The sequence below is a fragment of the Dipodomys spectabilis genome, unplaced genomic scaffold (genome assembly GCF_019054845.1).
Source record: "Dipodomys spectabilis isolate Male_0828 unplaced genomic scaffold, ASM1905484v1 ptg000179l, whole genome shotgun sequence".
In the NCBI taxonomy this organism is placed as follows: domain Eukaryota; kingdom Metazoa; phylum Chordata; class Mammalia; order Rodentia; family Heteromyidae; genus Dipodomys; species Dipodomys spectabilis.
This window is the reverse complement of record NW_024870856.1, coordinates 1,767,972-1,912,150: the sequence shown is the minus strand read 5'-3', so window position 1 is coordinate 1,912,150 and position 144,179 is coordinate 1,767,972. Positions and strand designations below refer to the sequence as shown.

Here is a 144,179-nt window from a genome sequence, read left to right as displayed (position 1 = left end):
CTGGGTGTGGAAATAGGAAATGAGATCAGGACTTAAGCCAATATAGCAAACTGGGAAAGAAAGAAAGAAGGAAAGAAAGAAAGGAAGGAAGGAAGGAAGGAAGGAAGGAAGGAAGGAAGGAAGGAAGGAAGGAAGGGAGAGAAAGAAAGGAAGAAAGAAAGAAAGGAAGAAATTAAAGAAAGAAAGAGAAAGAAGGAAGGAGGGAAGGAAGGAAGAAAGGAAAAGAAGAATGAAAAGGACAAAAGGAAGGAAGGAAGGGAAGGAGGGAGGGGGACAAAGAGAAGAAGGAAGGAAGGAGAAGGGAAGGAAGATGACAGGGAGAGAGAGGCAGGGGAGAAGAGTGGTTGCAGGGAGGAACACTGGAGCAGTCATGAGCCAGCTGGATGACTGCCATTGTCAATGCTCCTCGTAGGGTTGTTCTTGCCCTTGTGTTGGTGTTTATCCGCGTTGCAGCGCATGGACGGTGTGTGGAGCGTGTGCGAATCCCGGCTGTCTGATATGGAGTCTTGGTAAAGGCTGTCTCTTAGGCCCTGTGTGGGGGTGTCACAGGAGGGCTGGCAGAGCAGGAAGGTAAGGGCACCCTGAGAAGGAATGGGGGAAATCTGGGAGAGCTTTTCCCCCTGACGAGCCCGCAGGGAATTAGCAGAGATGAGCCTGGCTGTGGGAGATCCCTGTGGAAGGATCGTGCCGTGGGCAGCTGGATAGGATGGGGGATGGTGGTCGCAGGGAAGAGACACTTCTGTGGCTCCGTGTCCTGTGGGCCGCTCTTCACTGCACCCAGCAGCCGTGTGAGCTGGTTTTCTCTGTGCCAGGATTAACATCAGGTGTATTGATTTCTTGTAACCCAATCTCCTTTAATGAGAGGGTTTTTATTGTTTTGGGCCCTTATCAAATAGTAATGTACTCAGTTGGTGTCAAGGAAAGACTAACTTTAAACATTTACCTTGGATGCCAGGTGAGTCGGAGACTCACTGCCGGCACCCGATTTCACCCTTTGCAGAAATATCAGGAGAAGCCAGTTGCTGGTGGCCCGCGCCTGTCATCCTAGTTACTCTGGAGACTGAGATCTAAGGATCGCGGTTCAAAGCCAGCCTGCCCAGAAAGTTCATGAGATTCTTACCTTCAATTAATCACCAAAAAACCGGAAGTGACACCATAAGCAAAAGAAAAAAGAGCTCCAGGACAACACCCAGGCCCCCAGATCGAGCCCCAAAAAGGACCAAAGAAAAAGAATCAGGAGAATTACAAGTGATGCTAACTCAATCTGGCTGCATGCCACTTCTAGAATCTTCCATTCTTTTCTTCTCATCTGTAAGCTCAGTACTCTCAGCCGTGCTAGTGGGCCACATCCACATTCTACCTGGGGGTGCTTACAAGGCACCAGGTGCTTGTCTAAGTCCTTGGCTCCCTCACTCACGGTCAGGTTACTCCAGCCTGGGCCACTGGGCTGGGAAGGAGAGGGTTGGAGTCTTCTGCCCTCCCACATAGCCAGCCCCAGCTGCTCCCCAGAAGCCTGAGGTCCTGGACGCTGCTGGGAGCGAGGCCTTTCCCGTTGGAAACAGGACACTGGCCACTCTGCTCCCTGAATCAGTGCCTCACCCCCCTTCTCCTGGATGGGGGTGTCTGCCCACCAGCTGCTGGAGCCCCTCGGGGTCCCTTTCTGGAACACTCTACTTGGATGTGTTTGGGCAGATGTTCCCTGATCTCCCCCCGCCCCCACTGGGGGAGCTGGGGTGCTCACAGAGGGTTAGAGGCCTCCTCCTAGAAGTCCAGGGAGATTGAGGGACGGGGGCAGGGTCCTCGTGGCCCTGCCCTGTGGGTGTGGCTCTGGCTGGCCATTCCTGAAGACCCAGTTCTGCCTCCCTCCTTCCTCATCCATGTCCCCTGTGACTCCCTTCCTCCCACGGGCTGATAACCCCCCCCCCCCTCACATTGAACCCTCATCCTGAGTACCTCAACATGTAAGTGCACTTAAAGAGGTGGTCGAGGTCAAGCCGGGCAGTCAGTGTGAGCTTAGACGACGGGATTGGTGTGTGGATTGGAAGAGGGTCATGCCAGGGGTGTGTGGAAGATGGGCGCAGGGGACAAGGGCAGGTGGAGGTGGTCATCCACCACCTGGGGAAAGTGGCTTCGGCAGAAAGCAACCCAGCCAGACACCCGGATTCCTGCCCCGAGACCTGGGAGAGAAGAGAGCTGGTTCTGTGCTTGAGGTCCTGGGTCTGTGGGGCTGGGGATGGCTTCTCTCCAGAAGAGCCCTTCTCTCGGTTCACGGGCCGGTGTCCTGGGCGCCGACCTTCCATCCAGGGAATTTGACCCAAGAAGCAAAGGCACTAAAGACACAGTGTTTGTCCTGTGTTGCAAATGTGATCTGCCAGAGGCCAGGGTATGGGGGAGCAGAGGGAGGGGGGAGACAGTCCATCCTGCAGCCAGCCTGGGCCTTAGGGCCGGAGGACCCTCAGGTTTCACTGGAAAACAGGGCTTTCCTTTCACTCAGTTGTTCAGACTTCTGCATCTTAAGAAAGAAGCCAAAGTTAAGCCATGTTCCAATGGATGTAAAAATCCATTTGTTTCTGGTTAAAATCAGAAAGAAATTCAGATGTGATTAAAAAGAGAAGAATTTCAGGGCAGCTTTTGCACAGACACGCTTTTGTGTCTCGATGCTGACGCTTTCCGTTGGATTCGTGGCTTTGTGCGTGCAAGGGGCGCTCGGGGTGAGAAGACCCGGGCTCAGGACTTGAACCCAGTTCACTTCGACCGTTGTGAGATTTTGGTCCCTTCACCACACTTGGCTTCAGGGTTCTTTTTAAAAACAACTTCCAAAGTTGAGTACCACGAGCTCACACCTGTCATCCTAGCTGCTCAGCAGGGTGAGATTGGAGGGTTGAGGTTCAAAGCCAGCCCGTGCAGGAAAGTCTAGAAGACTTTTATCACGAATAAATCATCCAAAAGCCAGAAGCGGAGCGCTAGCCTTGAGGAAAAGAAGCTCAGGGGCGGTGCCCAGGACCCAAGTTGAAGCTCCAGGACCAGCATACAACCACCCACCCACAGCCCCTCTCTCCCCAGGAAGAGCAAAATAGGAGCCTGCAAGCACTCTAGCTCCCCTTCCTCTGAGCTTCTGATGGTTCTATCAACCCTGCATGTGGCAAACAGTCCCAGAGTTCTCAGAAATCTCACTTCTTTGTAATTTGCTCAGCCCACCTCCTGTTTTGCCTGTTTTTGCCTGTGAACTTCAACGCCTCTTACCTTTCTGTCCTCAAGTGGCCCAGGCTCTACGTGTCAAATAAACCTCTCCAAATAGACTTGGAGCCAGGCTCTGCAGCATTTATTGAAAACCCATTATGTCCTGTTTACTTACTCTGCAATCAGAGCCTGGACATGTCTGATACACTAATGGCCAAATGTTGGCCAAAGAGAAGTCGATTGTTCTGACTCTGTCCTGTCTCGTGATATCAAGCATTCACCTGGGGAACATGTCTGAACTCTTTGTCCTCTAGAAGCTGCAAGGGCTAAGCATGAGAAAGACCAGGGACAGAGAGGGGGGTGGGAGGATGGACAGAAACAGACACAGAATGAAAGAGAGAGGAGAGGCGGTTCCAGAGAGAGAGAGAGAGAGAAAGAATAAATATGGGTGATTATTAGGAGGTTGTTGATTTTATTAGCTTGGGACACTTTATGGTATGTTTTTGTAGAACTGTCAAAATCCCCCAAAGTCCACCTTCTGGTGCATCGTTTATTTTCTTGAGCCTCTGTTGACAGTGAGCTGGCTAAGAGACTGTGACGTGCTTGAGATTCTGCAGGAAAGAGAAGTCTTTCTGCCTTTTCTTGGCACAACGAGGCCACCAGCCTACCGGAGAGCTGCCCGGGGCCTCCTACCCTGGGGTAGATGGGGCCCACGGACATGCGGATTGGATGGAAAGGATGCACTGATTTATTTATTATTATTGTTTGCCATTCCTGGGGCTTGAACTCAGGGCCTGGGCGCTGTCCCTGAGCTTCTTTTGCCCAAGGCTAGCACTCTACCACTTGAGCCTCTTCTGGCCTTGTCTATGTATGTGGTACTGAGGACTCAAACCCAGGGCTTCATGCATGCTAGGCAAGCACTCCATGGAGCCACCTCTCCAGCCATGTTTACCTATTTTTCAATGCACAGTGACACTGGAGAGAACAGGCAAGAGATTTCCTTCCAGAGATTAGAAGAGGTTTTCTAATTTGCTAGAGACCAGTAGCCGCTAAAGGGGGCTTCTTTTAGGACCGCGGCTGTGCCTCATTTGTTTTGGATACCGTCACGGTATTGAACTGGGCTGACTCATAGCGGTATGTGAATAAGTGATGTCGGTGAATAATGAAAGGCGGCACTGAGACTCAAAATCTGGCAACAGAGCAACATCAGTCCTGCATCTTGCAGCTAGTACTGAGTTGTCTCCCAAACACAGAGTGTGGACGAATCCCACCATCTCAGCCCAGTGTGTCTTCGAGGGAGCTAGCAGCTAGGCAGTCCTAGCTAAATTGAATGAATGAATGTATAAAATAAATGATTGAGTGAATGAATGAACGCAGAGGAAATGTGAATGCTAATGACAGCGGTATTAATGAAGGAAGTGGTATGTGCACCATACAGTTAGGGCCTACAAAAGAGCCAGATCCTCTTTGCAAGGACAGGATAAGCTTTCTGGGGAGAAGCAATAAATTCTGACGTCTCATGTGTCCTGCATTCTGCCCTCTAGAGAACCTGGAACTCTGGACTCCCCGGCCAATGGCAAAGCAATTTGCCATCTCCCTGTTCCTCTGTCTTTGAAAATGGACACACAGAGTTCACGTACATGAGGTTCTAGAACTGGCCCAACCAACCCATGTCAGAGAGCAGGAGCTTCCTTCTTGGGGAGGAGGGGGATTGAATTGACGAGGAACTTTCTGCTGTGATGAAAGTGTTTAAACTTGATATGGGTAGTAATCAGCACAGAGGTGGATAACTACCAAACCCCACGGAATCATAAGGATTAGTCCATTTAATATTTTATCATTATTATTTTATTAATATTAATGTTAATATTTAAATGAAGCATCAGTGAATATTCAGATCCATTCTTTTTCCACTCCCTCCCTGGACTTTTGTCTAAGCCCAGCTTTCTTGTCTTCATAGAGTATGGAGAAGAGTAGTGTCTCCTAACAGCCTCCCGGGTTCCAATCCTTGCCTGCATAAACTCAAACTACTTCCGGTCTCTGTGTCTTGACTCGTCTCTATGAAATAGTACAGAATCTGCCTGCAGTTCAGGCCCAGTGAATGATGTCTGTCAGCATTAAGCACATGAGAACTGCCCAACACTCCTTTTTGTTTCTGATTCTCCATGCTTCTTCCTTATCCGCAGGCTCTTGATGTGTTTATTCACAAGGTTATGATGTCATGAATCATCTTGTTAAATAAATATTTCTCTTTGTGAGAACTAATTACCTTAACTATTTAAATAGCGTTTGAAAAAATTCCCTAAAGCTCTTTCCCCCCATCCCAATCCCCAGCAAACTTGTGATCCAATCAGAAAATAAATCTTACGAACATGACAAACGAGGAATTTCAAAGAAAGCAGACATTAAAAAAGTAAAAATGCTTTAGTTTCCAGCACACTTTCTGTCATTGTTGGCAGATCCTTCCATTTGGCTTTGCTTATTTAAGAATCCTGCAACACGAAAACCACTGTTTCTCTTGCCATGTTGTAGTTGTAATCTCTGTGAAGAGATGATTACTTTCTCTACATAACTTTTAGGAAAGTTTTGAGGTCCTAGCATGGTGGTGTGACTCCCGGCAGCCTTTGAAGACACAGGGATGCTGAACAGGTCACATTCAACGTCATAGTGGAGGTGTCCAATACAAGACCTCTCTTGTCCGGCCCAGAGAGGCATTTGTTGTGGTTCCCGTCCTACCTCCTTAGTGTGACCCTACCTCCCGACCCGTCCCTTGCCGTCCAGGAAACTGTGGGCACAAGTGACAAAGAAAAACAGAAGAGACAAAACCAAAACAAAGCCTTATAGATGTTTGGAAAGAAAAGCAACTTGGCAAGAATAGAGCGATGGCCTCTATCAAGGCTGGAAGCAAACTAGGATGACCTATCCTTGGTAAGTGCTTACTCCCGCTGCCTGCTGAGAGAGGTACACGGATCCCAGAGCGGCCATCTCCAGCATCCTCTGGGTGACCGGCACAGCCGCAGGTCTGTGCCACCATGATGTCATTTCCTGCAGCTCCGTGCCACCGTGAAGTCATTTCCTGCACCTCCATGCCACTGTGATGTCATTTCCTGAACCTCCATGCCACCGTGATGTCATTTCCTGCACCAGGCTGCAGCTCAGGTGACGCCCTGCCTTCCTGCAGAAAGCACGTCAGTGCCTGCCGCTTTTGCGTCCGTGACTGGGCCAACTGGCTGAAAGCAAGAGCATCCTGCACAAACGAACGAACAAACACACTCATCAGCGCCCCGCGAAGTGAGGGCCAAGCCCTGAGCTTTCTCACTCAGGTGGGACTGAACTTGATGGAGACACATCAAACAGCAGAACTCCATTCTTTCTGGGCTCATTTCTCAAACTTGGTGCCTGGGGGAGGGCCTTCTGGATTCCTGCTCATCAGACGGGCACGCGGAAAGAGGGAGCACCTCACATCCTGTAGCTTGTAGCTAAGCCTCTCAGGTTAGTGTCCTGTATAAACTACTCTTTTTTTGGGGGGTGATGTTTTCTGGGGATCAAACCCAGGACATTGCACTTGCTAGACAAATGCTTTGCCACTGAGCTACATCCCAGCCTTCATCTTTTTTAATATACTGGGAAGAGAGTTTGGTTTAAGGGCTATGTTTTTCTAGGAATACCCAATAATTGTGGGGTTGTGCAAAGCCCCAGCTGAGTTTTACTATTAACAGAGATGAGCTTTAGACGTCATGTGTGCAGTATAATTGGACATATTTGCTGAATTTCACATAACAAGGACATGGTATTTGGCAAGGCACTCAGGTGAGAGAGGTGTCAGTTTGAGGTGTTTGAGGTTCTCAGTTTGGTGTCTTTGTACAAGCCTCACTTATTTTTAGTGGCTGTGCCTGTTAATCTGCCCATGCTAGCCAAAGCAAATCTGGTTTCCCAGACCCCCATCTCATGATCGGTAAGGCTTGGGAAGTGGCGGAAGGAAGTAGAACGCCCCGCCCCGTAGCTCCCTGCCCAGGAGCCCCTCCCTGGTGGCTCCCTCTGTCTTTTTGTCTGCAGGGCAAGGAGGCTGGGAGGCAGGGAGGCAGGAAGACGGAGCTAGGGCAATGTCAGCAGACGCACATGCAGGCAGTGGCATGTACTGCAGTTTTCTCACCACCGGGACTTTAGGGCAAGGATAGGTCATACTAGTTCACTTCTAGCAATGATATAGGCCAAGGATACCCATTGATTTGCTCCTCATTGGATTCTCTATGTAAAAATAAATAAATAAATAAATAAACTAGTTTCCCTGCAGTTCACTACAAAACTTTGGGAACAGTGACTAGCAAAATCTAGTGCTCTTGGTTTGATTTGCATGAATTTCACCAAACTTAAGTTGGATTTAAGGAGTACTACAAATTGGATGGTGAATCCAAAAAGAAGAAGAAGAAGAAGAAAGAAGAGGAAGAAGAAGAAGGAGGAGGAGGAGGAGGAGGAGGAGGAGGAGGAGGAGGAGGAGGAGGAGGAGGAGGAGGAGGAGGAGGAGAGAGAAGAAGAAGAGGAAGAAGAAGAAGAAGAACAAGAAGAAGAGTAGTAGTAGGAGGAGGAGGTAGGAAGGAAGGAGAGGAAGAAGAGGAAGAAGAGGAAGAAGAGGAAGAGCAGGTTCTGGGTTGGTGTGGTATTGTGTTTTCTATTAGTTGTTATTTATAGTCCAATAATAGAAGAAAGGGACGGACAAGCACCATGACTGGGTAGAGAGTTAGGTGAACTCTAGTGTGTGTGTGTGTGTGGGGGGGGGGGGGGGGTTTGAGATCAAGAAAGATCAAGAAGGCAAATCTAGACTTTGCCATCTAGGTCCCTTAAAGTGCTTCCTCTCCCAGCATTCCAGGCTCCTGTCTCCTAAATCTCCTACTATGTGAGTTTACATTTCTGGAGGAAAAATGAATATTTCTGCCTAAACATTCACTTTACAATCAAATAACTTGAAGTCAGTAATCATACAATGATGGGGTAATCAAATAACTTGAAGTCAGTAATCATACAATGATGGGGTAGCTGGGGAACTTTTAGGTAAATTCGTCTTAAAATAGTAGGACAAAATACTCTTAAATAATGAATAAGGAGCCATTGTCTGCAGAGATTTTGTTGGCCCACAGGGAAATGCTGAGCATGCATGTGCTAATAAGAAAAGCAATAGAAATAAAGATGCTACTGGGTCCTGCTTTTCCTCACGCAGGGACAGGAAATCATGGACATAGGTGTTAAGAGGCTCACTTCCCACCAGGTAGAATGCCAACTTTAGAAACAGGAAATCAAACCCTGAAAAGCATACGACAGAAGTTCTTAATAAATGTTACATTTTACAAACCGTACAGTCGGTGGGTCTCAGTGCTGACAAGGGTGCCTGCCTTTCAATGCGTCTTTCCTTGTAAAATGTTGGCAGATTACAAATGAAAGATTACTCTGCTGAAGTTGGTTAGTGAGAATTAAAGACGCCCCCTTGTGGCCAGTTCCTAGAACGCAAAACATACCTTCTGATTAACATTTTCCCTTGTTGTATTATACAAATTCACATTCAATATCCTTCACTCAGCTCCTTTGAAAGGTCATTCAATCCTAATTTCCTTTCACATATTGGTCACCAAAAATGAGAAAAAATAAAACTGCTTATAAGGTAGAAGCTTATCTCTGTCACCTTCCCACCTTCCTCAGATAACCATTGTCTAGACTTTGACTTTATCTACATTAACGTATGGAAATCACTCATGCTATTTGCACCCTTCATGATTTTCTCACAAAAAAAATCAACATTTTTTTCCCAAATGGAAAAAATGTTAAAGACCTAAATTCCTTTTAGCAGGTAGGTGGATAATTAACATTAGGATAATGACTTGTTTCTTCTCCCCTGCTCCTCACAAAATTCCTGATTAGAAAGGAATTACTCATGTAACAGAAAGTTATCAGAGGGCCAATGAATACAATATATTTTGAATCTGAGCCTACTGCAAACATTAGGACCAAACTGTTAGTTGTATGATCCCAGGCAGAGTTACACACCTTCTTTGTGCCTCTCTATGTAAAGTTGAAAAAACAATTCCCACCTTTAGGGCCATAGAGAGAGGTAAAGAAGCTAAGGTACATCTTACACTTATCACCCTGCCTGGACTTCAGTGATAGCTTATTGTTTTAGAGCATTCATAATTTAAAGTTCAAATTCTTCAGCTTCCATCTAGGATGGAGAAATGATAATATTTGATACAATTACCACTGCAGATGGTACGAATTAGAGTTTCTAATTCTATAGACTGAGAGTCAATAAAAATCTGAAAATGATGTTGTATTATTGAAATCATTCTGTATAACATAAGTTCAGTAAAGAGATACAGTGGTGGGTGAATCGTGTGTGTGTGTGTGTGTGTGTGTGTGTGTGTGTGTGTGCGTGTGTGTGTGTGTGTGTGTGTGTGCGTGTGTGTGTGTGTGTGTTCCTTCTGCTTTATATGGCATATGTTGTTTTCTAGTTCCTGGTAGGAGAGGGTGGTGTCACATTATTATTAGGGTTAGAGGAGGTCATAAGTTGGAGCCTTCACCGTGGAATTAGTGTCTTCTTAAAGGCAGAATGTGTCTCTTCTCTCTGCTCTTGGCCTTGAGAATACAGCAGGGTCTACAAATTGGAAGGTGCATTCTCCCTCGATGCCATTTGTCTTCCAGCCCTTTGACCTTGGACTTAGTCTTCAGAATTGTGAAAAGTAAGTGGTTGTCTCTTAAGCCACCTGTCTAAGGCACTTTTGTTCTAGGAAGCTGACTAATACAGATGCTATCAATCACCATCCCCAGACACCGATAAGTGAAGATGGCTGTAGCTGTCAACCTGCCACTCACACACAGCAAGCAACTAGTCTGACAAGTCCTGAACCTTTACAAGCCCACATCCTATTCCGTAGAAAAGCAGAAAATGATAGACCAGCCAGGCAGGCCAGTGGTTAGCCGTGAACATAGGGTAACAAAGCTAAATGCTGCTTTTCTTGTTGCTTAGATTATTACAAGCTACAAGCTTGGCGGCACAATGGCCAGGACGGAGAAGACTTTGTTACTAAATGAATATCACATCGGAATGCAGCTCCATAGGCCAAAGCCAGCAAGATCCTAAAGACATATCCTGCTTTAGGGACTCAGTCCCCGTCTCTTCTTTCTGTAAACTCCACATTAGCCCCAATTTTTGCTGGCAAGCGCAGTTTTTCATTTATTTCTGCTGTTAAAATGATGTGAGGAAACGGGAGAACACCCATGTTTTAGAATCTTCTAGAAATGTCATCTCTGGTTAGAGATGCAAGGCTTGTTGCTGTTGGGTGGGAGAAATGCAGGCTTGGGGAGCTTTAATGACCATCTTTAGGTAAAACGGGAGATTTTCATGTGGGCAGTGTGTGCGAGAGTTCCATCAATTTTGCGGAAGACAAAATTAGCAGACATAGACTTGAATCACAGAGGAATGTGAATTAATTCCCATTCATCACAAGTTCTCAGAAGCAAAGCAACAAGCTGGTGTGTGCGTGGCAGGAGGGGGCGGGGGGGGGGGAGGGGGAAGGGAAGGGCTCTGTCCAAGGTGAAGAGAACTGGCATCCAGAACGCTGAAGCAAAACAAAACCCCACAAGAAATCTGCTATGAAAATGTGAAGATTCTTTTTCTAAAATCTCTTATAGGCTGTCAGGTCCATTTTAGGCAAAAAGCATTGAAAAAACACACACACATCCTCCAACAGCCTTATTTTCAGTGTAAATGAAACAAGCTGATCTTTCACATGGATGGTTGGAATATTTGCTCACCTCCCCTCTTCTAGAAGCTTCTTTCCATCCCAGGTCCTCTGCTCCACGGTAAGGTTGGGCATCCTAAGTTCAGAGTGGCCGGTTGTTGATTGAGAGCTTATCTTCCTCGCGAACTCCCTTCGGCCCTTCTGAGAGTCACCCTTGTGTCTTTACTAAGTCACTTATCTCTTTCCATTGTTCTCTGGATTCTCCCAGTGAAGGGGTTTGGGTGTTCTTTTACTCTTGCTATTGGCAGGACTTAGAATGAAAGGATGCATAGAGAGTGGTCACGTGACTCCAGTTTGCAGCTCGGTTGGAGTTTTTGCATTTGTAACCCGCACACACATTGCTCTGGTGCATATTTATTTTTTAACCTGTGAAAGCATACATGTCCAGCTCTTGGGAGAAAGAGAATTGGAGTTTATTCTAAAATTATAACACTTTTAAACACATTTTAAAATACTTTTAAAATATTTAGCCAGCCAGGCCTGTGGGTTAAACTTGATATCTATTTCTATATGTAGCCTGCGAGCTACACAGAAGCCAGTGTGAAGCCAAATCCACTTCACAGAAAAACAGAAAAAGCTGAACAAGTAGTGGGAGGGGAAAGGCCCTGTCGCCTGTTATGAGAAATCAGTAAGTTGCTGGCGCCAGTGGCTCACACCTGTAATTCTAGCTGTTGAGGAGGCTAAGAAATGAGGCTGGTGGTTCAAAGCCAGCCTGGGCAGGAAAATCTGTGAGACACTTATCTCTAATTAACTACCAGAAAAAACAGAAGTGGCACTGTGGTTCAAAGTGGTAGTGCTCTAGCCTTGAGCAAAAGAACTCAGGGATAGTGCCCAAGCCTTGAGTTCAAACCCCATGATTGACCAAAGAAAGAAGGAAGGAAGCAAGCAAGCAACCAGTAAGTCTGAATTAGGAAATTCACACTCCAGAGACTTAAGCAATCCTCATACGAAGTTCATCGATAGTGCTAAGCACCTCCCGAAGACCAACGTGCTGTGTGTACGTGTCTGAGCACGGGCAGGTATGGGATTTCCATGTAATACCATGTTATAGGATTTCTAACCCTTTGTGTTTCTTTTAAAATGTGAATGAGGGAACCATATAAAGGTCAGAATTCAGGACATCAAGGTCAAGGTCCCTTCTCTCACCCTGAGCACTGCCATAGCCCACATGTCACCACAGTAGTTCTGCAGGTCTCTGCTGGGAGTGTGGCTCAGTGGTAGAGCGCTTGCCTAGCTTGCAGGAAGCCCAGGGTTCGATTCCTCAGTACCACATACACAGAAAAAGCCAGAAGTGGTGCTGTGGCTCAAGTGATAGAGTGCTAGGCTTGAGCAAAAGAAGCTCAGGGATGGTGCGCAGGTCCTGAGTTCAAGCCCCAGGACTGGCAAAAATAGAAGAGCAAAGCCTGCTTCCTGGCTGCAGAATGCTGGGCTGAGTGAGTTAGTGGGACATGGAATTCTCTAAAGCCTGATATTCTGCTATGCAAAGCGTGGCCATCCGACCCAGCACTTCTACAGTGTGCACAACCCCTCCCTGAATAGACATCACTCACTCAGAAGCCGCTACAGAAATGTTTATAGCGCTACTATTTACAACAGCCAGAAAGTGTGAACATCTTCATCCAGAGACGGTACGTGGTAAATGTGGCACACACATGCCAGGCAATAATATTTATGAAGTTTTATGTTTGCTACTATGTAGATGAGTCTGGAAAATGAATGCAGTAAAGAAAGCAGCACAAAATGTTAACGTGATGTGATTCCATTCCTAGGCAACTCATAGGTAAATCCACAGAGTCAAAGCGACTTGTTTGCTGGGGCTGTGGGGAGGAGAAAGGCGAGTGACTTTTAGGTGTTCTCTTCGTATTGTAGTGTTTAACAGCTAGAAGAGGAAGTAGCTGCGCGATGTGGCACACGCCCTAAGCGCCGTGGGAGATCGATCACAGGACCAGCCGTGCTATCTTGTAATGTTTAATTTTTTTGTTGTTGGTCATGGGGCTTGAACTCTGGGGTTGGGTGCTGTTCCTGACTCTTCAGCTCAAGGTGAGCACTCTACTGCTTGAGCCACAGCACCACTTCTGGTTTTCTGGTGGTTTATTGGAGATAAGAGTCTCATGGACTTTCCTGCCTGGGCTGGCTTTGAACCATGATCCTCAGATCTCAACCTCCTGAGTAGCTAGGCGTGAGCCTGTTGCATCTGCCCACATTTAATTTTTTTTTTTTGGGTCTGGTCATGGGGCCTGAGCTCTGGGCCTGGTCATTGTCCCTCAGCTCTTCAGCTCAAGGCTAGCTCTCTACCACTTGAGCCACAGCGCCACTTCTGGCCTTTTTCTTTTTGCTTATGTGGTGCTGAGGAATCGAACCCAGGGCCTCATGCATGCAAGGCAAGTGCTCTACCACTGAGCCACCTTCCCAGCCCCCCACGTTTAAATTTTTATACAAGCTCACAGCCAAGTTTGCCTTGAGTCTCCGAGGAGACTTTGGGTTTGGAATTTGGAGCGTGTTGCACACTGTTGAGACCATGACTCAAGGAGCTCAAGGAGCAAAATGTTACATTAGGAGATGGCTGTGAGCCTCAGAGGACCAGGGTCGGAATGTTCTAGTTGAAATGATGCACTGGGGTGTCAAATTGACAAGAGGTGGGCTTGTGGGGCTAATCTTCATTGTCAACTTGATGGATTGAGAGATTTCCAGGAGGTTAGATGAGTGAGGCGCAAGTCTGGATGTGTGCACGATGCCCACCCCGAGACACAGACATAGTTAGACCGCAGGGATTTGTCCCAATGAGGGATTTATAGTATGATAATTTTATTGGAAAGAAGTGAAAAATAGAAGGCAGGGTAGTTCACTATGGTGGAAGGCCAGAGTGGAGAAAACTCACCTCATATACTCAGCTGGGAATGGGGTGGGGGAGAGGGAGAAGAGGAAGAAAGAAGAGAAGTAGGAATAGAGGAGAGAAGAGGGAGAGGAGGGAGGGGGAGAGGAGCAGGGATGGAGGGAAGGAAAGAGAAGGAGACAAAGAGAGTGGAGGAGGAGGAATAAGAAGAAGGAGGAGGAGGAGGAGGAGGAGGAGGTAGAGGAGCAGGAGGAGGAGGAGGAGGAAGAAGAAGAAGAAGAAGAAGAAGAAGAAGAAGAAGAAGAAGAAGAAGAAGAAGAAGAAGAAGAAGAAGAAGAAGAAGAAGAAGAAGAAGAAGAAGAAGAAGAAGAAGAAGAGGAAGAAGAGGAAGAAGAGGAAGAAGAGGAAGAGGAAGAAGAAGAGGAAGAAGAGGAAGAGGAAGAGGAAGAAGAAGAAGGAGAAGAAGGAGAAGAAGGAGAAGAAGAAAGAAGAAGAAAGAAGAGGAAGAAGAGGAAGAAGAGGAAGAAGAGGAAGAAGAGGAAGAAGAGGAAGAAGAAGAAGAAGAAGAAGAAGAAGAAGAAGAAGAAGAAGAAGAAGAAGAAGAAGAAGAAGAAGAAGAAGAAGAAGAAGAAGAAGAAGAAGAAGAAGACGACGACGACGACGACGATGACGACGACGACAGGGAGGCTCAGAGAACGGGACTCAGTGCCCTCCAGAGCGGTGCTGTCCGATGGTCTAACTTCCTTTCACTGGACCCCATCTCCTCAACATTCTACCACCTTTCAATGGAACACCAGGCTGGCGACCAAGCCTTCATCACATGGCCTTTTAGAGACATCTAACAGAAATTTCTAGACCTCCCTCAGCTCTCCTTTCCCCAGTTCCTTCCCTTTCAACTGATAAAAAATCAGCCTTGCAGTGGCTTGGGCTGGAAACCTTGGAGTCACCCCCACCTCTCCTTCCCTCCCTTCTTCCCTTCCTTCCTTTCTCTTCTCTCTCTCCCTCTTTTTCCTTCCTTCCTTCCTTCCTTCCTTCCTTCCTTCCTTCCTTCCTTCCTTCCTTCCTTCCTTCCTTCCTTCCTGCTTGCTTCTTTCTTTCTTTCTCCTTCCTTCCTTCCTTTCTTCCTTTCTCCCTTCCTCCTCCCTTTCCCTCCCTCCTCTCCTTCTTTCCTTCCTGTGCCATCCTGGCATCCTGGACTAGCCACCAATAAGATAAAATGCTGCCGGGTGCTGGTGGCTCATGCCTGTAATCCTAGCTACTCAAGAGGCGGAGTTCTGATGATCACAGTTCAAAGCCAGCCAGGGCAGGAAAGTCCATGGATTCTTATCTCCAATTAACCACCAGAAAACCGCAAGTGGCACCGTGGCTCAAGTGCCAGAGCACTCGCTTCCCTTGAGGTAAAGAGCTGAGGGACAGTGCCCAGGCCCAGGAAAAAAAAAAGATGCAATACCATGTAGAAGACAACCAGCCTCCTGCCAACCATGTGGGTGAGACCAATGGAAATTGGCCAGCCCTGGAGGACTCACCTCCTGGCCACACAACCCAAAGCTGATGGTGCGTACATGAACAACTGTAGTGAGGGACAGCAAAGGAATCACTGGGCTCAACCCAAGACTTTAACCTTCTTTTTGTTTAATTTACCTAATTAGATTTAAAAATGTGTAAGTGCAATTGTGTGTGTGTGTGTGTGTGTGTGTGTTTATGCTAGTTTGTTTTATACTTTAATTTGAAGTCATTGAACTTTTTAAATATTGTAACTACCAGACCTCACAGATGGTGCAAATTCTATTGTTATTTTGCGACATAACCCTCAGGAATCCTATCTAGTTACACAAAGGCTTGCAAATACTTACGGCCCAAAGCAAAATAAAGAAAAAAAACCCTACAAAATCAAACCCTTGAAAAGTTTAAACCTTTGAACAGGCATGCTGACAGCTGGTTTCTTGATGTCTTTTAATCTAGATAAGTTTTAAATGCAAAGAAAAGAATCAAAGCCACATGGAAAAAAAATTTTACCCTACAGGGTCTTACCTATTACTTGCTTGAACTTGTCACCTCAAAAGAGTTACGTGGCATAAAGCTAAAAAGAGTTCCTTCATTCATTTAGGGGAAACATCTTTCTCAATATTGGCAATGCCTTATGGGGCAATAATCACCAGAGCTGGTGTTAGGGTTTTCTCCTGTGCTGGCCTGGGGAAGTTGGCATCCCTTTCCTCTTAGGGAATATCAATGGCATAACAGCTTCACAGAGTACATGAAGAAAAACCTCTTTTTTTTTTTTTTCTTTTTTTTGCCAGTCCTGGGGCTTGAACTCAGTCAGGGCCTGCACACTGTCCCTGATCTTCTTTTGCTCAAACTAGCACTCTACCACTGAGACACAGCGCCACTTCCAGCTTTTTCTGAGTAGTTTATTGGGGAGAAGAGTCTCATGAACTTTTCTGCTCAGGCTGGCTTTGAACTGAGATCCTCAGATCTCAGCCTTCTGAGTAGCTAGGATTACAGATGTGAGCCACCGGCACCAGGCCTACATGAACTTTTGTTGTTGTTGTTGTTGCTGCCAATCCTGGGGTTTTAACTCAGGACCTGGGCACTGTCCCTGAGCTTCTTTTGCTCAAGGCTAGCACTCTACCACTTGAGCCACATCGCTACTTCCAGCTTTTTCTGTGTATGTGGTACTGAAGAATTGATCCCAGGATTTAATGCATCCTAGGCAAGCACTCTACCACTAAGCCACATTCCCAGCCCCATACATGAACTTTTAATAAACAAGTTATTTGAGAAGTTAGAAGTGTGTTTTATGAACAGGATAGACAAAAGCCATTATGAACATCAGGAATATTTTTGGCAAACACACATCTCATACATACATACACACACACACACACACACACACACACACACACACACACACATGGAGAGAGAAATACACACAACCAGCTGTTATAAAAAATGTGCAGAAAATAAATTCCACCCCACCACAGTTGTGCACAGTGCCAGCGGCTTTTCAGTGGTCTTCGCCATTGTGACTAGCTCTGCTCCCTTAGGAAATAGTTATCTGTGATTAAGGTCTGTTTTTCATTTTCCTCAAACCTAGAAGCAAAAAATGAAAAACATGTCACCCTTTTCTTTTGAACTTTAAAATTGTTTATTTTGGCTAATGCTGAGAATGTTTTCACACAGACAGTATTAATCTCATTATAAAATAACATGAAATGAAATACATTTCGAAACATCAACCCTAAAACCAGTTTTACAAGAAATACAGGCAATAACCCATGTTAATCCATTTTGTATTAACATGGGGGAGTATAACTCTGTGTGTGTCTATATATTGCCTTTAAATAAATATACCCAAGCCTTCCATTAGAAAAATATGTGCTCATGGTATTTTAATAAGTAAATTAAGCAAAATCTTATAGTGAATTAGGAACAAAGTCAAGGAAACCACCCTTAGGTGTAAATTGCTTGGTTAACAAACTAACTTATAAGATTATTGTTTTGCTTCATTTTTGCTCTTTGTATCAATGTACTACTAATCTCAATTTTCTCTTATTCTTCCAAGTAGTGAGTAATGACTTTCTATTAAACCTGACACCCAGGGGCTTCATGGTATTACAAGCAGCATTTTGAGAGTGAGATTGCTTTAACAAATGACAATAAGTCATTTGAATTACACATCTGAGTGGAAATAAAATGAATTGTTTCAGTCTAAATGCATTTGTGTTCTGTTGGCTAATAGCTGCTTTCCAAATAAGTATGATCTGAACTTGTAAACATATAACATATTTAAAATAGCAAGGCCACTCTTTTGGGCCTATGTGTTAATTTCTTATCCCTTAGAGGAATTAGCATAAGCAGATGTTACACTTGTCACAGGGCTAATGGTGTTACCCACTGTACGTTTCTCTAATTTGTGACACCATTCAAATGCATCCTGCGGAAGGATGTCTCCTCTGTGTAAGAACTAAAGAATGATCTTTCAAAGTGAATGGCTTTCTCCAAACTTCTGACCCCCTGGTTCTTAGCCTTCATGTTCCCTAAAGGTAATCAAGAGAAATAGAATTATTCTTCTCTATAATGAGCTAGAAAAGCCTGAACCAGAAAAATTTTGAATGATGACTCTTATGTTCCCTGGCCTTCCCCCTCTGGGAGGAGAGCTTAGGATTCCCATGACATCAGAAGATATTTTGCTTTTTTTTGGGGGGGGGGGTGTCTGGTCTTGGGGCCTGAACTCTGGGCCTGGGCGCTGTCCCTCAACTCCAGCTCAAGGCTAGTGCTCTACCACTTGAGCCACAGCGCCACTTCTGGCTTTTTCCTTTTTGCTTATGTGGTGCTGAGGAATCTAACCCAGGGCCTCATGCATGCAAGGCAAGCACTCTACCACTGAACCACCTTCCCAGCCCCAGATGTTTTGCTTTTGCTTGATACAAAGAAGGAAGGAATGTTGTGCAAAGAGAACAAGACAAATCTCAACAGATGGGCCTTGCTGAGCTGCCCATTACCACTAGCAATTTCCATTTGTGTTTAGACAGACTTATACATGGCTGTCTGTGCTTCATCAAATCTAAGTGTCAAAATTTCAGTGTCACATAGAACTACCATGAAATAAACTTTTTATGTTCTTCTCTGACATTTGCTATGGGGTTGGTAGCTCTGACATTTTGTGATGGACAGGTAAAGGATTATCAGCTTTTCTGCTTCTACATTCTCATCAGAGTCAAAATTCTCCTTTAACTAGATCCAAAGAGAATGGAGATCTGTATGGGAATCTGCTACGGGTAAGAGCATCTTCTAGATAGGAAGGCTTTGAGAAGCAATAGAATCATGAAAGAGTAAGATTCGCCATCTAACACTTTTTTGATCTCTCTGCATTTCCCCTGTTTTAGTTTATTCTTAGAAGACAACCACAGAAATCATATCAACATGTATGAAGTCATTCATTGCTTGCAGCAATGGATGGAAGGATGCTATTGAATTCATGCAATCATTCATTGGGTGCCTACTGGGTGAAGGGTATTGTCCTGGGTCCTGAATGTAACTGGTGGGCTTGCGTTCCCTGCAGAAGGCCTGTCCACAATGGGAGCTCTCAGGTGTGCTTGCTCATGTACACACACAAGGACCAACTTTTCCACTCTCAACTTGGCTTCAAGTAAAAGTGCCATTGGCTTTTGATAACCCACATTACTATATTGAGTGAAAAGCCTTGACTTGAGGAGTCAAATGCTAATTAGTGTCACCCTTCTGAAAATGTATAAGTCCTTCCTTTGCAACTTCAGGGAACTGGTTCCATGTCCCGAAGTGGATACCAAAATCTGTGGATGCTTGAGTTCTTTGCATAAGAGGGTACAGTATGCACATAGAATCTACATGCTCCCTTTTACAAACCTTAAATCATTTTTAGATTATATATGTTGAGAAAATCATGACAAGAAACATGTCTACACATGCTCAGTATGGAGATAATTATTTTTACATATTCTCAACCTACAGTTGGTTGAATCCCTGGGTATAGAATGCATGAAAGGGAACTACTCTTGGATTGGACCTAGCATGTTGCCCTAGTTTACAGGAAGGCACTAGTTATAGTCAAGTAGGGGTTAGCTTTGAGTCTTTGAGAGCAGTTGTTCTGCTCTTTTTACTTTACTCTTTTTTGTTCTTTTGGGATATGAGAATTATCAACAATATCAGTTAACTATGGAAACAATGTTCTCTCAGAACTTTAGGCAGGTCCAATGATTTCTTAAACTTTGGCTTATCTAGAGGAAAAGCTTAGATGTCCTTATTTTGTTAGTTGTGGGTCTTGAACTCAGGGTCTTGAGCTCTTTTTTGCTCAAGCCTAGTGCTCTACCACTCTGAGCCACAGATCCATGTCTAGCTTTCTGGTGGTAAATTGGAGAGAAGAGTCTGCCTGGGCTGGTTTTGAACTGCAGTTCTCAGAGCTCAGTCTCCTGAGACTCTAGGATTACAGGTGTGAGTCACCAGATCCCTGCTTCAAGTTTTCTTTGCACATGGACTCATTGCCATATTGCAGAGCAGCGACAGGGAAACCATGACTCAGATCCCTTTACAGATGCTTCCCTGAAGACCACCCAGTGGCCAGTGAGGGGGGCTGGCATGACTAGCCCCTCTTACCCCCAAATTTAGTGACTGAGTTAGTTTGAGAAAATGCGTGAGACAAACACTTTAGAAGGAGGAAGTATTGATTTTGTCTCATGGGTTCAGAGGCCTCAGTCTATGGTCAGCTGGTCCATTGCTGTGGGCCTGAGGTGATGAGCATGGGGCCGAGCAAAGCAGCGCACCTCTTGGCTGCCAGGAAGCAGAGAGGAAAAGAACAGAACAGCTCACCTCATGGCTGCCAGGAAGCAGGGAGGAAAAGAGCAAAGCAGCTCACCTCATGGCTGCCAGGAAGCAGGGAGGAAAAGAACAGAACAGCTCACCTCATGGCTGCCAGGAAGCAGGGAGGAAAAGAGCAAAGCAGCTCACCTCATGGCTGCCAGGAAGCAGGGAGGAAAAGAGCAAAGCCGTTCCTGAGAAGTTTAAGATGCTGGTATCTGCTCAGCATCTGATGGTCTCATTGTTGCCTCCTAAAATAGTAGGATGTGTCAGAGGAAGCTCAGGTCTCTCAGCCTCTTCCTATACATCCTGGAATGCAGTCTTGGGAGTTCCTCACACTTTCCACTCATCCCAATAACCTCCTAGAGAACCTGCCTCCAAACGCTAACAACACATGAACCTGAGGATTGTTGCTTTCCAATACATGAATCTGGGGACACATTCAAATGATGGTAAGGCTTTGGGGATTAGCATCTTTAAAGAGGAAAAGAAGGAAGTAGGGTTCCTGAGGTAGAAAGAGTGGAGCTGAGCTGTGATGCTTCAGCCAAGACCAGCTTGTGATGGGCAGATCAGTCACTGGGTGTGGCCATTCCAGGATGGGTGTGACTTTGAGTGGTGAGACTCCTTGAGACCGTCATAGAGGGAAGACATGGGAGAACTGGGGGTGTTCACACTGGGGAATCTGTGCAGAACTATACAGGGCCATCTTCCTGGGACTCTTGCTTCCTTCTGAGAAGGTGATTATTGATAAAACACTTTTACATCAATTTCTTCATGTCTTAGACAACCCTATCAGAAGTTAGGACACAGCAGATTTTTTTTCCCAGATGAACCCTAGACAGATAATAATAATCCTTCTAATGCTTTCCTTTGGCAAATACTTGAAAAGTAGAAGCTTGAATTTAGGGGGTGAGGAGGAAACAAAATCAATAGTATCAGCATATTGGTAGGTTATTATATTATAATTTTGTGTATTTTTACACAATCAGATGCTGTGTATTGAACTTTTTAAAGTTTAAAGATTGCATGATGTACTTATATAAAGTTATTCTTGTCTCTGAGCAAGGCCCTAACCCAGAGGCAGCATGGAGTCCTGGCTAGAAGCCTGATCTCTGGAGCCAGTTTGCTGGCTTATTGTCCTAGGTTCATCCCACATGGGTTGAGTGAGCACAAGTTTCCATTTCCACGGATCATGGCAGTTCTAGAAAGTGACTGGGGATTTTCATCCTGAAGGACTGTTCAAAATGTACACCTGATTGACATTTCTTCCCTTACTCCTATCTTTCTATGTGTCATCCTCTGAGATTTATCTGCAACCGCATGTCTTTTCCATTGTAAAGACTTTCCCTTTGCCCTCAACCTTCTGTAAGCTGATCATCTGTCTCCCCAGAGGGACGACATTGTTTCCCTGAGGTCCATTCTGTTGAGGGCTGCTCTTTCTCTGACATGCCCTAGATCTGAGCAGGGCCATGGGCATTGTCTTCACGCTCCTTTCTCATACCTGGTACTACTCCATCTTTGTGTGTATAAAACTCCTCTTGGTTTTAAGGCATTCCACCCTGCTAGTCTTCCCACATGCACAGAGACTACTGGCATATCCAGACCTATTTATTTGTGTGGTCATTGCTTTTATTGGGTGTCTATGCCAGTCCTGGGTCTTGAACTCTGGGCTTAGGCACTGTTCCTAAGCTCTTTTTGCTCAAGGCTATTGCTCTACCACTTGAGCTACAGCTTCATTTCTGTCTTTTTAGAAGTTAACTGGAAATAAGTCTCAAAGACTTTCCTGTCCCAGCTGGCTTCAAAGTACAATCCTTAGATCTCAGCCTCCTGAGTAGCTAGAATTACAGGCAGGAGGCACCAATGCCTGGCTTGTGTGGTCATTTCTTAATGCTTACTACTCTACCAGATTTGAAGTTCCAAGTGGATGGTGATAATGGTGATGTTAACTGGGCTAGGGTCCTTAGCAGGTGCTTGGAATTCAGTTATTGAAATAATGCTTGGAGGAATGACTGACTGATTTCTTACCTAATTTAAATTGAGTTCCTAGATGTGAATGTCTTCTTTTATTTTCCAACCTGGACTCTAAGGAGCTTAAGTTCCAGAATCTCCCATCTAGAGGAAGACCTTTAGCTATGCCCTTCCGGGGTAGTTCTAGCCATTCCATCTTTGTCTTAGTTAAGTCTCTCCTTGCTTTATCCTTTTGCACATTCATTAATATTGCAACATCCCATTATAATAAATAGCTTCTTCAGCCATGCATGTTTTCTTCCTTTCAATCTCTCTCAAATAAATAATCCAGAAACTTTTCATTTGTGGTGCTCTTATCTGCTCTTGTGACTTTGATCTTAAGACTAAATCTTTCTCTTAAGCTCCAGACTCGTGACTAACGTCTGACTCCATGTGTTTATCTGCATGTCTCAAGAGCTACTTTACTTCCACCTGCTATTTCTCTTTCCACCTTGAATCCCTTCTCTACTCCTTTGCAACTCCCTTACTCAGTTACAAAGTTCGACTTTTGAGAGTTGTCCTTCTACTTTCTCCCACCCCAATCAGTCATCCTGTCTTAGTGACTACCTTGTTAATGTTGCCCTGGAATCTCCACATTCATCAATACAGAAACTTATCTTTAGTGCTTGGACCAGGAAAACAGCTTATAGGCACTGTCCCAGGTCTACCTGTCTTTGGTGTGATAATCTGTACTTTTACCAAGATCTTTTATATCACAAATCTGATCTTGTATAAACTGGTATATAATCTGATCATGTATTTCTCTTAGGCCTCAGACTCCTTATCAGCTCCCATATTCTCCAGTGCACTGATGTAGCATGCACACCCCACATGATTCTAGCTTCTGCTTCACCTCCATCAGCCCTTTCCCTTTATCCCATGTGATCTAGCCATCCCTTCCTCCTTTCTCTTCTGCCAAGTCTAGGATGTCACACTGTTTAGTGCTTCAATGCTTTTTAACACACAGCTTTGTCTGCATATTAGTACATTTCCCAGACATTGGGAAGAATGAAGAACTGCTACTCACACTTCATGGTCTGGGTCAATGACTACTTGTTTTGTACAGCCGTCCCTGACCATCCTCAACAGTGTCTACTCCTAGAATATTAGGCATGCATTCTATTGGAAGTCCTTCTGGCAAAGCTGCTAAATAGGGTTGTTCAGATTGTGGTCTGCACACTTGTATGGACTTTGTTCGTCAAATGGTGCTTGATCAATACCATCAAACACCATGGTCCTGGCTTGCTCTTCAAGGTGAGAGAAAGAAGGCACAAAAGGATGAAGAACACACATGTGATCACAATCTATGTGTGCTGGGATTTTATGCTAACCCAAGAGGAATGAAGTGCAAGAACATGGGTAAATGCTAAATCAGGATCCTTGTGTGTGTACAGCAGGAGACTAAGAGGTGAGCTTAGCTGTATTTTGAAGTCCTGGGTTTAAGGGGCTGGTTGTTTAAGACGAAGGGCCAGGAGTGGCTGCCAGACTGGGAAATGTAGAGGAACACAAGGAGACTAAATAGAAGTGACTGAAACCCAACAGACTTTTGCGACTGGAGTGAGGGCTCTTCCACACCTTCATGTGCTAGAAGTGTGGATTTCTTGAGTAAATCTCCTCCCAGGGCTGTTTCCCACCATATGTGGACCGATGAACCAGAGCTTAGGTGGTCATTCATTTACACAATCTCTCCTGTTCTCCGAAGTTGAGAGATCTCTCAGATCAGGAGCGAAGTCTTTTGATATTATATCACCAGTATCTTACTTGGTGCTTGGTCCACAATGGGGTCTCCATATCCTCCAGAGACAATGGGTAAAATGCGAAGTGTAGAGGGGGTTGTGAACTTTGACACTGGCAGGGACAGTAATAGTTGAGACAAATGTGATGCTTTCCACTTGTCTGGCACTTTTCAGGTGCCTTTCCGTGGATCAACTGATGGTATCCTGCAGGTGGTTATCCACAGCTGGTAACTCAGGTGCTAGTGATGCTCATTGACTTGTCCAGTACCACAGCGCTGGTGAGTCTGGCCCTGAGCTTGTCCTCTACAAGGCTTTTGTGTCCCCCGACTGACTGTTCTGACAGCTTCACTCTCAAAGAGATGGAGGAATTTAAATTACGTTCATGCTTACTTCATGCATTGAACACACACAATCTCAGCGGCTGTACCTTATTTATTTTCTCTTTAGAGAAAATCAGTTAGTTTGGTGTGGTAGAAAGCCTATTATATAAATATATATATATATATATATGTATGTATGTATATATACTATATATACATGCATATGTATATATTGTTTGTTTGTAGAGACAACCGTAGCCAGGCTTTCCCACATTCTTTGCTCTGGTGGGTGAGTCAGTGGAGAGCTAAGTTGGAAGTTCTATTCCAGAGAGACATTTTATATCCTTTCCTCTTATAATCTTCTTGTGCCTTCTAGAATTTACTCTGCAGAGAAATCAAGGAGATTTATCGCTAACATTGTTTGTTTGTTGGTTGGTTGGTCATGGGGTTTGAACTCAGGGCCTAATCACTATGAGTCCCAGTGCCACTTCCAGTTTTCTGGTGGTTAGTTGGAGGTAAGAGTTTCCTGTCCTGACTGGCTTTGAACCATGATCCTCAGATCTCAGCCTCCTGAGTAGCTAGGATTACAGGAGTGAGCCACCAGTGCCTGGCTTTCCCAACTTTTTATATACTCATCTTCTTGGTTTGGAACTGTCTGAGGGAGATGAGGTTAGGAACTACTTACCCATTTCAGGGAGCATGAAGTTTTTCCCTCTTCATGTATTTAAGAGCAGTTGAAGTGATTTAATTTTCTCCAGCCGTGCTTACTTTCTTCTGGGAACTTTTATCATTTTTGTTTCTGGTTTGTCCTCAGATTCCAAAGTGGAATACTTGGACTTCATATATAAATGTTCAGAGTTTAATTTTCCTTTTTGACCTAGCTGCATTTTTCTGACCCGTAATGAGGATGGCAAAAGAGCTATCATATGTGGTCTATGGGGTTAAAGTGTTCTGGCCATAGACAAAAAACAACAAAAAGTTCATACCTGGCTCACCCTTGATGGGAACTCCACATCCTTTGGCATTTTCTTTGAATCCCCAACAGATTTTTAAAGTACACATGTTAACATTTTTGTAGTTCCTGAGTGAGAGTTTGATTTTTTTAAATTGTGTGCTCAGGAAGAGAACAGGCATTGTGTTTAATATGTACAGTATCAACAACCATGGCCAGGTTGCAATTCCTTCTTTGATTTAGATCTTCAAAGAATATTTCATTCAGAGTAATTCCTTTCTCCCCACCCCCAGCTCTTTTGTAGTTATCTAGTTGGCTGGCCTTCGAGTCACCATGCTTGTCTTTCTTTCTTCCACGTTTTGCCTTCATGAAGGCATGCAGAATTCTCAGATCTCCTCTTTTGCTAAAAATAGAACCACATACCCTCACAATATTTGAGGCTATGCTTATGTGTCAAGGGAAAAAAAAGTCCATGGGTTTCTGCCTTTAATTCTCTCTAAATTACATTTGGTTTGGCTTTTAAATGTCCCCCAAAGGGTTCATGGTAGTAAAACTTTCGAATCACGATTTGATCTATTTCCAGTGGTGGTCTTGGACCTCCTTTTCTAAAATTTCACGAAAAGTTGAGTAAAAGGTTTTTTCTAAGGATTAAGTAAAGTTCTGTTTTGGAAGTGTGGCTATGGATTAGCTGCGAGCTAGGAATGGCTGGTTCCAAAGTTAAACTATATTTCTGTCACTTGGGTCTATAAATCATTTGTTCTTGATAGGCTCTGTGCTCTGCCTTTTTAGTTTGCAAAATATGGCCAGCCTAGTAGATTCCTATAACCAAACACCACATCTGGGAGACTGACACGATAGGAAGTCTTGGAGGCTGAGAGTCTCAGGGCAAGGTGTCAGTCAGCAGGCTTGGTTTCCCCAAGGCCTCTCTCTCTACTTAAAGAAGCCATCTTCTCTCCATGTTCCTTACATCGTTCTGTGCATAAATGTGCAGAATAGTCTTCCTTAGTATTCTCTTCTGGTATGAACACATCATGTTGGATTAGTATCTATGCTGTTATTTTTAAGCTTAATGGCCTCTTAAAAAGTCACATCTCCAACTGTAGGTATAAACAGAGGTGCTGAGGGTTAGAGTTTGGATGTATTTGTTGTGGAGGAATCCAACAGTCAAAACAGTCTCTATATTCTTCTAGGGACTACATTCTAGCCCCTGGAAGGTACTAGGAACCTGAACTTCTTTAGGTCATCATGAATGTGTTAGTTTTCTGCTACCATAACAAAATATCTGAAACAATCAGCTTATGAAGAAACGCTTTGTGTTGGCTCACAGCTTTGGGGTGGCAGTCCACAGTTGGATGCCTGATTCCATTGGTTTGGGCCTATGGTAAGGTATCACTCACTGCTCAGATAAAGGGACCAGAGTCACAGGGTCCCACTGGAGGGAACTAATTCTTTCTCCTAATGTTCCATCGCTGATCTAGGAGCAGTAGCTCATTCTTGTAGTCTTAGGTACTTAGGAGACTGAGAGCAGGATAGTAGTTTGAGATAAGCTCAGGTGAAGAGCTCTTGAGACCCTCGTCTCAACCAATACAAAAGCTGCGCGCAGTGGGAAGTAGAAAAAGGAAGATGACAGTCCAGGCAGGCCCAGGAAAGAAGTGAAATCTTAGAAAATAGCAAAAGCAAAAAGAGCTAGGGGTATGAGTCAAGTGGTACGGAATTTGCCTAGCAAGTACTAGACCCTAGTTCCCTCTAGGACTTAGTATACCCTCCCGCCAGAAAAGGTTTCCTCTTCTTAAAGATCCTATCACTTACCCAGATACCCTGGGTGCCTTTAACATGTGGGCCTTCGGGCTATATTCAAGGTTCTGCTCATAGCACACTGAAGAAGAATAGTGCTGCCCTTCAGGGTTAACACACTGCTGGTTATCTACAAATAGCAATAACTCTAAAAAGATAACTAATGGTATAAGAAATACAGTATTATCTCATAATAAATATAATAAATCAGGGTACTTTTGAAAAACAAAAGTTTAAGCTAACCATGATAGACTACTAGGCTCTGAATTGGTGATGAAATCTCTCTCTACTTATTAATGGGTTCACATTTGTGAAGTGATGCATTTGACTTGGCTAGCAGACACTGGGTATGGCTCTTATTCTTAAGGATTTCCTAGTGTAGGATGTCGGCTAGGTTGAGATCCAGGTTCACATGTAGGAGAAGCCAGATATCAGCTGGGCTGCCCCTCATCCTGTCCTGAGATCAACAGAAGATCTGCACAAATCCCTACTCAACATCATCAGCAGCAGGAGTTAATGCTTTGGCCAAGGTTTCTGTACATTCCTGTCACATTCTCAATCACCCCGGCTTTCAGACCCCAGCTTTGGCTAAATTTTTCTTCTCTCTCCTCAGTCTTGCAGCTGTTCCTTTGCTTTGTACTTGGAGTCAACCCAGACTTGAGACACAGCCCTTGATTATTTGTTCCTTCTGTTAAAATACAATGCACATGAAGCAGCTGCGTGTGGTGGAATTTCGTTGGCAGTTTGATGACAAGGAAGATTTTACTGCAGAACCATAGAACAATTCATCCAAAATTGGGAGTCGGGGGGAGAGGGGACTCTCCTATTCTTCAAATGTTACTTGGGCATTTCTATTAACTCTAATTTCATTTCTCCACCACTTTGATGAGAACTCTTTTAGTAGACCTTCTTGTTCTCTCTCACTTTTCTTCTGTTCTCTTTTTTCTCTACTTATTCATCACTCCATCCATCCATCCATCCATCCATCCATCCATTCATCCATCTATGCATCCATGCATCTCTCTTTCATGAATTAAGCAGAACTCTTTAGCTTCCTTTTTGTAGTTTCTTTCATTCTTCATCCTTCACACAAAGCACAGTTCTATTCCCAAAGAACAACACTTCAGCTAACTGGGAGTAATAAATCTTCTTAACTACATTTTCATGCAAAGAACTTGGTAACATCAAAGCCACAAATATATACACAAATTCTGTGAAAATTTAGGAAATGATGTGGCTGACCATACCTACAAGTGTTTAGGTCTTGTCACAGGAGAGAGTGATTCTAGAAGGATCTCACTAGACATAGGTAAGCAAATGATCTCCTCCCCTAATTCTGTCTTGATGGAACAGGTGGCAGCTACAGCCATCTGATCTTCAGCAATGGAGCCAAAGGGTACACTGGAGGGAAAACAGCTTCTTGAGCTAATGATGCCCAGAAGACTGGTCACCTATATGCACAAGACTGAAACTAGATCCACATCTCTCACCCTATAAAAAAAATCAGTTCTAAGTGGCTCAAAGATCTTAATGTAAAACCCAAACTTTTAAGCTGCCATGGGGAAGCATAGGAAAAACTCTAGATGAGATGGGAGTAGGTAATTATTTTTAGAATAGGATTCCAATTACCTAGCAAGAATCCACAGATGGGACTGTACGAAATTTAAAGTTTTTGCATATCAAAAAAGAAACAATCACCAAAGCAAAGAGACACCCCACAGAACGTGCAAAAAAATCTCTGCCAACTATTCAATGGACAAAAGATTAATATCCATAATATACAAAGTGCTAAAAAAATTAAATAGAGAAGAACAAATAATCCAACAAATAATGGGAAATGAACAGTTCTCAGAAACAAATACAAATGGTAATAAGTACCAGAAGAAATTTTCAATAGCCTTAGCCACACAAAAAAGTGCAAATCAAAACCACACTAGATTCAACCTTACCCCAGTCAGAAGAGCACTCTTTAAGAAAACAAATAAAATGTGTGTGTGCATGTGTATATATGTGTGTGCATGTGTGTGTGTGTGTGTGTGTGTGTGTGTGTGTGTATTATGTTGGAAGGGGATCTTCAAACACAGTGTGTGGGAATGTAAATTATTGCAAGCATTATGAAGTAACTTATTTTATTAACTTGCCATATTGAGCGTATATTCAAGAGAAAGTAAATCGATATACAAGAAAGACACCTGCATACCCATGTTTTGCACAGATTTGTTCACAATCTGAAGAACTCAATCACTAATGAATTAATAAGTATAATATGATATATATATATATATATATATATATACAGGATATCATGTATATCTAGACTATATATTACACAGACAAACATACCATAGTATATTTCTCAATTACAAAGAAAACTGGAATTATATCTTATGAGAAAGTAGGTAGATGTGGAGGTATTGAACCAAGTAACTTAATCTCAAACAGCTAAATATCACATATACAACTGCTTATTTGTATAGAATAGACTCGATGATGATGATGAGGATGATGATGATGATGATGTATGTAAAAGGGGGACTGTAGGGATCAGTAAGAGGGAGAGAAAAAGGCAAAGAAAAGGATCCAGAGAGCAGAAGAGGGTAGAAAATCATTACACCCATATCTATCTATATACATATATGTACATATGTAAATGTGTCAATTCATATGTATATATGAGTGAATATATGTGTACATATGTGTCATTTCCTTTATATAAATATATGCAAATAAGTATACATACATATTCACAATTCACACATATTTCACTTCATCTATATATTCCTGTAGATGAAGTTTGCATATAAATAACCCAGCAAACACCGAGAGACGAGGAAGGGGAAGATTGAGAATGTAATGGAGGAAGAGAGATTGTTCCAGTTTCACTGTAAGCCTACATAGCATTATCATTATGAATTTCTGTTGTGTCGCTAATGTATGATAACTCAGAAGCAAAACACAAAAAAACACTCTGTGACTTGTAGGAGAAGAGAACTTAGGACAGGTCGTGACTGACATTCTCGTCACGGGAGACACAATAGAGCCTGCACAAGTAAACACTCCAAGACCCAAGGAAGACAGCATTGTTAGGCTCAGTGTGACGGTGTGACTGAGCCAGCTTGGGGGTGGTCTACAGTAACAGCTGGTGAGGGGCTTCAGCAAAGCCTGCGGAGGAAGAGGCAGATTCCTCTCGGAGCCTCTGTAAGACTTCCTTCCCTCAGGCTGTGGCAGGCCAGCTGACACATGTGACCTTCTGCGTGGGGGTGGGGAGATGATGTGACCTTCAGTGACATTCCTGGAGTCTGTGGCTTCCTTTGGGGGAGAAGAATTCTAGTTTCTATGATCAACTCAGGAGAGGTGTGGGACTTGGTATCAAAATATAGTTAGTTTGGAGAAATTAGTTCTGGTATCTATACCCTGGTAGGTAACTGTTGTTTTTAATCACCCACGAAGTATTTCAAAATAACTGGAAGGGTCTGCTAATTCCCATTACATAAAAGTGAGGAAATTGAAATGTTCATTACCTTGATTTGATCATTCCATGTTATACACATGTATTGAATTAGGGTACTACAGGGCTGAGAATGTAGCTTAGTGGTAGAGTACTTGCCTAGCATGCATGAAGCCCTGGGTTCGATTCCTCAGTACCACATACACAGAAAAATCAGGAAGTGGTGCTGTGACTCAAGTGGTAGAGTGCTAGCCTTGAGCAAAAGAAGCTCAGAGAGAGTGCCCAGGCCCTGAATTCAAGCTCCAGGACTGGAAAAAATAATAATAATAAATATGGCACTACAGGCCATAAATATGCACAATGATCAACATTAACAGGCCGTATTCTGTCTGCCTGACTCCTTCTCTGATGAAAGTTTTGTAGGACTAGAATGAAGGGGTAGATGCAGAAAGGCCTTTCATTCTGTAGCAAGGTCTAAGGTTGTCATGGGCAGACAGGAAGTTATGAAGGGCCTTGAGGTTTATATCACAGTAAAAGCGGTGGCCTGTAGCTATAGGACTTTCCATAGAGTCTAAATTTTGATCTGATATTGTTGCAGACACTTAACACGTGTTGTTTGGAGCAGTGATTGCCCAAGTGGTGGGAGATGCCTGGGTCTCTCTCAAAAACAAACAAACAAACAAAAAGACAAAAACCCCCAAAATCCTGAGAAATATTAAGGGAAAATTGTCTGTAGATACCTTCTTTAATCTGTAAATGCCCAGGAAGGATGCTAAACTTTACTGATTGATTCACAAAGACTAAGCCGTGCAAGTATACAATAAGCATCATATTTGACATGCCTGCTTAGGGTCTGGTGCTGGTGGCTCATGACTAGCATCATCATAGTTCAAAGCCAGCTAAGGCAGACTCTTATTTTGAAATAAGCAGAAAGTCACCAGCCTTGAGTGAATAAGCCAAGCAAGTGTGTAAGGCCCTGAGTTCAAGACCCAGACCAGCATCAAACAAGAACAAAATAAGAAACCCCAAAGAAATGCCCGCTTAGCAATATTTTACTGAGAGGGACAAATAATCTGTAAGGTCTGGTCTTTACTGGTTTATCAGAAAGACAAGAAGCCAGCAGGGAAGGAGGGACAGATGTGCTTTTCAGTAATGGAACTGTGGAGAGGAGGGAGCGTGGGCCCGAAGAGGGAGGAGCTGGAGTCCAGATGGGCACTGCGTGGAGGAGGTGGGTCCTACAGCACATGGTGATGTGGGAATCTTTGACACACCCAATTCCTCCAAGCTTCAGAGGCCCTTCCTGGCTCTTCCACAGAGCTGCTGTCATTTCTGCTTGGTAATGTACTCTGCCTATTTCTCTTTGGCATCTCCACCCCCAAGTCATTAGTAGCTGCATTCCCAGTAATTCAGTAAGTGCTCAAAAATGTTGCAATGTGAACACTACAGTAAATATTTGAATAGCCCAAAACCGAGGGAGACCTATTTGTGAATAGAGAGTGTGCCTAGAATTTTGCTTGCACACTGGAATAACCACGCATTACATAGGATACGCTATGGAATCAGAGTTTTTAAGAACAAGCTTTAGGATTCTGTGTCACAGTTTAGGAAATGATGAGGCACAATCATTTGTGGATGACTGGTTGGACATTTATCTAGTGATTACGGACACACATTTATCATTCAGGACAGTCCTATTTTATACACTGTAAGCCTAAGAGTGTACACTAGCCATAAGAGCTAATTTTTTCTTTCCTGACAAAAATGTGAGTCAAAATTAGGCCTAAAAGTTATTCTCAAAGCATTTCCTTTCAGACACTCAAGGAATGCTGACCATTTCACAAACGGTAGCTGTGCAAAGGAGATTTTTTTTTGGTCCCATGACCTGGCTAAAGCTCTGCGCGAACAGCTGCTTATCTCATGGATGGAATTTCCTGTTAATGTTCTTGCAGGCTAATTGTTCATCAGAAGTATAACAAATGTCAACAAATATCACAACTATGTTGCCTCTATCGAAGACACTGCAGAAATAGTTCAGATGTTTAAACTTGGTTGGCTTAAAAGGCAACAGCCACCTTTAGCTTTACTTTAAAAATTATTATTCTTATTATCACTAACTGCTCTTAATGTCATTCAGACCAACTGTTCGGTTGAAATGCCATCTTTGCTTTGTCATTTACAGCATATGGTTTGAGATAAGTTAAAGGAAGAAAAGGAAAAAAGAAGGTATTTCAAACAGTGGAAAGCACCTTTTGTTTGGTATGAATTTCTCATACTTTTCTTCCCAACTCCACATGGAAATAAATTTTCTTAGAATAAAAAAAAATATTGCTTTCCAAAGGACTCTTAACTTTTTTGGCAGCTACCACAAAGATGTTTTGAAAGTGGATGTGAGTAGCTTGGGGCTGGGGTGGGAGGGGAGTGGGGATTGGGGGGTCTGGGTTCTGTGTAGGCCAGGATAGCAGGGTTCAGGTCAGAACTGGAAGCAGGATTTCAGTAGAAACTTCCTGGAACACTACAGATTTTGCAAAGGACATTTCTAATTGGTTTGCTTTTTCTGCCTGTAAAATTAGCATTTTGCCTGAGGTGTAAAATCAGGAGCTATTTAAGAAAGGTGCTGGGAAAGAAATTTTTAGCACAACATTATTCTTCTTCCTAATTTTAATCACCACCCCCCTTTCTTCCCCTGAGGCTCAGGAGAGCTGTAAAGCAGCCGGCCCGGGTTCGCGCCTTTGCCTCTCCCTGTGGGTCCCCACCTTACGCTTCTATCTATCAGACATGGATGGAAATGGCAAGGCAGGTTTCTAGGAAGCGAGACTCCTTTCTTTTCTTATTCCCAGTATCCCCTGAAAGGGGCCGTGGTGAGGATGCAGGCTGAGCAAAATATGAAGTGCTCCAAAGCCCAGGGCTTTTGGATCACCAAGTGGAAAAAGCCCACGACCTCATGCGCACAGTCCCGGTAAGCAAGCAGGGTCACTGAAAAGTGAGCGTGAATGAGGCCCATAGAAAACATAAACGAAAGCCAGGCGCCAGCGGCTCACACCTGTCATCCTAGCTACTCAGGAGATTGAGATCTGAGGATTGCAGTTCAAAGCCAGCCAGGGCAGGAAAGTCTCTGAGACTCTTAATCTCAAATTAACCACCAGAAAGTGGAGCTTGGATTCAAAGTGGTAGAGCACTAGCCTTGAGAAAAGAGCTCAGGGACGGAGCCCAGGCCCTGAGTTCAAGCCCCAAGACTGAAAATAAATAAATAAACCACAAACTAATTTTATATTCAGATTTGCAGTCCATTGCCAGGTGATCTCATTGAGGTATGTGCGAATATTTCAAAATCTGTAAAAAAAAATCACACTCTGAAATACTTTGAGTCCTAACAACTTTGGGGGATACAAGAAAGGAATTTCAGTTAGCCTACCTCTGCCCTCTTACCTGTTCATTTTTAGATGTGACCTCTCTCTCCCTCTTTCTCTCTCTCCTGTGTTTAGTGATGATACCCCCTCCCCAATCTGAGATGATCAGCTCCTTCACACCGTTACCTTCTTCTTACTCCTGAATACATTTTAGACCAGTGACAGAGCACTAGGCTAGAGTTGCAACCTATACTGTGCTGTTCATTTCTATACCATGTTTCTGTACAGGTCAGTTTTCTGACATTGTAATAACATTTTGTCCATATGCTGCACAACGTATTAGTGTGTAGTCATGAACTCCATAGATACCCAGTGCTCATCCTTTCCCCTGTGATCTTCTGTCCCCAATGAACTTGAATTAGAAAATGACATAAGGAAGGCATTGGCAAATTGGGACCAAAGACCCATACCTCAGGACACTCTGCTAGCTAGGAATGTAAAGGATTACCCACCAAAGAAGCCTATGCTATGGAGATGTTTGTGGCTACAGGCCTGAATCTGGCCTCTGTCTGGCCTGTTAAGACAGGAGTTTTCTGGCCTTTGGCACCAGGACTGTAATGAGAAGAGGAAGAAGAGCTCAAGATCTGTATCAGGAATAGGACCACTGGGGTCCAGGGAAGGGAAATAACTACTCTGGATGCATGCCATCGAAGAAAGGAGTGTGGATGGAAGAAGTGAATGACAAAGCAAAGGTGATGCTTTAATGTAAGGAGACAGAGTAGGGTAAGGGGGACAGAAGAAAGAATCTGTGTCTGGCTTCCCACTCCACTACTGCACCCTGAACCTCCTACAGCGCTTTGAAAATATAATCATGCCAAATCGAAAATTGAAAAGAAAGTGGAAACAAAATAATCACTCTATACGACATTAGAAACACTACCATGGGGAGAAAGAGTTATTCCAAGTGACTTTTGAACTCAACATTCCAGTGAGAATTCCCTGGTGGGAAATCATGTAAGAAGAAAAAATAACTGTAAAGAAATCTTAAACTTTCCTTAGCACTTTCTTAGTTCTAGTAAGATTATAAAAGTATTTTGTGTGTGTGTGTTAAAAGGTGAAATAATTGGGTCCAGGTGGCAAATGCCTGCAATCCTAGATACTAAGGAGGTTGAAATCTAAGGATCATGTTCAAGATAAGCTCAGACAGAAAAGTCTGGGAGACTCTATCTTGAATTAACGAGCAACTTACTGAACTAGAAATGTAGCTCAAGTGGTAGAGCATCAGCCATAAGCCAGAACGCCAAATGAGAACATGAGGTCCTGAGTTCAACCCAGAACTTTCCTTCCTCCCACAAAGAGAAGTAAATCAAATGAGTACATATACTAACTCTATTAAGAACGAGATTTTCTGTTGTGAAGGAAACATGATACAAACAAGATTAAAGGTGGTAAGAAGCTTAAATTATGATTGGAAATATGATTTAAACACATGTATGCATCCTATTTTTAAACTTTCATTTATGTGTGCGTGCATGCTTATGTGTATCTCTTTACCTCAGGGACACTGCAATGTGATGTACAAATTAAATAATACCATTTCAGACCTCCAGACTGACTTAGACTATTCTAGATGGCCTGTTTGCTTAAAAAAAAAAGTCAGTGCAACTGGAAAAAAAACCCCAAAAATAGAAGGGAAGAAAGCCAGATGACTCACACTTATCATCCTAGCTACTCAGGAGGCTGAGATTTAAGGCTTGCTGTCCCTAGCCAGCCTGGACAGACATATCCAAGAGACTCTTATCGCCAATTACCCCCCCAAAACATGAAAATGGAGCTGTGGCCCAAGTGACAGAGTACTGGCCTTGTGTGTGATAAAGCCAACCTAGCCTTTAGTTCAAGCCCCAGTACTGACCCAAAAACATGGCAGGGAGTAGAGCAGTACAGAACTTTATGAAGCAAATGCAAAGTGTTTTCAATGGGACTCAATCTTGTCTCTTGAATACTGTTAAGAATGAAATTTTGGAAGACCATGGAGGGGATGAAACGTGGATTGGACCCTTGTCTTCTCCCATGGAATGATGGGACCACCAGTGACGGTGTGGAACCATCCTCTGACCTTCAGCTAGCTCTGTCTCTGCTCAAGTACTCAGAGGTCAATGTCCTATCAGCGCATCATTTTCAAAGTGTTCATCTCCGTTTCTCTCACATTGCAAAGTATTCGCAATGACAATGTCGGGATTTTCAGATGACTCCTTCCCTTTTTCGTGACATAGAAAGTTGTTAGAACTAAAAAAAAAAAACAAAAAAGTAGGAGAAAAACTAATGCCAGATCCCTCTCCAAACTAAATAAATCAGGATATCTTGGGGATAGGAGCTAAGTTACAGCACTTAAAAAAGAAAAGCTCCCCAGATGATTAAAAAAAAGCAAAAAACACAAACATAATCTCAGCATTTTATTGGTTTCTTGAATTCTGTTGCTATGGAATCCAGGCAGGGCAGCGGGAGAAGGATTTCTACAATGTCCTCCTTCATCGGGTCGCCTGGGTGCCTGGGGCCGTGGTCATGTGGACGAGCCTTCCCCCGGGCTGAGCAGATGGTCCTGGCAGCTGGCTGCAGCCTGGGCAGTGGGGTCAGCAGCACATTTCCTCTGTGCCTCTCTGGGTATTCTGTATAGAGGGCCTTCAAGTGACTCTCACCTGAAGACATCATTTCCCCTTATATGAGGAATCATAAGTATTTCTTAAAATTCCAATTCCCTTGCCCCATTTTTGGATCTGGGGTAGAGTCTATAATATTACAATTTCAGGCCACCCACGTGATTCTAATGAGAAGTAAGACTGGAAAGCTTTGGCCTTGGGTAGTAGCCCTGTTCTTTCTGTCCAGATTCTAGGTTTAAGACACCCCAGACAAGGGAAATGTTGCATTCTGTTGTCCTATTTTCAAAACTTTGCCAGCTCGTTCCTTTTATTTCTAGATTACCACGTATCCTATGCAGCTTGATCCTGACTTTGGCTTTGCGGATGGTTCAGGTACCATCACAAAGTGGGAATGGAAGTTTCACTCATCTAGTCCTAGGATGAGTGCTGATTCCAGCTCTGCTCAAAAGCACTTTGTTTGATGATGGGACCCTCCATTATAGAAACGACAAGACTTGTGTCACTGCTGAGGCTTTACAATGCGGCTTAGGTGACTAAACAAATGAATTTTAAATTTATTGATTTCTTTACTTATTTATTTGTTGGTCCTGGAGCTTGAGCTCTGGGCCTGGCACTGTCCCTGAGCTTTTGTGCTCAAGCCTAGTGCTCTATCACTTGACCCAACTCAGCTTCCTGCTTTTTTTGCTGGTTAACCAGAGATAAGAGTCTCACGGACTTTCCTGCCTGGGTTGGTTTCAAATCGTGATTCTCAGATCTCAGTCTTCTGAGTAGCTGTCAGTGCCTGGCTAATCTTAACTTACATCTAAATTGCTTCATGAGGTTATTGGCTACCATGTTGGATAGCACAGAGATTCTTAATGGTGACATTTCTATTCCTCCTTCTTCCAAGGACTGGCTTGGAGGTCAGTTATCCGATCAGATAGAATGGGATGCAGATCTGGGAAAGTTTTTCCTGCTGAAGGAGAGAGCTGCTGGGAGCGTGTACCACCCTCTCATCTTGCCAGTCCCCTCCTGTCCCTTCCTTCCTCCCTGCTTGTTCTCACAGACAGCAGGAGAGCTTGTTGTTTTATGAACCATCGGTGACAATGAGCTGATGATACAAGAGAGTAAAGGTGATACAAACTAATTCCTCCACAGTCTTATTTCATGCCAGGCTCTGCCCAAGCCGTTTAAGTGCCCTAGTTAACTTAATGCCAGCAATGACCCTGGCAGGGAGATAGTCTTGCTCTCTCCGATTTACAGAGGAGTCACCCTGGGGCTAAAGGGCTAGTTAATTTGTGGGATGTTTACTCCTGTGAAGCACCCAAGCTGGGTCTGGAACTCAGGCTTTGTTCTCATGGGCACACCATTTCTTCCTTCCTAGAGAACTGTGGAAAAGCTGTATGAGTCTGAAGCCTCCGGTCTCTACATTTCTTGAACCCCAATGCCTGAAGCCATTTTAGATCAGGGCACTTGTCATGTTCTTGAAACCTCAGGTGAGTGGTATGTGTGTGTGTGTGTGTGTGTGTGTGTGTCCGTGTGTGTTACTCTTGGAGCTTGAACTCAGGGCCTTGGTGATGTCCCTGAACTTCTTTTGTTCCAGGTTAGCACTTCCCAATTGAGCCACAGCTCCATTTGTGGCTTTTTGGTGACTAACTATAGATAAGAGTCCCACAAACTTTTCTGCCTGGGCTGGCTTTGATCCTTGATTCTTAGATCTCAGCCTCCTGAGTAGCTAGGATGACAGGTGTGAAACCCGGACCCTGTGGGGGAAGTAACTTTTTACTGTTATGACCTTATCCTGACTAGCCAAGTGATTCAGTACTCCTCTACCAAGAACTGGTTCCCTGCACATGAAGCTCAGAAACCATCTCAACATCAAAGGAAAAACCAGCCATCAAAGGCCAGGGCCTCCAGCGTTGCAATGCCAAATGTAGCACGTATGGGGAATTCCTTTGGTGCCCATTCCAGAGCTTACTTTCAGTATAACTGGTACTTTAACTCTTTATTGGATTCTGAAAAACAAAGTTTCTCCAAAGGTATTATGGGACTGAGACCACAAAGATATGGAGAGGTTTTGAAAACATCTCTGAAGCGCTGTAGTGCTCAGCCTTAAAGTCCCAGCTCCTGTGATTCATTTTTTGCTTATCAGGAAGTCAGTGGCTGCCTTTCTCTAGGATCCTGGATCCTCTTTGGTGTGAAGACTTTAGAATGAATTGAAATTGCATTTCACTGCGTTGTTTAACTTTAAGGCTTACAAAAATTTGTAAGTGAATGTTCAATCCATTCATTTGGAAGCTAATGTGAACCTAAAGATACTCATCCCAGAAGGCATGGAACACCTTGAGCTAACATAGAGCAGGCTTCCATTTGACACCACGCCAAGAATCAACTGACCTACCTTCCTTCCTTCCTTCCTTCCTTCCTCCCTCCCTCCCTCCCTCCCTCCCTCCCTCTCTTCCTTCCTTCCTTCCTTCCTTCCTTCCTTCCTTCCTTCCTTCCTTCCTTCCTTCCTTCCTTCCTTCCTTCCTTCCTCCCTCCCTCCCTCCCTCTCTCCCTTCCTCCCTCCCTTCCTCCCTCCCTTCTTCCCTCCCTCTCTCTCTCCCTCCCTCCCTCCTTCCCTCCCTCTCTCCCTCCTTCCCTCCCTTCCTCCCTCCTTCCCTCCCTCTCTCCCTTCCTTCCCTCCCTTCCTTCCTTCCTTCCTTCCTTCCTCCCACCCTCCCTCCCTCTCTTCCTTCCTTCCTTCCTTCCTTCCTTCCTTCCTTCCTTCCTTCCTTCCTTCCTTCCTTCCTCCCTCCCTCCCTCCCTCCCTTCCTTCCTTCCCTCCCTCCCTCCCTCCCTTCCTTCCTCCCTCCCTCCCTCTCTCCCTCCATCCCTCCTTCCCTCCCTCTCTCCCTCCTTCCCTCCCTCTCTCCCTTCCTTCCCTCCCTCTCTCCCTTCCTTCCCTCCCTCCCTCCCTTCCTTCCTTCCTTCCTTCCTTCCTTCCTTCCTTCCTTCCTTCCTTCCTCCCTCCCTCCCTCCCTCCCTCCCTCCCTTCCTTCCTTCCTTCCTTCCTTCCTTCCTTCCTTCCTTCCTTCCTTCCTCCCCTCCTTCCTTCCTCCCTCCCTCCCTCCCTCCCTCTCTCCCTCCCTCCCTCCTTCCCTCCCTCTCTCCCTCCTTCCCTCCCTCTCTCCCTTCCTTCCCTCCCTTCCTTCCTTCCTTCCTCCCTCCCTCCCTCCCTTCCTTCCTTCCTTCCTTCCTTCCTTCCTTCCTTCCTTCCTTCCTTCCTCCCTCCCTCCCTCCCTCCCTCCCTCTCTTCCTTCCTTCCTTCCTTCCTTCCTCCCTCCCTCCCTCCCTCCCTCTCTTCCTTCCTTCCTCCCTCCCTCCCTCCCTCCCTCCCTCCCTTCCTTCCTCCCTCCCTCTCTCCCTCCCTCCCTTTCTTCCTTCCTCCCTTCCTTCCTCCCTCCCTCCCTCCCTCCCTCCTTCCTTCCTTCCTTCCTTCCTTCCTTCCTTCCTTCCTTCCTTCCTTCCTTCCTTCCTTCCTTCCTTCCTTCCTCCTTCCCTCCCTTCCAAGTGGCTCTTTCTTTTCCCTGTCTTACTCCCTGTCCTACCCTTCCCTCTCTGACCCTAGGAGCTCCTTGTTACTACATCTCATGCTTAAGTGGAGCTAGGGCTGCAAAGCGACCCAAGAGGGAAGAAGAGAAGGTATAAGTATATTCCTTGGCATATTCCTTGGGCCTTCATTTTTCCTTCACTCATTCAGCAAAGAATCAGAGAGCATTAGAGATATAATGGTGGAGAAAGTCTTCCTAGGAGAAAAAGCAAACTGCTCTGGGATCCTCTTAGAGTTTTATGTCTTAACCTTCTTTCAATATTCGGAGTGTCCAGATAGTCACATCCTTTCTATCAAAGCTATGAGATAAAATGCATTAGCCATTACTCTCCCATTTTTTCAAGGAAGAACAAAAAGTCTTTCTGGAGGGAAGTAAGAAATAGAGCAGCCCTCAGACTCCCATCTTCTGACTCACTTGTTTTCCTAAGAATGCTCATACCGCAGCCTGGCCCAGGCAGGCTGACCAGGGCAGGCATTCCTGCTGCTCTGGGCAGGCTCTCTGACATCTTTCTTCCTCTTCTTTTTTTAAGGGAGCCTTCTTATTGTCAAGCAAGGGGGGGACCCCCACAGCAACTGCCTGCATGATCCTGCTGGCTCATCTTTGAAGTTCAAAACCTTGACATCAAAGGAAATACTTTGTGGAACTCAACGATTTGGCCTTGATCTGCTAGAAAACTTAATTTAGTTAGCAACATAAACTTTGTAAAGACTTCATCCTCCCAACTTGGTTTAACGGATGCCATTTCTTTTTCTACGTGACTTGGCAAAATGTGGTGTTAAAGTGTCTGTGGTCTTAAAGAATGAGTCCACAAACACAGAGGGAAAAGCAAAATGACAAAGATTTATGGGGGGGAACCCCATAAGCAAGCTCTTGCCAAGCAGGAGGGGGTCAGGAGGGAGGGTCTGGCCGAGGGGGGGGTGCTGTCACACAAGGGTTAATAGGGTATCCTCTGAGAGAACTACAAGACTCTCAAGATCACTGAATGGGCAGGCACACCTCATCATTCCCCAGACCCGTCCAGAGACTCTACACAGTCATCATGAGATCTTCTTTAGCCCCTCTGACTGGCTACCTGTTCAGGTGCACACTGCTGGGATCTATTCAGTCCACTGTTCACCTTCAAGTCTTCCAGGGTCAATGGTCCATGACGTGATGCCCAGACTCTGCGTTTGTGACTGCTCACTGCCTGGCCAGGCCCTTTTTTTCTGCCTTCACAATTCTTACCTGAGTGTGTGGTATAGGAAGTTCAGAGAGAATATGAAGTAATTCCCGAGCTCACTGGCTTAGGATTTAACCTCTAGGGCAGACCCAAAGCCCAGCTGTGAGTCCATACTTCACTTGATCTTTAACCCTGCCCTCAGACCTTCAGAAACCAACTACACTACTTCTTCTTACCCAAGAACTAAGTAAAATTGCCTAGTACTTGCTCAGCCCCAGTTCACAAGAGGCAAAAGCCAAGCCATGTCTCTGGGGAGGGTGCTTTTTTCTCTGGTACTTTTACTGATGGTCAAGGAAGGGCAGTTTGTCTCAGGTAATGGAAGCTACCTTCGGGGCCTTCAGGGAGTTCTTCCATCCCAGGGAGATCTGACTTTGTGTGGCCCAGGTGAGGAAGCAGCTGCTGGTGGGGCCCTGCCTGGACACTGGTCCTTCGAGAGAGACTCAGCTGGCTTCCCTTGGTGAAGTGTGCATGTGTGTGCGCATGCGCCAAGACTATGCACCCACTCATAATCTGCAGGCCTGGGTTCCCTTCAGGCGTGTCTGCTGCAAGCATTTGTGCTAGGGAGGACTCCATGTGGAAGAGCAGATGCTGTGAGTCAAGTTCTCAGGCCCCAACCTGTGTCTTGCCAAACCTGTGCTTGTGGTTGTGTGGATGGGGGCAGGTGACTGAGGTGACTGAGTTCACCAAACTTCACAGTGAGAGGTTTCAAGTGACCCCGAGAGCAGACGACATGGCAGATCTTTTTTTAAAAAATATGTTTTTTATTGTAAAAATACTGTACAGAGGGGTTACAGTTACATGAGCAAGGTAATGAGTGCATTTTCTATCCAGTATTGTTGCCTCCTCCTTTGTTTTTCCCCTACTATCCCTTCCCTCCCACCTCCACAACTGCACCATCCCACCCCCCTTGCCTAAATTGTAAAGTTCGTTTTCAACATAGTGTCTTGTACATCTCATTGTGGCAATGGGTCCACCTGTATCCCTATTTAAGCATTTTCTTTTTTCCCTTCCCCTCCCCAAATTAGAGAAGTGTATATACGAGATGCAGGGCACCAACATCGAATACAGTGAGAACAAGGGTTATACTGTGTGGGAGGAACATACAAAGAAACAAAAAAAAATCACATGGTACATTATAAATATGTTAGAAACAAGAAAGAAATTAAAAACAAGTTGTGTCCTTATCTTGGGGTTCATTTCACTTAACATCATCTTATATGGTCATATGTATATAGCTTTTGACCTTTTCTGCTTGACCTAGACATATACTAGTTATTGCAAATAAAGGAAAGCATGGGACCTATGTTTCTTTGGGCCTGGATTTCTTCACTTAATATAATTTTTTCCAAGTCTTTCCATTTCCTAACAAATGGGGCAATGTCATTCTTTCTGATGGAAGCATAGAATTCCATTGTGTATATATACCACATTTTCTTGATCCATTCATCTACTGAGGGGCATCTGGGTTGGTTCCATATCTTAGCTATGGCAAATAATGCTGCAGTAAACATAGTTGTGCTGGTAGCTTTAGTATGGTCTTGTTTGTGGCCATTTAGGTAAATGCCCAGAAGTGGGATTGCTGGGTCATAGGGGAGCTCTATGTGGAGTCTTTTGAGGAACCTCCATATTGCTTTCCAAAGTGGTTGAACAAGTTTGACATGGCAGACCTTGAGCTAAAATTAAATGGGTGCTCATTGCTTGTGGGCTGATTTTTTTTTCTGGTTGCTTTCACCTCCTAATAGAAAACAAGACTTGTGCAAAGGAGTGTTAATAAATAATATAAATGGATGAGAGAGAGAGAAAGAAGAAGGAGAAGAAGGAGGAGGAGGATGAAGAGGAGGAGGAGGAGAAGGAGAAGTAGGAGGAGGGAAAGAAGAAGAAGAAGGAGGAGGAGGAGGAGGAGGAGGAGGGGGAGGAGGAGAAGAAGAAGAAGAAGAAGAAGAAGAAGAAGAAGAAGAAGAAGAAGAAGAAGAAGAAGAAGAAGAAGAAGAAGAAGAAGAAGAAGAAGAAGAAGAAGAAGAAGAAGAAGAAGAAGAAGAAGAAGAAGTGGTGGTGGTGGTTCAGGAGGAAGAGGAAGAGGAGGAGGAGGAGGAAGAGGAGGAGAAGGATGATCATGATTACATTTGAGAAGTTTGTAATAATATCTTATCTCTAACCAAGAATAGCAGCCAGTTCTGAATCCAGTGGTGTCATCCTTATTTATGGGGGCTTTCTCTTTAAGCAGTCAGTGATGTAAAATTCTATGCCTTGGCTGGAGTTTTTCCAAAATCAACATTATTTGTACCTTGCTACCCCCTGCCCCCGATCATTCCCACCAACACCAGAATTGCCTTAGCTGGGAACATTTTAAGCCTCTTACCGGAATTTGCTACATGAGGTTAAAACCCCATCGAGAAAAATGTGAGCTTGGCACAAGCCATCAGTTTTGTTGTTGTTGAGACTCAGTCAGAACTGTAAGTTGCCATAAGATAGATTCCTTGTTAATGGGGCTTCTAATGATTTCTCCAAAATCTTCATGGAAATTTAAAACCTAGGAAGAATTTTGGCAAACCAAAGTAGGTAATTTGTACTAAGACCTCTTATTGTGGGTTCACAGGTAGAGGAAATGTGAAGGGAGTGTCATATTCTCCTTTCTCTCCCTTTCTACTTCCCTCCCTCCTTTACTTCCTCTCTTCCCTTCCCTTCTCTCTTCTCCCTCAGCCTCTTCTTCCCTCCTCTTCTTCCTCCCTTTGTTCCCCTCTCCTCCCTCCCTCCCTCCCTCCCTCCCTCCATCTCTTCCTTCCATCAAGTACTACATAGTCTCCTATAATGGGTTGATAGTTACTGCGTGTGTGTGTGTGTGTGTGTGTGTGTGTGTGTGTGTGTCTTTGTTCTTTCTTCTATCTTGCTGTGGCGACAAGTTTGAGACTTCCCCTAATAATAAGAAACCGGGGACAGCAGCCAAAGACGAGGACTCTGGCTGTGAGGAAGCTCACAGAGGTGGGAATGACATCTCATTCAAGATCGCTGTTTTTTTTTTGGAGGATTTTTTAAAAAGTATTTTTCTGGAATCTTGAAGACACCGTGGCAAACTGTGTTAACATTAGCCAGCCCGGCAGGGGCCAGAGAGGCGGGGGTAGAGACAGCAGAGCAAGTTCATGACGTACAGTTAGTGGCTGATTGAGACAGTTCCTAAAATAGAAAACGGACCAAATAGATCAGCAGAAGATTAGAAAATTAGACGGAAAGCAGTGTGACCTTGAGATTACTCACCGGGAAACCTCAGATTTCCCACTTTACCTAGGAGCCACGAGCGCATCTTGGGGTTTTCCATCATTGCTCTGGGGGAGGAACTCCTTCCCCTTCCCTTTGGAACCACGCAGTGAGGCAATTGCTCTGCATTTCAGATTTTCCAGGGAAGAGAGGAATGTCCATTAGGCAGATTACTTCCTGAGACAGATTACCTGGGGTAGCAGGGTCAGCCTCCTAGACGGCTGCCTAATTCTCTGGTGAGGTCTGGTGGCCTCAGTGGGGGGGCAGGGGGGCTGTGTCCCATCCTCCTCCTCCCTCCTGAACCCCATTCATGCATGGCCTCCAAGTTGGCCACTGGCTGAGAGTCCCAGTGCCCAGGAGAGCAGGAAATACGGTCGCTCGCCACCCCCAGGCCTGGTGAGTTCCATCTTACCCTCTTCAAGAATCTCCCAAGCTCTGGAAATTTCTATCACCACAGCTCTGTGGGTCTTTTCCAGGCACTCCTGACACTCTTGATTTCATGCTGTCCATTCTTCTTGGCGGTCTGGGGTCCTCGCTCCTTGCTTCTCTGTCCTCATCTCATGGGAATCTTTCCAGTTCCCCTATTCCAAATTGCATGCATTGTGCTTGGGGTCTTCGGCATTAGCCCGTGAGTTCATGATCACCTGCTGTGTGTTACTCTTCCTTCTCTGGGCAACTGTCTCTGCTCTGTTGAATTCCTGAAATTTTTCAGTTGTCCTCTACATCCCTTATTCTGTGGTCCTGAATGTGATGTTTTGATGATTCTGTGTCATTCTCCAATTAAGATCTCTGTCTCTGTCTGTCTGTCTTGCTCAGTAACTCCATTTCTCTCTGTCTGTCTGTCTGTCTGTCTGTCTGTATGTGGTGTTAAGTGTTCTTGATGCCATGGCTGGTAAGTTGGATTCTAATTTTGGCTTCGCGCGCTCACTAGTTTGTGGAACTTTGAAGTTACTTGAAATGTAGTCAATGGTTTTTTCTGTAGCATACAGTTGTGAAGATGACATGAGAAGATCTATAAGCTATATATAAAATCTATCAGAAAATAGATCTATAGAAAACCTATAAGAATATCTATAAATACTAAACTATATATATATGTATATATATATATATATATATATATATATATATAAATTAAGTTAAATGTGTTGAGCACATTTCTGGCCTGACTGAGTCAAACTGTCATTGGATTGATTGCTTTCCTTCCCTAAGTCACTATTATCTGGGGAAACTTCCATGATATTCTGAAACTTTGCAGTCCATTTCTGAGTGAGTTCCTACCTTCTGTACTTCTGGGATATGCATCTCCACCTCAGGGCTATCCCACTTTTTTTTAGCAACCACTTCCTGCTCCTGCTTCTGGCTCTACTTGGTTCCTGTCCAGCATATTCTTTCTGTAGCCTCAGTCTGGCACCCTGGATGATGGCCAGGTGGTTAGCTTTCCCAGGGATCATCCTAGGCTGAGTGATTTCATATGGGTGTCATGTCTATTCTGTGGTGATAGTTGCCAGAATACTTTCATTATAAGGATCTGCATGAGGTTAGCCACTCCCTACCATACCGTGATGATGCTGGAGTACTATGCTTCATCTATCACTCATCTGGGGATGTGGCCAGAGATCACTCATGCCCTGGGTCTCAGGGGTTGACGTGGCTGTGATGGGGTGGGGGAGGGAGCACGAGGAGACAATAGCAATGACTCAATGGCTGAGAAACCAGAAGCCCTGCGTTGCTTGAGGATGCAGGTCCTGAGTGTTGAACCTGGCTGAGGCGCAGCAGAGGGCCTGTGAGCGCTGGGCATCCGCAGTTCTGTGCTTGCATTATTCTCTCTGCTTTCCTTTTAATTTTACTTAGGACGTTTAGAAATTCTGATCTGTTTGGAGCCCAGCAAGGACACAGGGTTCTGTTATCAAGGAGGTTATTGTTCGAGATGTGGCTTTGGTCCAATCTCTAAGATGGCCTTTGTCGTTTGTCATTTTTTTTTTAAATTTTAAACTTTTTAAAAGATTTGAGCCCATTTGAGCCTAAGTGCTCTCCCTTAGCTTTTTCTGCACAAAGCTGACACTCTGCCACTTGAGCCACACCTCCACTTCTGGCTTTCTGGTGGTCAAACGGAGATAAAATTCTCACAAACTTTTCTGTCCAGGCTGGCTTTCAACTGGGATCCTCAGATCTCAGTCTCCTGTGTCACTAGGATTACAGGCATGCATCACTGTCGGGCTGGCCCTTGTCTTTGAGAGACAATGGCAGAGGATTCACACTGAGGGCTTACAGAGTTCTGAATGATTGTGAGCACGCAGAGCTCACAGAGCAGGAAGCTCATGACCTTCCTATCTCGGGGACATGAGGAGCCAGGAAAGGAGGAGAGAGGATTTAGCTCTGAGTGTACTTGATGTTTCTTTTAATTCTGAAAGGTGGAGGGGCGCTTTCACAGAATGACGTAGGAGAACCGTACCTACAGGCAGAACATAACTGCGTACCTGCATTATTTTGTTGGAGGTTTTATGAACAGCAAAGTGATTTCCAATCAGAATGCATATCTGGGTACATTCTGAGAAATGCCTTGTTAGGTACATGAATTTGTCCTTGGGTGAATGTTGAAGTCACCTCGACCCATCAAGATGATAAAGCAGGTTCTGACAACAGTGGCAATTGCAATACAATGATATCTGTGTCTCTGTCCACTCCGCACCACAGAAAAGGGCAGAGTGCAAATAATAGGCAACAGGGATTTTATTTTCAGTTCCAGTGTAATATTACTGGACTACCATTAGACATGTCACCTGACTGACCAACGTGCTTTTAGGAGTTACTGTCCAACATCCACCCAAGGAAACTGCTCATCGGCCATCACTTTGGAGGATTTCTTCATTCTTCTGTTACAGGCAGGAAATTAAGACTAGCATATACTCACGAGATACTTAAGTGACTATATGAAGAGTTTAACAATCTGAGTCCAAAGCTTCGTTCACTCACGGAAGGGCTGGGCACATTTATATTCCTTGAGATTTGGACACTTTTCTTTCTTGACTTTCCCTTCAAGCTATCATAAAGAGCCTGGGATTCTTTACCTGGAATACTTTGAGAGATCCAAGGCAGCACAGGGCTGCATAACGCCCACTGGATGGCGATATTTTTACCTATTTGAAATGCTCTGGAAAAAACAGTGTGTTATGTTCCCAGAGGTTTTCAAGAGCTGTACATTTAGGAAAAAAAAATGTTAAAAACCCAAAGAAACCAATGACTTATCTTAAAAACAGGAATCCTGAGGATGAGTAGAAAGGCAAAAAGTAGAAAGGCAGATGAAAGAAAACAGAGAAAAAGATTTTTCAGTCTTTGGTGCTTTGTCATTTAAGCCTCTCTTTCTTGCCAGCCCTGAAATTCTTTTATATTCTCAGGCTGCAATGAAATACCACAGACAGGGAAGTTTGTTTTCCCTTTTAGAGGCTAAGAATAAGAAATGACGAGGTGAGCAGGTTCTTTGGTTCTTTCTGGAAGCTTCCAGAGGGTATTTGGTGGTGGCGGTGGTGGGGTGGGGCCCATGCATCTCTCCTTTCTGCCAGTGTCTGTACGTGTCTCCTGGCTTGCAGATGCCTTAATCCAATCTCCACCCCTCCATGGGCTTCTCTCTGCATCTTTTTCTCTCCTTCCAGGAGAATCACTCACAGGACGAGGCTCCACCCTAATGAAGTGGGCACTCCCATAGAAAGGGTGGAGATGAAAATTTCACCTCTTGTAGTCATTCCTCAGTACTGGGCCGGTAGGGAGAAATGTGATTGGCCCAAAGCCCCAGGCTCTGGCAAGTTCTCCTTGTTGATAGGGTCTCTGTGGCTGCTCCACCGGGGTGGCCCCTGAAAGTGAGGAAGAGAGCAAGGCGGTGGGACCTTAGAGCGAGTCCCTTCACTTTGCTTAGGCCTCGGGGTCTTCTTTGAGTTCTTGCGTTTGGTCAGTGCTCAGTCTAAGCCACTTACAACCAATGGACTTGCAAATGAATCAAGAAGTGATTAGCGTAATGGGCCAGAGGGGCAACTGCTTTCCAACTATCAGAACACATTTCCAACCTTTGCCCTCTCCACCTTTCTTCTTTCCCCTCCCTTGCTTCAGCTTCAAGCAGCGAGCCTACCTGGTTTTCTCAGCACAGGTCATGGCCTTGCTCAGCTGGGGACACTGAGACATTATGAGATTAAACACTCTGGGCTCTTAAATCTTTCTTGAGGCTGTTAAGAGTTGTCTGAATTCCTTCTATGTGAACACCAGCAGGGGTGTGAGCTGGGGAGACCGGGGGAGGAGATGTGTGATGTGTCCAGCCCAGCCGCACCAGCCCAGGCTGACATTTAGAAGCCCACATGTCATCTCTGCACTGATGTCTTGTTCACATTCTTCTGCTGGGTCAGCGTTCCTGTGCCCTGTGAGCATGCTCATTGACCTTAGTTTGGGGTCAATGCTGAATGCTCCAGACAGCTACTTTTTAGTCACCGCTGACAGAAAGTGGTTTTTTTTTTTTTTTTTTTTTAAAGTAAAAAGTGCCTTGTGCAAGATTTTGCTGCATCAGATCTGAGAAACTGTAGCTCTCCATTTTGAAAACACAACACGCTTTTGGCAATATGTATAAAATGACGTGAATTTACAGACATTGATAGAGGGTTTTGAGTTCATTCTGGAGTGCTTTGGCCACAGTGTCCCCTAGTGGCCATTTTATGATATACTAGGTTCCCATTGTTAATTAATTTTCACAGAAATGTTTAAGAACATTGGTTAGACCACATCCTAACAAAGTTAACTTCTCTAGTGGATCCCTCATTTATTGTGTTTTTTTTTTCATTTGAGGTTTAACGTAACACATAACAAAATAGTGTAAATTCTCTACTTGTTCAGAGAACTTTGTAGATATTTACTCTACCTCAACTCAGGAGAGAAGGGATTGAAGAGAAAGGAATTGCAATAAGATGAACACATGAGGAAATCACTAGGAGGGTATTTGGTGACAGTATCATGACATATCTATATTTATATAATTTATATCTGTGTTTGTCTATAAGCTATCATCTCCATTATCTATCTCTATCTAAATATAGATATAGCCTTTAGATGTTACACAGGTATATTCTATACACACTTATAGGTATATATGTGTGTACATTTCCAGAAACCAAAGGGGGAAAATATAATTCTATATTTTCTAATGAAGATATAAAACTCAGATTATTATAAGTAATGAAGGTAAAGCTTTGCGTTGACATCTGTTTTGACAAGTAGCTAGGCCAGAGCAGCAGGTGACGTGGTGAAAGCCATGTCCTCATTGCTTGGTATGAAGCAGTTCTGCCTCTGACTTCAGCCCTGCAGGTCTTGCTAAGGGCAGGCTTTCCACCTGTCAGTGTGATCACTCATTCTGGCCCATAGCTGAGAAGGAGGGGAAGGCCAAGGGCAGCCCAGCCCGGTAGTTTTCAGGTCAGCACAGGCAGCAGAGGCTAGGGATTTGAGGAAGAGTGTCTTGCATGTAAAACAGCTTTGGAAGGGTCCCCAAGCTTCTAGAAAGTCATTGCAACACTATTACACAACCTTAGGCATGGAGATTCACCAACAAGCCAAACAGCAGAGAAAGTTTCAATGAAATGACCAGCATGGACATAATGACTGTCATTGACCTAAGCACTGACATAAAAGCAAATGAATGAATGATTAAAGAACTACCATCATCTATCACTATTAGCTTCTAAAATGAAGAACAATTTGATAAAGGGTAGGATTTAACTTTGGAGAAAGGACATTTCTTCTCAGGAGAATGTGTTTTGTATGTATGTCGCCAATATGCATCGAGAAATGTACATGGACATATACATATGCACTCTATTCTTCTTTCATTTGCCATGGAACAAGGGCTGCTATCTGTGAATGTACATGTAGGATGGCTGTGACAACTCTGTCCCCAAAATGCCACGTGCCCTGGTTGATGGGGGAGCACCTCCATTAAGGTACTTCTTGGAGAGCAGAACTCAGGACTGTGTCTGTGCGGGAGAGAGATCTGACCTTGAGCTTGCTGAGGTAAGGGTGAGGAGGAGCACAGGTCCCCGGAGGTCTGCTGGGCTGGACCTCCAGTTCAGCACTGCATTTCTGTGAGTCAGTCTGGACAGCTGGGAATGCGTCTGCAATCAGGACCTCAGAAGAGATGCTGCAGCCTCTTACATAAGCAACCTCTAGATCCTTAGAAACGTGGCGGAGGTGTGGTTCAAGTGGTAGAGTACCAAAGTTGAATGAAAATGCTAAGTACCCTCTTCGCACCGAGGTTTGTAATGGGGAAAGACAACACCACTTGGACAGATTTTCCCATGTGATGAAGTGCCAACTCATCTCAAATAGGCAAAGGATGTATAGGAATGTGTGGTTAGCCCTGCATAGGAGCCCCACAGCCTGCAAGGCAATTGAACCAGGACCTGCCCCTCGGAGGTGGGCAGGCCTGGCTGGCAGTCCTGAAGCTGGCACACCTAACCCCACCCTCTGAGATACAACTAACTCCTATTGCCTCCTATCTGTTATGTTAGCATGGTATAACATAAAATAACAGAAAGGTTCGCTTTCAAAAAGGGCAATTCTTTTCCTCCTCCTCTTCCTTAGCAATTTTATTTCATATCCTTTCCAGATTCTTAGAGTCTTAGTAATTTCAATTCAAACCTTTTTGTGGTTGTTATTTTAGTGGGGGCATTACGGATACATTGTGTCTTGATGGATGTAAGCATTGTTCTTTTAAGGGGAGAGTTTAGCTCTTGTCTTCTTACTCAGTTTTTGATATTATTTTCTCTGTTTATGGCTGCATCGTTTTATCTGTCATGAGGCAAGCAAGTGCACGCACCTCCTAATGCTATAACTTTGCTTTCTAATTTTTTAGAATGGATGTGGAAAAGACAACCATTTTCTTTTTTTTTTTTTTTTTCAAGATTTTTTTTTTTTTTGCTTATGTGGTGCTGGGGAATCGAACCCAGGGCCTCAGGCATGCAAGGCAAGCGCTCTACCACTGAGCCACCTTCCCAGCCCAAGACAACCATTTTCTAGCAATCGTGCCAGGCATGGTAACCAAATAAATGGCACTGTGATATTTTGAGTGAGCCTGCCACCTTGTGGTTATTTGGAAAATCAAACTGGAAAAACTAGTGTGAAATACTTGCTTTCAATAGATACTTCTGGAATACCTACGGTGTACTAGTTCTGTTTTAGGCATCAAGCTTACAACAGTGCTCGAAACAGAGAAGAATTTGTAGATATAAGTTGATATTTGGCAATGTGGTCCATTTTCATTATAGTTTCAACTCCCGTTCTAGGGCTCCTTCCCTCTAGGGAAGGTAACTGTTTCTAGCAGACCAACCCTCTTCTTTCCTATTCTCTGGCCCTTTTCCGGACTTCTTTGTCATCCTCCCTTCTTTCTCCATTCTACCTGCCCCCTCTGCTTTACTTGTCCTTCTCAACAAGCACGTTTTCCACACAAGCCTTCATTAAAAACACACCAAACCAAACCAAGCTGGGAGCCTATGGCTCATGTTTGTAATCCTACCTACTCAGGAGGCTGAGATCTGAGCATCGAGGCTTGAAGCCATCCCAGGCAAGAAAGTCAGGGAGTCTCTTATCTCCAATGAACCACCCAAAAGCCAACAGTGGAGCTGTGGCTCAAGTGGTAGGGTGTTAGCCTTGAGCAAAATAGCTCCGGGGCAGTGCCGAGGCCTTGAGTTCAAGCCTTAGGACAGGCACACACACACAGACACACACACCACCACCACCACCACCACCACCATTACCACCACCAAAAGAAAAACCAAAAGCTGGGGCTAGCGCAGTGGTAGAGTCATTGCCTAGCAAGTGGGAGGCCCTGGGTTCCCATCCCAGTGCTGCGGAAAAGCAAATCAGAACTTCCCTTCATCTCAAATTCACATCTACTTGCCAAAGTTGTCTATATTCACCGTCCACACTCCTCTGGCCTCCACTGCCCTGGAGTCTGTCCAAAAAGTCTCTCTCTGTCCTTGTCTCAAGCTGCCTGTCAGCACCGAGTTCGGTGGAGCACGGCCTACACCTGGCCCAGTGGCTGTGTATGTGTGTGTGTGTGTGTGTGTGTGTGTGTGTGTGGAGGGGAATCAACGCTCCCTGTCTGCCTGTCACCGTGGGAAGCTCTGCTCACTCAAGGCTCAGGTGCCCTTTCTGACTGTCCTTCCCAAGATACTCCAGGGACCCTTCACCCCCACCCCCAACTCCTCAGACAGAACTTACTGTCTGGAAAGGGCCTCACTACCCACAGAGCCTCACCTACCTATAAGTCTCTGGCTTCTCAGCCCTCTGGAAGTTTCTGGCATCCAGCAGGCACTCCATAATTGTTTAATTTGTGCTCAGCATTCATGTGGCAGTCACGGCCACTCCAGCCCGCCCTGAAGGATGGGAGATCTGGTCCCCAGAAAACAGAAGCAGACAGGGCACTGAATGGACAGTGCTATTTCATTCAGCTTGTGGGAAGATCTTGAACCATGATGTACTTTGATTCCCAGCTCGTAAAATGAAGGAGTTGGGTTATATTAGGGATGACAATGACCTATCTGTTTTGGGGACCCACTGAATTGGCAGTGGCCTCTGGAACATAGTGCTCTCATTAGTTGCTTGAGCCACAGAAAGAACCAGGTGATTGGTTGGCAGTGAAGCATTCTCATCATCTAGCCAGATGAAGCAGGTGGTGGGAGCTCAAACACCACTGTGGAACAGTGATGTAAAAAGCCTCTCAACTGTTGTTTCTATTGAATTTTAAGCCTGAATGTTTGAAGGGTTCTCTACATTTATGGGACAATACAAATTAATTGTAGACCACCATCATACACTGCCATCAGGAATTAATCTAAGGCAAAGGGGAATGGAGTGATATCTACTTATTTAGCCAGGATTCGCTTGATATCCTTTATGATATCCTTTATCATGAAGGAAGAACATTTGAATGTATAATATTTTTTTGTTTATCAGTCATTGGGCTTGAACTCATGGCCTGGGCACTGTCCCTGAGCTCTTCAGTTCAAGGCAAGCGCTCTACCACTTGAGCCACAGTGCTACTTGAATGTATAGTATTTTTAAATGTTCCTTTCAGACCAATTTCCTGTGCCAAGTCTGGTATTTATTATATTCAATTTCTCTTTAGCTGTGTTATATTTCTGTCTCATCTGGTTGGTGGACTTGACTTTCTTTCCTTCCTTCCTTCCTTCTTTTTTTTCTAGCATTTTGTTTCTCCACAAGGAGATGATTCTGGACTAGACTGGCAGACAGTCCCAACTATAATTCAATTACTGGGAGAAGGTGAAATTTATGAGATTGAAATAAAATGCGCTGTGGAAGGGGATGTACATTTCCTGTAATGGAAACTGGGATTAAATTCAAAAACTTTTTTAAAATCACCTTTCACATCAGGAAGTCATAAATGTTTTTAGTGGGTGAAAAACCAACTGAAAGTATTTAGCTCAGTAAAGGAATGTGGATAGCTTAGCTTAGTAAAAAGAAGATAATACTTTGAGAATAGAGGAATGGTCACATGAAATTCTTTATTTAGCATGTGGAAAAGATTAGAAAGTCCTCCTTCCCGCCTCCCCCTTTCCCCTCCCCTCCCCCATCATTTGCTGATCACCTTCAAATAATTTCCTGAGGTAAATAAGATAATGCCTGTTAAGCAAATTGGAAGGACTGGGTATGGTGACCCATACCTGTAATTTCAGCCACTTGGTTGATAGAGGTAGGAGAATTATGGTTGGAGACCAGCCCTAGGCAAAAATACTCTATGTAAAACATGAAGCAATAAACAACACTGGGGCATGGTCCAAGTGGAAGAGCCCTTGCCTAGCCAGTGGAAGGTGCTGAGTTCATTCAAGTACAGCCTAAAAAATGGAGTTGCAAGTTGATTTCAATTATATTTTAGGGTTGATTTTTTTTTTTTTTTTGGTTGGTCATGGGGGCTGAACTCTGGGCCTGGGTACTATCCCGCAGCTCTTCGGCTCAAGGCTAGTGCCCTACCACTTGAGCCACAGCACCACTTCTGCTTATGTGGTGCTCAGGAATTGAACCCAGGGCCTCATGCATGCAAGGCAAGTGCTCTACCACTGAGCCAACTTCACAGCCCCTGATTTTTATCAAGAGGAATTTATTATGTACATCAAAAAATGGGCAAGCTTAACCCTTTATCAAGACACACCTTACAATGTTTTTGTAAATAATATTGCACCAGAAAATAAAAAGTCATGTTTTTTAGTTATCTTTCTGTCATAATGAAGAGCTGGTTAATGGAAACAGAAATCTCATGACCTTCAGTAACTAAACTACTCACTGTTTGACCTTCTGAGAAAAGTTTTCTTCGCTTTTGCTCCTGATGATAAGTTCCTGCATTACACTGTGTGGATTCTATGTTTAACCTTCATTTTTAATTGTTCTTGAAAAAGATATCAGTACTTTTGAGTTCTCAATTAACAATGTTAAAGAAATAACAATGTCCAGCATGGGTCTGTGTGTGTGTGTGTGTGTGTGCGCGCGTGCGTGCGCGCACGCAGTATTTTTAAAGCATCTATCAGCTGTTACACCTGTCCTTTAGGTCCACTGCACTTTTGTCAACCCTTGGAGATCACTGTTGGCTGGAGTCCACAGCATCTTTCCCCTGGAAGGGAGTTGCACCCTCTCCACCTGTATCCCCTCCCAATGTTGTGAGGACCCCTCAGCCACTCCCAGTCAGTCCATCCTGCTGGGGAATAGCTTGCAATGACCCTTGAAGGTCCTTCTGGCCCAGCTAGCCTCTTTTATTCTTGGTGTTTCTGGCCTCTGGGGCTTTCACTCCGCAAGGTTTAGGCACTTGAAGCAAGAAGTGGGCAGCCAGCGGCAGCACACACCTGTAATCCTAGCTATACTCAGCAGGCTGACATCCAAGGATCGATGTTCAGTGCCAATCTGGGTAGGCAAGTCTGTGAGACTTTTATCTGCACATTAACCATCAAAAGCTGGAAGGGGAGGGGTGGCTCAAGTGGTAGAGCACTAGGCCTTGAGCATAAAAGAACTCAGGGACAGAGCCCAGGACTTGAGTTCGAGCCCAGGGTGGCGCGGGGGAGGGGTGTTGTTAGACTCCCACAGTACATTTCCAGGCAATAATAGGTGAGTTTTTCTCCACAGGACTGTAATATAATCCATGATATCAAATTAAGATAGAGAAGGAGGAGGAAGAGGAGGAGGAGGAGGAGGAGGAGGAGGAGGAGGGAAGAAGAGCAGCCTTTGAAATACAATTTGACATCATCATCATTATTTGCCAACAGGGCACTTTTAGAAGTCAATTTAAAAATTCACATATTATCTTTAAATAGTACAAAGGCCTTGGGTTTCAAGGCAACACTTGAGCTTTTGGGTATTATTCATCTTGATCAGCCAATCCGTGATCTGCAGTATTTGTTTCAAGTTCGTGTCAGCATGTCTGGCATTTCCTAAGGAGGGGGTCCTAGCGAGTGCTGGGGATGTCACTCAGTAAGCTGATGCGTTCAAGGCCTTGGGTTTGATCCCAAGGAAAAAAGAGATTTTCAGTAAAAGGGTGTCCAGAACTCCCTAATCTCTGTCTGTAATCCATCTGTAACCAAAGTGGGGTGCCCACTTTGAAATGCTCTGCTCCAGATGCAGGTAGCACCAGGGGAACTCCGCATTTGGAGATTTGATTTCTCTGATGGAAGTTTCCTTGCATAGTGCATGGGACAGTTCCTGCTTACTTTCCCCCACATGTTCCCCCATTCTGTTACCCCCCCCCCCACATCCCATCCCTGCCTCCTCCCTCCTCTGCACAGATCTCCGTCCACTGTGGACGTCTGCGTAGCCCTGCCTGCTTGGGCAGCATCCCTTTCCCCTTTCCACAAAAGAATTCCAAAGAAACTGCATTGTGCAGCTTGGTGATTTATCCTAGAACATTTTTGTATCTCCAGTAAAAAAAAAGTTACTAAAAATTATCTTTTAAGAAACTCATTGTCCTTTCATGGAGGGATGTAGCAGAGAGGTCCATGCAGAGTTAACTGCTAGGAAGATTTTTTTTCCATTCTTGACACAATGATGACATTTTCCTTTATTAGACAACAGAGGCTAAATAGGCTGGAATATTCTTTTCCTTGGCTTCTAGGAAGCTAAACACGACATTGCTGTGTGATCATAGCATCTCACTTGAGATTTTTCATCGTAGTTATCTGCCTTCTGCTCTGATTTAGTTTTAGTTTTAGTTTTTTTTTTTGGTGCCTGGTCGTGGGGCTTGAACTCAGCCTGGGCACTGTCTCTCAGCTCTTCAGCTCAAGGCTAGCACTCTACCACTCGAGCCACAGCAACACTTCCAGCTTTTTCTGTTTATATGGTGCTGAGGACTCGAACCCAGGGCCTCATGCATGCGAGGCATGCACTCTACCACTGAGCCACCTTCCCAGCCCCTAGTTTGCTTTTTGATGGTTAATTGGCGATAAGAGTCTCAGTTTCCTGCCCAGGCTGGCTTCAAACTTCGATCCTCAGATTTTAGCCTCCTGAGTTGCTAGCTAGTTGCATGCTAGAAGCATGAATCATTGGGGATAGAGATTTGAAGCGGGAAGAAAGTTCATGAGACTTTATCTCAAATTAAACACTAAAAAAAAAATTCTAAAAGTGGAGCTGTGGCTCGAGTGGTAAAGTGCCAGCGTTGAGTAAAAAAACCTCAGGGACAGCACCCAGGCCCTCTTGGTTCAATCCCCAGTACTAACACCAAAAACAAATCAATAAACAAACCAATAAATAAATACAAGCTGGGCAGATGTTGAACTTGGACAGTAGTTATTGTCTGAGCTGAGCAGCAACCCCTAATTTATTTGTAACAACAACAACCTGAAGCCTTTGCATCATTCTGCTTAGTAATTTGCTTGTGCACCTGCCAATTGATTTTGGGTACCATTCTTTGTACTGGAGTTGAAGTAAAACTATTTTAATGATTACCACGCTGTAAAGGGCCTACCTGAGAGTAGAAGCAGTTGGTCCCAAGGAACGAGAGCTGACTTTATGCTCACACTATTTAAGGCAGAAACCTCTACGATCTCATTCATTCAAAAGTCGAGGGGGCTCCCCTCTTCCAAATGTGCCTCCATGAAAAATTTGTTCTGCAACATAGTTTCGCACCATTGTAAAGGAACTTGTTCTCTGAAGGTTTAATGGGGTGGCTGGGTGAGGAAGTAGCCAAAGAATTAAGGACTGTTTCTCAAGACTGTGGCCTTGTACCCTAAGCCCTGGGGCCCCTAATCAGCCTCCCTGCATTTCTGTGTCTTTTTCATGGGGAATGCTGCTGCTGAGTAGCAAAGGCCTCTGTGACCGAAGGGACAGGTGGGAACTGGGTGTGCGATGGTGCAGGTGACTTCTGAGGTTGTTTTCATCCACCTCCCATGCTGGGCAAGTGCCCTAGTGCAGTGCCAGGTGCCCCTTCATGCCAGGTGAACAGATGTTTGCACAACTGCAGCGGCTGTCCTGTAATGTACTCACAGAGGAGGGGGAATAGGGAACAGGGGGTGGAGCCATTTTCTCCTAGTTCCTCGACATGTAGTGATAGGGACCAGAATAGAAAATCCCGGATCGTGAGTGAGTGAGCTTGGGCGGTATTCTTGGTGGGACTGATCTGGATTCAGTAGGGGAAGGATGGGCGTGTAGGCCTGGCAAAGGGGGAGCCCATGACATGGCAGGCTGGGGCTTCCAGTCTACTGCTAACCTGCTGGACATGCCCCAAGCCACAGCAAGAGGCAGCTGCTGCTTCCGCACCGAGGACTCACAATGAAAATCAATGAAAATGCAGCCATTTCTGGAGTGGCAGCTTCATACTAATCGAAATCAGAGTTCTCAGCGTCACAACCAGGCTGGCTTGCATTTTAGACTGGATCGTTGTTGGTTGGGGGCTGTGTATAGGTTGTTGAGCTTTGTTTTCTGGTCTTTACCCTGTAGATTTCAGTTAGCATCTTTCCTCTTTACCCCTCCCCTCCCATAGTGACAACCGGAAATGAGTCCGGAGATTGCTAGATGGTCTCTAGTAATATCTCAGCAGTAGTAGGGAATTATTGCTTTCCACAAAGCAAGTCCGTTCACTCGGCTTAGTGAAGGGTGAGGGTGAAATAATAAGGGGGGATGGGAGAAAGATAAAGCAATGGTTTATAAGTGTTCTCCTGTGATGAGAGACTGCTAATGTGTTTAAGGAGAAAGGGCGGCATATTTTCATGGCGATAGCGACACTGGTCTTGCGCTTGCATTTGGAGACAAGATTTGGTAAACAAATGATAGCAAAACGGTTCTCCAACCCCAAACTTTCCAGCAGAACTGAACACACTGTCAAATTCACTGTGTGGGTCTCTGAAGGGTTGGGTTAATTCAGTGAGGGAAGTAGAGTAACCCCCAAAGATGTTAAGGACATGGAGCTCTAGTGCCACTGTCCCCAAGCTTTGCTTCCTGCAGATCGTTTTTTTAATTTGAGATCTCAATGTTCATTTCACTAGGTAGGAGGAAAGGATGGGAAACCAGGGAAGATGTTAGGCCTCTGTGTGGGGTATGCTGGAGGAAGGGAAGGAATCATGGGTGAAGCTGATGAGTGGAATGAGATCTGTAGAATATCCCGCTGCAGGTGCCTCAGTCGGTACACAAACACGGTTTGAAGAGGTGAATGCCCATGGATGTTTTTGTAAATGAAGTGACAAGGGTTTCCTTATGTTGCCAGCCATTCTGTGGGAAATCCATGCACAAAAATCATCAATCCTGGAAGAAGTTATCTTTCAGATAGATAACCTCACAATGTAGGTTTTGATTCACTGCAGCAAGACAGTTTATAAGCTATGGTCCAGGCTTTGTTTATTCATTCTATTTGGAAAGTAGTCTCCTTTCATGAACGTACCCATGAGAAGCTGATTAAAACGACCAGAATTGGTATGTTAATACACACTTTCAAGTTCCTCAGTCTATAAGCAGCCCAGTGACATGCAAGAGAGGTAATGCTCGTTTTCTTTTTTTAAGATCTAGAGCTTTACAGGCTCGTTCTCTATTTCTCTTAGGGCATCTTTATAGATATTTTCAAGAGCTCATACTCTACGGATATTAAAGGAACTACTAAAAACAAGACTAAAACATCATGAAGTGGGATTTGTAGTTGCATTTAAGATATTTTAACCAAATTCCTTTCTCCCCACCCCACCCCCTCTCTCTCATTTTGTGGTAATGAACAAAAATGGAATTGAACTTGTGGAATTGAACCCAAGGACTCTAGAATGCTAGGCAAGTGCTCTATTCCCCAAAACTTCCTCCTTTACTTTTGTGTTTCTTCCTCCTCATCCTTCTCCTCTCCTCTTTAAGTAAAAAAAAGAAATCTAATGAAAAACAAAATAGAGAAGACTCGTAGTTCTCTTCCTATTGCCTCCAGTTGCCATGGTGACTGTGATCTATATTCCAATCACACCTTGGAAAGGCTTGTTTGCTCTCCATCATGAAAATCTGGCCAGAAGCACTGAAGGTATCACACATGAATCCTTACATTGTCTGAATTTTTGATTTGGAAGAGAAAAATATAGAAAAAAAACACCACAGGTGAATCGTTCAAATGCAATAGGAACACACATGGACTAATTTTAAGGTGATCAACGGAATAAAAACAAAATCTGACTACTAAATGAATAACTCATCAGCTCCTAACAACGTCAGTAAATATTTTGGAACATAAAATTACAAATACTCATCTCTCAAAGTCATATAAAAGTTAATTTTTTTTTACAGTCTAATTTTCCATGCTGGCGTGGTCCCCGAGGCTGGAGGCATTTCTAGTTGTCACAGCCCGTGTCAGTGTGTCTCTCAAATAGCCTTAGAAACCTCAATCGTTTCCTAGACCCGATTCTGCCACAGAAGAGACAGACATTCAAACAAGTAAAATTCTGTAGACAGAACGAGGCTGAAGGGAAGGAGCAAGGAAGGGAGAGAGAGAGAGAGAGAGAGAGAGAGAGAGAGAGAGAGAGAGAGAGAGAGAGAGAGGGAGAGAGAGAGAGAGAGAGAAAACCAACCCAACCCATTTCTCCCCTTTACCATCCTTTGGTTCAAGTGTGAACCTTGCTGGCTGACCATGTTCTCAGGCGCAGTTTCTAGAAGCATCAAATAGGGAATCCATTAATGTAACTACTTCGGCGGCAACGCCCTGCTGTAGTAGAATCGGGCTGTCGTGGTCGTTTGGATTGATTTAAAGTTCAGTAAGTTGATTTCGGGTCCAGGCGACTTACCTCCCCCGACGCGATGCGGGAGCGCGCGCGCGGGCGTCCGGCCCCCGGAGCGCGGTGGCGTTTCGTCGCCCGAGTCCGGAGGCCCCGCGCGTGGCGGACCCAGGCCGGGGTCCCGAGTGCAGACCCGGCCCGCAGCGCCGCCGGGAACCACGGGGAGAAGGCGAGATCCACCCGCCGGCCGCCAGGGAGCGCCCGCAGGTCACGAATGCGAGCCCCGCTGCCCGAGCGGTGTGCGGGACGGCAGACCCGGCTTTTGTCTGCGGCAGCAGCCGCGGTGGTGAACGGTGTCACCGCGGGTGGTCTGGTCTTTTCTATGCCCTCCTGCTAGCCGGTCAGCGCGGCCAACGCGTCTCCCCAAGCCCGGGGCTAGCCGGCGTCCCGGTGCCGCGCCGGGCGGCGCTGCGCGGGAGCCCGGGGACCCGACGCCGCCGGCCGCAGCCGGACCGTCGGCCCTGAGACGGGCGCAGCCCCCGGCGGCCGTTGCCGGGGCGCCTTCGGTGGTCTCCCGGTCCCCGGGCGTCCTCGGAGGGGCGCCGCCGCCGCCCTCCCGCTGGACCCGGCGGGCCGTCGCGCTTCCCCAAACGGCGGCGTCCGGGGCTGGCCCAGGCCGGCGGTGCCGAGGCCGCGCGGGGGGCGCGGGGGGCGCGCGGGCGCCGCCCCAGCTGCGCGCCCCGTCCGCGGAGCCGCCGGTCCAGGCGCGCCAGACCTCGGGGCCACCCTACACCCCGTCGAGGTCGGCCCTGAGGGGCGCCACCGGGGCACCCCAAGTTCTGCCCGCCGGCCCGATGCCGAGACCCGGCGGCCTGGGGGGCCCAAGAGAGCGTTCTGGGCTGGGACCCCTTCCCCAGTCCCTGGGGCGTGGAGGGAGCCCCGCCGTTCTTATTCTCTCCTTCCAAATACTGGAACGAGACCGTGAGAGGAAGGGAGGAAGAGGAGGGAAAAAGAGGGGAGGGGGAGAGAAGGAAGGAAGGGGGGGGGGGAGGAAGGGGGACCCGCCCAGAGTCCACTGTCAGCCCCTGCGGGCGGGGCGGTGGGGGGGGCTGTGCCGACCCCCGAGGGGAGGCCAGGTGCCCGGCTGGAGGGGAGGGGCGGGGAGGGGACGGGGGACGGGGGAGTCCGCACCGGAGTGGGGGGGCTCTCGGCTCGCCGGGCGTGGGGGGGGGGCCGGGGGCTGGGCGGGCGGCGCGCGGGGCGGGGTCTGCGCGGGGCGGGGCGGGGCGGGGCGGGGCGGGCGGGCGCGCAGGGGGAGGGCGCGGGCGGGAAGGGGAGGGGGGGCGCGAGCCCGAGAAATGCAGAGGCTGCAGCGGCGGCGGCGGCGGCAGTAGCGGCAGCGGCGACGGCGGCGGCGGCAGCGCTCCAGCTCCTCCTCGCTCCGGGCTCCGCCGTCGAGCCGGGAGAGCGCCTCCGCCCGCGGCCAGGCACCGGGCCGGACCACGCCAGCGACCCGGGCCCCTCGGCGGCACTGAGCGCACCCAGGGGCGGCACCGGCACCCAGAGCCGGTAAGGACGCGCGCCGGCAGCCCCGAGGCCCCCCGAAGCCTCCGCCCCATCCCCGGAGCCCCCGGGAGCCGGGGTCCCCGGAGCCTCCGCCCCACCCCCGGATTCTCTCCCGGGATTAGACGGAGTCCAGCTGCCCCCTCCCCCCGGCGAGGGCTCGGTGGCGCTTGCTTTGGGGGGTCCGGGCGGGGGGTCGCCCCGAGGCGGGCGGCTTCGATCACCCGTGGGGTGGGGAGGCGGCGGGGGAGGGCAGGGCTGGGGATCCGTGTCTGGGAGGGAAGGTTGGGGACCGCGGGAAAGGCGGGCCGCGGACTCCGGGAAGCCCCCGGAGCCCCAGCGGTGCGGGTTTTGTGGGCTGAGCCGCGCTTTTCTCTCCCTCGAGCGATCGCCACCGGGAAGAAGGCGCTGGGTGAGAGTCGGGGCGCAGCGTTCAAAGATGGAGGGTGGGGGCGGGGGAAGGGGGTGAGGCGAGGGGGGAAACCGGGAAGCGGGGGGCGGGGGTTCGACCCGCAGGGCGAGGGAAGGACTTAGCGGGTTTGGCAGATGGATTTCCTTGACCCGCGGGGCTAGGCGATCGGGATTTTGGGGGTAGCCTTGGAACGCGAGGTTCCCAGGGCAGCCCGGGCGGGCGGCTTTCCGTCTAGCCTGTGGCCCCCCTCCCCGCGCTCGGCCGGGGCCGCCCCAGCTTGGGGGTGGGGCGGAGTGGGGTGGGGGGTGGGCGGGGGGCTGAGCGCGGGTGTGACAGCGCGGCCCTGCCGGGGCGCAGTCCAGCGGTGTGGGTAGGGTGGGAGGGGGGCGGGCACAGGGTTTGGAGGGGGTGTGTGTGTTAGGGGGAGTTCAGCCGCCTTTGCCTATGGCGCCAACCCTGAAAGCGGACTGGGGTTCCTGGCCCGTTCCACCCCCCCCCCCCCAATAATCAATAAACAATAAATAAGATGTCGAGAGCCCCGGGTCCGAGGGCGCGCGCACAATGCGCTGCCGCCGCCGAGCACACAGGCTATTCATGAATATTCATCGAACGCCTGGCTCGGTCCAGATCTCTTCCCCCCCTGCATCCTCTTCTCCTCCCCCCCCCCCCCCCCCGAGACGTTTCCGCCTGGGAGCGAGCTCGGGGCGCAGCCTCGGCTCCGGGAGTGGTCAGGGCGCGGACACCGGCACGGCGCACATGGACGCGTTAACGCCCGGCGCAGGGGTGACACACGCGCACCTCGGTCTCCAAGGCCACCCGCTCCCCGTGGCATCGAGGTGGGCTTCTGCTAGGAGGGGTGAGTGGATACCCCACTCCGTACAGCCCGGGCGAACAAGAACTCCAGGACTGCGGGCAAAATGAATGAATCGGGACTGTAATTACCTATTCCTTTGTCTTGGCCTCGCGCATGCGCCAGAGAACAGGGTGTGGAGGGCCGGGCAGTCAGTCCCATCTGATCTCTGCATCTTCTACACCACCCACCCGCCGAACAAAGGCGTTCGCCCTAAAGGTGCTCCTGGTAACAGACGTGGACACGGATGACAGCTACCCGCCCCCCCCCCACCCGCTCCCCCACCCGCCAGGGCTAGCATCACCGTTCTGATTTTTCCTATTTACTAAGAATCCTCCTTCCAACCCCCCGCCCCCCCCCCCCCCAAACCTCATCCTTTTGCCAGGGAAAATTGTAGATTAAATATTTTTAAACGGACGCTGCTATTATCCCCCCACCCCCACCCCATTGTTCTCCCCCCCCTTAACCACTGCTGCACCGGGAGGGAGGGAGGGGGCTTTGCTTTCCTCATTTGCATCGCGGAACCCTTTGCCTGACAGGTTCTTTGTTGCGGGTCATTTGACCAAGGGGACATGGGTCTCAAACCAGTGATGGGTGTTGGCACCACCTGGCATAGATGAAGACATCTTGGCATTTGTAGGAACAAGATGGCCTACAGTAGAGCCAGCTAGAGAAAATGGTTACCCTGTCAGCGTTCTAATCCTTTCAGGGGTTCTCTTGATTCCCACCTTATTGTTCTGTGAAGATTCTTAGACCCCAGACCCCAGACCCATGCAGACGAAGAAGGCAGCTAGGGTTGTTGGTGTGAAGTTTTAAGCTCACAATCCTCCCACTCTCCCCACGTTTTTTTTTTTTTTTCCATATTCCCTGGTTGGCTGATTTTTATCTATCAAATAATGTGTTTTTCAGATTTGCTTTTTTGATTTCTTTGGGTACTAGTTTGGTTCTACCATCCAAAAGGGGACTTATTGGCTATATCAAGGCGGAGCTAAATGTGGTGCTTCCTTCATAAATGGCAGGTTATATGTAAAAGGACTTTGTGCTGAAGGATTCTCAGCAGTCTGAGGGAACAGCACGTGGCAGCAAGTGGAAGCCATCTCTTTTGTCCTTATTAATAAAAACTTGATACTGCCCATGTTGAATATATCAGATTGCCAGGATGCTTTCTGGGCTACCTTCTAGGTGGTAACCATTTTCCTTTTCTGTGCCTTAGAATTTTGTGTATGACTTAGAGGGCTATCTATACTTACAAAGATAGTGTCTTGGGGGAAGGGATATGTTGGAATAGAGACCAAAATTAATAATATACATATATAAATATGTATTATGTATATGTCATTGTCCTGAATTCAGTGTGTTACAGGTTTTTAAACAGACAAGAACTTTGAAATTCATTTAAAAATGATTGTCTCTTACCTTATTGCTTTAGCCAGCGTTCTTGCCAATCCCTAGCAGGTGGAGAAAGGACACCATCTGAGTCTGCATAAAATGCACCAAGATTGATTGTGCAGATCATGGCATTCCTTCTTTCACAATGGAAGGCCCAACCTTCCATTGTAGTGTCTGCTAGAGAAGCCTCTCTATTCTCTCCATCACCCAGATTCAGTGCTCAGTGTGAACGCCCTAGGCATTTAGGTTCCCTGTTCTTGGAGGGCTGTTTGTAATCTTACTGGACTTAACCTGATTTAATATTCCATATGTTGGTCTCTAGCTTTTTTATTTTTAAAATTTTGCATTAAGAACAATTTCTAGCCATTTTCCTTCCATGGGTAAAGTAAATGGAATATGTACCAGAGAAAAATCTTCTGGGAAGATCTGGTCCTAGAAAATGGATGTCTTGTGTTCTTTATGGTAGTTTGGTTTTAAAAAAAAAAAGCAATATCTAGAACCATTTTAAAAAGCAACTTAGGGGGCATGTGTGTGGGTATATATGTATATGTGTGCATATATATTTATAGATATACACATATATACACATATATATACATAGACATAGATGTCTGTATATTTATCTATACTGTAAAATCTTGTTGATGATATGATACTAAACTGGTTGGTATACAATATTAACTTATGGTGGTTTCATATTTGTCTTTGGGAAATAGTCGGTGTGCTAAAAGGGAAGGCCTAGCTAGTCTACTGACATGCTCACCTCCAGTTTCTCCCAGTATACTCCAGAAATAAGAATTCTGGAGGCTAAGATACTCATTTACAGGCATCAAAACCCCACAATATCTAAATGATGGAATAAACAATGCAGACAAATATATGTATTTGTAAAATGTTTCTGTCTTACTTTCATGACTTCTTGTAAAATTCTGTTTTCAAAATGTCCAAAAGGACTAGTGAGTTGTTAAAAAGCAACAAACAGAAAGAAATTCCAGGCTTTTCTCAGGCCTTTACTTTTCTCAAATGATTTTTCCCTACTCCCTTCACACCTTCCTTACCTTCCTAAGACATTTTAGTTGGTGAATCAGAAGTCAGGTGACTGCTGAGGGAAAAGACTGTGTATATGGTCAGCGTGAACATACTCTAGGCCTGATGCACGCAGACCGTTGTCATTTTATCAAGATTTCTCAACCGTTTAAACTCCTTTCCAATTTAGTCTATCTCTTAAGGTGCTAGATAATCCAGAGAACATGCCTTTACTTCTTGAAAAAGCTATGAGGTCGAAGACAGTCAGGATTCTTTAAAAGATGAATACATTTTGTATGTTTGAGAGAGATGTATTTTGGGGAGGTTCCCAGGGCCTCATGGGAAGACACTATTTTAAAAAGCAACTTAGGGGCATGTGTGTGGGTCTATATGTATTTGAGTGTATATACACATATAGCACCTATACACATAGATACACGGACACATGACATCAAACCTTGCCTAGTGATCACAGTGGGATAGTACTTTCTGTTTTTAGGTTATACAGGGCACCTGCGTCTGAATAACTATCATTGTTGGTACTTCAGGGCTCCATTCAATATAATTGATGTCACTAACTAATATACTTTTGTTGCAGGCTGATTATTGAAGACCTGAGGACTTCAGGAGTATTCAGTCAGAAATAGGGTATCTCAATGTGAATGATGCCCAAATATCACACTTTCTAACTTCTGTATCCATCCATCCATCCCAATTTATCTATCTTATCTATCTATCTATCTCTCTGTCTGTCTGTCTATCTGCCTGTCTGCCTATTTGTCATCCATCCATCCATCCATCCTTGATCCATGCATCCACCCATCTATATATCCATCCATCTGAATTTCTGTAAGGCATTGTGTGGAATTTTGCCCAGCAATAGCTTGTGTGCTGTCAGGCTGGCCACCCTCCATGAATTTCCCAAGGATGCTTATGTAATTCAGGAGGTGGCTCTTCGGTTCTTTTGAGAAAATGGAGGGTTAGTCGCCAAACTGCAGCACCCAGTTGTGCAGAGGAGACTTTTGTTGCATGTCACTCCCTCCTTCCACAGCTGGAAAGACGGCCATCTAGACAATTGTCATGTGAGAGAATTATCTGGTGAGCCTGCTCAGGAGTAAAGACAACTACACAGGCAAATTCTCACTGGGATGTAGTTAAATTTTAATTTGGAGGCGATACCAGCCTAGAAAACAGTCTCTGATTAAAGCAGTCTGATTCTCTTTTTCCCACTGGAAGTTATAAATGGGATGAAATGGGAGACAGAGGGTATGTTTTCTTTCTTTTGCACTCTTAAGGATTTAAATGTGAACCTAGGGAAACAGAAAAAGCAGAGGTTTCTTTTTTTTTTTTTGCCTCCCCAAGGCCAGTGGGAGTGAGTGAAGTCTAGGAACACATTCCTGAAAGCTTTGGAGATTTAGCGATGGAAACCATCTGCAAGCCCAGCAGGGGTCCAGGGCATAAGGAAACACTTGAGGGTAATCTAGGGAAATGGTGTTTGGGAGGAATGCCAGACCTATACACAATGTTTTCTTTCTCCTTATCACTTAAGATATTTCTATAAAAACTTTTACTCTGTGTGTGTGTGTGTGTGTGTGTGTGTGCGTGCGCGTGCGCGCCAGTCCTGGTGCTTGAACTCTGGATCTGCATTCTGTCCCTGAACTTCTATTGCTCAAGGCTGGCTGTCTACCACTTGAGCCATTGTTCCACTTTCCACTTTTTTGGTAGTTAATTGGAGTTAAAATCTCAGGGATTTTCCTGCCCAAGTTGGCTTTGAATCACGATCCTCAGATCTCAGCCTCCCAACTAACTAGGATTATAGGTGTGAGCCACCAGCACCTGGCTGAACTTTTACTTTTCACAGTTTTATATTTTCTGGGTAAAGGAGGAAGAATTGAGTTTTATTTGCATGTTTATCATTTTTTCTTTGAAGTGTGTATGTGTGTGTGTGTGTGTGTGTGTGTGTGTGTGTGTGTGTGTATTAGCAGTTGTGCTTCATGAAGGGAAGCATGGTTTTTAGGGCTAAGTGTGATTGGGGGTTGGACTTTGAAGCCAGGTTAGTGTCTTGCCTCAGTCATTTCCTGGCTGTGTGAACTTTCGGAAGTCATTTACTTTCTCTGTGCAACAGTATTGTCTTTCAAGGAGGGGTTGTAACACAGGGTTAGTGTAAGGATTTAAGTGAAATTGTCAAGCATTTAAGACAATACCTCCTACAAACCCTGTCATCTTTTTAGCTCACATTCACTGCAAAATGGTGCACCAATTCCCCATTCCTTTCTTTGTTTTTTCTTGTAGTTACTCTCATGCTTGTTTCAAAGAGGTCATATTGCATAACAGGTCCCTGGTGCCTTGGGCAGAAGTTGGTAGAACACAGAAGTTGTCTTCAGGGGTAGCTATGATACCTTAAGTACACTGGGCACTTGTGCTGTTTCAGAAGTCCATTGGGTAGGAGGATAATCCAGTCTCATACTTGATAGTCAAATAGTAGTGTTTGAAATGCAAATAATAATAAAGATTAATCAGAAAGTCCTTGGAACTTTAAAGACCCTCCCAGGTTCTCTGTTTTGGTAGATTGAGAACTGAAGTCATCTTGGTGAGTTGTATGACTTAAGGTACAGACATAATTCAGACTTCCAAAATACGTAGATTTGATGGTTCAGGATCATAATGCTCTAACATTTGAAGAAATCTCTCAGTCATTAGTATGAAGGCTGATAAGCCAAGAAATAATTAAAATTCACCATGTGCTATGTAGTGAGAATCTAGCTTACACATACACACAGAGTAGTGTACCCATTTCACTTCCTATGTGAAGTAAAACTGAAGCTTGTATTGTGCAGGAATGTAAAGGCAGTGTCACCTTTTGAGAAACCAGTGGTGGCCTTGGAGACACTAGGCTCAAGGCTTCTAAAATACAAAAATGAGGTTCATTGGAATTTCAGACCTTTGAGGTGGCTCACTTCTGGAAATGGTCTTAGCACACATGCACTCAGTTCAGGAATGTGTCCAAATGACTTCTTCTTTTGGACCCTTGCTTTTGCTGTTGAGTGAAGATGAAAATCATTAGAATTTTAAGTTTTAAAAATTATTTTTAAAGTAGGTTTTGGAATCCTTTGAGCTCAGGAAGGAAATTATATTTTATCTGCCATGTTGAATGCCAAGACAGAGGCTTTAAATGTCATAGTTTATAAAAGCCTCTTTGCTTTTTTTTTTAATTGGCAAGGGGTGAGCTGGGAGGGGTAGTGAGACCATTGAAAGCAGGAGACATTGGTCGAGATGTACTGTATTCATAAATTGCTTTGTTAAGTGGTAAATCCTTCATACAACTATTTAAATACAATACAAATACTAAAAAGTTGGCAGTGTTAAGGGATAGAATTGGACATTTGTCACCTATTACAGGATGGCATACTCTGCTTAACTTTTAATCCTTTCAAAAATGGCAAGTTGTATTTTACCTGTCAACAAGTAGGAAATGAAGACTTAACTGTACCTAAGATCCCAAAACTAAAAGAAATAGGACTTACAACTTGTTTTTCTGTAAGTCTTAGCTTAGGTAATATGGAGTCATGAAGATTAAGTAACACTACAACACCTTCACACCTTCAGTATTCATTTAGAGAGAGTGACACCTAGTTCGTCATTGAAGCACCCAGTGCACAATGTAAATACTCAAGCAATAAATATAGTAAACTTTATAGATCAGAGGTGCTTTTGGGTCACAGTGGACATGGGCTAATTGTCTTGATGAGATGATTGATGATGATGATGATGATGATGATGATGATGATGATGATGGTTACTGTTACTAAGGTGTGTCAGTGAAGGTGAGTTTGATTGACTCTTTCCGTTCCCTTCCCTTCATACTTCATTGGTGTGTGATATCCCAAACAACTTCACCTGTAATTCTGCTTTGGATATAGGAATCACATACTATTATACCTATTTCTAGACGGGCAATTAGGATTGCCTAATGAACAATAAACCAAGACCTAAATTTGTTAACTCATTTTTTTTTCTTTCATGTAGGGTTGACTTACAGAGAGCCAGGGCTGTTTTTAACCACTATCTTAAGGTCAGCCCCTTAAAAATTCTTCTTTTTTTTTTTTACGGTTTTTATTGTAAAAATACTGTACATCTTGTATATCTCATTGTTACAATGGGTCAACCTGTATCCCTATTTAAGCATTTTGTTTTTTCCCTTCCCCTCCCCAAATTAGAAAAGTGAAGTGCATATTCACGATGCAGGGCAGTGGAATCAAATACAGTGAAAACGAGTTATACTGTGGATGAGGAACATACACAAGAAACAAAAAATTCACATAGTTCATTAAAGTACATTAAGAGCAACCTCTTGTGTCCCTGTCTTGGACAACCCCTTATAAATTCTTACATTATCAGAACAGAAGATTTGAAGACTCAGGGCTAACGCACTTAGTTTGTAACTCAAAAGGGCCATAGAGAAGTTCCTGGCTTGCACAGGGTCTCATGAGCTGATTAGTTAGCCGCTGAGGGGAAACGCAGGTTAATTCCTAATAAAGTGTCTTTTCTGCCATCTGTCATGCTCAGAGGGGGTGGGTGAGGGAGGGAGGGAGGGAGGAGAAAAGGGGAGAGTTCAAATGTTAAATTGAGTCAAATATGTACTCACTTTCTGCAACTTAAAAATCATTTTTACTATTTTTTTTTACCCTGTTACATTTTCCTGAAAAGCCATTCCCCTGATCTTAGATCTCTCTCCTTGTCTCCCTCAGAGGGGATCTTCTTTTCATGGCTTCATACCTGTCCCCTTGGACAACTTTCCTGTTACTTCCTGCCTCTGCCTTATCCATTTGTCATCTCTCCCTTAGTTCACCTACTTCTGCTCCTGACATTACCTGCATGTGATTTTCCTCTTATTCCAGAGGACGTGGCATGAATAACCTTCTTCATAGTACAGACCTCTGTTTTCCTCCTGAAATGAATAGTGGTACAGGCTGAAAGGTACATGCTTGGAAAGAAAGCCAGTTGGTTTTATACTAGTTTGGTGTTGTAGAATGAGTGTAGCAGTCACCCATCCTGCTTGAGAAATGCTCAAGAACCTTCTGGAAAACCTAGTGTGTGAACAACTGTGGACAGGCAATAGATGGAAAGAGATTTATGCCTGTTACTAAAGACAGTGTGTTCTGGATTAATGGTTTGGGAGCTACATAAAACAAGAGATTTAACCTTATTTTCTTTATAGAATTGTCAGTTACCATATATTGACAGTCATTTATAAATTAAAATACGGGTTTTAATTTTAATTTAATTTAAAACATGGATCTTAATTTCCTAAAACAGTTATTGAGTTTCAAATTGGAATGTTTGAAATAAATAATAGCAAGATAAAACTGTTGATGTTTCTTCAGACTTGGGTAAACCGCGGTAAGTGTAGTTTTAGATGAGACTTAAACTTTGCATGTTAAACCATACATTTAGAAGTTTAAATATGTAGAACTTTGAGGAATTGATTTTTTTGAGCAACTTGAACCAAGTAAATAATTTTACAGTTTATATGAAGCTTTTAATCATACTTACACATATTTTAAATTGAATATATTTCTAAGATAGACCCAACTGAAAACCTCTCACGTTGATAAGGAAATAGATGTACAAGAAAAGCTTCAGGTTGAACTTGATGAAGTACAAATCTCCCAGATTTCTTGGCAGACCGACTTTGAAAAGACTCACATTCCTTTCCCCTTGATTATCTATTCAAAAATACCATTACCACACAGACTCATGTAAGAGTCAAGTTAAATAGTCATGAGATCTATTCAGGGAAAGAAATGTATCACAAAGGAAAGCCATAGTAGCCATCTCTGTAAGGTGCCAACGTTATTATTTCTTAAGTGTACAGAGAGGAAAGCATTCTTGAATTGTTGGGTTTTGGCTGAAGCCTGCTAGCTCAGGCTTCTCCGAACTTACCTTGGAAACTGTAGGGGCTGTGGAAATCTTTGTGCTCTTTGACCTTAACAGATGTTTGCAATTGTTTCAGTAGGGAACATAGCATTTGTCTTCTATATTTGTTTTGGGCTTATTAAAGATGATTACAGAAAAGAGAAAGAGAAGTAGGTGATTTACATATGGGCAGATCTGAGATGGCTCCCATTACCACCTCTGTTCTACAATTCATGGAAAAACTGTATTGAGGTTGGGTAACCATTTGGATATTTACTGTGGTCAAATAAGGTATCCTGGAATGACATCATGTTGACAGGAGGTTTAATGTAGCACTGGGGTTTCTTCTGTAGCCCTGGTGATCTTTTGTTGAGTTCTCAAGCTCTGGTTTCCCAGGGTTTACCCAACTGGACTTTAGAAATTTTGTTTGATTTTTGCACAAATAGTTACAAATGTTTATACCAGTGCTCACCTGAAGGTTAAGACATATAGAAACAATGGCTTCCCAGGTTTGTGTTTCTTTTTCTGACTTGCAGCTGAACATTAACTGTTTCTCTTCATCCAGCACCATGGAAAGTCTCCTAGAAAGGTTGGCAGAAGAAATAAAAGCAGAAAAACAAAACAGGAATAGCTCACTCCATTCACCTCTGCCTTTCTGCTCTAACTGGTCTTAGTTTTGCCACCCAAAGTGCCTGGCTTTGATTTCACCGGCTCTAAAGTCCTCAGTGGGTGGGGATGGGACCACAGTGCAGACAAGTAACTGCACCATGGAAGGCTAGTAAATGATTTCATGAAGGTAAGAATCTCTAGTTTTAAATGGGATGGATTCTTAATAGAAAAGGCATCCATTTCTCAACAATAGGTTTAACTCACTACATCTCTGAAAGCAGAAGAATTACAAAAAAAAAATTCAGTGAAGAACTGGATGCCAAGATAACATGTTTCTTATCTTCCCAGGTCCCTCCAAATCCATGTTAATTAGTCTTTACTTAAAGAAGCTATTTTTTTTAAACTTGATCTAGACTTCATTTCACTTTTGTTATACCTCAAACTTTAATACTGTTAACATATGCTCTAACCATATCTTGGTGTACAGCAACACATGTAGATATGTTAAGGGGAGAAGGAGGTGCGGGATAGAGGTGGGATTGTTAGTGTAGGCATCCTCTAGGTCAGGAGCTACAATTTCGTTTATTACATTCTGGCCTTGAATTCCCCCTTGGCTAGATGCACTCCCCAAAGAGGATCCTTTGTCATTTCTATATGATCTCAGCTTGTCCAGAATCCCAGATAAAGGACAAGAATGTCCAGAATGATGCACCACTACAAAAAAAGGCCAAATTTGCCTTCTAAGGGGAGTGGAAGAATCTGAAGTCAGTCTTGAGTTGGGTGTGCTTCCTGTCGGCAGAGGATGAGAAGGGGGAGGGTATATCTTAAAAAATGTCCTTAGAGGGGCTGGGAAGGTGGCTCAGTGGTAGAGCGCTTGCCTTGCATGCACGAGGCCCTGGGTTTGATTCCTCAGCACCATATAAGCAAAAAGAAAAAAGCCGGAAGTTGCGCTGTGGCTCAATTGGTAGGGCGCTAGCCTTGAGCTGAAGAGCTGAGGGACAGCGCCCAGGCCCAGAGTTCAGGCCCCACAACCGGACCCAAAAAAACAAAAAATAAAAAACAAAAAAATGTCCTTGGAGTTTTTAAAATAGCTGTTAATATTAGCAGCATACACACATGGCAAATTAACAAATCCCGACATGTTTGTATAGTTTGTATAGCCTACCTGGTAGAGGAAATACCCGACAGATAGAACAAGTGTTTTAGAATACTAGTGTTCCCCAGGGACAGTATGCACTTGACCTCCCTTCCCAGTGAATTGCACAGTCTAGCCGTTTGAGAGCAGCAGCAATTCTCGTTAATGAGCAATGTGGGTAAAAAAATCTTTCCAAAAAGGAGGAAATGGTTACACATGAGGGAAGTGTGAGCAGGGAGTTGTGCAGCCATCTTCCTGCTGGGAAGAGGCCAAAGTCCTTCCTTTCTGCTGGTAGTCAGGATTCCCCTCCGGATTCCCCTCATGTGGGCTAGGTTTCTGGTAAGTACAATACACGAAGCAAAACTATCAGTGTTCAGTCAGCAGTCAGTGACTTCTGGTTTCCCCGCCTCACCATTCACCCCCCCAACCCCCACTCTCCCAACATAGTGTCTGGAGTGGGCAGAGAGGAGCCCTAGGAGGAGGGGCAGGAGAATGGCTGTGTGTACACCAGTAGACATGGCCAGCACACCAATGTGGTATTTTTGGCTCGGTATGCTTGGATTTCCATAATAAAATGTTGTAGACTGGAGGCCTAAACAAGTTTAATTTCTCATGGTTTCTCCTGACTCCTCTTCTCTCCGTGTCTTGCGCAGGACCATCTTCTCTTTGCATCCTTGTGTGGATTTCTGAGTTGTACACGCTCCTTTGTGTCCCAGTCTCTTCTAAGGGTGTCAGTCAGGTGGAGTTAGTGTTTAACAACCATAGTGTTAAGTCAGTCATGTCTTTAAAGGACACAGTCACAATGGGTTAGAGTTTCAGCACATGGATTTTAATAGGATGTAATAATTCAACCTGTAATAATTCCTGTCTCATTAGGAAGGAGGGTTGGTAGGAAAGAGCATTTGGAGGGAGTAGAGGAGGAATCAGCAACTTCTGAACCTTGATTGGGTCCTCAGGAGTCACAGGAAGCAAGCGCAAGGGTTCCATTTCCCACAGACTCATCACTGGAGAAAGTAGAGCCTGGTGTGGGATTCAGGGTCAAGTTTCTTTGACTCCATTGTACCAAGGCTGGCAAAGTACATGTGTGTACGTGTCATTCTCTGTACTCATCTCACCCAACTAGTATGAGTGGCTGAATGGAGGGAGAAAGGTGGCAGTCTTAAGATAGAAAAGCGTCGTGTTCTAAATTAGAAGGATATTATACTGGGGAAATACCTTGCAAGTTCTTTGGCGCATAGTTGTCATGAGCCCTTGTCACTCGAGGTAGAAGTGTTGATCAATCAGTTGAAACATTATCTTCCTCGCTGTTTACTGATAGAGATTCATCAGACAGGCTCTTCTGAAGGGACACATTTTGTGGTTTGACAATGGGTCTTTGATAATGGTCAGTAGAAGACAGTGAAAGACAGGGTCTATAGCAAAGCAGGTGCAGGGAGAGTGGCTGGGTTTTGATGGAATATTTAGTTTACACGGCTCCCTAAAAGGGGAAGTGTAGCGGTCACATCACCCCAATCACTGCACAAACCAAGCAGAATGGATTTGGGGGCTTTTCTGAACAACAAAATGAGTGGTGATATGGAAAGGATTCTTTTGAGGGAATTTCCTGACAAGTGTGGATGTGGACATGCCTATAACACTGTTCTTTCTCTCTCTCTTTCTCTCTCTCTCTCTCAAAGCAGTTTACAACTTTGGAGATTTCTTCCTCAAGTAATTCAATTCTTTTCCTCTTTCCATGATGTTATATTAACTAGAGCAATTCAAATATGGCCTCATTCATCTACAGAGAAGTTGCATAGAGCAATTTACTTGTACTATGCCAGAGAAATAATTGCTCCAAAAACAATTGAAAGTTGATATTCGTTACTATCTTTTATAAAGATGTCTCCTAGTGAGTTACCTGCTGTATAAGCCACGTGATGTGAATGAATTTTAACTCGCTATGCAACATCTATTTTCAACCATCATCGGCGGTCCTCTTGAAGCATGTGTTTTGGTATAACCTCTTTCATCCAGGCCAGAGAGGTGGCATGCTTGGGTTATATCCTTTAAGTCCCATCCTGGGTACCAAAGCTGTTATTGTTCACATTGTCCTATTTCTCTCCACTCCAAGTCACAGTAAGTCCAGTTGGAAGCGTTCTCCTGAGTCACTCCCCTAATAACGTTCTGTATCCCAGATGGCATTTTCCCAGCCTCGACTCTCCTCCATAACTCTATTATACCTGGAATGAAACTCAAACCCCTGCACTCATCTACAAGGCTTTGCATATCAATATGGTTTTCTCTTTTGCCTACTTTCCACCCTTGGTGGTCTCCATGTATTGGCTGTTCAAGGTCTTCTCAAGGTCAAAACTCCCACCACTGTTTTTTCTTCAGGGACTGTCTTTTTTCTATCTGACAAAGCTGTTTTCCTCATGAAGGGCTTAGCTTAACTAACATTTTCTCAAAGAATTCCCTGTACTTCATATCTCTGGGTGTTTTTGTCATCAAACTCAGCAAAACAAATGTGACTATGCTATGTCCCCACTCCTTTATATAAAAGCAATAAGGAGCCGGGGATGTGCAGTTTTATGGACCCATAGCAATGTCCCATAACCATTTCTGATACAACCCAAGTAGGCTGTGTTTGTTCTGTGCAGATCATGTTCATGCCTTCTGCAAGTTGCCTTTCAGCTGAGATGACATCCATTTTTGGACACTAAATTTCACCTCATCAGTAGTGCTTACTATGAAGATGAATAGCTGATGAACGCCAATTAGTATAATTGTTCTGTTTCCAGGCAGTAACCTCAGTAGTAATTGTCCTAAAGCCCTGAGATATTATAAGTAATTAGTGCTGATGGCTCCCACAGCTGAACTTTCTCCCAAAGTAGAGTCTCAAAGAATAGAATCGTGACTTAATTGTGGGGCAACAAGTAATATTTCTTTCCTTTCTTTTCTTTTTTTTGGGGGGGGGGGAGGGCGGTGGGTCAGTCCTGGGGCTTGAATGGCCTGGGCACTGTCCTTGAGTTCTTTTTGCTCAGAGCTAGTGCTCTACCACTTTTGAGCCATAGTTACACTTCTGGTTTTCTGGTGGTTCATTGGAGATAAGAGTAAGCCACAATAAACGAAAGCTGGGAGAGATTTTAGTTGTCTGTTTTTCAAAGTCATTGGTCTATTCTGGGCCAGTCATTATCGAACAACTTCACACACTTTGCCAACAGCCTTTGTGCAGCTAGAAGCAAGAGGTCCTGAGCTGAGGTCATGATTTGAAATTGTCACACATCAGTGGGCTCTAAAACCAGGAAAGAAATGGTGAATTGAGTCCTGATTCTGCGCCATGACTACTTTAAACACTGAGTGTGAAGGATCTTGCTTCCATCACCTTTGGATGTCATTTTTTGACAGCAATAACTCCACAGTCAGGAAAAGGGCTGAATGCATGGAAAGGTGTGTTTGATGACCAGGGGACATCAGGACATAGAATAAGAATGTGGTCCTAAGCCGGGTGCTGGGGGCTCACACCTGTAATCCTAGCTACTCACGAGGCTGAGATCTGAGGATCACAGTTCAAAGCCAGCCTGGGCAGGAAAGTCCTGTGAGGCTTTTATCTCCAATTAACCACCAGAAAACCGGAAGTGGTGCTGTGACTCAAGTGGTAGAGCGCTTGCCTTGAGCTGAAGAGCTCGGGGACAGTGCCAGGCCCAGAGTTCAAGCCCCATGACCACCACCACTAACACCAAAAAGAATGTTGTCATAGGTTGTACATTCATACCCAAGAGCCAGCTTGTAATGACCTTCAGCAAACAATAGCAGCATTTGTACTTCATTCCCCTTCTCTTGGATTTGGTGTACTAGCTAATAACATTTATTTTTTTATTTTAAAAATTTTTATTGTGAAAATACTGTACAGAGGGGTTACAATTACATGGGCAAGATAATGAGTACATTTCTTATCAAGCATTGTAGCCTATTCCTTTATTTCCCCTTCCCATCCCTTCCTATCCTCCCCCTGCACCCCCACACAATCCTCCTCCCCCCTCCCCCCCACCAAAGTTGTAAAGTTCATTTTCGACATAACGACTTGTACATCTCATTGTTGCAATGGGCCCACCTGTATTCCTAGTTAAATGATTTGTTTTTGCCCTTCCCATCCACAAATTATACCAACATCAAATATAGTGAAAGCAGGGGTTTTACCATGGAGGAGGGACATACAAAGCAACAAAGAAATAATCTTATAAATGTGTTAGAAACAATCTCATGAAAGAACAAACACTTGAATACATATCTTAGGGTTCATTTCCCTAACATCACCTTATCTGACCTTTTCTGCTTGACTCAGACATACACTAGTTATTGCAAATAAGAGAAACCATGGGACCTATATTTCTTTGGCCTGGCTTACTTCACTTAATATAATTTTCCCAAATCTTTCCATTTCCTAACAAATGGGGCAATGTCATTCTTTCTGATGGAGGCATAGAATTCCATTGTGTATATATACCACATTTTCTTGATCCATTCATCTACTGAGAGGTAAGAACTTTTATTTTTCAGTGTCTTATTTATAATTATCATTAACCTTAATTTTTTATCCTGAGAATTCTTATGAAGTCAGTTTTATTAACATAATTACTATTGTTTGAATTCTTATTAAAGCATTTGAAGGTTTTTTTTGTGTGATATTAGTGTTTGAACTCAGCGCCTTACGCTTCTTAGGCAGCTGCTCTACTGCTTGAGTTGTCTCCCTAGCACCTTCTATTGTGGCAATTTTCGAGATATAGTCTCTAGTTTTTTTTTCTGAATTGGTTTGGACTATAATCTTCCAATTTATGGTTTTTTACTGTGGTTGAGGTCACAGGTGCATGCTACTGAGCCTAGCGTTTTTTGTTGATGGTGTTTTGTGAACAGTTTTTGCCAGCCTCGCTAGCAACCATGATCCTCTCACTAGGTAGGATGACAGGTGCTCTGGACTGCCTTCAGTTAGTGGTTGAGGTGAGGTCTCCTGAGCTATTTGTCTGGGTGGCCTGGAACTGTGATCCTCTCCATGTGAATGCTCCCTTGTGGGTTGGATTATAGGCCTCAGTCACTGGTGCCTGTCACACATATGTTACAAAGTTGGTTTTTGTGGTTAGGAAAACAATGTATGGTTCCAGCAGTCTACTCATTCTGAAACATTTGTAGACTTTGATGCTTTATTTGCAACATTTTCATTTTTAATACCATTCTTTCTGTATGTATTAAAATGGCAGTTGTAGTGGAGGTGATCGGAGGGTCTTTATTGTCTGCGTATGAGAGCTAAGTGGAGTATAAGACATTCTTGTTCCATCTACATTACTAAACTGTTAAATCAACACCTTGCCTTATAACTGTCATTTTCGATGAATGCTGATCATGAATTAGCCAGTGGCTCCTCCTTTTTTGAGACTGCTTTATTACCTCATCCTGCTCCGCGCTCTGCCTCAGTATCTCTAGGAGTGTTCTGGTAAATCTGAAAAAGCAGCCTTGGGAAACCTGCGCCATCACTGGTCATCTTAGCTACAGGGTCACTTTGAAATTGAAGTGGAGAAGGAATAATAGAGTACAAAGGTAGATAGAGGCGGGGTGCTAGTCCCTCACACCTGTTGTCCTAATTACTCAGGAGGCTAAGACTCGAGGATTGAGATTTGAAGCTAGCCTGAGCAGGAAAGTCCAGGAGACTCTTATCTCCAATTAAACACCAAAAAAAAAAGCCAGTGGTTCAAAGTGGGAGAGCACTAGCCTTGAGGATAAGAGCTCAGGGACAGCACCTGGGCCCCATGTTCAAGCTCCACAACTGATCAAAAAAATAAAAAAGAGATAGAGGTAACAAGAAATAGCTTTTCACAATTACTATTTAAGCACTACCTAGAGTCTTTAACTTGCCATATTTCCTGCTGATTTCTCACATACTGAGCTCCATGTGTTTCTCTGAAGCCTGACTCTTGGTGTAGATCACATGCATCTATCTATCTATCTATCTACCTATCTATCTATCTACCTATCTATCTATCTATCTATCTATCTATCTATCTATCTATCTATCTATCTATCTATCTATCTATCTATTTATCTATCTTATATTACATATATAATTAGCTGGGATGACCTGTGTTAATGACTGAGCAGCCATTTATGACCCAAATGAGTCTCCAAGTGACAGGTAGTGATGGTGGTGAAACTATTTTGGTTTTAAAACTGTACCATACAATTAGAAAAGTTGCCATGGTTTGAAGGAATCCCAAGGTGTAACTGGTGTGTTGATGTTGAGATCTACTCTCTTCCACCTCCAGGGAACACTTTAGAAAGGCTTTTAGCTTCTGCTGTTTGTAGCCATGAATTTTATGTGTGAAGATTCTTTATATTTTTGCTTTTCAATCTAATATTAATGGGTTGTGTGAGTATGATGTACAGGCAAGCATTTGAAGCCATAAATTAAAAAAAAATCATTTTATCTAGTCAAAACCTTTGGTGATGAATGAATTTTTAATGGAAAGATCAGAGGCATTTGTAAACATATTTCTAAGTCTAAGCTTTTAAACGGAGATTCATATGGCTCCAAAGTCCACTAAGTGAAAATCGAAAGCTTGGTTTTCGGCACAGGAATGAACACTTGACCTAAGAATTTTCCCTTCTATTAAATGTGTCTTGGGAAAAAAACAAATCACATTGACATATTGCAAAATTGATATTTAGTTGTTGGTGGATTTGGGAGACACAAGAGTTTATTATATTTTTTTGAGTATCTTGCAGTCACTGAAGGCTACTTCAGAAACCAGTAATTACAGTGAGATAAGTACTGGTTGGTAGATTTGTGAGAAAAAGACACTAACCTGAAGATCGTCATGAAGTTCACTTCCTGTATTAACTTGCAGATCTCCATTGAAGTTAACTTCTTGTGTCAGTCATGAGCTTTGTCGTATCCTTTTTCCTATAGTCTGTAGATCTTTTTCACTGATTAAGTCATGTGAGATTTAAGTTGTGGAGAATTCAGAATCAGTTACACTTCGTTCAGTGGTTTTAATCATTAGCTAGGAGAGACATTTAAATGCTTGAAGTTTCCATCCAAACCCAAGTACTTGGGGATTAGAAATGGAAGAAAAAGCCTTCCAAGCATTGGTTGTCAGCACTTGGTAAGAATATGCTTTTTACCTGCGATGTTGTCCAGTGGCCATTGGTCTTGGAGAAGTGACCCAGGTGGCACTCTCCTCTGACTGCTTGGCTGGGGGAACAGGAAGAGCTGCTGGGGCTGCTGTCTGAAAAAATTGTTAGGAAATCTTGCAGTGGTTTGCAGGATGCTGTATATTCTTAGGATAGGGAAGTTGTCTTGAGTCAAAGGAGTACATGGTGTTGGTCCTTTGTTCTAGGGAAAGATAGAATCACCAGGAAGACAAATTGGGGCTCTTGAAAGTAATTCTGAAATTGCATGTATGTGTGTGTGTGGGGGGGGGTAAACAATGAAGGAAGGTGTTGTTTCTTCAAAGACAAGGAAAGAAATTGTTCTATTTCAGTAAAATGTGGCTTGTAAATGTGAATCCTAGAGTTGCTTCCTGAGCTAGCGGGCTTGCCATGATAACACTGACATCAGATCAGTTTCCCCTTAACGTTTTCCACAGAAATTATATTTTCCCATCTATCTACACAGGTGTGAAATGTCACTTTTGCCCTTATTCCTGAACCGCAAATAGCTTAGGAGGGGCCTGGACCATCATCTCTCTCTTGGTATCCCAACAAACCTGGAATGAAGTTAGTAACCCATCTCTTGTCATTGTTCTAGTTCTTCTCCTTCATCTTCTAGTCTTGATTTGCATTCCCTGCACTCTGGATGTCTGAAATCCTGTCTCCTTGATTTTTGTTTTTCTAGAACTTCATGCAGTGCTTTTCCTTAATGTGAATCAATGCATTAAACTTTGAGACTATTTTACCTCATTAGAAGAAAAGCCAAAGTGATGTATTATTACATGTACTTAAATCCGTGTTTCTTTCATCTTTGTAAAAGAATCTTGGCTAAATCATTCATCGTCAGTTTTCTGATGATAAATGATAATTTTAATCACTTTGTTCAAATGTTGAGTATGTCTATCCAGAGAGAAAACCCTGGAGGTTTTGTTTTATGATATTTTGAAAAAAGTAAAGCAAATATTTTCCTAATACGAATGGCTTATATCAAGATCCTGACATTTGACAAATAGTTCAAATATGGTAACACCTTTTTAAAATTAGATCAATATCTTAAGAAAACTCTGACTTTTTTTTCATGGTACAGAGGTCTGAATTGTGTGTCTCCCATTTGCCAGGTCGATGCTCTACCACTTAAAGTATAACCCAGATCCCCTTTCCTTTAGGTATTTTGACAGAGTCTTGCATTTATTCCTTGGCCAGTCTAGACTGCCAACTTCTTATTTATGTTTTCCATATAGCTGGAATAACAGATGTATGCCACTCTGCCCAGTTATTTTCTTTCTTTCTTTTTTTTTTTTTATTTGGTTTTGATGGGGCCTTGTAAACTCCTTTGCTGGGGTTGGTCTCTATCTTCTATCCTCTTGATCTCCGCTTCTTTAGGCTTAGAAGTATGAGTCACCATGCCCAGCCACATCTTAAAAAAAAATTCTTAATAGGCTGTCTTGATGTAAATAAATCTCAGTTCTGCATACCAGAAAAGTCTGCTTCTGTTACTGCTAATGCCCCTGGAATTCTCAAAAGCTCGGATGTTTCTGTATAATGGAATCTTCCAGCCCACATTGCAGTAAACAACCAAGAATTCATGGTGGTGTAGTAAAGAAAACCGATAAGCCTGTCCATTTAGGGCCCCAAAGAACTCTCCTTGCTCATCTGGAATGTTTTTTTCTGAATTAAAACAGTGGGTCTGTAACTTGGGTGGTTTCTCACTTGAAAAAGGCGAACTGCCTTAGCCTCGGGCTACGCTTGCTGGTGTTCCTGCTGGAGGCCTCTGCAAGGGGTCATTTCAGTGTCCCTAACCTGAACTTCTGACGTGGCTGTCCCCAGATCTGACATTGTGAAGAGAGGGCTTATAGTTTGGTGCTGCAAAGCCCACAATGAGTGTGGGAGAGGCTGTTTTTTTTTTTTTTTTAATTAAATAAAGACTTTTTGGAAGGATTCTTGTTTTTTTCTCTTTTATGGGTCATGTTCTTATTGTACATGCATCTAATCAATTGATCTGTGTCCACGAACACAATTGACATACTTTCTGACTTGTGACATTCCTGTCAGAAGCATCATATGTGCCTTGTGATTTGGAGCATTTTTGTTAGTGACACCAACCCATCTGCTGACCAGGGCCTTCTTTCTTTTCCTGATTGTCATCTGCTCTCCTTTTTCAGAGCAGCACTGAGCTTGTTCCTCAAACTCCCCCAGGCTTGGAGTGGTTTTTGCTTAGGTATCTTTCGTGGGTGAGTGTGGTCACTATTTTCAACCGACTCCATCTACATAGCCGGCTATTGGAGTTTTTATTTAGCCTAAGTAAAACTTCAAAGAAGCGTGAGCCTCCCGATTCTCCCTTGCAACTAACACCTACCAGTGTTTATCTTGGAAATAATTTGCTGTTTATGTGATGCAGCATGTAGTTACATGCTAGCCGGGCTTCATGTCATGCTCTGGGACCGTGTGGAGAAACCTTTAATGTTCTGTCTCCTCTCCATTCTTTCCTCTTCTTCTGCTGCCATCTTTTCCTTTTAGTTTATTATCCTCTTTTCTGGCACCGTGAGTTGTTCATAACCGCTGATAAATGTTCATTGTGAGACCTAAGTTATATAACTTTTTAAAGTGTAACTCACTGTGAATTATATTTAAATATGGTTTCCTAACTTCCCAAGAATATGCACATTTATTTTTTGAAGATCAGACATTCAACATCTATCTTCTGTTGAATTTTCTTTGTTCTCTGTCAACCTGCAGTATCTTTCCTCTCCTACGAGGACTTCCCAGCTTGCTGATAAGTGGGTAGGAAAAAATTGATTTTCATTCCTCATAAAATTGTTCATTTTAGCCACAGAAGAAGCTGGCTTAGCTAGGTTCAGATGAGATAGTGAGCAAGTGAGCTGGAGAAGAAAGCCATACAACTCTTCCTTCCTGAATAATCAACCCGTACTTGACTGATTATCACTGCCTTTTGCTCTTTCCGAAAGAATGGATGGTGTATGTGAGAAGTCCTCTTGTTCTCCATGGTAAGCCGGGCCAGAGGTCACTAAATTCAGGGCCTTGAGACACGAGGCTGACTATGCTCAGGGTTCAGTGATGAATTCTGGTGTTCATGACATGTTTGCCTAGGATAAAGTCTTTTTCTAGCCGAAAATGCAAACTTGAATTGGTGAAGTAAAACCTCTCCCAGTTTGGGATTTGTTTTTCTCCCCCCACTCCCTGCCTGCCCCAATCTGCGAATTCACTGATAACTCTTCCAGTTGAAATGTTTTTCCAGTAGTGTGAAGGAGTTTGCTTTTTCTTTTTCTTTTCATTGTTTAATAGTTCTGTTGTGGAAGTTGTTCATAGAGAGTCAATTTTCAAATGACCCCCTTGTATGCTTTGAATGTATATTTGTGTTCCTCTAGAGCTTATATTTTGGAATTTAATTCCCAATGTGACAGTGTTGAAGAGAGGTCTTTGGGGAAATACCCAAGTCCTGAGCCAAGAGTTGGTCATTTATGACCTGGAGTGTCCAACTTCCCTTTTCTCTCTGATCTTAGACAGTGGTGAGAAATGAATTATTTAAAAACTATTTCAATCTAAGGTATTTTTGTTATAGTAGCAGGAGTGTACTAAGGCATACTGCTAAACCAGTATATTAGATGGATTCTAAATTGTTAACAGAAAACCACCATTACAGGGAAGATGAAATTAGACAAAATTTATTTTTTACAACAGCCCCACAGCAGCTTACAATCTTGTCTAATTATAATTTTATTACAAAATGAAATCTTTCAGTCTGTTGAACACTGGCTTGCCTGGTACTTAGTATATGCCAAGTAGGCAGCCTTCCAAGCTTTACAGAGATTGACATTTAAAGTCCACCAACCGGATGAGGTCAGTATGATAGTCATTACATTGCTCAAGAAAATAATAGGCAGTAGTTGGAATGACCCACGACATCTCCGTTCATATTTGTGTCAATGAAAACATTTTAGTCAATACAAAACAAAACATAAGGGTACATATTTTCTCTCCTATGTAGAGGTTGGATCTAAACTATAAACATGCAAACACCTAGAGTCACACACACACACACACACACACACACACACACACACACACACACACAGACTTATCAACTAAAGAAAGGAGGATTTTTAATGTAACTCCTTCCAACAACCAACTTACATTGTAGCAAAATGAACACCAGGAAGCTGGAGCTGGTGTTGTTGGGAGGGCTGGAGGCCAAGGGTGGGGGGAAATGAATGGAGAGTGGAAGGGTGGGTGAATGTGGTCGTAATATTCAATGTACATATGTGAGAATGGAACCAGGTAAGTTGAAGGGATGGCTGGGGCTGGGAGAGATGGGGGAGAACGGTAGGAAGGGTGACATTACTCATAAGCTGACGTATTGAAACCCCTTTGGTACAAACAACGACTTAAAGATAATAAAAAAATAGCAATATATTCCTCCCCCACCAAAAAGAAAAAAAAGTCTGTGATCTGTAGTCTGGGTAACTTTTCTCCATCTTCCCTAAATAAGATATGGGGGTGGCGAGACCCTCATGTGCCTACAAAGCTGCGAGGTGGGGAGGTAGAGCCTGGATCCATTGCAAGCATCCAGGACCCTCTCTGCCAGTCCTTGGGCTGTGCTCAGCTCTGTCAGGCCTATGGGACAAGTCAAAGAAATAAAATGATGGCTCCAACCAAGAACTGGAGAATTTGAAGACAGCTTGTGAGACTGGTCCATGGGCAAGTGTGAAACCTCAGGTTTAATGACTCAACATGTTTATATTAAAAAAAAAAAGTCATGAGGGACTTTCACGAGATTGTAGCGAGAGAAATGGTTTGCTACAAAATACAGAGCATGCCCCATTTTAAGGGTCAGGGGATATCTCTAAAGGAAAGCACCTCTTTCAATTTTATTATGCCTTAGAAGAACAAGACATTCTTTGATGAACTATTAATAGTTTTAACAGTTCCCGTGAACTACTAAACGTGCTTGCACCTCTTATTCTGTTAAGTTTTTATCAGTTTAGAAGATTTAGAAGGATCTGACATTGCCCTGTTCTCCAATTGGGAATTTTCTGCAAAAGACTTTAAACAAATTGTACAATTACGATATGCAAATTAAAAACATAAATACGAAAAGAGACGACAGTGTGGTTTCCTCTCAGCCTGGGCAGATGGGGGCAGTTTGTGGCTGCTGACAGCTACCCCACCTTTCATCTGCCATCCCGAGCACCCGTATGAAACTTGGATTGTTACGGAAGTTTGGAACCTACAAAGGACCAGTCTCTGAATGTGGGCACTTCGGCTCCAGGTGCTGGCATGTGAGGAAGCCCCGCTTAGGTCCCATGGGGTCACACAGATCCTGACTCCCTTACACGTCAACGGCACGTCACAATTCCAGTATTGCTATGTTTTACTTGCTCTAGAAGACTGAATCTACAAATGTTACTGTGTCTTCATGCCACTCAGAAGAATAGGTGAATTTATGACGGGATGGATGTGTTTTCTGTGTTCTCTGAGGCGTTTTGTCTGAGGCTTCTTCGAATCATGTCAGTGGCTGGGAAACCACTTTGAAATGGCCCAGAGAGTTCTGGGCTCAGCACCCAAGTCAGCCTTTGGTGGCTTAGCTCTTAGTCTGATGGGAGCAACTGTATAGAACATGAGGTGCTTTGGCACCTCACGTCTCAGTTCATATCGCCATTAACTTAAGATTGACGGGCCCTCACGTGTGTGAGTTGGGATTAATGTGTTGCAGAAGATGTGGGAAATACTTAGCACTTCTGTGGTCTTCTGGCAATGCTTTCTGGAAAAGAAAATCAGAAAGACTATGGCTCTGTTTCCAGTTGGCTATGAAGTTGTCTTAGGCATAGACTGAGGGCCTTGGGGTCAGCAGCTTCCTCTGGCTGCTCTCTGGTGCCGTTGATTATTTTAGTTCAAACACTTGAATTTCCCAGATCTGTGTTAGTGGATAGGTGCCTCCGTGCAAGTCCATATTTGACTGAATGTATTTTGGATGGTTCTCTGTGGTCCCGCTGTCAGATATCACTTTGGCCAAATGTGGTAATCTTTTCACTCACACTGAAGTGTAAGCAGAATACACACCAGTGTCCAGTAGCTCAAGCAGCCTCTGTCCCGAACTCAATCTCTTCGTATGTGAAAGCAGTAATGCCATTGTTTTTCTTTTGGCAGAACTAGGGTTTGAACTCAGGCCCCTGAGCTTTTATGGCAGGTATTCTACCACTTGGGCCTCTTTTTGCTATTTGCTGTTTTTAAGATAAGGCCTCACTTTTCCCCAGGCTTAACTATTTACATGTCTTCCTATTTGCTGCATAGCTGAGAGGGTAGGTTTATATCATAGTGCTCACTTTTTATTGATTAAGATTGAGTCTCGGGAACTTTGCAAAGGCTGGCTTTGAACTTTGAGCCTTCTCCTCTCAGCCTCCTGAGTAGTTACAGGTGTGAGCTCCAGTGATATAGTTTTTTTTTTTTTTTAAAGGTATTTGTTCCCTATGGTATGCTGATGCTGTGTGTACCTTTTCCTAATGAATATTTTTTTCCTAGAATGTTAGAACATGCATGGCAATATTTCTGTTAGTGTACTATAATTTTATAATTCTATTCTGTGTCATAAACAGTCATAGATTATGTTTCAGCTTGAGTTGGACATCACTGAGTTTTAGTATGTTTAATCAAAAGATGATTCAATTTTTTCTATTTATTATTTTAAAAAAATATTGTAAAGGTGATGTACAGAGGAGGGGTTATAGTTACGTAAGTCAGGTAATGAGTACATTTCCTTTTGAACAGTGCATCCTGCTCTATCATTATCTCCCAGTTTTCCCCTCCTGATTCTCTTTCCCCTAACTGATTTCTTTTCTATGATTGAATATTTTCTTCACATAAATCTAAGTATTAATAACCAAGTCCAGACACCACAGTTCCTTTCAAAACTTAGAAGGGCGGGGCCAGGCTGTCCATCTGTAGAACCTGAATGACCTCCAGATCATGGTAGGGCACCGTGATCTAGAACAGGCATCATGTGCCCATATTAAAGATGGTAGGGATGATTCTTTGCACTAGAATTTGCCTCAATGTGCTGTCTTTTTTTTTTTTTTTTCTTGTAGGTAGGTTGTGGGATTTGAACTCAGGGCCTGAAAGCTGTCCTTGAGCTTTTCTGTCAAGGCTAGCGCTCTACACTGTAAGCCACAGCGCCACTTTTGGTTTTCTGGTTGTTAATTAGATAAGAGTTTCATGGACTTTCTTGTCTGGGCTGGCTTTGAACTGTGATTCTCAAATCTCAGTCTGCTGAGTAGCTAGGATTATAGGCATGAGCCCTTGGCATCTGGCTCAGTTAGAGAAAAAGGGACTTCTCCTTTCAGTGAGCTTTTATTAATGTAATGACCCCAGAAGAATCTATAATAGAAAGTATGAAATTAGAGTCTGTATTTTCTCCCCCGTTTCATTTTCGCCTGAAAATTCTGAGTAATTTGGATTTTCCAATCTCTCAAAACAGTCTAAATTATTCAACACTACTCAGTAAGTTACTGAGTTTCTTTATTGCCAAACTGAGAATTTCAGGTTGCTTTGATTGTAGTCTCTATGTCCCTGACACCTGTGTGGGTCCAGGCTGGACTGTGGTGAAAGATCAGTCTGGATAGTCAGGTTATCTGCAGATCTACATGCATTTTCTCTATTTGTAGTAAGAAGACCATTTCATATATTCAGGTGGCTTCCTGACCCTTCACATTAATCACTACATCTGATGTTTTTGTATTATGGATAAGATGTGTTATAGACATTTCAGAAAAGCATTATAAAAAAACTTGTATTTTGATAGTTAAAGAATGTATTCTAATTATAAATCTTTAGAAGTTTCTTACTTGAGAATTATTTTTTAAAAGTCTAACCTGGATCTTTGTGGAAATTCATTTTTCTTATGAAAGAGAACAAACTAGGTCAATTTTTAACATTTTGTCTGCATATGAGTACTGATTATAATGATTCTAATTAAATTTTTAAAGAATTAAAAGCAGGTTCTTTATTCCCGTTTAAAGCAGCACTTCACATTTATTTGTAATTGGAGAAGAAAACTGCAATGGATCCTTTAGGTTTATTCCTTCTCAGCTAAAAGGCAGGAATGGGGGCATCTAGCAAATATGTCCCTGTGTACTGTTGAGCCCAATTTTTTCTTTTTTATTGTGAAAATACCATACAGAGGGGTTACAATTGCATGGACAAGATAACGAGTACGTTTCTTATCAAGCATTGTTGCCTCCTCCTTTGTTTCCCCTTCCCATCCTTTCTCATACTCCTCCCTCCTCTCCCCCACCCAGTCCTCCCCCCACCACCAAAGTAGCAAAGTTCGTTTTTCGACATAACGACTTGTACATCTCATTGTTGCAATGAGTCTACCTGTATCCCTAGTTAAACGATTTGTTTTTGCCCTTCCCCTCCACAAATTATACCAACATCAAATACAATGAAAGCAGGGGTTATACTGTGGGGGAGGGACATACAAAGCAACATAGAAATCATCTTATAAATACGTTAGAAACAATTGCATGAAAGAAATAAAAAACATTTGAATACTTATCTTGGGGTTCATTCCCCTAACATCACTTTATCTGAACTTTTCTGCTTGACTCAGTCATATACTAGTTATTGAAATAAGGGAAACCATGGGACCAATGTTTCTTTGGGCCTGGCTTACTTCACTTAATATAATTTTTTCCAAGTCTTTCCATTTCCTAACAAATGGGGCAATGTTATTCTTTCTGATGGAGGCATAGAATTCCATCATGTATATATACCACATTTTCTTGATCCATTCATTTACTGAGGGACATCTGGGTTGGTTCCATATCTTAGCTATGGTAAATAATGACTGTTGAGCCCAATTTATCTGTTTGATCACTGACTTCTTCATGAATACAGAGAATAAAATGTTTCTTGTGGTACAAAATATCTCTGGATTGTCTTAAGTGATTGGCAAGCTGACAAGACTCGGTTATAAATGAACCATGACATGCCAAGTAAAAGGAGAAAGTTTTGTCCAAGAAGATGATTTTTTAGAAGTGTATTTTTGTTATTTCTAGCAATGTTTCAAAACAAAACGAATTACTAACAAGAAAGTACTACCACCCTCCAAACTAATCTGTGAATAAAGTGTAAAGTGTGGTAAGTTGCTAAACATTTTCATTGTGAAGTGGGTCATCAGTAGGTAATAAACTAATCAGCTGAAATTTTAAATAATTGCCATCTATTTCTCAGATTTTGATTTGAATCATCATCAAGTGTGAGTCACGTGATCTAGAATATGGAATTTTTAGTATACACAATGCTTGATCTTGTTCCTAAGATATTTTAAGTTTCGATGAAAAAGAAAAGAGGCCCCATGTAAAAATGGCCAGAGTAAACCTTAAGGCGCCGCCTGCACTCTCTGTCTTTATTTCAGTAGCTCTCGTGCAGGGCAGATGATTTCTGTTGGCACAAAAGGAAATAACAATGTTCTGACATTTATCTTTCTTTTTGTAGATGTTCCCTACTTTATAGGTCGTCTTAGATATCTTCACTATATCCTGACTCTTCCTATGTTGTCTTTCTGTGGAACTGAAGGTAGACCTTCGATTTCTTTTTCATGTGGCAGTTCATTCTAATTGGCAGTATTTAATTTATGTTTTGAGCCCATTGTATCCCCAGAATGCAAACTGTTTGGGACTTGAAGAATTTTCTCTATTGGTATTTGTTAAATGGTACATGGAATTTTGATAGGTGATGAAGAGGAAGGAGCTCAATGCCTTTATTTTATTGGGAGTAGAAAGCCGAGGGACAGGTGCAGGGTCAGGAGAGACAGAGAACTCATTCTAGCAGATTCTTCCTCCCTTTGGTTCAGTTTAGTCATTTTGGTTCAGTTTGGTTCATTTTAGGTCCTCTTGTCTCATGGTAATGATACAGTAAACTAATCTACCCACTTAATACTATAATAAGTTCACTAGGATTTTCCCAAGACAGACATGAGTCATGGCTTACCATTACTTCCAAGCTTGTATATGAGATTCTCTTGAACATCCAACAGTCGTGTGGAGGGTATGGTGCCTGGGCCAGTCTCAGGCTTCTGTGTGGTTTGAAATTTCCTGCCCCACTTTGGATGGCCAGTCAGTGAGGAAATGTAATTCTTTACTTTGTGTATACACATTGATTTTATAACTGTGGATAGAAAAGAAAATATTCCTGTAGAAAAGATAGTTCAGTTCAAAATAATTATTACCAAACTCAAATAGATGATGAGCTGGAAAAAAGATAATATGATACCTTCGCCACTACCTTTAAATCTAACATCAAGGAAGTCATAGGAAATACAGTTTGAAGAACACTCTGTCTCCTGAAGGTAGATTAAATGAAATTGTTCTTGGATTGTAAGACATTTTAAAGTATATATTTGTTTATTTTATATTTATTTATTTTTTCATCTTTAAGTAGTTGCATAAAGGGGTTTCAATTTGACATAGCAATTTGAGTATAATGCATCTTTTAAAATTATTTATTTTGCAAATTACCTTTAAATAGTTTGACAAAGGAGGTGCCATATGAGCATGATGCCTCTTTTTTTTTTTTTTTGGTCTGTCGTGGGGCTTGAACTCTGGGCTTGGGCGCTGTCCCTCAGCTTTTCAGTTCAAGGCTAGCGCTCTACCACTTGAGCCACAGCACCACTTCCAATATGATGCCTCTTACTCAGTGTCACCTCGTGAACATTTTCACCCCTCCTTTGACTTGTCCCTTCCCTTACTTTTCTTAGCTTTGTGGTATATACAAGAAATTCTTGACTGCATTTTCCCTTCCTCCTCCTCCTCCTCCTCCTCCTCCTCCTCCTCTCCTCTTCCTCCTCCTCCTCTTTCTCTCCCTTTGCTTCCCCCTCTTTGGATGTACCCATTTCCTGGTGTTGATTTTGTTGTATCTTTTAACAAGATTATACTATTTGAGCTCTCCATAGAGTCTATTATACTTCAGTTAATTCATTTGCAACCACTTGCATACCACCCAGTGTGTTTACTTGTATATTTATAGGCACATTCTAGCTACCACAAGTGGTAGAAACCTTTGTTTCTTTGAGTCTGGCTTATGTAATTTTTGCCAAGTCTTTCCATTTCCTGACAAATAGTACAATGTCATTCTTTCTAATAGATGGAGTAAAATTCCATTGTATATGTGTACTACATTTTCTTGATCCCTTGTCCATTGAGGGGCGTCTGGGCTGATTCCATATCTTGGCAATGGTGAATAGTACTGCAGTGAGCATAGTTGTGCTGATGGCTTTATGGGCTTTTTTTGTGCCCTTTAGGATAAATGCCCAGGGGTGGAATGGCTGGGTCAAGGTAGTTCTAGGTTCAGTTCTTTGAGGAACCTCCATACAGCTTTCCAGAGTGATTAAACAGGCTAGTTCAGTGCTTCTTTATCTGCTGGACTCAGTCATTTGGTATTCCATCTGTGATCATGCCTTACCAACAGGAGCCATCTGTTCTCCTTGAAGGGTTTGTTAACATGTAGTTGCTCTTAGATCATGGATATAGCAAAGCCTAACCCAGGATTTTAATGGTAAAGAAAGCGATTATTGTAATTATAATTGAATCAACTCCACCCCCCAGTATTTTATGTGAATATTTTGGTTTTGAGTTTCAAGTTTACTTAAAATTTAGGTTTACATTCTATTACATGTGAATAGAGTCTGGTTGTGGTTTTTAGATCCAGGAGCATAAATAAAGATCCACTGAAGCCCTACTGGTATGTTGTGAGCTGACCTATAGGTCCTTTGCTACAAATATTTCAGTGAATTCAGGTAATAACCTACTTTTGCAACCCTCTCCCCTCCATTTTCATTTTGCTGTACAGGTGAGGTTGGTTTTGCGTAGCTGACTTCCCTTCTCAGGCCACATAGCTGAATGTGTGTCTGCTGACCCCATACCCCATATATTTTCTTGCAAAGAGTGTATTAGGTCATGGCTCCAAACTTCCTGGCAAGCCATCAAAGTTCCACCGGAACTGAAAGAGAAAAACCTGTTTTCTGAAATGTGAACCCTAATTATATAAAATGACTGCTTCTGAAAAGTGTTGTCTCATAACCCAGGCAGTAAACTTTGAACAATGATCGAAACCTCATGTTATATAAGCAGGGAGCTGAAAGAGCCAGACAGTGTCAGTCTCTCTCTGCAGGGACCTAAGTTGCTGGGTGATGGGAGCCCCTGTGTGGGCAGAGGGTGCTCTGCTGGAGCTGGTGTAGGTGAGGAGCCGCACTTTTGCTCTTCCACACTGGCTGCTCTGTTGTGTCCCCTCCATGGCTGAATCTGATACTGACTAGAAGCGTTGGCAAGGGAGCAGCAGGGAAGAGTTTGGGGAGAGGTAGAGAATAAGCTGCTGGAGAATTCCTGGTAGGGAGAATAGGCTGTAATTCAAATTTCTTTGTGCCTCTAGTAGCCAAGATATCCCAATAGCAGATGGGCATTTCCTGGAGCCAGCACCACCATGTTCTTCCTATTCATCCACTCGACATCTAGGTTAGACTGGCTAGGTTTCCTGGCATTTCATTTAAAAAAATTAATTAGTTGTACAAAGGGACTTAGCTCAACGTGTCAGTTTGTGAGTATGATACACGTCGTTCTCCCCCGTCTCTCCCAACCCTGTTTACTTCCTTAGGTTACCTGGCTCCATTTTCACATGTGCATATGGACTGTGATGGCCGCCTTTGCCCACCCTTCCTCTCTCCACACATCTGTCTCCCTTTCCTTGACCTTGCTTTGCCTTTTATGCTATAGGGGTCATGCTAATCTTTGGGATTTTCATGCATCAGTGTGTCCAATTTGACATGGCACAGAAGCAGCAGCTGATTCAGTCACTACAAACTACATTTGTCTGTTTTTCTCGACACGGAACTTTATTAGGATTTTACCTATTAAACTTGGTTTAAAGAAAAGAAAAGATTCCTGGTCCAGGGCCTCCAATTAATATCTGGAAAATGACCTGCCTGCCCACTGTACTGTTTTGGGGGCAGCACTAGGGTATGAGTTCTGGGTCTCTTTCTTACTCGACGGATGTAATACTGCTGAGCCATTCCTCCAGCCATGTTTCTTGAGGATTTTTTTTTTTTTTTTGAGATAGAGTCTCACTTTGTGCCTGGGCTTGTGCTTGAGCTGTGACATACCTACTTTGGATTTTCTGCCATTACTGAAAGGGCTCCTAGCAGCTTTCATCTGAGGAGACAGTCTTATGAAAATTTTTTATGTAGGCTGGCCTGGAACCTCAGTGCTCCCAATCTCAGCCTCCCGTGTAGTTTGGGCTGTTAGGTGTGCCACCACACCCAGCTGTGACCAAGAGACAGGGCTCTTGTGAACTTTCCTTCCTAGACTGGCCTCAAAGTGGGCATGATTCACCCATTCTGGGCTCATTAACATGCTAAGTCTCATTATTCTTGTTCATTTATTAATAAGCATTTATTGAATTCTTACTGCGAGACATGCTTGAGAATGAAAGACAGAATCCTCAGAAGAATATTCATAAGCAGAAAGGAATATCCTCCTTTCTGGTTTTAACTCTCACAGTCACACTCTGGGACTCAAATCTGGAATATTTCTCCATTGCACATTGTCCATTAGGTAGATTAGAGGCTCAGATTGGAAGAAGGCAAAAGTGTGGAACAGAAGGAGACAAGTGGGGCTGGGAAGGTAGCTCAGTGCATTTGCCTTGCATGCCTGAGGCCCTAGGTTTGATTCCTCAGCACCACATAAGCAAAAAAAGCCGGAAGTGGTGCTGTGGCTCAAGTGGTAGAGCGCTAGCCTTGAGCTGAAGAGCTGAGGGACAGTGCCCAGGCCCAGAGTTCAGGCCCCACGACCGACAAGAGAGAGAGACAGAGACAGAGACAGAGACACACAGAGACAGAGACAGAGACAGAGAATGAGACTCGTCGTGAGGTGGAGCTTTGATTGAGGACTGTGGGCAAGGAATTTGAATTGTCAGGAGTCAGATGACCTGTGCCATGATGTTACACTGCGTTCTTGGAACTCAGCTTTGCAGTAGGGTTCCAAAGACAGGCATACCGCAAAAATTTGCCTTTGGATTAATGCATTCTTTTGTTAATTCAGTAAACATTCTCTTGAACCTCTATCTTGTTAAGCAAAACACTAAAAAAAAGGCAGATTGGTTTTTGCTTAATAAATTTAGAATATGAATGAAATAATCATAGAATATTTTTTCATCAAGAATGATTAAAGTCGGGAGTAATTTTAAGACTGGAAATACAGTATTTGCTCTAGATGCCAGAAAAGAAGATACATTAAAACATCAGTGTGAAGCTGTGGGGTAGCCCAGTGGCCGAGCACTTACTTACCTACCATGTACAGTGCCTTGGGCTGAATCTCTAACACTGCAGTTTTCTTTTAAAATCAGTAAATGGTCATTTTAGGTGATCATAAAAAATACAGACTGGTCCTTTAAGTTTGGAGGTAGACATTGTTAAAAATAAGTTATAGTTATTAGCTGGGCATGGTAGCATACACCTATAATCTCATCATTCCTGCTGGTGAGGAATTCATGAACTCAAGGTGATCCTGGACTACATAGGGAGACTGTATCCCAAAAAACTAAAATAAAGAAGCGAGTAGGTAAGTGCAGCTGTTCCTGTTGCAGGTGGGTCCCTCCTCTTCCCTTAGCCTTCAGCCTGGAGCAAGTCTGTCATGGCTTCAGAGTTCATCATGTTCTTTCTGGTCCATTAATAAAATGCAAAAATAGCTACTGTTAGTATTTATTGTACTTGTTTTCAGGTTCTGTTCTGAGAGTCCTACGTAATTGCTAATGCTCAGACATATTTGTTTCCTGGGTCTTTGGAAGAGAAAAACATGGTCCAAAAATGATTTCATCAGCTTGCATTTCCTGAGCTGGTTCTGGTTCGCTTATTTATTGACTAAAAGAGCAAGTGCTTCATATGAAGTCCTGTGTTAGGATGCTATAGGCTTTTGAAGGAACTACCAGTTAAGTGCAAATAAATGATGCAGATGCACAGTGGCCTCTAAAAGCATATTAGACTATTGATGGAATGAATAATACATGACTTTGGAGAGTTTTGTTGCATGTGGCAGGATATATTAAGGGGGGGGTGGCTCTGTGTAATGTCTGCATTCAGTCAACCTTTGCCCATCACCTGCGACGTTTCTAGCAGCATCACCATCAATAGCAATTCAGGACTTTATGGTTAACATGTGTGGAATCAATTAGGACACACAGTGTGAAAATTTGGTCTCTCCAATAAGTGCATAGTCACTTCATAGAAAAACATCTTCACTGTATGGTTGCATGGTGTCTGTGTCTCCTCGTTTTATAGGAACATGTAATGGAGTAGGCTGCCAGCGAGGCCGCCAGGAACTTAGTGGGGTCCCACTGAGTGGAATGGAAATTCCAATGACAGTTTAGTGCCTTCATTTTTTTCCCTACCAGTAAGTGAGCTGAATTTACATCACTTGATTTATATAGTCATAGTTCCATTGGTTCTTCCATCTTACACGTTTATGACTCCCATGCTGCAGTGAGTTTATAATGTTTTTTGAGGCCCCATTGTACATAGAACAAAGTCTTTGCTCTGGAGCCATCAGATATATTTTAAATAAATACTGAAGAAAAGCTTTAAGTCAATATTCAGGTGACATTAGGGCTATTCTACTATTAACGATGCAACAATATATAAAAGGATTAAATGATAAAATCCAAATAAATGAGGAAAGTTCGATATTTTATCTAAAGACGAAGATGAGAATGCATGGTAAAAAAGAATAAGAAGTTCTTAAAAATTAAGGTCCTTATCTCTGTATATGTTTAAAATATGTGTCTTGATGCTCAAGGGACAGTCTTTAAGAAGTTCATTATACCATTGTAATGTAGTAAGTCTGTTTTATTCTGTACATGGAATTACAATGGGATCTCTCCAGGTTTATTGGCTGCTAAGTCATTTCTGTAGCATTGAGTTCATAAAATGTAGTTTGTAATATGTCTGCCTTCTTGCTCCCAGAATTAAGGAATTCTGAGTGTTGAAATATGAATGAACATTTATCAAAATGAGTAGACAAAGACGTAAACAGCTGAATGCTAGATATCTATTTCAAAGACTTAAGATCCAACTTTTACTTCTCAGAGCCTTTTAGAAACTTGCCCTATAGATTTAGGTCTCAATCTTTCCGTGATAGCGTTGCATTTTTTTTTTGGTTGGTTGTGGGGACTTGAACTCTGGGCCTGGGCGCTATCTCTCAGCTCTTCAGCTCAAGGCGAGCACTCTACCGCTTGAGCCAGAGCGCCACTTCTGGTTTTCTAATGGTTTATTGAAGATAAGAGTCTCATCGAGTTTCCTGACCCAGCTGGCTTTGAACCCTGACCCTCAGATTTCAGCCTCCTGAGTAGCTAGGATTACAAGTGACTGGCTTAGTGTTGCTTTTTATTGGCCATCTTATCTCTACTTACAGTCCTTAGGAACAAGTAAAATTCAATACTGCCAATGTGATGGGTTTCTACCTGTTTTACCAACACTGTTTCCTAGTGTTGTGGGGAGGCCCGAGGTGCTGCCCATGGTACTCTTCCGGTCCTTCCCCAAGGCCAGGTTTCTTCACACTGTGGTTAAGTCACTCCAGGCACAGTAGCTGATACCATGTGACCAAGTCAGATTGCACAATTTCTTTCTTAAACTTTCTATAGTAGCACATGACTTCCCCAAAGCTGCTGCTGGTGCTCTGTGTGTGTGTGTGTGTGTGTGTGTGTGTTCGCATGTGTTGAGGCTGGAACTCAGGGCCTCAAGCTCTTGCTCTTCACTCAAGACTGCTGCTCTACCAATGTAGCCACACCTACTTTGGCTTTCTGCTGGTTAATTGGAGATAGTCACTTGAACTTGTCTACTTGTGAATGTCTCTAGTCCTCCATAATTTATCATGTCCCAGTGTATTTTTTTTCTTTTACCATCCGGCGTGTTTACTTGTTGATTCATAGTTATGTGTAGTTACCACAAATGAGGGAAACCATGAAATCTGTGTTTCTTTGGTCTGGCTTACTTGCTTAATATAATTTTTTTCCAAGTCTTTCCATTTCCTTATGAATGGTGCGGCTCAACGATGTTCACTGCAGCATTATTTACATAGTCAAGATAGGGAGTCAACCCAAATGCCGCTCAGTGGATGAATGGGGTGAGAAATTGTGGTATATATACACAATGGAATTATATGCATCCATCAGAAAGAATCATTTTTTTTTCTTTGAGACAAAGTCTTACTATGTAGTTCAGGATGGCATTGAAGTCACTATGGAGCTTAGGCTGGCTTCAAACTTGTGATCCTCCTACCTGTGCCTCCTGAGTGCTGGAATTACAGGTGTGTACTACCACTCCAAGCCTGATAAAACTGCATATATACCTTTCCTCCTTTTATACTTTTAAATAAAAATGTCTGCAGAATGTTTGTACAATACTGAACGTTTTTGTTGCGACAAAGGACTAAATTGTCTTGAAAACGTCTCCACATTTCTATTCTTGAAATTTACAAGGTTTGCCTTAGAAATTTAGACACTGGTTGACAGTCCCTATGGTTCTCTTATTCCTTACCCCGACATGTTGCTGATGTTAGAATGACTGAATGGAACCAGACCCAGTCAACAGTCAGGCTAACCATAGAAATGATCACCAAGCATTAAGAATCCAGACAGAAGACAGCCACGGTGTCAAAGTGTGCAAGAGCAGGAGGACCCAAAACATAGGCAGGCCGGGCCTCTCCACGTCACTTCCCTTTAAAATAAATGCTGCGGCTGTTTACAGAACAGAAGCCAATCATTTGCTCAAAGCCGAAATTGTCAGGACTGACCAAATATGTTGTGTTCCTTTCCTCTCTTTCTCCTTATGAAGAACACTTTTTAACTGTGTGATGTGATGTTTATTAATGCTCTCCTTAAATTAAGAGAAATATATTTTTTTGGCACTTATCCCAACAAGGAGCTCAGTTTCTTATTTTTTAAAAATACTATTATTGCTGTAGGATTTTTTTTTGAGACTGGCTCTTGAGATAAGTAGGCCAAGTAGGCCTTAATCTTATTGAACCTCTGAATTATGATATTGCAAGCATATGCCATCATCCTCAGCTTCGGCTAAATTTGACAAAGAACTTGGATTCTTTCAGTCTGCGAAATTATGAAGCCACCTTGTCTGGTGATGAGCTTGTCTGCTGGTGCCACTCACTGGTCAGCTGGAACTTTATACTACTTAAAAAGTCAGCAGTGGCCGGGTACTGCTGGCTCCCACCTGTAAGCCTTGCTACTTGGGAGGTTGAGACCTAAGGATTTGAAGTTTGAAGTCAGCCCAGGCAGGAAAGTCTGTGAGACTCTTATCTCCAATTAATCACAGAAAAGGCTAGAAGTAGCACTGTGGCTCTAGCGGTACAGCGTTAGCCTTGAGCAGAAGGAGCTGAGACAGCACCAAGGCCCAGGGTTTAAGTCACAAGACTGGCTAAAATAAATAAATAAATGTCAACAGTGGATTGCTGTTTACTATATAAGTCTGTTTAACTTTCACAGCCTTTGCGTAATAAAGTAACAATTGCTTGTTCGATATGCTAATATGCTGTAGTCACATACTGAGCTGTATGAAGAAAGATTGCTTGTTTCTTTAGATGGCAAATATATTTTCTCTCAATTATAAAACAGAAACAGACCTAATAGAGTATTATTTGTGTTGATCACCTGATTCACTTGCAGTCAAAATACAAATTATATTCCAGTCTCTGCCATGCTGCTTGCCGTATATTCAGTTTGGGTCATGCTATCGACCAGAAATCAAGGCTTCACTGAATCTGTGACCAGGCAGAACAATTTCACTCGCCAACTCTAGATGAAGTGTTAATTCAGATGTTCATTTTCCAAATAAGAACTTTGCAGTAGGTGGGAACTTTTTGTATTAGAAGTGTCTAGATTTTGTTAGTGCAGAATAAGAAGATATAAATATAGTAGTAACAACCTGTGGAGTAGTGAATACACTAGCTTATGGAGAAATAGGATCTCATTTTCTTGTTTTATATACCAATCAATGTATGCCAGTGATTTTCATTCAGTTCTAGAATTGTGTTGCTTGATGATGCAGTAATATTGATGTACAATATTCCAAGAAGAAGTGGAATTTGAAGTATCATAGAGAATGTATGATTGTGTGTCTCCAGAATTCTCCATAAGGTGTGTGACTCCCACCATGTTATGGGGATAGTTAGTGGCCTGAAACCAAGTCATGAAGCAAGGGTCCATTTTCTGAAGAGCTCAGACCAGAGCTTCTATTCTGCCTCCAAAGACTTGAGCAGCACAAAGTAAGTAATAGAATCAACCAAGTACCCTACTGATATGAAAGTTCAACAAGCACAAATGGTGCATTCCAGGCATCTCAACTTGGGCACGAGGATGGCCGGAAACACTGTCATTTAAGTTAGTCGCTTACCACCAACACACGCAAAGGCTCCTAAGCCATTTTGGTGATCTACTTCTTGTCCAGGAAGTCTGCTGGCACATTGCTATGAGACCTGCCCTAGAGGACTGAAATCCTAAAGGTGGTGGTGATGGTACTCTTGTTTCTCCTACTCACTACCCCTTTCCATCAAATATTATTCTTTGTCTCCCTCTCCGGTATCCTAAGCAGCTGTTTAGTGGTTTTATTTAAGGGAAACAGCACAGAAATTACTATCAGAACAACTTCCATGATGGCCCAAACGTTGGTTAGAAACTATGTTTGTATATAGGGCTATGCCTTCTTATTCTTAAAACACTGCAGTCCTCTTAACCTAAACCAAAGGCTTGTGCACACACTGCCAGGGCTGGCAATGTCTGGAAAGGACACAGGGACTGTGAATCTTCAAAAAAAAATATTTTTATAATCAAGTAGTTGTACAAAGGCGTTGCCAATCAACAAAACAATCTATGAATGCAATACATCTTGAGCAGTTTCCAAGGCTGACTTGCTTGGCTTCAAACTGTAACCCTCATATCTCAGTCTCCTGAGTAGTTAGGGTTAAAGTCATATGCACCCCTCCTTTTTCCCCTCCCCACCTCTCAGGCCTGGCTCCGAGCTATTTTTTGACCATTTTACATTCCTGTCAGAAATTCACAAAGGTTTGTATTTTTACACATCCTTCTAACCCTTGTCATTTGGGGGAGAGTCTTTAAAAAATATGCCCATATGAATGTACACAATGTAGACATTTCCCTGTGGTTTTGGTTTGACATTTTCTCATGTCTTCTGATATTAAGCATTTTTTCATATGTTACTCAAATATTTGTCTATATTTTTGCAGAAAAGTATCCTTAATCTTTTGTCCATTTTTTTAAACCAGTCCTGGGGCTTGAACTCAGGACCTGGGTGCTGTCCCTGAGCTTCTTTTGCTCAAGGTTCGCAGTCTACCACTTGCCCCACAGTGCCACTTCTGGCTTTTTTTTGTTATTGTTTGTTTTGTACTACTAAGGAATTGAACTCAGGGCTTCATGCATGCTAGGCAAGTACTCTTATCACTAAGCCACATTCCTAGCCCAATCTTTTTTTTTTTTGGGGGTCTGGTCATGGGGCCTAAACTCTGGGCCTGGGCGCTGTCCCTCAGCTCTTCAGCCCAAGGCTAGCACTCTACCACTTGAGCCACAGCGCCACTTCCGGCTTTTTTCTTGTGTGGTGCTGAGGAATCGAACCCAGGGCCTCGAGCATGCAAGGCAAGTGCTCTACCACTGAGCCACATTCCCAGCCTAGCCCAATCTTTTGTCCATTTTTAAAATCAGAATTTTTTGTTACTGAGTTGTATGATTTGTTTTATTTGAATTTTAATTTGTATTTTCTTATTTATACAAATTTTATTGTTTATACAAATAAAATTTAAAATACATTCTAGCTATTCATCTAAAACAAAACTGCATTTTGATCAATGTCATCCATTTCAACATTCTCACCCACCCTCCCACTCCTTCCCTTGCTTGTGGCTGGTTCCTGATCTCCTGAGGACCCGGTCACATGAGTGGTTCTGGGTACTATGGAGATTGGCCAAATTTGGCTACTGGAGTGGAGTTGGAGAAAGCAAGAGATCATCCTAACGGACTTCCTGACACATAACACATTGCTTTAGCGTTGCCTCCAAATGGAGCCAAGATTCGGGTCTTTATTGATGGCCACTTTCACTCTATGCCCCTCTGAGGTGGCCCGCAGGGTGGGAGGGGGAGGGGGAGGTAAGTGTTAGACTTCAGTTTCCACACAGAAGACTGAGGTGGGGCAGAGAAGATCCAATTGATATAAGGAGAGTGGAGAGAGTATTCAGAGTGAGAGACCCTCCCTTCCCACTCTTCATCTCCCCACTGATGTCCTCGCAGTGTGGGATCATGAGCCTGTGGCATACTGTTCCTAAAGTCACCTGCATATTCACACAGCAAGGCAGTTGGCATTACAAGGTATAACTGGCCAGAACGCTCCCGCTTATAAATTCCAAACAAAAAATCATATAAAGTCTGCCTTTCTGCAAGCCCTGCAGAAATAATGATGTGTCCTCGTTTTGTTTGATGTAGGTTTTCCATTGCAGTGAATATAGAAATGAGTTATCCTTTATTTGAAGAAAAAGCAGTTTGTAAGAATGTTTTAGGTGAAACTACCTCCTCAGGCCCTGAGCTTATGAGAGAAGCCATGAGAAGGTGTGGGCAGGGATGAACAAATGTAAAACTCCCAGCTTTATGGGTTCAGTCAAACCAAAGGAAGGACATGGTTCTTTCCAAAGTTTGTGTTGAACTGTTGAATTCAATGTTGGTGTGTTAAACCTGGCTTAACAAAAGACCTGTGGAGGGAAGAAAAAGGGAAGGAGTCAAGAGCCAAGCACCTACAATTGTAGCAAAATCTGGCCACTTTTGGGGACTTGTACTCTCTCAACATTATTTTCTTAATCCATGATACAAAATTCAAGATACTTATTTTCGAAGACAAATCAAGGGGCAAAGTTAAGTTGCCCCCAAAGGTAAGTTGGTGGAGACAAAGGAGTCTATGGGAAGAAACCTGAGAACTTGAGCATGTATGGAGGAAGAAGTGCATCTAGCCTTCTAATCACAGAGAGGAAGTTACTTACCTCCAGCAAGTTGGCAAGCACAGGTTGGTGGCAGACACAATGTGTCCACACATGGAAAGCTCTCAGAATTCATGTCCTAAGACACAGTGCAACCTTGCCTTAGAAAACAGAGAAGGCCTTCACTTGCCTTTACTTTGTGTTCCTGAGAGATTTACAAACACTGTGTGCAGTATCAATAATTCTGGAAGAGGCTCTAGAGACAGCAATAGTAGGAAAATATTTCCTACATTTGTAATGAGTTTATTTATCACTCATTAATTAGTTAATTTACAGTACTGGGGTTTAAACTCAGGGTCTTGTGCTTGCTAGGCAGACACTCTACCATTGAGCCATACCCTCAGCCCCTTTCTTTATTTTTATTAGGGATTTTATATACAAGAAACAGATTCCTTAGTTCATCCTAGATTATTGAAAACTGAATTTTTTTAAAAAAAGGTTTAACTGGTTCCTATAAGACACAGAATGAGAAAAATGTTTTAATGGAGCTTCCTTAGTTTGGTAATTGTTTTATGTTGTTTCTATTTTAAGATACCATCATTACGTTTTAAAAAGAGTGTTGGTCTATTTTTTTTTTAGAATTATGGGTCTAAGAATTCTTTTTTTTTTTTTTTTTTTTCTGTCCATTGTGGGGCCTGAACTCTGGGCCTGGGCTGTGTCTCTGAGCTCTTCAGTTTAAGGCTAGTGTTCTACCACTTGAGCCACGGCACCACTTCCGGCTTTTTCTGCCTATGTGGAATCAAACCCAGGGCCTTGTGCATGCAAGGCAAGCATTCTACCACCGAGCCACCTTCCCAGCCCCTAAGAATTCTTATTTACCTACTTTTTCTCAGTATTTGTACACAACATAAAACTGAAAGTCAGGTTAATTTGCAAGAAATATGATTAGCCTTTTACTGACTTAACTGTATATGAAATAGTAATTTAAAAATATCTACAGGCTCGTAACCCGGATGGGATAAAAGGGAATGATGATTGTTTTAGGAAGTGCTGAGGTCATTCCAGGCAGGACTATGGGTAGTTGTTAGATGACACACCAGGAGTGTGAAAGGGGAAATAATGGTGCCTTATAAATAACCACAGCACTGACAAATAGGTCTGCACCAGGGAAGCTAATGACATCTTGTTTCTCTGACAGTTATGACTTCATTGGGGATGTATTCAGTATGCAGGGATCTCTTGACTCATTAGTTTTAATCTGACACATGATTCTCAAAACCATTTCCTAAATGCAATCACAAGCATTAAAAAAAATCAGTTACTAATTTTCTATTACTAATTTTTAAATCTTTTAGATTAGTATTTTGTTTCTGTTTCTTAACAGGTTTCTCATCTATTGAAGTCTTGTACAGAGAAATTCAATCATGGTAATAAGTGACATAGTTGTCAATTAAATCTTCAGGGTTTAAGATGGTCTAACTTTTTGTAATAATAATTAGCAGATATTGAGACCACATTACTTGTTTAGCATTCAACTTAAGTATTCATATTATCTTTTTATTTTCCCAGAAAGAGAATGAACTTTAAAGATTTCCATGTTATTTGATAGGGAAATTCGAGACCCACAACAACAATTATTTGCTCACATTCATAGCAGATCTCTGGCAGTGGAGTCTGGCTACCACTTTCAGCAGAACTTACACTGAGTTCCACACTTGTAATTTATCCATCTTAAAATATTTTATTTTTTCCAAATACCATTTTGTTATTGGCTCTTCCTCCCCAAACAGAAAGACTAAAATTTAATTCAGTTAGCTGTACTGATAAGATGGATTACTTTAACGCAAGAAAAACATCTTGTGTGTATCAGGAATACTCTGGATGAGTTGATTTGTGTCAGCAGGCAAATCATGCTGTAGTTTGTGGTAATTATAGTTGTTTTATGAAGTTCTGTGATAGTTGAGCTTGTAAAGAGGTGATTGGGGCCTAGTGTGTGCTGAGGGTTGGGTGAACAAGATAAACACAACTCAGATGATTTGACTTGCTGAGAATACCTTCCGTGTTCCCTCACCAGCTTCCTGGAGTAAAAGGAACAAATAATTAGCCCATCACTGAGACATAGACTGTTGCAAGGCAAGAGTGTCTTGATGATAAATAACATTTCAAAGTACTTCTTGTCTTTAATCTCCCAGAGTGTCACAGCAATATAAAATTGATAACAATATATAAATACCCATACAAATATAAATCTTTACATTTAACATAACAGAAATGTAATGTTTAACAAAAATTCCATATTCAAGCTCTCCCTAGCAAGAACCAATCTTATTTTATTATTTTACATTTGCCTGAGTGGCCATTTTTTTTTTTTTGGTCCAGTCATGGGGCCTGCACTCTGGGCCTGGGCACTGTCCCTCAGCTCTTCAGCTCAAGGCTAGTACTCTACCACTTGAGCCACTGCACCACTTCTGGCTTTTTTCTTTTTTGCTTATGTGGTGCTGAGGAATTGAACCCAGGGCCTTAGGCATGCAAGGCAAGCGCTCTACCACTGAGCCACCTTCCCAGCCCCCCAGAGTGGCCATTTATAAGATCACATTTTCCCTTTATGAAGTTGAACATCAGGTTATAAAGAAGTTTTGTTTTTTTTTTAATATGAAAAATGTACCTGTCAGTTCCTAGATTTAACAGAATTTTCTAAGACGTGTTTGGGAGGAAATCAATTTAAACTTAATCTTTTGGCATTTACTGCTTTATGGTGTTTTGGAGGATGAAAAAGACGTTTTTCTGGTCTACCTAACTATGCTGTTGCCCATTTTATGTACCACCCTGGGCATGAAGCAGTTAAGGAAATGTGCTTTTAGAAGTTCTACAAAAGTTCCTCAATTCCCACTTGTTTCTTAGGACAAGGAAGGTGTGTAAGGGAGAGTCTGCCAGCACTGAGGGTACTGTCCATGCAGCTGGCTCTCCTATGAAGCTGGTCTCGGGGAGGGGAACATAGAGTGGGGGTGGGGTATTAAATGGTGCTGAACCTCCCGCCTGCTACAAGCAACAAGACCTGGGCTGGGGTGGTCAGTATCAGCCACTGACCCCTTCCAGGCCTCCAAGCCTCCCTCTTGTTTCCACACCCTTTCCTGCATTCACCAAAATGCAGAACTTCCATACATTTCTTCTGGAACATGGTTTATAACCAAGTGGGATTAATTAAATAGATAAGAGGCTGAGTTTTATAAAGAGAATGATTAGAATTAGACTATAAACATGTACTTTCAAATATTAAAGTGTTTGGGACTGGGAAGGTGGCCCAGCGGTAGTGTGCTTGCCTTGCATGCATGAGTCCCTGGGTTCGATTCCTCAGCACCACATAAGCAGAAAAAGCCAGAAGTGGTGCTGTGGCTCAAGTGGTAGAGCGCTAGCCTTGAGCTGAAGAGCTGAGGGACAGCGACCAGGCCCAGAGTTCAGGCCCCACCGCTGGCCAAAAAGAAAAAGAAAAACACACACATCAAATATTAAAGTGTTTGATATTTTCAAAATGAATAATAATTTTGTAGAGAAAAAAAAGGCATGGGACCATATCACCATCTTACATTAGCTGAGATAAGGTACAGATGAAATTGTTTAGCTTTCCATAGGGAAAATTGGAAGCAGTTAATGAGTTTTAGCATGTTTTTCCATCCTGGTAGCTAAAGTAGGCTTTCTCTTTCCCTGGAACCGAAGGATGAAGACATGTTGAGAATACAGTAGAGGAAAAGGAGGCTCCCGATGGTCTCACCAAGGTCAGAGCCGAAGGGCAGGAATGGGTTTGAGGACTTACCTGGAGTTTGCCTCTGTCTAGAAACGGGATTCTTAGTCTAACAGGCTGCTTGTATGTTTAAAAAGACTAATTATCTCATGAAAATCTCACGTGCCTAACTTATTCAGATGACTGACATTAATACTAGCAGTAGGGTGACAGCAAATAATCTAGAAATTTCCTTGACACATGCTCTGAGACAGCAGTAATTTGCTTGGGACACACATACCAAACAGCTTTTTGACAATATTTTAAGGTGTTTCTTTAAAAGAACAACACTCTTGGCTACAGTGCTTCTGATGGCTGGCTCTTGAATGCGTGTTCTGATGGCCTGTGAGTGGGAAGCGTGGGGCTGTCTGGGAATGGTCACAGGCAATGTTGGCAGAAGGGACTAGCACTCACTGCAGGTCTGTGAAATGCCAAACGTACTGTTGCCTCACATGAAATAACTGTGAAATCAATCTTTGTTCTTTCATAGAAAATAGGCAGCAAAAATGGCTAAATAACTTGCTTAAGGAGTCAAACAGTTGGTATGCTCAGGAAGGGGTCATTCATGAGTACATTTCGTTGTTGCTGTTGTTGTTGTTATTGTTAGTCATGGGCTTTCTCAGGGCCCCTGGGTTCTGTCCCTGAGCTTTTGCACTCAACGCTAGCACTCTACCACTTTGAGTCATAGCACCACTTCTGGTTTTCTGGTGGTTTATTGAAGATAAGAGTCTTTCCTGCCAGGTTTTGAGCTGGGATCCTCAGATCTCCGCCTCCTAAGCAGCTAGGATTACAGGTATGAGCCACTGGCTCCTGGCTTCATGATCATATCTTTTGAGTCAACCATGACCACAGGTCAGAAGTCTCCTTGAAATAATTACTGTCCATCCTTACTGACATTCCTTTCTCTGCTGGTCTTCGTTAGTTATTTTCTATGTGAGTTCCAACCTGTGAGTTCCAATAGCTGTGGCTCTTGGGATGAAGAATTTCCTTGTACCTTTCAAAGACAACTTTTGCATTCGCTTTCCTTTGAAATGTCACAAGTAAGAGCGACTGCATTGTGTGTTCTCATGGGAACACAGCCCTGAGACAGTGCATTGGGCGTGTCTGACCATGTACATTCCCGCTAGTGGCCATCTTAAACGCCATCAAATGCCCAGCCCTTCTGTGTCACTTTGGTCTTGGTTTAAGCGACATCTAGGATGGACTACTTGTTCACTTGCCCATGGAACCTTAAAAACTCAAATGTTCTACAGCAAATGATTTGTTTTAAATAGAAGCAATAGAAAGGAGAGAAAACTGTTAAACTCTGTATCTCCTTTTCACTCTTACTTCTGAAGGGTTGCATCGAAAGCTCTTTTGGTAAATGAGAACATGAAAAGTTGAGAGGCACATGGTGGGGGGTGGAGAGGAGCGAGAGAGCTTGAAGCACCAAATTCCTCCCGTGTCTTCTGGATATCTTGAGTTCTGAGGTCACATTCTGGACTGAGAGCTCTGCCCGATTGACAGCTTCTTAGTGGGGTCCCCTTTGACCTCCTAGATGGTGTTGTTAGGCCCTAACATATTTGTTGGACTTGATTCTTTTGCTTATTTTACAGTGCATGAGCTCTGTCAGTCAGCATTTCATCACGGCTAAGAGGCGATGTTAGTGCTATATCCTGACAAGGTGCTGTTGAGAAGATGAAATAATTTTTGTAATATTTTTAGGATCGGGATTGGACCTGGCACCTAGCAAACATTAGGCTTCAATTTGTAATTTTAATTTGCCCTTGGGAGTAGGGCAGGTCTTCACTCTGCATCTTGGTAACTAATCGGGACACCTCTGCCTGCCAGGGTTCTAGAGTATTCTGTAAGTCTTTCCCTGGTACTTTCACAGTAGTTTACACGGGTAAATTAGCTAAACACAGGAGGTGCTTACTTAGAAAAACAAACAGGATGATGACACTTTTTTTTTTAAACTTACAATTTGATTATGTAGGCGACTTCCTATCCAGAAAAGAATCATTGCTGAGCTTAAACAAAGACTCAAATGTGGCCTTAACTGGGTTTCAGAAAACCAATTTTAGTAACCTAAATTTTTAGGTTTGTAAACCAACAGGACTTTGAACTTCGGGGGATTGCTGTATAGAATTCCATGCTGTGGTGTCAGAACACAGCACACACTACACTTTGCTGTGCAGCCTGAAATTTCTAGATTGGCATATGGGTTTCTTTTATAGAATTGGAAGATTTTAAAGGCAGATCTATCACGTTTCTTATTTCTTAATTCTATCTAACATACTAAAATGTATCATGAAATAGCAGAGCTGAAAAACTATATTTGATACAAACTACACATGCATACCATTTAATTAGGAGTTCAACAAAAGTACTGCACAGTTAAAATACTGGTCAAGTTTCTTTTCTTTTCTTTGTATCTCTTCCTTTTCTTTTTCCCATCCCTCCCTCCCTTCCTTCCTTGCACTTGGGTTGAGCTCAGATCCTTGAGCTTTCTAAGCTGGTGCTCTACCACTTGAGCCCACTGAAGCCTTTTTATTTCAGTTCTGTTTCACATCAGGTCTTGCATGTATATCCTGCTGGCCATCACTGAGTCTTCCTATTTATACTTACTGCTTAGCTGGTATAACAGGCACAAACTACCATGCCCAGCATTTTACTGGGTGAACTAGGGTCTTGATGTTTGCTTGGGCTGTACTCCAACCAAGATCCAAGTAGCTAGGATGGCAGAGTATCCGAGTTTATTTTTCTTTATATTTGAGCTTATTGCTACATGATGAAAGTGTATTTAATGGCGTTTTGCCATTTATTTTTGGTCCTACAAAAATTTAATTAGAACCCATTGTCTAAAGTAGATATTGACCATATATCACACTCTTTTGCCCCCATTCTTCCCTCTCTCCAATGAAAGACGTAAGAGACACTCTCCCTTGGATAACACAATAAGGAACTGGGGACAGTGTCTTAGTGATCTTTCAGTTTGCTTTTCCTCCTTCCCCAATTATTAAAGTCTGTCCAGAGAGGAGATTGGGTAAAGTGGAGGGGCAAATCAACTGCCCTCCTGACACCTAGCTTTTAAATTTAGATAAGCAAGAGCTATTTCGCCACATGGAATCATACCCCATGGTGTGTAAGGAATAAACAGCACGTTCTTGTTCTGAATGAATGGCTTTACAAAATCATCTGCAAATAGTTACACACTGGGGTTGCAGTGTGTGTGTACAATGAATCTTGACCAGTGCCACCCCTTGTTGAGAGATTTAGAGTTTTGTGGAGTTGGTGTACCTGGACCAGATCTAGGTGGTCTCATGGACTTTAGAGCCTTCATGGAGACTCTGCCTTTGAGGCTGCTCTTGCTTGAGGAGTAGAGACAGTGGAGTGCCATCTTTGTGGATTCATCAAGCTAGAGTAATGGAAGTATTTTTTTTTTCTATTTTCAAATGGACAGTGTCTCAGTGGGTTCGCGCTGATGCACTATACCATTAAGAGTCACTTAAAATGAATCTGCATACAGTTAGCAATTGTTCTGGATCAAATTTATTTATAAACTTGTCTGATTTAACACTTCCATATCAAGGGAGGAAAAACAAATCAGGATTCAAATACAATCAGTAGCTTTATTTCTGCCAGAATGAAAGTCATAGCCCCAAGACAGTTTGAGGCCTATATTTGGAGTGGATAAACAAAACAAACGAAAACCTGTTAATGACCATTGAGCCTACATAGAGTATTGTAATTCCACTCCAACCACAGTGTCAGATTATTACACAATGATGTTTTTAAGCCAAATATACTCTGAAAAGCAACGAATGCAGGTCACACAGTAGGCAAGTCAATGCAGATGAGAAAGCAGAATTTCCACAGGTGGTTCTGTGTAAGTACAAGGCAAGTCTTTGAAGACTCTTCATATAGATGAACTTGACCACTTGAGATCATGTTCTAGAAATGCACGATTTGGGCTAATCAGTGTCTCGTGGAAGTGCCTGTGAATGACCAAAGTTTTAATCTAGCTCAGCGAAAGACCTAGATCATTGCCCGTGCCATTTCCACCATTCCATCCTTCTCCGGGGAGTCAGACCTGAGAGAGGAGGCAGATAGGAAACAAATATGGCCGGCCGGCTGCTCCGTGGCAAGCATCCTTTCCGGGCTTCCCCGCTCTCGCGCGCTCTGTGTCTCTCTGAGCTTTTTTCTCACGGCTGGCTCTCTACCACTTGAGCCAGACACCGCTTTTTTTTTGCTGGCTCATGGGAGATCCGATTTGTTGGCCCAGGCTGGTGCTGTCGGCCTCCATCTTCAGATCTCAGCCTCCTGAGCAAACAGGAGCCGCCGGCGCGCGGCTGCCCTTCCTCTGATTAGATTTGCACCTTTTGATGAGCATCTTGGTCGTACGTGGGGGGGGAGGGGGTTCGTTTTAACCGGTCCACCTCTGCCTCAGCCCTGCCCCCCCCCCATCAGCCCCTCCTCCCTCCTCCCCCTTCCCCGACCACCCCAATTTCCTGACAATGGCGAAATGCGATTTCCATTGCAGTGCACAGCACACACCAGGCCCGAGGGCCGGGGGGGGGGGTGGCGGGGGGCCGGGGGCCCACTTCCTGGGGATGGGGGGGTGCATCTCTCGGGGCTCCCGGGCCCCGACCTGCGCGCCCCGCGCCCGCCCGCACCCGCCTAACCCTCGCCCTGTCGGGCTTGTGTTTGGTTACAGAACTCCAAGATGGGAGGCAAGCTGAGCAAGAAGAAGAAGGGCTACAATGTGAACGACGAGAAAGCCAAGGACAAGGACAAGAAGGCTGAGGGCGCGGGCACCGAGGAGGAGGGGACCCCGAAGGAGAGCGAGCCCCAGGCGGCCTCCGAACCCGCGGAGGCCAAGGAGCCGGCGGCCGAGGAGAAGGCGGCCCAGGGCGCGGCGGACGCCGAGGCCAAGGCGCCCGAGCCCGAGGGCGACGCGGCGGCCAAGGCCCAGGAGGAGGCGCCCAAGGCGGAGCCCGAGAAGACGGAGGGCGCGGCGGAGGCGCCGCCCGAGCCGGCCGCGGCGCCCGAGCCGGAGGCGGCGGGCTCCGGCTCCGCTCCCGGGGCCGCTCCCGGTCCCGCTGCGGGCGGCGAGGCCCCCAAGGCCGGCGGCGGCGGCGGCGGCGGCGAGGCGGGCGCGGAGAGCCCGGCGCCCGCGCCCGGGGAGGGCGCCGCCAAGGAGGAAGGGGAACCCAAAAAGACTGAGGCTCCGGCGGCCGCGCCGGCAGCCCAGGAAACGAAAAGCGACGGGGCCCCCGCGTCAGACTCTAAACCCAGCGGCGCCGACGCCGCCCCCGCCCCCAAGGAGCCCCCCGCAGCCACCGAAGCGCCCAGTTCCACAGCCAAGGCGCCGGCGCCCGCGCCCCCCGCGCCCGAGGAGCCCAAGGCCGCCGACGCGCCCGCCGCCAGCGCCGAGCAAAGCGTGGCGGTGAAGGAGTGACCGGGACAGCCTGGGGTCCGCCCCCCGCCCCTCCCCGGCCCGCCCGCCCCTCCCTCCCCCCGGCCCCCCGCCCCCTCCCCCCTCCTCTCTCCACCCTGACACTCACTCGTTACCGATCGGAAGTTAAGGATGTGTACGGCCCCACGGGGGAGAAACCAACGAGCGAAACAGAGGCTGCGTTCCACCTCGGGAGGGAGGGAGGGGGGGGAGAATCCAAATAGTATTTTTGTGGGGAAAATATCTAATATACCTTCCGTCAGCGTTACTAATCAGTCCCGGATTCGAAAGGTCAGTGTCTCCGAGTACCGCGCCGCGATCGTACCCGAACTGCTGAGGCCCGCTCGCCCGCCCCGCTCCACCGCTCGCCCCCCTCCCCGCGCCGCCGCCTCCGGGCCGGGAGGGCGGGGGGAGCCGGCGGCGCCCACCTCCGCCCGCGGGGCCCATGCCAAGGCAATCAGATCTTTATGAGAGCAGTATTTTCCGTGCTTTCCGTTCTGTTCTGCTCTTCTTCTTCTTCTTCTCTTCTCCTTTTTTAATTTCCAGCCTTTCTTACTTTGATATTTTTTTAATGTTGGGGGATGAATGCCCATTTTTCCAGGTGGAGGCCACCTAGCTTGTCCACGTGTAACTCAACGCCGACCCTCCATTCTTCCTCTTCCAGATATTTTTGGGAGTAACAAACATTCTCTCATCGTACTTAGCCTACCTAGATTTCTCATGACGAGTTAATGCATGTCTGTGGTTGGGTGCACCTGTAGTTCTGTTTATTGGTCAGTGGAAATGAAAAAAAAAAATAAAATTAAAAAAAAAAGTCTGCGTTCGTTGCAGTCGCAGTTCCTCTTCCATTCTGTGTCACCGACAACAGCACACCACGCATTGGAAATGGAAAATAAAAATTAAAAAACAAAAAAATGTACAATGGATGCATTGAAATTATATGTAATTGTATAAATGGTGCAACAGTAATAAAGTTAAACAATTAAAAAGAAGTAATAAATACTGTTGGCTTTCTTTTGCCTTTTCCTCCCCGTCTTCCAGACAGAAGAGGAGAGAACACCGAAACACTGATTGGGAACGAATGTGTGTGTGTGTGTGTATGTGTGTGTGTGTATACATACATATATGTATGTATGTATGTATTTGTCCCAGTACATGGGCTTGAACTTAGGCCTGGGCACGGCCCTTTACCTTTTTTTTTTAAGGCTAGTGTTCTACCATTTGAGCCACACCTCCACTTTTTTTTTCTGGTTCATTGGAGGTGAGAGTCTACAGAATTTTCTGCCCAAGCTGACTTCAAACTACCGTTCTCAGGTCTCAGCTTCCTGAGTAGTTTCCTGTGAGCCCTGGCACCCAAGCTGTGAATATACTTAGATGGAAGTATAAGGGCAGGTTTTCAAACTTGGTGAACATTATTTTTTTTTTAAGTAATATACTAGTGATTGTTTTAGACATAAAGGGGCTAATCTGGAAAGCTCACTATCTCTGGAAGGATGAGTGTGACTAATTTACTGAAAAAGAGCAAAGACTGAGTAAAACAATACAAGGCAATAAATTGAATCTTCAAGAAATGAACTGAAGTTTTCTTAGAAACATATGTATATAGTGAAGCCACTGATAAACAGATAAACATCCCCTTTCCCTATTTATTTATTTATTTATTGTATTCATGAGACAGAGCCTAGGGAAAGGCCGGAAGTCTGGTGAATTCTGGTGCCCACCAGACTTCTGGCTTCTACCAATCTCTCCAGTCTCTCCACACCTACAACAAGGCTTAATCTTTGTGATCCTGGGGACATGATATCTGTGACTTTTGAAACACTAGTGGTTAATGGAAATGCTAAATAGCAATGTATACTGTGGGTGGATGCTGCCATGAATCGACCTCCCGGGTAAGATTAAAAGCCATACATGTGCTCAGGTGCCAATGGAGGATTTTGATTTTTCTAGACAGACCTGAGATGTTTATCTATTTCTGAATGTAAGAAAAGGAACAGTCATCTTTTGGATCTCTTTATAGTAAGTTGGGTGTTTTCGCTTGATGTTGGAATCTCCGTATCAAATCACAAATATGTCACTTTCTAAAAAGAACCTTAGCCACGGCGAAGATGTCTCATGTGTGAGTCAGAAATGATAGCTGATGGGAGAGGGTGCATTGGGAGATAATATGCCTGGAGTCATAAATAGCAATTTCGTATTTTAGAGAGCTAATTCAGGAAACTTCCTGTGTAATTTGCAAAGCACAATGCAATGGAATTACTTCTTTAAGGGACATTAGCTATAGTGTGGAATGCAAATATTCTTGGTTTCCATCTTATGTGTTACATTACATGTAGTTGAACCAAAGAAGAAAGGCTAGCCAGCTTCTAGATGTGTCCTCTGAGTAGTCTAATGAGTACCCCTCCAGGTATTTGCCAGTGGGAGCCATGGTGTAAGCAATGGTGAGGATCAGTATTCACAAGTATTATACCTGCTGGGTTTATCACCTTTGGCCCTTGCATTCTACAGTGAACTAAACTTGAATTCATTATGGTTGAAAGCACAGTGCACGAGACGTATGGAGAACTATTAGCAAAGTGATACATTCATTTCACCATCCTTCCCTGATATTAAAAACACTCACTGGGATTTTTGATGCATTAGAACAATCAAATCAATTTCCTCAATAGAAATACTGAATTGAAATCACAGGTTAGGGATGAATGAAATAATGAGATTTTTTTCTTAGTTTATTGGTACATATTGTTGTTGAGTAGGGTACATATTTTTCTTTTTTCTTTTAAACTCTTAGGTGTTTGTGTGATTAAAAGGTATATAAAAGATGGTTACCAGGATGTTTAAGTTGCAATATTTAGGTATTTATTTTTGTTGGTACTAAAGCTTGAACTCAAGGCCTCAGGCTCACTTAGCTTGCTCTGCTGGTGCTCTACCACTTGAACCATGACTCCAACCTTTTTTTTTTGCTTGTCAATTGACTGGAGTCTTGAGACATGGATCAGGACATCACTGGCTGCTCTTGAAGTATCTTCTTTCTATCCATTGGTCCAATTTCTTTTTTAAGCTATCTATTAATGGAAAAGCAAAAAACGCAAGCCAGATACCAGTGGCTCACATTTGTAATCACGTCTGAAATCTGATGATCTAGGTTTCAAGTTATCCCAGGTAGGAAAGTCTGGGAGACTTATTTCCAAGATACTACCAAGAAAAGCTGGAAGTGCTGTGGCTCAAGTAGTTGAATGGTAGTTGCCAGCAGAAGCAGCAGAAGCAGCTCAGAAGCAGTGCTCAGGCCCTGAATTCAAGCCCCAGGACTGGCATACACACATGCACGCACACACACACAGACGTGTGCACACGCGCACACACACACACAAAAGGAAGACTATATTTTTATAAACATACACATATATCCTTATAAACAAGCTCTTCTTTAAACAAGCTGATGCTTATCTATATGTTTTCTGACTTTCATGCGTATTTATATATTAATGTATTTATATTACATTAATTATGTACTGAACTATATTGGCTAGTCTTATTCAGACAATTTCTTTTTTTTTTTTTTTGTCAGTGGTGAGCTTGAACTCAGGGCCTAGGAGCAGACCCTGAGCTCTTGGGCTCAAGGATATTGCTCTACCATTTGGAGCCAGGGCCCCTCTTGGTTTCCTGACTTTTTTTCTGTGTGCCAGTCTTAGGCCTTGAAATAAGGTCCTGCTAGGCATAAGCCATATTCCCAGACCATGTTTTCTGAATTTTTAAGGGCAAAATTTTCACTAGCACATAAAATGTCAAAATTTTGTATATATCTCCCAAGTTTTTCCTCAACCTCTGTTTTATTAAATGACATTTTTATTTTAAAGCCATACATTTCCATCTACATATATAGTGGAGGAAAGTTCTAGAATACCTTTTTGCAAAAGAACTATGGTTTTCCAAGAAAGATTCATTAGAGTTGTAGACATACAAATAGAAACATCAGTTAAAAGTCTTTGTCATACTATTTCATATTTTCTTATGGGGCAAACATCATGTTTATTATTTTGTATTCTTTGAAGATAGTTTTATCTTTTCTTGCTTGTTTTTTGGTCCCAGGAAACTTTTAGTATCAGTTACTGTATCAGTTCATTGGCTTTTTCATTGCATTTGTTTATTATTTTTTCTCTTGTGACATATGTTTAAAATGTCAAGTGAGAAAACAATAGATCACTAGGCATTCATAGATCACTAGATCACAATAGATCACTAGAGATTCATAATTATGGACTGCTATTTGCCTTTTCCCTAATTTTTTCCCTTACATTTCTCATGATTTAAGAAATTAAAAGATTCTTAATAATAATTCTCATGTTAGATTCATTTTGAATAAACCACTAATCCTCAAGTGTAATTTCAGATGTGAGCAAGGTATTGTTAATGTACAGGCTAGAATGTTAATGTACAGGCTAGAAACTTTTATTAAAGTGTAAAGCATAACTGATTACCTGAAATTACATAAATATTCTGGTAGCTTTAAAAAATCTAGAAGACTGGTTTCAAAACACTAGACAGAAAGGCTTATTATTGGCAACCTCCCTGTCTTTTTGGCTTTTCTAGCTATGAATTCATTCAAGAAGAAAATAGGTTTGAATGGGCACCAAAACTCCTGGTTTATAACCAAATGATAAATCCTTAATATAGAATAGTATTTAAGAGTCATACCAGATAACCAACCATATTGCACTCCTACTGAAAAAGAAAAAAAATACCCTGAGTAAAAACATGTTCACACTGTAACACACTTTTGTTAACAGAAGTAGTGGAAGGAAAAATTTAATTTAGAAGAATAAAGTACTTTCCTAGCCCCGCCCCCCCCCCCCCCCCCCCCCCATTTCAGGATTTTCACTGGCAGAAATAGCCAGTAAAAAGTGGTGACACTCTAATGATGAGAGCCTTAGACCAGGAACGCTGAGACATTTGACTGGACAGGTGAACCCCACTAGAAGAAATGAGTAGAAGGTCCTGTATCTGCAGCCAGCCTTTGCTGTCCTCCTCTGGCTCAGCTCAGACACCCAGGAATAGCACTCCTTGCAGCCGAACCACCCACTGCAGCCCTCGAGTCTGGCTGCTATGCAAATTCCCCAGAGGGGATTTTAATTTTTTTTCTTTAGCTATGAATAATACAGACTGTATTTTGCTTGCTATTTATTCAGCTCCAGGAGCTGAAATTGCCTTGACATTCAGAGAAAATTCTACCTTTTACACACAAATATCACACCCACCATTACACACACACACACACACACACACACCAATAGCGGCAACAATAATGAAAATAAAACTACAAAAATGATGCATTCAGAAGACAAACTACCATAGAACATTAGAACAATTGCTTGCATTTCTGATGCTAGCCCGAACTGCACTGTAACGTTTTTGCCTGTTATTTGTTTCCTGTCTTGCTTATTCTGCGTTCACTACATTTTATCTTTCCCATCAAGTTCTCTACTTCTACTTTTTTTTTGGTTTGCGTTTAATCATTTTCCATTCTTTCCTTCCTTCCTGCCTGCCTGCCTGCCCTGCACCCACCCAGTCTACACAGAGACGGCAAATGCTTACATTGGCTCAGAACGAACGTATGCCTTTTCAACACATTTTAAGTTGGACAGAGCCTTCTGGCTTTGCACAAACCTAATTTCCTTGGCACTTATCTGTGCTTTATGCATTCCACCCCTCTTCCACATCTCCATATATCTGTAAGGATAAATGGAGAGATAAAGGGAGGTTTATTCAGAATCTAGAGTGCTTTTAAAAGAGAATCTAGAAGGTTCTTCCACAAGTTCTGTTTCAGAAGGCAGGGCAGTGGTTACCAGATGCCATAAAATCTAGCTGTTACTCATTTCTTGCATATTGAAATGAAGAAGTTCAGTCTCTGAGCTATGGTCCTGATTCAACAGTTTCTGTGGAAAGCAGGGCTGTGAACCACTGCTACCTAAAGCTCCTTTTGGGAATCTGCTCATAAAATTTGGGTCAGAATCTGGGTTTGAGGAATTGAGGAATTGTAATTAAATTATTTAATATCTCTGAGACTCACTTTATTAGAAAAAAAAACAACATTGAAGCTGCATGCTTGGCTCATGCCTATAATCCTGGGTAGTCAGGAACATGAGATTTAAGGGTCATGGTTCAAAGCTAGCTCAGCCTGGAAAGTCTGTGAGACTCTTTTCTTCAATTAAACAGCCAAAAAGCCAGAAGTGAACTGTGGCTCAAGTGGTAGAACACTAGCCTTGAGCAAAAATGCACAGGGACAGCCTTTAGTTTAAGCCTCAGGACTGGTACGCCCGCCATCTCCCTCCCCCCCCCCCCCCCATTGAATACTTATAACCTTAGAGATGTTGGGAATATGTATCAAGAAGACTTAAAGGCACATAGTTCAGTTGAAGCAGAGCATTAACTTGGTTCTTGTGCGTGTGAGGTCCTGTGAAGCTCCCTAGGTCATACATGGCCTGGAGCTGGTCCTGTCTGCAGGCTCTTCAGAGCCTGCCCTCTTACTTCTTTCTCCACTCCGTGGTAGCTGCTCCCCCCCCCCCCCCCCCCCCATTCACTTTGCCTAGCTCAGCCAGCTGCTGACTACTTCTCTATGAACTTCCCAGACAGCTGGCTGCCTTCAGGCCTTGAGATGGTAATCATCTGCCTGGAGTGTTTTTAGACTCCTCACTTCCTTCATGATATGGCTTGTGTGTCACAGTTACCTGAGGTCATTATCCCTGACTGTTCTACTCTATTTCTCACCCAATAGCCAAACCCCACTCACATTCACACTCTGCCTTCCTTCTTCTTGTTCTCTGGTCGTTTATCCCCTAATGCTAACCGGCAAAGTATAATGCCTTTTCTTTTCTTTTTTCTTTTTTGTTGGTTGTGGGGCTTGAACTCTGGGCTTGGGCGCTGCCCCTGCGCTCTTCAGCTCAAGGCAAGTGCTCTACCACTTGAGCCACAGCACCACTTCCCACCTTTTCCTAAATAATGTGTTTATTCTGTCTCCTTTCACTTGACCACATGCTTTGTGCAAAGGAGATTTTTCCCCCTGATTTCAACACTGTACCTCAGTGCCCAGAGTAGATAGCAAATCTGATTTGAAGGAATGAGTAAGTCAATGGCAGGTGTTCAATTAAACAATCACCCAACAATTCTTAGTGTTAAATGTGAGCTACATACTTTAAAGGAAAGTAATGGGTTGAAACCAAAGAAACATAGGTTGCATGGTTTCCCTCGTTATAATAATTAGAATGTGCCTATAAATCTACAAGTAAACCCAATGGATAGTAAAAGGCAAAAAAATTACATTTGGAGCCTGGCATGGTGGCTCATACCTGTAATCCTAGCTACTCAGGAGGCTGAGATCTGAGAATCGCTGTTCAAAGCCAGCCTGGGCAAGAAAATACATGAGACTCTTTTTTTTTTTTTTTTAGAGCTCATTTTACATATATGTATATATATACATATATGTTTTTATTGTAAAAATACTGTACAGAAGGGTTACAGTTACAACAGTACAGTAATAAGTACATTTCCTATTGAGCATTGTTACATCCTCCTTTGTTTTTCCCCTACCATCCCTTCCTTCCCCACCTCCCCAACTTCTCCCTCCACTCCCCCAGTCCCCCCATGAACTTGAAAAGTTATTTTTCAACATAGTGTCTTGTACATCTCATTGTTACAATGGGTTATCCTGTATCCTTATTCCAGCATTTTGTTATTTTCCTTCCCCTCCTCATATTAGAAAAATGTATATACAAGATGCAGGGCACCAGAATCAAATACAGTGAAAAAAGGGAATATACCGTGGGGGAAGAACATACTAAAGAAACAAAAAAACCCCATGTTTATCTCCAATAAACCACCAGAAAACCGGAAATGGTGCTGTGGCTCATGTGGTAGAGCACTCGCCTTGAGCTGAAGAGATGAGGGACAGTGCCCAGGCCCAGAGCTCAAGCCCCACGACCAACAAAAAAAAAAAAAAAAAAAAAAATTATACTTGGACATGATCAATTACACAGCACTGTAAACATTCACACAGTGAAACCAAAGCAGGATATTCTTAGGAGAGGATCATAAGGGCTCAATAGCTATGTGCTTCTGACCATATAAAAATGATGCTTATCGAAATGAACTCCAAGAAATGGAAACAAGCTTTTCAGTTTACTTTTTGTGTGTTCCCCTCCCCGCTTTGTCTCTGTTTTTGATTTCTGTACCTTTTGTCTTGTACATATGTTTATCTGATTTGGGGAGGGGGGGAAGAAGGGGAAGCACAGAAATGGTGGGACAAATGGTGAACTAACTCAGCCAGTGATACTCACTAGACACTATGTTGAAAATGAACTATACAACTTGGCAGGGGGGCTTGGGGCTGGAAAACGGGAGAAAATGAGGAAGGGGGTGACACTGTTCAAAAAAATGTATTCAATACCTGACTTATGTAACTGCAGCCCCTCTGTATACCATTACACTCAGGAAGAAAACACCAGACCTAAATGAAAAACAGTATCCAGTAGAAAATTAAAAAAAAGTTAACAATAGGGTTTTTTTTTTTCCTGAAAAAAAAAAAAAGAATGTTAAGAAAGAGGAAAGTGATTCAGGCAGAAGGAAGGGCATGCACAGGGCTCTGTGTGCTGAGGGAATCAGGAAGGCTGGAGACCACAGAAAGGCTCTGGCAGAAGCTTTCACAGAGACTGGTGAAGCAGGCAGAGATGGGTGTGGATGGGGCTGGGATCTGAGCCAGTAGGCCTTTGTGGTGGAGCTGAGTTCTCTCAATTTCATCCTGAGGATAATTAGAGACCCTGGGGAGGGCTAGGCATGGAGAGGCATATGGAAAAAAGGACAGATCAGTGTGGAGTTCAGTGTGGAGAACATTTGGACGCATGGAGACTGACCAACAAGTGCTTTGTAGGTGACAGGCTGATAGCTAAGGGGTGGCTTTCATTTTCTCTGTGAAAAAACATGAAGCAAGCTCATTTCCCATCACTGAGGGGCAGGCAGGGTGCTGAGTAGAGCGGAGGGTTGGTGGGAGATCTGCGGATGAAGGAAGCTCTGAAAGTCAGCTTCATGTGCTGGCACACCGGAAGGCCCTCTGCAGATTGCAGATCATCAGCTGCAAGTGACGGTACTCTGTCTCTTGGTCTTCCCAAGCATCCTTTGCACACGTGGGCACAGACACATAGAAAAAGCAGAGTGGGGAGTCTGCAGGGCTGGTTTTTTCTAAGTACATGTGGTAGGAGTCCAGAGACCACAGAGTTTAGGGAATTGGCAAGGTTATGGCTGAATGGTAGTAGAATGGATGGACAGGGAAGGGAAGGGAGGAGAGACATGGGCTGGGAGAAGAGTGGAGAGAAGGTCTGAGTGCTGACAGACATGTTGGGGCAGAACGGGTGTGGCATTGGTCGCTTTGGAGGTGAGAAGTTTGGAATGCTCACAGTTCTTCTGGCACTCCAGCAGGTAGAGAAGATGGTGTGCGGAATATTGAATAAGAGGAGGAAGACAGGATGTTAGAGGCCACCAGGCTGATAGCCAAAGTCTTGGAGGAAGTAGGGCGAGGCCAGGAGCTGGTGACCCTAGGAAGGTGGGGATGGTTCACCAGTGAGCCGAGCAGGAGGGTAAATGCTCGGAGGCAGCCATGGGGAGTCTCACTTCGGACAGCAGCTGGGGAAAGGAAGCTCTCGGGGGAAAAAGGGAGGCCCCAGGAAGAGGCTCAAAGGTGACTAGGAGCTTGCTTGCAGTGAGATGGAGCTTCTGGAGGGCATCATGGCAATATGCAGAGGTGAGAGGAGACCTCCCCAGAGGCTGGGATGAGGACATACAAGTATTATGTGGACGATGGTGTTGCAGGAAAAGGTTATAAATGGGAGTGTTCCCTCAAACACCTGGTGTTTGACCAGTGGTGCTGGAGCAGAAGGACATGGAGAAAAGGCTTTGGCTAGTCTGTGGGTGCTAGACTCAGTGACTAAAGGTCTAGATGCACAAGTCTTTAGGGGGAGAATTGTTAATCAGTGATGTAGCTGGGGTGAGGCCCTCCTGCCTCTTCTTCCTGAGTAGCTGGGATTATAGGCTTTGTCACCATGCCCTGGCTTGCTATCAGTTTTGTCAGGGGTTTAGCCTTTTCCTAAAGTTTGGTGGATGACTCTAGACTGATGCAAAGAGGTAGAATTTTAACTGTTCAAGTCTCTCTAAGACAACTAATAATTATTCAATGACATTATTATTATTAAACAAAGGTCAGAAATTTCTGGCCCAAGTCTATAATCAATTCACCAGAGTTATTAAGCAATTTGAGAATAAGTTTGTTCAGGCACAAGACCTATAATGATGTAACATGTTTTCTTTTCTTTGTATGTGCTGTGTAGTGATTGATAAGTTGTGAGTAGAAGCATACCTGACTCTTTAATGCACTGAATTAGCATTATGCTGCCTCTTCCCTGATGAATATACAATATACATTAACATATTATATATACATAATATGTTCACCATTTCTGCCAATTGCAACCTGCTGTAATTGATGAGCATCTCTATATTTTTAACTATATTTTAGTAAATAGTATCTTTAATTTTTCATATACACAGACATACAGAAAGATGCTACCATTATGTTGTATATTTTAGAGGGAAGATTTCCATTACTGTGCACTTGAATGCTGTTTTCCTATTTATAATACAACGAAAATAATCTGCATAATGCTATAAGGTATGTAAGATCTTTGAAAAAGACTTTTATTTGCTTATCTATATTTCTTTTTGTTGATACTGTGGCTTGAACTCAGAATGATAGGTAAGTGCTCTGCCATGTGAGCCACGTCTCTAGTCCAGGATAAGTTTATTTTTAAAACACATTTGGGGGCTGGGAAGGTGGCTCACTGGTAGAGTGCTTGCATTGCATGCATGAAGCCCTGGGTTCGATTCCTCAGCACCACATAAGTAGAAAAAGCCAGAAGTGGCCCTGTGGCTCAAGTGGTAAAAACACATTGGTATTGGCTTCCTTTACATGGAGACTTCAGTTTTAGGTAGAAATTCTGGCTTCCTTGTAATTCTTATCACTTCAGTCTTTGAGGACTTAGCTGTGGTCCAACTCTGAACTGTCTGTATCTAATTTTGGCTGCTATGTTTTTTTTTTTTTTTTTTTCTTTTTTTTTTTTTTTTTTTTTTTTTTTATTGTAAAGCTACTATACAGAGGGTCACAGTTACATGAGTGAGGTTATGAGTACACTTCCTCTTGAACATTGTTACCCCCTCCATTGTTTTCCCCCTACCATCCCCTCCCTCCCTCCCTTCCCCGAGGTTCTTTTTTTTTTTTTTTTTTTTGATTGTGATTAAATGATTACATAATTTCAAAGTCACAAGTTCATTCTAACTTCCCTGGAGCAAATTGTCTACCACAGTCTGTAATATATAACAGTGTTCACATGTTATATACCATATTTGTGATCAGCAGCATGAGGATATTTAGTAGTGGTTCAACCAGATGAGCGGGAGTTCTTTGTTTCTTAAGTCCTGTTAGTTTTGTCGTATCACTAACCTTTTGGATTTAGCATCCACTTATGAGGGAGACCATGTACCGTTTGTCTCTTCGTTCTTGGCTTACCTCGCTCAACATGATTCCTTCTAGCTCCATCCATTTCCCTGCAAATGCCATTATTTTGTCATTTCTAATGGCTGCATAATATTCCATTGTGTATAGATACCACAATTTTTGGATCCATTCATCTGTGGTGGGGCACCTAGGTTGTTTCCATATCCTAGCTATTGCGAACAGTGCTGCAATAAACATGGAGGTGCACGTGTCCTTGTATATTGGTTCCTGTTGTTCAGGGTAGATGCCTAGAAGTGGTATGACTGGGTCGTAAGGGAGGTCAATCTTTAGCTTTCTAAGGACCCTCCAGACTGCTTTCCAAAGTGGTTGTATAAGTGTACATTCCCACCAGCAGTGTAATAGGGTTCCTCTTTCTCCACATCCCCTCCAGCATTTGTCGTTGGCTGATTTGTGGATGTGGGACATTCTGACTGGGGTAAGGTGGTATCTCAGGGTTGTCTTTATTTGCATTTCCTTCACCACCAGGGATGATGAACATTTCCTCATGTGTTTCTTTGCCATTTTTATTTCTTCATTTGAGAAGTCTCTCTTTAGTTCCCTTGCCCATTTAGTAATTGGTTTGTTAGGTTTGGGAGGGATTAGTTTCTTGAGTTCCCTGTATATACAGGATGTTAACCCCTTGTCTGATATATTGCTGGTAAATATTTTTTCCCAATTAGTTGGTTGTCTTTCTAGCTTAGTTGCGATAGATTTAGCTGTGCAGAAGCTTTTTATTTTAAGGTAGTCCCATTTGTCGAGTCTCTCTCCAACTTGTTGTGACCCTGGGACTCTGTTCAGGAAGTTCCTTCCTGTGCCTATTAGTTCAAGTGTCTCTCCTACTCTGTCCTGCAGTAGTTTCAGAGATTCAGGTTTAATGTTAAGGTCTTTAATCCATTTTGAGTTGATGTTGGTGCATGGTGATAGGCTGGGGTCCACTTTTAGTTTTCTGCATGTGGCTGCCCAGTTTTCCCAGCACCAGCGGTTGAAGAGGCTGTGTTTCTTCCATTGTATGTCTTTGGCTCCTTTGTCGAATATCAGCTGGCTGTAGGCCTGTGGATTTATATCTGGATCTTCTATTCTGTTCCATTGGTCTTCGGGTCTGTTTTTGTGCCAGTACCATGCTGTCTTTGTGATTATAGCTCTGTAGTAGAGTTTGAAGTTCGGCATGGATAGCCCTCCCATATTGTCTTTATCCCCTAGAATTGTTTTGGCTATTCTAGGTCTTTTGTTGTTCCATATAAATTTTTGGACTGTTTTCTGTATTTCAGTGATGTACGTCATTGGGATTTTAATAGGAATTGCATTGAATTTGTATATTAATTTTGGAAGTATCACCATCTTTACTATATTAAGTCGGCCTATCCAGGAGCATGGGAGGTCTTTCCATTTCCTAGTGTCTTCTGCAATTTCTTTCTTTAACTTTTTATAGTTCTCATTAAATAGTTCTTTTACATCTTTGGTTAGGTTAATTCCTAAATATTTTATTTTTTGGGAGGTTATTGTGAATGGGGTTGCTCCCTTTATTTCCCTCTCTTCCTGTGCGTTATCAGTGTATAGGAAGGCAACTGATTTTTGTGGGTTTATTTTGTATCCTGCTATTTTGCCGAAGTGACTTATGATTTCTAAAAGTTTGGGGATGGAGTTTTTGGGATCGTGGAGGTATAGTATCATGTCGTCTGCAAAAAGGGATAGTTTCACTTCTTCTTTCCCTATGCGGATCCCTTTAATGTCTTTTTCTTGCCTTATTGCCCTGGCTAAGGGTTCTAGGACTATGTTGAAGAGGAGTGGAGACAGTGGACATCCTTGCCTTGTTCCTGTTTTTAGGAGGATTGGTTGTAGCTTTTCCCCATTAAGTATAATATTGGCTATTGGTCTGTCATAAATGGCTTTTATTGTTTTTAGAAATGTTCCTTCTATTCCTATTTTCTCCAGAGCTTTTAGCATGAATGAATGTTGAATTTTATCAAAGGCCTTTTCTGCATCTGTGGCGATAATCATGTGATTCTTGACCTTGGCTCTGTTGATATGCTGGATTACATTTATTGACTTACGTATGTTAAACCATCCCTGTGTCTCTGGGATGAAGCCTACCTGATCATAGTGTATTATTTTTTTTATGTGTTTCTGGATTCTGTTAGCTAGAATCTTGTTAAGGATCTTTGCATCTGTGTTCATCAAGGAGATTGGCCTGTAATTCTCCTTTTTGGTTGGGTCTTTGCCTGGTTTGGGGATGAGTGTGATATTGGCTTCGTAGAATGAGTTTGGGATAGCTCCCTCCTTCTCTGTTTCTCTGAAGAGCTTGAGGAGTATGGGTATTAGTTCTTCTTTAAAGGTCTTATAGAATTCTGCTGTGAATCCATCTGGTCCTGGGCTTTTTTTTGTTGGAAGACTTTTGATAGCTTCCTGTATCTCATTATAGGATATTGGCTTATTTAATTGGTTAACTTCTTCTTTGCTCAGTTTGGGTAACTTGTATTTCTCTAAAAATGCATCCATTTCCGCCAGATTTTCTTCCTTTAGAGAGTATAGCTTTTGAAAGTAGTCTGTTAGAATTGTTTGGATATCTTGGGTACGTGTTGTGATGTTTCCCGTGGCATCCCTAATCCTATTAATATGGGTTTCCTCTCTTCTTTTTTTAATTAATCTTGCCAACGGGCCATCAATTTTGTTTATTTTTTCAAAGAACCAGCTTTTTGTTTGGTTTATTTTGGTTATGGTTTTCTGATTTTCTAATTGGTTAATCTCTGCTCTCAATTTGGTTATCTGGCTTCGTCTAGTAGCTTTAGGTCCCATTTTTTCTTGTTTTTCTAGCTGTTTTAGTTGCAACATGAGATTATTTACTTGGTCTGTCTCCATTCTCTTGATGTGGGCACTGAGGGCAATAAATTTGCCCCTCAGGACTGCTTTTGCTGTGTCCCACAAGTTTCTTTGTGAGGTGTTTTCATTTTCATTGAGTTCTAGGAAATGCTTTATTTCTTCTCTGATCTCTTCTGTTACCCAGGCCTTGTTAAGGAGTGTGCTGTTCAATTTCCATGTATTAGAGAAATTTCTGCGGTATGCTTTGTTATTGAGAGCTAGCTTGATTCCACTGTGGTCAGATAGGATACAGGGGATTATGTCGATCCCTTTGTATTTGCTTAAGTTCCTTGAATGAACTATGATATGGTCTATTTTGGAGAAAGTTCCATGAGCTGCTGAGAAGAATGTGTACTGTGTTGTTTTAGGGTGAAATACTCGGTAGATGTCAGTTAATTCCGCTTGAAGTATGGCCTCACTTAATTCGGTAGCTTCTTTGCCAATCCTCTGGTTGGTAGACCTGTCCTTTGGTGAGAGTGGCGTGTTAAAGTCTCCTAGTATTATCGTATTGGGATCTATTTTATTCTGTAAGTTTGAGAGCATTTGTTTAACATATCTGGGTGCACCGATATTTGGGGCATATAAGTTGATGATGGTTATATCCTCCTCTTGGATTGTTCCCTTTATTAATATGTAATGTCCGTCCTTGTCTTTCTGTACTGATTTTAATGAAAAGTTTATTTTGTCAGATATCAGGATAGCTACACCTGCTTTCTTATTGGGGGAATTTGATTGGTAGATCCTTTTCCACCCCTTCACTCTGAGTTTGTTTGTATGTTTGGCTGAGAGGTGGGTCTCCTGAAGGCAACAGATGGATGGGTCTTGTTTTCTGATCCAGTCCTCAGTTCGTTTTCTTTTAATTGGCGAATTCAGCCCATTTATATTAAGAGAAAGTATAGAGAGATGCATTGTTGTCCCTGCCATTCCGTTTTCCTAAGTTTTTCTTCTTTCCTTTCCTCCTGTGCTTGCTCAGTTAGACTTTGAGTAATGCCTGTTTGGGGCAGGTCCCAGTTCCTGGTTGCTTTCTTCAGGTTGTGTCCCCCCTCTTAGAATTCTTTGTAATGCTGGCTTAATGTTTATGTATTCATTTAGTTTTTCTTTGCTATTAAAAGTTTTCAGTTCTCCATCGAATGTGAATGCTAGCTTTGCCGGGTATATCAGTCTGGGTTGGCAGTTATTGGCTCTCAGGGCTCGTATGGTGCTTTCCCAGGCTTTTCTTGTATTCATTGTTTGTGTGGAGAGATCTGCAGTGATTCTAATTTTTTTCCCGTTGTAGTATAGCTCCTTCTTCATTTTTGCTGCATGCAGGATTGTTTCCTTATTATTCAGATCCATCATTGTTACTATTATGTGCCTAGAAGTGTTTCTCCTGGGATCTTGCTTGTTGGGTGTTCGATAAGCTTTTGTGATGTAGTTAAGATGGTCGTTTTTGAGGTGGGGAAAATTTTCATTGACTATCTTGTTAAATAGGTGTTGCATTCCCTTGCTCTGGAATTCCTCACCTTCGTCCACTCCGATTATGCGAAGGTTAAATTTTTTAGCATTATCTGCTTGCTCTTGAATTTCCCTTTGGTTTAATTTGAGTGATTTTTCCATATCTGTCACTTTTTGGTCCAGTTGGTGTATTCTGTCTTCTGTATCTGACACTCTACCTTCCATTTCATTCACTCTGTTGACCGTGGCTTCTATTGTGGTTTGCATGATGGAAATGGATCCCTTTATGGATTCAATGTTGGTTCTCAGAGTACTGATCTCACCTCTCAATGAGGTGATATCAGTATGCATTACCTCTAATTTGGCGTTTATCTCACTTCTTACTGAGGTTTGTGCAGCTTCTATTTTTGCATCCAATTTTTGTTTGATATCCTGTATATCTTTTGATAGTTCATCCTTGTGCTCTTTCAATTTCTGATCCATTTCTCGCTTTATTTCTTGAGTCATTGCCTCCAGCAACCCTTGGATGTAGTTTTTGTCTTCCATTCCTGCTTTGCTCCCACTGGGGCTCTCCCCTGCGTGGCTGCTGGCTTTTGAGGTGAGCTTGCTGTCCTGGGTAGTGGTAAACCTTGTGATTTTTCTCTGTGATTTTCGCATGGGGGTTCAGGAGACTGCTCTTCAATCTTGTTTTGGTGTGTCTGTCTTTGCTTGGTTGCTGATTCTCTATTGGTAGAGAGAGTCTGTGCCTGATCTGGATTCTGTTGGGAGCCTATTTCCAGCTGCTATTCACTTAGGATTCTCAGCTCTCTGCTGTAGCAATTCCCGCCTTTGGAAGGGTTGAGCAGCCTAGACTGCTTGTGTTTGCTCCTGCGGGTGCTCTTGGGAAGATCAGTTGCTCTGGATGCACTCTCCCAAATACTGGAGTCTGCTATGGGCTCCTGATGTGTTTTTGTTTGTTTTGGGCTGGTTGTGGGCTTGAACTCTAGGTTTGGGTGCTGTCCCTCAGCTCTTCAGCTCAGGGCTGGCACCCTACCATTTGAGCCACAGCCCCACTTCTGACCCTTTTTGCTTTGTTCAGGCGCCGGTCCCCTGGCCTGGTTCCGGCCCCAGCCTGGAGCGCGCTCGTTAGGCCTGTGCTAATGTGTATACCACCTTGGTTATGCAGCCTGGAGGACACAGTTCAAATTTCTTCTACTGTTGGTAGTCTTGACCCAGGGGCACTGTTCCTGGCTTGAGCATTTAAGCTCCCTTCCCGGGGCGCTCTTGCTCTGGCCTGGCCAGCAGAGTGTGCTCCACCGGCTGGTGGGGCTCTCGAACAGTTCCCAGTTTTAGTGGGTCCTGTGGTCCGGGTGTTGGGGTAGGGAGTCTAGGTCAGGGTCTGGGGATTCCCTCCAGCTCTGGTCTCCCTTGATGGATTCCCTGTCCCCTGATGGGTACTCACCCTGTAGGTCGTCAGTTGTTGTTGCAGTCCGTCAGTTGTTGTTGCAGTCCGAGTTCAGTTGGGGTGGTTGCGGGCTGGGTTGGGCGGTCCCCCGCCGGGTCGTTGCGATCGCGACAGGTCCCTTTGTGGCGCTGCTGGTGCCGGGCGGCTTTGGCGGGATGGAGCCTCTCCGCTCCGGTGGAGAGTGATGGGTGGGGTGGGATCCTCCTGGAGACTCCCGGCTGGTAGGTTTCTCTGTTCCTGGCGATCCGCTGTTCTGCAATCCGGTACCTGGTGATCTGCAAGCAGCCCCCTGTGTCTCTGGGGCTCCGGCAGCCCCCGCCGGGCCGGCTGGCCGGCGGCTTGGCGCACTGCCGCGCGGCCAGTAAAGGTTGGGGGAGGGGTCTTCGCTCTTCTCTGTTCTGAAATTCTTCTTTTCCTCTCTTTCTTTTTTTGTTATTTTCCACCTCTGGTTTTTCTCTGAGTGTTCGTCTTTTTGTTGTTGTCGGTCTCTTGGGGAGATTAAAGGTTGGAACTCGAACTCTCTTTTTGGTTGGAGAGAGCTGTGGCGTTTCCCTACTGCCCCGTCGCCATCTTGAGAACTCTCCTTGGCTGCTATGTTTTTGAGGGCCAAGCCCCATCCCCTATCCCTTGCTCCAGACTGGCTTTTATTTCAACATCTGCAGTTCAGCTTCACTCTGACAAAGGCATTTCTTCCTGTGGATTTACTCTACTTTCCAATTCTCTGAAGCAGGCACAGATTCACATTCTGGAGACATTTTATACCAGCTATAAGTTCCCACCACACTCAAAATGCTGTGTTGTGTTAGATCTAAAGATAACTTTCCATTTAAAATTTGGCTTCCTTTAGATTTCTTAGATCACTCTTCTAGGTTGTTCCTTGAGGTAGTTCTGGGTTTGTAAAAGAGAAGAGAGTCTCCTGTAGTCTTTGAGGCTTGGGAGGTCTGTGTGCTGGGGTAATAACAGTAACAAGGTATACTGAGGAAAACAATATATACCCAGGAATGAGAAAATCAACTGCAGAAGATGGTGGCAACCTGCCTGAACACTGAGATAGACCCGCTGGGTGTCTATGGCTCACACCTGTAATCTCAGCTACTCAAGAGGCTGAGATCTCAAGACTGACATTCAAAGCTAGCCTGAGAAGGAAAGCCCAGAGACACTTATCTCCAATTAACACCCTTCTTCCCACCCTCAAAAATAAAGCCACAAGTGGAGCTGTGGCTCAATGGTAGAGCACCAGGCTTGACCAAAAAAGCAAAGGGACAGTGGTCAGACCTTGAATTCAAGTTCCAGTATTGGCACGAAAACAAAGACACAAAAACATTTCAAAATTTTTGTGACTTGAGAGCCCAAACGTTTAACTTTGCCCCAGAATCCATTTCTACCTTTGGTTTCCTTTTGGTCTTCCGGGGCCCCTCCCGACCGCGGGCTGCCCTGCCGTGGCCTTTCCCACCTACCTTTCATTCCAGGTGTGTCCTCACAACAGGTGAGCAGCATGAAGGAAAATCTTGCCTGTTGAGCTGGTCCAGGACTAGGCTGGAGGTTGATTCTCAGTATAGGAACCTTCACTAATTAACCATAGTCATTAGATGATGTATATGCACTAGATAATGAGGGTTGACTCTTCTATACACCACGTGAATACTGGTTATTGTGCTGGAGAGTTTTCTGCACAAGAAATCCTATACTGGCCCTGATAGGAATGTCTGTGAGACTCTTTTTTTTTTTATTGTGAAAATACTGTACAGAGGGGTTACAATTACATGGGCAAGATAATGAGTACATTTCTTATCAAGTATTGTTGCCTCCTCCTTTGTTTCCCCTTCCCATCCCTTCCCATCTCCCCCCTACCCATCCCCCCAAAAAAGTTGTAAAGTTCGTTTTTTGACATAACTTGTACATCTCATTGTTGCAATGAGATGTATCCCTAGTTAAACGATTTGTTTTTTTCCCTTCCCCTCTACAAATTATACCAACATCAAATACAGTGAAAGCAGGGGTTATACCGTGGGGGAAGGACATACAAAGCAACAAAGAAATCATCTTATAAATATGGTAGAAACAATCGCATGAAAGCAAAAACATTTGAATACTTATCTTGGGGTTCATTTCACCTAACATCAACTTATCTGACCTTTTCCGCTTGTCTCAGACATATACTAGTTATTGTAAATAAGGGAAACCATGGGACCTATGCTTCTTTGGGCCTGGCTTACTTCACTTAATATAATTTTTTATTTCTTTTGAACCAGTAAAAAATGAGCTGGAAGTAGAGGTGTGGTTCAAGTTAGTAAAGCACCAACCTTGAGCAAAAAAGCTAAGGGACAGCAGTCAGGCTCGAGTTCAAGTTCTAGTACATGTACACACACACACACACACACACACACACACACACAAATAATAATTATAATAAAAGAAAAAACCCTCTGGAGATGGTATGCTGTTGGTCTTTGCTCAATACATGAGTAGTAGTAGCAGGTATTAAGGGATTTCAAATAGTAGTATTAGTCCATGCAATTGTATGTTATCTGTTTCTGACAATGTATGAGAGCTGTGTGTCTAATTTCTTCCAAGATGGGACTTAAAAAAAACGAATCCTTTGCATTTTGCTATCTGTACTTGAATGATGGCTGGCTAGGCTTAAGTAATAAAATTCGGAGTGGCTATTTCTTGGTTTCCTGAGAGGGACAGCTAAGTGGGAGCTTTCTGCCTCTAAGGACATGTGGAAGTATTGTTTTCTTTTCCCCAAAGCATGGCTGATCTCCCTCCAACACTCTCATGGGACTGTAACAGAAATTTCCTCAAACTAAGGCTGTGCATCGCATCTTCATCTTGGACACAAGGGAGAATTTATAGGATGCTGGTATGGTCATGAGTTTCCATCCCCGAGTTACCATCTCAAGATAATAGAATCTAGAGTAATTCCTGCCACTGAAGACAAAGCATTGGTGTCTAACACAGCCCACTAGGTTTAGAAGGCTGGATCACTGGACCTCACAGGACTGTCTTATATAGGAATAGGAGGCTCCTCCTATCCCTGTCCCTTGCATGAGCTGCTCCTGCCAGGAGCATGCTCATGCTCATGCTATGAATCCCATTCTACCTGCCTCTGGGAGTTTCTTTACTTTCCCACATGAAGACAGACCACTATCCTTGTCTACAGGAGATAGGACAACTTCTGATCTCAGAGTCTGAAGACTGGGAAAGCCTTAGCTTGACATGGATGTTAATGACATTGGTGTCAGACCTTTGGCCTGAGGTCCTATCTATCCCTCGACTCCACTTAGGACAAGCAAATCACAGGCATATTCTAGACCCTGCCCTCTCCAAGTCACACTGCTCTGGAATTAGACCTCGCACAGATCTTGTCACACCTGCCTTAGGTTGGGTTCTGAGTCCATTGCTAGTAAGAACACCCAGGCCACTGCTAACCAAGCTTCCAAAAATCTCCTAAATCTTCCCTCAGGGTCTCTGAACTTTACACGTTCCTGGATTCCCTAGTCCACGTACCTCTACAGATGATCCTGTTATTGTACAAATTCCAGTGCTGAGACCACTTACCTGCACGAGGGCAAAAGTTGTCAGTTTTTATGAGTAATGGGTATGATTGCCCTACTACTGAGCTGACAGGAGTCAGAGTGCTAACATCCCCAAGTCATGAGATGCATTTCTGATCCTACCTCTTCTGTTACTCCTTACAATTCCCGCAAATGGGAAACAGAATAGTGGGCATAAACAGCCTACCAGGCTTTTACCCTGAGAGCAGCTGGCTAAGTGAATAGAATGGTAGCCTGCTTTCTGGCTTAACCATCTTCCCGATTTTCTCATACTAATGCCTAACATGTTCCTGCTTGTATATTTGTGTTGCTTATATATTTGTATTCAAGATAACTAGAATTTGTATGAATTCTGAGTTATAGAACAAGAGAGATGCCACCACATTTGCCTTGAGGAACTACGCTTTGTGTCTATAGAAGTTCTGTTCAGCCTTGTCAGTAGCAAAAGTCATAATTTAAGACAAAGGACTATTACTCAATTTGCACGTATGGCTGGAGTGCTATGCCCTGTTTAGTTAATCATCCCTCAGAAAGGGCAAAGTTCCCAGCCAAGTACTAATATGATTTGGGAGGGGCTATCATGTGCAGATAAGGGTGTGGTCTATATTTTCAAATTTATTAAAAACATATCTATTTCCTGAAGTTGGGCTGTGATGTTACAGATTATGACATACATTTCATTTTTTTATATTTTGTGTAAACAATTAGCAAAGAGTGCACCTTTTTATGTTTTATTAGCATCATTTAGTGGTGCAAAGAGATTTTACTTTGATATGTCAACCCATACATATAACGCACCTTAATCTGACTTTCCTTTTTTCATGTCTTTCCTTCTTTCCAAACAGATCCCAACATGTTTCATTGTTCTATCTGTCCACAGGTCCATGAAGTATTTTGACCATATTCACCTACCTTCCCCTTTTCCATTCATTCTGCTTCTCTCCCTAGCTCCTCCCACACAGGCCATTGTACATTCTTGTCATTCATTCTTAAGTGTATGTTAATTGTTCAAAGATGCTTCATATTTACATTTTTCATGTGTATGTATGGCCATACATACACAGCACAGAACTGAAGAGCTGCCTGACCACCAGAGCAATACAGGAGGACAATGCTGCTGGCTCCCTGAGCTGACAGGGGAAGAAGAAGCATTATTGCCAGAAGTAATGGAAGAACCAGTTTATATTTTCTCCATGAAACCAGAGTAGAACTGACAGTGAAAATACAGTAGTGTTGGATGATCTAAAATTGCTTTTGTTATAAATTAGTCTAGCCATTAAAGAAAATATGTATTGTAGATCACATATAAATTGAGAAGGCATCCTTCCTATGTTGATATTTTATGTTAAATAACAACTAAATGAGCCGGGCACCAGTGGCTCACGCCTGTAATCCTAGCTACTCAGAAGGCTGAGCTCTGAGGATCGCTGTTCAAAGCCAGCCCTGGCAGGAAAGTCCGTGAGACTCTTATCTCCAGTAAACCACTAGAAAACTGGAAGTGGCACTGTGGCTTAAGCAGTAGAGTGCTCACCTTGGGCTGAAGAGCTGAGGGACAGCGCCCAAGCCCAGAGTTCAAGCCCCTTGACCAACCCCCCCCCCCCCAAATCAACTAAATGGAAGTGCTTTGGTACCTGTATTCATGCAACCTTCCCAACAGTAAAACTTAGCTTTGTAGAAATGTGTGTGTGTGTGTGTGTGTGTGTGTGTGTGTGGTGTGTTTTCTGGTCACTAGTGAAGTATAGTATATTTTGTAAAGACCAAATAGAACCATGAGTGCATTAGTAGTATTAAGATATTCTTCTAACCTAGAGATAGGTTTAGATAGGGTGAGGAAATGCCTGAGATGTGATATACAAATAAGCCAAAGAAAATAAGAAGTGGAAATCTAAGAAAAGTATAGTCACAAAGCCCGTGTACTGCTCTCTGGACTTCTTGGTTCCTTAGAAAATTGTCTGTAGTTTAGGAAGGGGATGAAAAAGTTGGCAAGCAGGCTACACAGTACGGTGTTCTCTCTTCATCTGCAGGGGATGTGTCTGAGACCTGCAGTGGATGCCTGAAGCCACAGATAGACGGAACCCTCTTTATACTTGGGTTCCTTGTATGCACACACCTATGGTGAAGTTCAGTAAGAGATGAACAATAACAACGAATAATAACATTGAACCACGATAACCATGTGTTGGAAGACAATGGCTAGCATCAGCACTCTGGTGCTTTGGGGTTATTTTCAAGTAAAATAATGGTTACTTGAACTCAAGCACTTAAATATCAAAAACAACCAATCTACTGGCTGAGATGGCTATCAGTGATTAACAGGAGGAGGGCAGCTTACAATGTGGATATGCTAAACAAAGACACAAAAGAAATAAATGCCATCCTCAGTAGGGCAGAGTAAGGCAAGCAGGAAGTTTATCATGCTGCTCAGAACAGTGTATAATCTAATGCTTCTGAGTGGGCAGTTTCTGGAATTTTCCATCGATTTTCTTCAGGCTGCAGCTGAGCCTGGGAAAGCAAAGACACAGGTAAGAGGAGACCACACAACAATGATTGTAGACAATCTCAGGGCTAATAGGTAGCTACAGGACCTGAATTCTTCAAGGATGAGCCAAAAAGAGCTGTGCAGGAAGTATCCTTGTGCTACAGTGCATGGTAAAATGTGCAGTATGCATAAGCAAGACTGAATCTCAAAGAGAAGCTTTAAGTCAAGCTCAGTGTTATTCACCGGTCAGTTTCTTTGCCATTCACCCACAGTGGACACACATTGTTCTTTGAGGACCTGCTGTTATGAGGAGTGCCTTTCCCCCCTGCTTTGATCTTTCTGCGTCTCCTGGAGCCAGGACAAAAGCCTCAAGCAATCTTCGACATTAAGCAGAACACCGTGGTACCACATCTCCTTGTGACTTTGCTGTCCAGTGCTGTGTACAAGCACAGAACGGCTACCCGTGACTTAGACACCTCTGTTCACTAGCTCGTCTCCAGTGCTCTGTCCTTGATCTCTAGCTCTGGGGCTAAAAGCTCAGGTGCTTTCTGGAGCCAGGAAGGGCTAGGTGAGCACCATGGCAACGGCTCTATGGCAGCTCTTGCTCAGTTCTGCTGGAGGCTACTTTGAGTAAATGCAGACATGGGGGCTGCTAGATCTTTTTCCCAAGAAATCTCTTCTTCTGGAATTTTCTGTGAAATTTATCAGTAGTTATATTTCAGATAGCATAATACTTGAAACACGTGACTCAAATATCACATGTGGTGGGATACGTCTGGCCCTTATGTTGGAGTCTGTTTCCTCGGCCTTCTCCATCTTTGGGATTCACTTCATCGCTGAGCAGAGCTACCCATGCCTGACCCGGTTCTAATCAAGTATGTACTCAGGAACGCAATGTCTGTCAAGGTATGTGTTGACATGCATTGCTATAGTCACTGTGTGTGATTTTGTACATGTGTAAATGATAGTAAGTAATAGTATACGTAACCCTGGAAAACCAGGTTTTTCTGAAAAATTCTGGAAAGCAGTATGGAGGTTCCTCAAAAGACTCCACACAGAGCTCCCCTATGACCCAGCAATCCCACTTTTGGACATTTACCCAAATGACTACAAACAAGGTCACAGTAAAGCTACCAGCATAACTGTGTTTATCGCAGCATTATTTACCATAGCTAAGATGTGGATTGTATGTTCTTGTAAAATATCAATGACATTTTGGAGGAAAGGAAGCATATGCCTGTTTTATTCTTAAATATGTGAATTCATAGTGTGGGAGTAGAACTCAGTAGTAGGTGCTAGTATGGTGACACCTGGGATTTCATATCCAGAATGCAAAAAGAAAGAAAGAAACTTGAATTAATAACAAAACAAAATAAAGCAGGATAAAGCTGTAGTTAATATTTTTCAATGATTGAAAGTCTGTTTATGTTATTAAATAATAGTCTGGGGTGAGTTTAGAATGATAAGTATAAAATTCTGTTTAAGTAAAATGGAACTGTGATTAGGTCTACAGCACAACAAATATGTATTTTAATCAGTGCACAGAAACAGGCAAGTTAGAATGCATTTTGTCAATTAAGAGAAATATTTTCTTTTTCTTTCTTTCTTTCTTTTTTTTAAATAGGGGTAGTCATACTGGAGTTTGAATTCAGGGCCTCACTCTTGCTAGGCAAGCATTCTACCACTTGAGTCACACCCCAAATCTTTGCTGTAGTTATTTTTCAGAGAGGGTGTCACATTTTCATCCAGGGCTATCTTCTGAGCATAATCTTCCTACCTATAGCATCAGCTTCTCCTCCTCCTCCTCCTCCTCCTCCTCTTCTCCTTTTCTTCCTCTTTTTCCTCCTCCTTCCTTGCCTCCTTCTGAAACATCATTTTTTAATTGACTAAAAAGCATATATATTTTTTCTTGTATAAGCTGACAGAGTACATCAACAGTTTCTTCTGTCTGAGTTCGTCATTCACATATAACTCCTTTGCAAAGATCTTGGCTTGCATATAAACACCGGAAGCACTCTCTCATCATCCCTGCTACTAATAACTTCCTTTCGGACCTTCTGATACATGTCTCAGGTGCCCCCCTCCCATTGTTCAGGTAATAAAATGTTCAGGCAGGTATCATCTGGGGATCTCTTTCCGGGGTTTAGTTGGCTTTGAGGCATAAGCTCTCTCTGCCAATCCAGGTTGACTGCAGAAGGACAGAGGAGCCTCGACACACCATCCCCTCGCTGTTCACCCATTGTGAGCCTCAGATCTCCCTTATTTCAGAGCCACGGGGTGTGGTGCCTGTCCTGGGGCCCTGGCTCAGCTATCATACCTGCTGAGAGTTTCCTAGAGCTCACCCTCACTCTGAGGCAGAGCTTCAGAGCTCTCTGCTGGACAGCCAGGTGGTAGCGTGAACCACTGCCTCCAGGTTACCATTGGTGTGGCCCCTCGTTCAGCATTACAAACCACGAGTTCTACTGAAACCTGTTGCACATTTTGTTTCTTATGCTGGTGACTTGCTTGCAGCATGTCTTCTTGCACAGGTGTTTCTTTTCTTGATATTATGTATTTACCTGCACTATGGAAAAGGTAGGAATTCCACTGAAAAACCACTGTAAGGTCAGTGAGCTTTGCACATCATGGAGCCAGGCTTTGGGAATCTCACATTCATCTTCTATGATGGGAAGAGAGTGCCAAGATTGAAAGGACTACATGTCCCTCCATGAAACAGTCTGTCTGGAGGCAATTTTGTCTTGTAGCAGAGCCTTGTTCCCATGACTTCTTATTTCATGATTGAATCCTTAAAGGCTTAATTTAACAGAGGAAGTCTCTAGAGATTCTGATAGGAATGGGCCCTGTGCTACCGTTAGTAGTTACACAAAGGAGGAGAAGGACACTGAGGAGCAGGGTTGAAATCAATGAAAATAAGTGCTTACAAAATGCTTTTTCACTTTTGTGTCCCTTTTTGGAACCATCTATCCAATACTCGCAAATAAAGAATTAAAATCCTTCTGTTAGTTTTGGCAGTACTGGTGAGTCCTTGTTTCTTGAGGTTTCCCGGTTTAGGAAGGGAGTTGAAGAAAGGTGTGGTGGAGCTGCTCCCAGGAGGGGAGTTGCTCAGAGTCAGTCAGCGGAGATGCGCATCCTCACGCTTCAATATCCGTCTAATACCCCATGTGTTACAGGCTTGGAGTCTGTCCACGTGGTGTGGCTTACTACATGGATGGCAACAAGGCCACAAGGTCAGCAATGATTTTCCTTACAGGGAAAGGTTGTATATAATGGCATTGGTCTTATTTGGAGTTTGACCTAATCTGCGAAGGTAACTCAGTTGAGTCATTCAGTCCAGAGATAAAGAAGGCTGCTCTGGTTTTTATTTTTTATTTTTATCTTTTGGGAGATTGTAACTATGCAAAATGATCCATTGAAAATGTAGAGCCCTACAGTGACTAAGAATAGAGCTTGAGAGCATCTCTACTAGTTGAGAAGTCCTATAATATGCAAAGATCTTCCTTCTTATAAAGAGAAATGTCTTGTTTGTTCAAGGAAGACATGTCTTTTTAAAAACTATTACTTACGGGAAGATATTAAATTAGCACTTGGTAGGAAGGATACATTATTCTAGTTATTACAAATTTTGTCTCATTAATATGATTAATATCCTATGATACATTTGAGTAAAAGAAAGAACCTGAAAAATTTAAAAATCTGTTCACATCTGATTTAAAAATTTGATACTACATATCTAAATCTGAATTAAGACATGAGTTTCACAACCATTTGGGTTGCATTGACCAGATTCGGTAGACATGAACGCAGGATATGTCCTGCAATTTTTGCTGAGGTGGATAGAATAAGAAAAAGTAACTTCTTCCATACTGGGAAATCGGGTGATGTCGGGGGTATGCTCCTGAGCCCGCTTCAAACCTCCTGAACTTGAATTCAGTACATTTCCTGTATCTGAATACTTTAAATGGTCACCAAGCAAATATTTGGGCAGATCTATGACTCTGGATAAAGAGACTTTGTGTTGTCACAATTCATTTAAATGGTGTTGACTTTGGATGCAGTGAGGCTGGGTTGGACTAGCCTGATATTGCTTTGGGCAATGATGTCAGCAGTGGTGTGTTAAATACATAAATTAGAGATTCTCTTAATGCCAAGTCACACAATGAAAAACACAACAATCTCTCACTATTTGCTTTTGACACCGAGGTTGGTGCAACTTCAGGGCAAAAATCCAGTGCAAGTCCACGGGTAGATCTGGAACTTGCCCTATTTTTTTTTTATCATGGCAAGATAAGAAAAAAAAGTTCAACCAGTTTCTTCAGCTACCAGGAAGCGTATGGTGGGGGGGAGGATGGGGAATAGTTGTAGGTAGAAGGCTGTGGGAAGCTTTCTCTCCAAGGGTCTGATTTCACTCATTCCTGCCTTCCAACAATCATCTTTGAAGTGGACGTTTGGCAGTATGATAGTCAGCACTCTTATTATGCTGGGTAATCATAGCTACCACTAATAGAGGGCTCCTTTTCCATCAGGCCTTCTTTAGGGTCTCAGAAATATTTAATTCTTCATTCCTGTGGGCCATTTAAAATGTCTTTCAAAGTTTTATATATGACTTGCAAATGGATACAGAAATAGATTGAGAAGGGAATCAAAGAGAAGAAACTAATAATACGTACTCAAGAAAACTTAAAAATTTATTTTTTAAATTTTATTTTATTGTAAAGATGCTGTTTGGGGCTGGGAAGGTGGCTCAGTGGTAGAGCACTTGCCTTGCATGCTCGAGGCCTTGGGTTCGATTCCTCAGCACCACATAAGAAAAAAGCCGGAAGTGGCACTGTGGCTTAAGTGGTAGAGTGCTAGCCTTGAGCCGAAGAGCTGAGGGACAGCGCCCACAACTGGACCCCCCCCCAAAAAAAAGATGCTGTATAGAGGGGTTATGGTTACATGAATAAGGTAATGAGTATATTTCTTGTTGAGCATTAAGTACTCAAAAAGTACAAATAGCCCATGTCTGTGGGTGGATGGATTGATATTCAGAGGTATACATATTATACCACCATAAGATAATCAAGATCTGATATTTGCTAAAATGTACAGGGATAAACACTGAAAAATATGTTCTATGATTACATTTTTGTGAATGATTCAGAATGGGAAATCTGGAGGCATAAAGCGGGGATTAATTACTACAAGCATGGGCTTTTCTTTTTTGTGTGATAAAATTATTTTAGAACTAAGGAGAGGTGGTCACAGTGGACTGTGGACATACTAAATGTGAAATACTTAATCCTATATAATGAGACCTTCTCCTTGATATTGTTAAAAAAAACAGGGAAAAAATCTAGAATAAAATAGTCATTTTCTGTACTCTAGCCACACCTTCTACTGTCCAACCCAACTCATATGCCAGCATGCTCAACAGAGATGAGAAGAGCAGTTGGTCTCACTTCAGCTCTACATTCAAAGTTCACCTCATCAGAAAGGCCTGTTTCACCCATATATATATAATGTCTGCCATCTTTTTATCACCTCTATCCTTTTATTTGTGGCATTTATCCAAAACAGATCTCTCTTATCTCTCTATCTATCATCTATCTATCTAGTCTGTCTTCTGTCTCTAGCTTATTATTTTTCTGCTTTTGTTCTTCATTGGCTATAATTTCGATGAAATGTTGACAGATGTTGAAAGGGATGACATTGATCAAGATATATTGTATTCATAAACCTCTGTTAAATGGCAACTTCTTTGTACAATTACTTAAAGATAATTAAGAAAAACATTAAGGAAGGGGTAATATTGTCAAGAAGCATTGTATTTATAACTTAACTCATGGAATTGTAACCCCTTTGTACAACTCAATAATAGCAATAAAAATAATAAATTTGGTTTGAAAAAAAGAAATCATATGACAGGCACTAACAACCTACCTGGAGAAGAGATGCATGGATGAACATCAGTAGTGAGTTCTGGTTTTCTTCAACAGTAGGCATTTTGAGCACTCTATCAGGGTTCTCCAGAGAAATAGAACATAAATAAACAAATAAAAGAGATTTGCTATTATAAGATATCATCTCACATGCTTGAGGAGTCTGAAAACAACCAGGATTTACTGTCTACCTGCTGGAGACTCAGCAAAGCTGGTAGTGAAGTTTAAGGCCTGAGAACCAGATACACTGAGGATGGAAGGAGGTGGATGTCCCAGCTCAAGCACCCAGGTAGAGAGAGAATTCAGTCTTCCTCCATGTTTTTGTCCACATAAGCCTTCAATGGATTGAGGACTCCACTGTCTCTACGGAGGACTACATACTTTATGTAGTATAACCATTTAAGAGATAATATTTTCTAGAAACACCCTTCCAATGCACCCAGAGATAGTGTTTAGATACCTCTCTGGTAATCCAGTTACCCAGTAAAGCTGACTCACAAAATTGACTATCAAGAGGCTGTAGCAAGCATACATTTTCTAGGGTAGGGGGAGTATCTTAGTTATCATTTACTTCCAGGATGCTGTCTAGAACAGAGATGATGCTTTTTAGTGTTGGACCTGAATGGAAGACAAGCTAGTTGGCAAGATGAGACAGATAAAGAAAAAAATATTGGAGCAAGAGAATGATATGATGTTATAGCATAAAAAGGTCATCTGGGAGCCATTAGGTTTCACATCTAATTCTTCCTCTTTTAATCAGGAAAGGATTTTAATCTCTATGGACCTCAATTTTCTCACTAATGAAATTTCAAGGTTGAGACCAGAAGGTCTCTCTGATCCATTCTAAGGCTACATATCGTGCATACTTGCAGCAAAAAGTGAGAATGTTTGCCCATTCAAATAAATAAACAATCCTTCCAGGTCAGGTCATCAGACACTATCCAACCCGAGCTTGAAACGGATCCAGACAAAAGTAAAGCTGAGGGAAATCCCTTCCAGACAGGAAAATTTGCTGCTTGGTACAGCTTTGTGAAATGTAGGCAGGAATAGGTTGAGAGAATAGGTTGGGGTTGGGAGAGATGGAGGAGAATGATGACAGGGGTGATATTGATCAAGATGCTTTGTCCTCACAACCTGACATGTTGGATTGAAGTGCCTTCCTATGACCACTTAACTATGACAAAAAGATAAGTGAAAAGTATGAGTTCTGAGATATATTCTAAGCTTTTAAATACTGAGACTCTGGTAGCAGCCATGGGGTTTGATATAAATATTTCAAGAAACTTTACACGGTTACAGAACAACAATTCTAAGACTGAGAGGATCCTGAATATATCATTCTGTAGCACCGCTGCCAACAGTTCTGATTGTATTGATTTTCCAAGTGGTGTTCTGCAGATCTCTAAAGATTTCTCATTTTGAATGATGGACAAGCCATGTGCAGGTTCTAAATAAATATAAATGCTGCATTAAAGTCCAAGCAAGAAGTCTGATCTTGCCTGCCCTTGGGTAGTTGAACAGCAGCACCAGCAGAATCAATCCCCAAAAGATCAAGATTGAAAGACCCAATAGCTCTACAAAGATGCTGGTTGGTTTTAAGATACCTACCATTTTTGCTGAAGTCTGAAATTGGACAGTAGGGACTTGATTGTTTTCTCTTACTGGCTACTTGAATCTAGAAGTAGGGAAGGGAGCTAGAAAGACAGAGCAAAACACAATAATTTTGCAGAGAAAAAAATCAACTAGCTCTGTGAAGACCTTTATGAAAGGCAGGATAAAAATCTATTTAATGATTTTTCCTTCGAAACACCATGAAAAAAGAAATTATCTTGCCCAAGTCAAGTAATTTAAATTCAACAAATATTTATTGAGTACATACTCTGGGACACATACTATTTTGCAGTGAAAACAAAAATTGGGTTGAATTTCAAAAAAGTCTAAAAGGTTATTGTATAAGTGTGATTAGTATGTGAATGTTTTCTTCTCAGTTCCTTTCTTCTTTTGGAAACATTTCTGCTTTACTCACATAGAGAATGTATTTTTCTTTGCTCTTTCTGCATTCTTTTGACATGCATGATTATTTTCACTGTTTTTTTACTTTAAAAATGTTTCCCGCTATTGGCAATTTTCCATGCTCTTTATATGTAAGATATTCTTTGTAATTATACATCATACAAATACTGTTTTTCCTTTCTTTCAAGACTAGAATTTATTTCTTCCTCCCATCAGCTGTCTCTATGCACTAAGTATCTGATCACACTTTTCACTCTGATCGGGTAAGAAGAATGAAAAGCCAGGACTTGTGATTTTTATTCTACTATGAAAATCAATTAGGTTTTATAGGGCTCCATGTTCTTTTTTCTTTTTAAGTCAAACCTCAAATCAGTGAGAGATGGAAAATTAATCTCTTGGAACCAAAGTTGGAACCCTGGTTTGAGCTGGAATTCATGAGAAGAATGATGGCAGTAAGACATAGTAAAATGCCACCTATTAACAATCTATTAACTGTACTCTAAACTAGCATAAATTGAATATGCATTTACTCACTTGGAGACACAAGAAACAACTAAAGGATTCTAGAAGGGGTCTTGGGTTAGTGATAAATCTGAGATGCCCTATGATAAAATAACTGGCAACTATGTTTAATATGTTATGGAGTAGTTAAAGCCTGATCTCTGTGATGAATACCTTTTGGTAATAAACTGATGGCTTGTAATAATCCAGAAGATTCCTCAGGTGGCAGTCATTGAAGAGGCCTTCTAGGAGATTCACTTACAGACCCATTTGTGCTTGCAAAGGCAATGTTAGTTCCCACTGTTTCGCCATCTATACGTGATTTTGAAATGAAACCCATAAATGTTGCAAGCAAACAATACCATCTGCATGACAACCATCAGAAATATAGCCTTGGAAAATAAGAACCCTCCTCGA

General features: G+C 43.3%; 1 protein-coding gene across 1 annotated transcript; it reads left to right on the top strand.

The window, feature by feature from the left end:
* The first annotated feature begins 62,007 nt into the window (after positions 1 to 62,007).
* Basp1 (brain abundant membrane attached signal protein 1) lies at positions 62,008 to 111,992 on the top strand. Its single transcript, XM_042695191.1, has 2 exons — positions 62,008 to 62,202; positions 111,227 to 111,992. The coding sequence occupies exon 2, from the start codon at positions 111,236 to 111,238 to the stop codon at positions 111,968 to 111,970; it is 735 nt and encodes a 244-aa protein (XP_042551125.1). The 5' UTR covers positions 62,008 to 62,202; positions 111,227 to 111,235; the 3' UTR covers positions 111,971 to 111,992.
* Positions 111,993 to 144,179: the final 32,187 nt, after the last annotated feature.

Excerpts from the sequence above, each read along its gene's own strand:
- Basp1 (XM_042695191.1), top strand. The coding sequence starts at position 111,236 with ATGGGAGGCAAGCTGAGCAAGAAGAAGAAGGGCTACAATGTGAACGAC.